Genomic DNA, 122,675 nt, shown 5'->3' on the forward strand with positions numbered 1-122,675 from the left:
GACACATTACAAACACCACTGCTAAATTGTACTTCTAATGAAATCCACCAAGGCACAATAATAAAGACCTGTTTTGCATCAATATTATGTTTCTCGTCAAATCTATGTGATGGCTTACAGTGGCTTGGGCCCCGAGGCACTGCTCTTGTCTTCAAGAATAATCTTTCAAAAAACATGTATTCATGAGGCAGACATACTTTCTAAACTAAAATCTGCATTAGTCTACTTGTTTACTGTGTCATTATTGAACAAGTCTTCTCTTTTTACATCATAATGAACAATGTGAAAACATAGGGGGTCATGAGTAGTTAAGAATGAGTTAATAATATTGCACCCTCCAAGTAAAGTCATGACATAATGATACAATAACAGGTCATATTTGTCAAAGTGCACTTTTAATCAACATTCTTTCTCATAGAATGGGCTATATTTGGCTTAAATTTAAAATGTTAATTAATATATTTATTAACAAACATTTATTGCCATTATTTATACACAATCTCAATGTGACTCATGTTATAGTTATGGCTACTTCTTGATTAGTACACATATTAACTCATCATTAGCACATAGTAAAGTAACATTTAGTTTACATATTAGTACATGATTATTTGTGAATGGTTATTGCAAAGTGTCACAGACAAAATAAAACATCAGGATACTATTTCAGTTAAATTCACAACTATTATAGGGTGTATAGAAGGTTGACTTTATATTTCACACCTTTGATTTTAGCCACTAAATATCGACAGATAAATAACAAATAAAACAGAACACACATTTTCCATAAATTGTTGACTATTGTTTTTTTCCTCCAATAACATAAGTCTTTGCTTGCAATATTTTGTTAGTAATGATGAACAGTGCAATTTCATGTGCTGGCTCAGCACATTACAACACTTCTCTGTATTAAATGGTTTTGAGCAGTACATCTGAAGGAGTGCAATATGCATATAGTTTCTGACAGATCATTGAGCTAATAGTATTATTTGTGAGTCCTGACAAGTTAAGAGAAGTATCAGATCTTCAGGGCATGTACACCATTTAACATAAATTTCCAATGCAATGTCTGAGCACATTCACATCCTTTGTTCTTCTGGCAGTTTCTTTTAAAAACATGAATGCATAAGAGCTCCATGCTGTGAGTCGCTAATCTATATTAGACATTCTCCATTATACTTTCAAAATGAATGATTTCATGCTTCAGGCTCATATGCATTTACATATCCACTTTTGATTGATTCTACAGTTCCCCGCGAATAAAAGAAATTTCAATGAAAGCATTTACATTTATTAAAAGTTTCCCAAGGCACTTCTACCAAAGAGTTTTGGTGATTATTGGCGACTTGTGAATGCGAGGGCTCACATATTTGCATTGGTGTGTTCGTTTACAATATTGTCTTACATATGACATGACATGTCAAATTTACTCAACATACAGCTTAACTATACATATTAAGTCAAGCTGTTCAGTGGAAAATATATTCTGATGTATATGTATGTTGGCGGTTCATTCCACTGTGGTGACCCCTGATAAATAAAGGGACTAAGCCGAAGGAAAATGAATATATGTATATAGGAGAGCAGATTGGTTTTTGAGATGCAGTTTTACTATAGCAATATTGTAGTAATACTATGACAACACTGTAGGTACCATGACTGTAGTAACCATGTTTTTTATGCATACTGTGGTGCATACCATGTTTTTTTACACTATATATTTTTTTATAGTAATATTATAGTATTAGTACTGTACACTCAAAGAAAAAAAGGTACCTTTGTAAAAGTTGTACCTTATATGGTACAGAAAAGACCTCTTATGATAATGTTCTGTACCGTTTATGGTACAATTGAAATGAAGGTACACAATTGTTTTCTTAAAAAGGTACATAAGTGTTCGACAAAATAAATATTACTGCAAAGGCAAAGTGATTTTAGGAACAATTTCCATATTAAAACATGAATCATTATCTAAAAGCATATGTTTAAAAAACTCATAATCATTTTTTATTAGTTCTATAATACAAAAAACTAAAGCATAAAACTATAGGTAAAGTAAACTAAATATTTAAGGCATTTTTACCAGACATTTGGTAAACATTGTCTGATAAAAACAGTTTCATTATTGATATCCGCACCTTTTGGCATTGGCTTTTTACTTCGCACATGAGCAGGGAAAAGTCCTGCATATGCAAAGTTTTCATGCAGGAATTTTAGTGTAAAACAAATCAAACATTGTGCACATCTCGTTACAAAACTTTTGCAAAATTCTATTTTAGAATTAAGTAAATTAAAAGAACTTGATTACAAGGGTATTGTGTAAAAGAATGTGGAGAAAAGAATGTGTTATAATCTACATGGGAGATATTGTACATGTACATGGGAGATATTGTACAGATGTATTTCTGTAACATTTCTGTGAAAAGTGTTGTGAAATGTTTAACAAAAATAGATCTTTTGCTTTATGTTAAAGTATTTTTATTCTTTATTGTAAATGGATAAGGTGCATTTACATAAAAAATAAACTTTAAAAAAAAACATTGTTTAAAAATGTATTTAATGTTTTATATTTGTGGAAAATAAATTGACACATTTTGGATATACATTTTGGAAATAAAGTATGTTTTGGTTTTTCATGGTACAAATCATGTCTTTAAAGGTACAAACTGCACAGGTACAAATTAGTTTATTTGTCCTAAGGCACAATTCTGTTCCATAAAAAGGTACTGCCCCGGTGACAAGGGTTTGTGCCTGTACAATTGTACCTGTACCTGTACCATTTTTTTTGAGAGGGTAGTAAATCTATGCAATAATGTCTACAACAATAACAACAACATATTATTAAAAACATTTACATTTATAAAAGATGGTAAACTTTATGTGTAAACATGTTTACATGTGCCAGTGTGATTCAGAAAAATCAACAACAATTTTACAAAAAGAAAATATTTGGTGATAAAACACTGGAATACAGTGGTAAAATATCCAAATATTTACACTTAAGCAAACAAACCACCAAACAAACAAACAAACAAACAAACAAACAACTCCACTGCAGTAAACCTGCTTCATTTTATATTTACTATAGTTTTACTTCAAATATCTTTGTTAAATCGTGGTTCATTTAGTTACTGTTTACTTTAAATACTGTAGTAATTATGCTTCATTTTGTTGTCACTTTTTACTTTGCAACAATTAATTTTGTAGTGACTATGGCTTTACATCAAATGCCATAGTCTGCTTCATTTCTAGTTACTGTGGTTTTCAAATGCCGTAGTCAAACCCTCATGGTTAATTTTTGTAAGGGATAGTCTAAAACCATGGTAAATTTTTGTAAGGGATAGTCTATTCCAATATTTGTGCTAGAAAAAGGAGTAAAGATAGCAGACAGGTTAAGACAAAGATGGAGTGCATTTTTTATTTATTTAACTCCGTTTTTCAGGGGTGTGTTATGTAGGCTGCACACATACACGCACACACGCGCGCACACTTTGAAAGTGAAGCTTTGGACGTGGATCGACAGCTTGGAACTGCAGTCGGACACGCGCGCGTCAAGTGTCTATTATGCAAAAACGTTGGCTATGAATTACTTCGCATCATTCCGGAGCCGTTAATGAATGAAGTGTTTTATTTATCTGGGAGAGATACAAAACATGGACAGTTCTCGCAGTGTACAGCTGCTGAATCCACGCGCACCGGAGCGCCCGCGCGCGCAGCACATAGTTGGCTGACGCTTCGGATTCTTCCTCAGTTACTTTTCGACCGTCAGCTTGTCTCTCTCTTTGCATCGTTACTTTTGCGGAGCGCTTTCGGGCAGCTGCTGAATCTGCTGAAATGGATGTGTCTAAACAAATGCTGATTTTATACCTCACCTGCTCGCTCGGACCTGTGAGTATCAACACTTCATTTGATCCGGTTTCCAGTGCAATTAGTCATCGACGAAAGAAAAGCCCTCAAGTATTTAACACACCTAGTTCTCAAACAAATTGGTCAGGTCCGGGGATACGGAGATTTTTTTCCTTTTCAAAGTTAAATTGTGCTGACAGAAACTTTGATAAATTAATCTCAGGAAACTGTTGCTCTTATGCTCCCTCCTCAGAATGTGCGTATTTCACACAACATAAATTAAATTACTAACTATTAAACTAATTTCATGAGTATTCATATCAATTTATTTAATTTGGTTGCTATAAAGCCTCATAGAATGGGGCAGAATGCAATCAGTTTCACTAAACTGCATTATCAGTCAGAAATTAATATATTTTCATACAAAATCTAGGCTTTGACAGGTTTAATAGTTTTAAAATGATCTTCATCTACACTAAAATGTTCTGACATATCGATAAAAACGTGCAAATATACATTATTTTATTAAAAAAACAGTTTTCATCGCCATTTACAGTCCAATTGATTTGCAAAGAGAGCATCTTTTGTAATCATTCTGCATCTGAGTGTAAAAAAAAAAGGTTTCAGGTAAGGATTTTTGCAATGATTTTTGGTTAAAGAGCCTTTCAACGATAAGTTGTTAGTGTGAAGAACATTTTAATAACTCAGAATCTTTTGCTATATAGATTGTTTTTTATTTTTTGTAACTATTATAAACACCCTTTTGTTGAATGTAAATACATGAATGTCAAAGGTTCCCTATCAAACCATCACGGCCAATAAGTAACGTAAATTGAGTCAAGTACAAATGTCCTTATGTCTCACCAGATGTGGATCTAGTTCACTTATTTCATTATGGATCTCATAATTGATTCCACAACATTTTATGAAAAGTGTTGAGTTCATTTCAATTTCAATCATCATATTGTTATTTAAAATCTGTACAGAACAAAAGTCTTTCCTTCTCAGTATTTACTTTAAATCCTTCAGGTTTAGCGTTCCTGACTGATCAGCACTGAGAGTGGCAATGTTGCCACGCAAAGACTTCTGTCACATGAAAAATCTGTGCATTAAAGTGGTTGTTACATATATATTTATTTGGTAACACTTTACAATAAGGTTCATTAGTCAATGCATTTACTAGCATGTACTAATCATGAACAACACTTTTACAGCATTTATTAATCATATTTGAACATGCACCCTGACTTAACAAACTAACAATGAACAACTGTATTTTCATTAACTAACGTTTATTAACATGAATAAATACTGTAGTAAATGTATTGTTCAATGTTTGTTCATTTTAGTAAATGCATTACTTAACATTAACTAACGAACCTTATTGTAAAGTGTGACCATTTATTTTTATCATGGTATTTGAAACAGCGAATGATTTTCTTCTCTTATTGTGACACCATGGTAACAACTCTCAATTCTCCTCAGTTCATCGGTGTGTCCGTGTCAGCACTGTCCTTGATCACAGCTCCTTGTAGACAGTAGTGACTCACGTCTCTATATAGTACAGCTGACCATGCCATTAAATTCACTTCTGATTTTGTCACTCCGCACAGCAGACTATATGTTCAATATGGTGCTGTTGTTTTCTCTGGACTCATATGCGATCTTGTGCTTTCAACTGGTTTAATGCACAGCATTGCTTTTAAACTAAACAAGATACATCTCAGCACCTTTTAGGATTTGTAATGTAGATCTGTCAATATGTGGTATTTAGATTCAGGAAGGTATGTATGACAGTTTATGCATTAATCACCTTATTGAAAATGTGATAACAGGATGTAATGAAACTTACAAATATAAGACCTTCCCCAACCACCTTTGGTCCCCCTTTAAATGAAACAGGAGATCTAACAATGCAAATGCTATTTAATATGTTCTAGTTTTACAAACTTGTGTGAATGACATTTGAAGCAGTCATATGTTGAAAATGCTGTTTCGACCTATAGTATTAAACATTTTGTTTAGAAATGATTATAACAATATTAACTATACTATGATATTCAGCATAAAGGTGTGATCAGATTACTTTACTCATACACATATGGATAGGCAATATGGGAAGGAAATTCAATTTTGTGCAAATTGTGCTGCGTTCCACTTTAGTGAAATCTTCAAGCTTACAAGTAGTGTTGGACACTTGGAGTTGAGCCAGCCTGATCTCACGAGAAAATGTGGCTAATTAAATTGGGTAATTTGTATGACTTCAGATCATTTAATTTATATGAAAATGTATGATTTAAAAAAAAAAAGGCATGTCCCCATTTCTCTAAGCCAACTGTCATTGGCGGATATGGGTGAACTATCTCTTAAAGATGACTTAGTTTAAATAAATCTGCCCATAGTTCATTTACTTAAAGGGCACCTAACCTTTTTTCAAGATTTAAGATAAGTCTTTTGTGTCTCTATAATGTGTCTGTTATGTTTTAACTCAAAATACCCATCAGATTATTTATTATAGGTTACAGAACAGTAGAATTTTCTGCTTTGAACACACTGTAGCAGTTTTTGTTGCCTGTGCATTTAATACTAGTTCTCCCTGCCCACCGTTCCCAGAGTGTGCCTCAATCTCCGTCTGCGTGCATCAGATAAACAGCATAGTGACAGACATGAAGTAGATCTCATGTTACGTTTGTAAGAAATGCTACAGTAAGAACGTTTCCAATGATTATTTGATGTATTTGCTGTGGAGTTGCAATGATGAGTCACACAATGGCGTTACAAAGGTCATGCACGCCTACACACACACACACACACACACGCAGCAGACACACACAGCACGCACGTTTAACTGTGCACGTTTTTGCACAGCAGATGTGACAGGATACACGTTAATTTCCACTGCTGTATGAATATCCGTTATGTTAATGTACAAAATAAACCTGATTTAATGTCCACAAACTGGAAATAAAGCGTCTTCTTTTATAATTGTACTGACATGCGGCTGACGGCTGTGGTGATAAAGACGGTAAAATGGCTGTAATTCATAACAATGCACTGTTTTAAAAATTTTAATCTTAGAAAACTCATTCTTGATCACATTTGATGATGATTGATGATCATAGCGAGCTGAACAGATCTTTTAATCCCAGTTGCTTTGCACACTCCTGTCTTGTTGATATGATTATGGCCCAATCCCAATTCTATTTTTGTACCCCTTCCCCTTGGCCCTTAAAACCGAGGGTGAAGGGGAAGGGCTTCAAAAAATATCTCTAAGAAGTGGGACAGCACCTGCACACGTCATCATATGTCATCTTGAGCACTTGCTTCTTATGAGATCAGATGATGGTGACTGATGTAGTTATTTCAGTTGTGTATTTTTTTTTAGGTATTTATCTTTAGGAAATCACTGAAGGCATATATTAAGTTATCATAACTATCTAATGTGGCAAAAAGATTATAATTCTGCGCATTTAACAAAGTGGCCATATTCATCAATGCAAACACACACTAACAATAATGATTTTTTGACAGTGTAAATAGCCCATTCCTAGCCACTAGACTTTCCTGACAGGGTATTTGAGTGTCATAGAGTGGCAGAATGTTGTGGGACTGCTGTACAGGAGTTATTATTATTATGGATTATAGATAGCCACATTTAGCGGTTTTTATTTTATTTTAAATTTTTTTTGAAAGCATGACGGTAAAACACAAACGCGGTTTTGCATATATTAATACATGTGTTTGTTTGTTGTAAGAATTCGCAATAATGACAAAAAATACTTAATTGTGGATCTCCTTACTTCCGGGTTTGACTATCCTACCGTTGTGGCTGGCGTATTCTGGGAAATTTTCTTACCCCTTGGTTTCGAGTGTAGTCCTAAAAAATCTTTGTTCGAATGTCTATTCACCCCTTCCCCAAAACCCTACGCCTTCAAGCTAAAGAGAATTGGGACACCCCTACCGCTTCTCGGGAACATGCAAAACGAGGGGTGGGGTAAGGGGAATGCCTAAGGGGTAGAACTGGGATTGGGCCTAAATGTGTTACCAAGATATGTTAATACGCGTCTGTCAATCAGTTCGGTGGGCGGAGAAACCGTACTTATACGTCACGTTGCGGTGGGCGTCGAAATGGGAGGGATTTAGATCCTATTTTAACATCAGGAAATTTAAAAAAGAGACTTATTACCTTTATATCTCCCCAAAATGCCTGTGGACACACTATACCTTAACACAGTTCTGTCCAAACAGCTTACAAAAGATGATTTTCATCATAGGTGCCCTTTAAATGAAATGCAACAGGTCTACTCACTTTTTTAAAGTAATTTCAACTAATCCCCTTTAATGCAATGATTTTACTTACTCAAAAAATCATCTCTATGCTTTTTACAGTGCAGTAAAGTGTACTAGACTGAACGTTATACAACAGATATAGCCAGCTCACATTTCTGAAGTGCAGAAGAAATATTATTTTATTATTCTAGTGTCTATAGAAATCTTATATATACATAAGTATTGTGAACACAGCTTAAATTAGTTAAAAAGGACACATTCCTGTTCTGTTTGATGCAGCTTTTGATGTGTAGAACCAGCTATAAAACACTGCTCTGGATCATACTGTCACCCTTCAGGAACCAGAGTAACATTTGACCCTTACAGTCATACTTTCAGTAATTATGGACTGTTTCGGGAATAACTATTGCTCTACAGTGAGTTGTTGATTGATGTCACCTCTCTGTGGCCTCATCTGCCAGAGTACCTGCCATAAATCTCACTATCCTCCACTGCTAGATGGAGCAATCCATGAGAGCAAATACTTAAATAATACAGCCGACATTTCTAGAGAAAAATTTGATACAGCTGCAGAGAGTCAAATAATTTATGCCGTGATATTTTTTCCACCATATAGGAATCTGGCAAGGGTCAACAAAGGTGAAAGGAGATGTTATTTAGGGCTCAGGTACTTCATGGTAAATTGCTTTTTAAAACTGAAGCAATAACATGAATTTGTCCTTCATCATGTCTCGATGACACCAAGAAATAACTATTTCACTCCGTTCTCTTCAAACTATAATTACATTCAGCTTGTTAAATGATCAAAGGTGTACTGCTGTTCAGAAATGTGATGTTCTTAGCTTCAAAAAGTAAATAAAAAACAAGATTTGTTTTATTGCAAGAAATGTACTGCATGTCAGAATCTTAAAATTGTGTTATTGATTAAAACAGATGCTGTCTGTCCAGATGTGTGAGGTCATGTGGGAGCTGGAAGCGGAGAAAAGGGAGTGTTTGTCTAAGCTGGAAAACATCACGTCAGGTATGTAGTGTACACTGCATATATCTGTCACAGCAGATGTGTTAAGAGATTAGGAGTGTAATGATCGCAGTAGGTTTTCAGAACAACAAAAGGGTAAATTAAAAAAACATGTTAATTTATGTTGTGGGGTGGCACGGTGGTGCAGTGGTAAGCATTGTCACCTGGGGTGTGGCTGAAAGGCATCTGCTGCGAAAAACATATGCTGGAATAGTTGATGGTTCATTACGCTGTGACGACCCCTGAAATAAAGACTGAGCCAAAGAAAAATGAATGAATGAATGATTTATTTCTTGTTTTTATTAAAGGTGAATCAGAATGCATTCATACAGTATGTTAAATTGTTTTCTTTTTTCTACATTGTGCCACATGGCTGCGGAAAGTGCAAAAAATCTCCAGAAATCTTTTCACAAGATCATTTAGAACATTAGAATTTATTGCTATGATAGAATGGTCTTATTTGACCATATTAGGAAGGGTTGTGAATATTAATGAGCTCTGTTCAGACATTCACACTGCTCATTTCAGTGCCTGCACACTTATGTGTGTTAAGCACTTATGTTTAGCAGTTTCCATTACAATCGCACACATGTGTCTGTTGCCTCATTACAAACATATGCAGAAACATTTCACAATATACACGTTAAATATCAAAAGGTACATTTTAACAGATCGTATCCTTCTTCGAGGTGGTGCTGAATACATTTGTAATCCTTATTGCATATTTAGGTACTGCAAACATTCTGTGATCATACTGTACAAGGCTGCCTGCTTCAGAGAATTGCACTTTCATAGTACATATAACACAGGATTAGATATGGAAAAATCTCACAAGGACATATTAAGAGAAATCAGATGCAGTCTGGGATGGGCAGTTAATGATCCCAATCTAGCAGTTGATGTTTTGTTCTGATTGGCCTTGTTTTTTTTATTGGCTTTACCTGAGAATGAGGAAACAATGGTGTTTGATGCTTAAGGTATGTAATTTACATGTACTGAACTTTAATTATTCATTGATGCCTATAGGTATATTCATATTTTTGTTCTTTGGCACCTTTTAACAGTGGATTGCTAAAAAAAAACATGACTCTGTCTATTAAAAATTAAAGTTATAATTATACTTTTTTATGGTAATGTAATCTCAGCTAATGCTGTAAACTAGGGAGCTCTTTTACTTGTACAGTTCTATATTATTATTCTACAGTTAACACCAGAGCATGAACAATACAATTAAGTTGCTTTATATATTACACTACCTGACAAAAGTCTTGTCGCCTATACAAGTTTTAAGAACAACAAATAATAACTTGACTTCTAGTTGATCATTTGGTACCAGAAGTGGCTTATATAAAGGCTAGATTATGCTTATTTTACCAAAATAAAATATGATCATGCCTTGCTTTTTAATTCTTTAATTAGGACAGCAAGGTCTGCCTTAGCTTTCACAAAAGTTTGTCACCTAACAAAAATAATGTACAGTATAGGATATAAAGTCATGGTGCAGTGGTAAAAGAATTAATATTTTGTATGACTCCCTTGAGCTTTGAGGACTGCATCCATACATTTCTGCAATGACTCAAATCACTTATTAATAAAGTCATTTGGAATGACAAAGAAGGCGTTCGTGCAGGACTCCCAGAGTTCATCAAGATTCTTTGGATTCATCTTCAATGCCTCCTCTTTTATCTTACCCCAGACATACTCAATAATGTTCGTGTCTAGTGACTGGGTTGGCCAATCCTAAAGCACCTTGACCTTATTTGCTTTCAGGAACTTTGATGTGTGGACTGAAGTATGAGAAGGAGCGCTATCCTGCTGAAGAATTTGCCCTCTCTTTGGGTTTGTAATGTAATGGGCAGCACAAATGTCTTGATACCTCAGGCTGTTGATGTTGCCATCCACTCTGCAGATCTCTCATGTGCCCCCATACTGAATGTAACCCCAAACCATGATTTTTCCTTCACCAAACTTGACTGATTCTTGGGTTCCAATAGATCTTCTGCAGTATTTGTGATGACTGTGATGCAGTTTAACATATGATTCATCTGAAAAAATACTTTTCCAAATGATCAACAAGAAAGCTAGTTATTATTTGTTGCTTGTACAACAAGAATCAACGACAAAACTTTTGTCAGGTAGTGTAGCTATAATAATGTAAGTATAATATTAAAAGTATGTGCATAAAAATGTAAATTGCCACTTTTCAAGGCTGCAGGCTTGGTTTTGAATGTGCTCACTTCACTAGAAATGGTCGCCAAATAGAAATAGCAACCTAATGTGTATTAATCGATAGGCCTAATATTGCAAGAGCAACATTTTGTGTGTTACAAGATCTGATTAAGTAGCCACTGTGCAGAAAATACCGCTATGCTGCTTATCTGCATATCTGCAGAAGTGTCAATATTTTTTTCTCCCTCATTTCTTCTCACAGTCTGCAGTGAGCTCAAACCTCTGTTCTCATTACAGAGACCGAGGACTGGACAGATAATTGTTTTGTGTTTGTTTCTCTGGGTTATCAGGTTTCAGAAGAGGTTACAAAGACATGTAGGTTCATTAGATAGAAATGTCATTCAGTTAAGTGCGATCTTCACAACAACAGGCGTTTCCTTAGCCATTATCTGTAGGATTTAATCAGAGGTTGGTTTTAGTTGAAGACTGAAACATATCAGTAAGCATATTCTGTGTTTTTAATGCATTATTGATTAGATCTGACATCAATGCTGTGCAGTCCAGATTCACACACTGTTACAAGCCTTGTAGTTGAAGGCCCTTATTGCCCTGCAACCCTGCTTTTCAACTAATGATGCTGTCAAAAATAGCTGAAATTACGTAAACTGCTTTTTCGTTTCAATATTAAAGTCATATTCTACTGTGATAATGAAAAACATGAAAAGAAGGTCACCACCAAGGCGGACGGTAACCTTAAATGAGCCATGATAACACGTATTTAATTACAATTTTTAATGACGCATCAAATATTAGAGCAACTTAATTACTGGGATCATTAACAAGGATTTGTGTGTGAGGTAAAAAAGGGTTTGTGGACTTCACTGTTATTTCTGTACCTCATCAAACTCAACCGCTGTACCAGGCTAATCTAATATTGATTTTCTCCTTAATGGACGAAGCAATTACAAAAGCAGGCGGTGTGACGATGAGGTCTGATTATCTGTGATTTAGTGCGTCGAGGTTGTGTGTTGTCTACTGTGTGTCCTGTGATTTAAATCGCAATCACAAATCTCCCCTGAGTAATAAATCTTAGACCAATATGCAAATTGGTTTCTCCGACTGTGAGATGGACTTTGATAAGGCTCTCTCCTGTGGCATTGAGTTTGATTGGTTTTCTTTTTATCGTGTTGACCGGTTTCTTGGAAAATCTGATATCAGCTGGATTTCATAATTATTTGACAGAACAAAGAATTAAATATAGAATAAAGTCTGGTCACTAAATCAAATGGTCACTTTGAAGTCATCATGAAATGCAAAATTCAACTAAAATCTGTGATCTAAATACATGCCACTGATGATATTGTGAATGATTTATCTATGCATTATCTAGCTATTAAAATGAGTTCCTTCATTTCCATTGACATTAGTCTTTACTGACATATGACAGACAGTTTGCCCTTTTGAAATCTCTCTCTTTCTCTCTCTTTAACAGTTAATGGAAAACATCAAACTAGGGAAGCATTGACATTTCAGTGAGAATGCTCCAATTTTTTAGTTGAGGTTCACGTAGTCTACCTGTGCAAGCCCGTAGGCATGGGGGGCTCAATTTGGCCTCTATATGAGCTCATTTGTCCCATTTTTGATGGTATGCCTTCATAAATTGTGAAAATAGCCAATAGAAGAACACTGTTAACCTCACTGTTGTCATTACTAAAGATATTGAGCTCTATTTTAATGATCCAGGCGCAAAGTTCAAAGCCCAGGCCGCAAAAGCATTAAGGGCGTGTCAGAATCCACTTGTGCTATTTTAAGGATGGAAAAATCCGCTTTGTGCCGTGGCGCATGGTCTAACAGGGTTGAGCTTATTCTCTTAATAAGATGTAGGTGCCATGGCGCATTTGCTATGTACATGATGGACTTTGTAAATGGAAAAACTGAAAGCTTCATTAGCAATAGTTAAACAGAGCATCTACAGCGCGAGAATGAGCCTCCTCATCCTTTACTTTCACTTTCACTCTCGTGGATGTACGCACAGACATCAATTAGTTTATACATAATTAATTTCCTTTGTTAAATGCAAATATTTCTTTTAAAACTATTTCTACATTCAGTTCTAATTTCCAGCAAACTAATAAATGAACAATAATAACGAAGTGTGCTTAAAAAATGCTATGCCCTATATGGTCTTAAACCGGACAGGTGGGCAAATCTAAGCTTGTTTTTAATAAAACAAATATAAATATGCAAATAATAAATAATACTGCTAATAATAATAACATTATACAAAAGCAAATTGTCTTGAATAAACTAAAAAAGCCCCCGAAATGAAGAAGGCATGGAGGCAGTGGTTTTTATATTTATGTTGGCTAGAAAACAATAATTTTGTAATATTTTTATCCTTGAATTCTTTTTCATGTGTAAAGATATTTGCGTACTGCTGTACATCCTCTGTGTATTAAGCAATGTTTACACGAGGCGCACAACCTCCTCTTATTTTAGAGGAGGATTTTAGACCTCCTCTTAGCTGGTCTATTGAACATTGGATATTAGTTCCTCTAATAGTTTTTTTAGACCAGAATGCCTACATATGAGCGCAAATGCATTTGCTATTTAAACAGCGTTCCGCAACACATCAAAACGACTCTTGCACCGAGGTGAAACTAGCAAACAACAATTGTGTCGCGCCTTTCGCCACATTGCGCCGGGTGTATGATAGGGCCCAATAAGTTAATATAATTTTGGCATCAAAACATAAACAGGTGTGTTTAACTTACTCATTAGGCTGCAAAAAACTTTTAATTAAAATTTTAGGTTCTCTGAATTTAACATTTTAATTTCTTTAAATGATTCACCATGTCTCTGTTTTAAATGATTGGTTGCGCTTGAAATTCTGCCATGACAACCACGCTGATTGGTCGATTTATGTTATATGACACAAGGTGGTCATTTTGCTTGTGATGCTGAATTTTGTTGAAGCGCAGCAGGACAGAGGCACTACCTGAACTCATCTGACCCACCCTATACATGCAGTCGCCATAACATTATTTATAAAACTATAATAACCTACAGTTTAAACGCACATTTCTAATTACACACTTGGTAAAGTAGTATGGTAAGCACTTTAACAAAATTATAGGAAATATTTTGTGTGGTTATGATCAGAATCCGACAAGCTAATGCAGCAAAGATTAGTGTTTAAAATGTCACTAAAATGCAGTATTTGAACCTCATAATTTATGAGAAATACTGCAAGAAGCTCCACTTTTTGAGTAAAAAGAACCACCCCATTCAATAAGCTGCCTAAAGGCCTACTGTGTATAAGAGAATAGTTAAGCCTAGATTTATGCAACCGAGTACAAGATTACTGATTTATAAAAAAACGAAGAAAAATAAATCAGAGAACAACAAAATAAAGGAAATCATTAGGAAACATTAGGAAGCCATTGGCCACAGTGTTGGGTGAGCATGAAGTGTTAATCCTTGATCATAACTATTTTATCGATTTCAACTGAATACTCTAAAGTCACATTCACACCAATAACTGTAATCATAACTGAATTGCAGTTCACACAAGTGTCTTTAAAGGCAGGATTTTAAATGGCTGGTAATATTTCTATCTTTCAGCTGCAAAAAAAAAATAAATAAAAGTGGTTCCAATGATTTTGTCATTTAGTAATATAAAGATTGTTCTATTTGTGATGTGGGTTCTGCCATTGAAAATATCAGGTTATTGTAGCCCAATGTTAGGTCAAATATTGATTAACACAACTGTTGGATTTAAAAATTGTCATTTAAATTTTATTAAAAAAATTATGCAATTAAACAATACTTATCTCACAGTGATTACACGGTGACGTACATTTTAGTAAGTTGCTCATTCTCCAATGGACAGTAGAAGAGGTGTTTGGAGGCACGTCTTATTTTAAAAATGGTATGTTTTCATACAAATGAAGTCATATGAATTTGTACAAATTAGCCACTCTTCTTTTTTTAATAATTACTTTTTAGGGGTTTTCACCTTTATTTGGATAGGACAGTGGAGATTTTACAGACAGGAAAGTGTGGGGAGCAGAGATAGGGGAAGGATCGGCAAAGAACCTTAAGCCAGGAATCAAACTCGGTTCGTCATGAGCACCTTGTACTATGTGTCAACGCACTAACCACTAGGCTATTGGCGGCGACTTAATATCCACTTTTCTGACAACATATAAAATAATATTTCCTCTTGAGATCGGGGTAGTTAGTATATATTTTACTACAACCCAGGATTTTTTTAGTGTAAGCTTTTTTTCTGCCATTGTTTTAGTTTTGTTTTAGTTTTCTTTGACCTATTTGGGGTGGCTCAGTTTTTAGCACTGTCAACTCACAGCAAGAAGGACGCTGGTTTGAATCCCAACTGGGCAAGGAGGGATTTATGTGTGGAGTTTGCATGTTCTAATATGGGTTTCCTCCCGGTGCTCCGGTTTCCCCCACAATCCAAAGACATGCATTAGAGGTGAATTGGATGAACTAAATTGGCTGCAGTGTATGATTCTGTATGTGAATGTTTTTTTCTAGCTTGGTGCTGGATTGTGATTGGAAGAGCATCCCCTGCGTGAAAAACGACGGTTCATTCCACTGTGACAATAAATCAGGGACTAAGCTGAAGGAAAATGAATGAATGAATTTTCCTATATGGGGGAAATAATAACAAATGCAAAAACTGTCACATTGCTTTCTTTATATGCACGTGTTTATGACTTTAAATCAAAATAATATAATATGAATGCCAGTTTGCAACATCAAACAGCAAAACAAGCTGTATTTTATATCCAAAAATCAGTGGAAGTGTATGACTTAAAGTGAAGTCTTGATACAAAAAAGGTCCCAATAGTTTGGCCACTGTTACCTGAAAAAATACTTGTTAAGTTTATCTGCTTATGATAATTAAAATTAAAGTATGTTTCTATTATCTGTAATAATTTGTTCCCATTTCTTTGCTAAGGTTGCACAGGTGAATGGGATCTGGCGTGTTGGCCATCAGCTCGCATTGGAGAAGTAGTCACCATCCCCTGTCCAAACTACTTCAGCCATGTCAGTGATCAAATAGGTATGGACACATATTTTCTAATATGTTTTTGTTTTTAACTATTCTGCAATGTCTTTGAAGGATATTTCAGAGAATGTCCTGGCTGTGACTGAATTAGCATCATAACCGCTGTCAGATCTTCTTCACTTTTTTCTGATTAGTCTTTGATGACTGCAGACAAGAGAAATATTGTCTATGCAACTGGGATCTGCTGAGTGATATTTGGCAGATACACTGACAAATAAACCGTATTCTTGGGACTTTCTCTAAGGAGAACCTGGTGGGCCAATTATTTGTTGAGATTTGTTGAGTGATGCAATTTATTCAAAGGAAGAAAGCCATGGCTAACTTTTAATGCTGTTTGGTAAGCCTTTTGTAGTTGCGTTGGGCTAATCAGGATTAGCTGTGTATTCAGCAACTAAACAGAACATCAAACGTGCCTGTGGTTGTTATGGAGATCGAGTTGCTGACATTATCATTATCTGATGTCATCAGATTTTCTTTCTTTTAATTTTTACATAAATGCATCAAGGAATTAAATATATAAAACATGGCAACAATGTTAACGTATTCTGTTTGAAATAATGCTGTCTTATAGATATAATTATTACAGATATCAATGCAAAACGTTCATTATGGGTTTAAACACAGTTGTGTGACAACAGTATTGCTAATCTCTAATGGTAAAAATTAACAAATGACATTTTTTATAACCACACTTCATAAAAACACTTTATTTTGATAAACCTTTTGTTGAATTTAATTTAAATTGCATCAACTAATGTCAACTAATTCTCATTAGATTATAAGTAGACTGTTAGGTTGGGGTTAGGGTTGTGGTTAAGGTTAGTGTAAGTTGACATCTGCTTACAAAGTTTCTTTTAGTCCATTAAATGTTTGTTGAAAGAGCAGTATCAACAGATATTAAGCGGACAGTCTACTAATACTGAAATGGACCATCAAAATAAAGTGTTACCAAAAAGTCATTTAAAAAACAGACATTTTCCCTTTGACATGTCATCGAAACAGACCTAAGTAAGAAGCAGCCGTCTGCCAACAAAAAAATCTGCACCGCAATTACTGAAGATAATGTCAGGGGCATTATACATTTGGCGTTTTAAGATGCAAAAATTGAACATTGTAGACTGCCTTATTCTGAGCCACTTCTATTGACATTTTTAGTTTTTCACAGAGATATCATTAACCCCAACTAGTTCTGAAAACGTAGCCCTATATACATTACTGGAGATCTGGAATTGTGTAGCCAGAAGTACGTATGACTGCATTTCACCTTTAAAATGAAAGTTACGTGGCGGTTTGATGCCATTAGTTTTCACGCTTATCTCTGTATGGGCGGATTCCTGGCTGTTACTAGTTTGTCCAGTTATTTAACCATGTACGTCTGTGGACCTGAGATGCAGAGAGGAGTTGACCATGGGGTGACAATGGGGTTCGAGTTCAGTGAAAAACAGTTCCAGAAAATGGGTAAGACAAAAGCAGAAGCCCAGAGATAAAATAAACAAGTAAATAGCAGGGTGGGAATGTGATAATAGGTGGTAAAAGTCAGACGAGGGCATTTTTTCTGAATTGCTCAACTCAATTTTGTCTGTTGAGTTGAGGTAAGTGGGTGGGGCGGGTCAATCTGTGCTTTTTAAAATACTATTGGTTTGGTTTAGGGAAGGGGGAGATTGGGTCAATTAATCGATCAGTCAGTCAGTCATTCAGTCAGTCAAACAGTCAGTCGACAGCAGCCTCTGGTGGATTTACAAAAGAACAGCAGATGCGAATGGCACTCCCGTGACAAATTTGAGATCTCAAAAAGCACACACAACAGCCTCTCATGGATTTGCGAAAACGAAAACTGTGATAAAAGTAGCTTCTGCGACATATTTGAAGGTCTCCGGAAATGTATATAAAAATTTGTTTTCAGAATGAGCCTGGGTTGATTAATCCTGTTTTGAATCTGCCAGTATGCTGATGCATAGGTATTGGGCTGGAAGGGCTGAGAGCACAATAGACCCTTTTCACATTTCCGGGTTTCTTAGAGCGAAGTAATGGGAGTAGAGCAAACAATGTTTTAAAAAATAATGCTCCCAGATGGTGTTATAAAACCTTTATAACACAACGCAAACATAAACTTTAACTTTAAAAGAACGAGAATAATTGTGTGAGAACTGATGATGGCAGCCAGAGGAAAGAATAACGTCAAATTTACTGTCCTGTCCTATAGACTTTGCATTAGAAGTGCCACACATTATTGGTAATTCATTCATTTTTTTTGTAATTTGAAGCTAAGATGATATAATACATACATAAATGCATAGAACTGTTCATGCAATTAAAAAAATATATAAATGTAAAAAAACTTTCAAGGATTTATGATGCTGATGACTGTTAAACATGTCATAACAAGCTTGTGAAAAGGGTCCATCTCATTTGAATTTAAAGTGACAGTCACAAAAACAGCACAATTTGGATCAAAGCCTAAAAGAGGCAGTTTCAAAGAGTCATTCAAATTATTTGTTGGGTATTTTAAGCTGAAACTTCACATACACACTGTAGGGACATCAGAGTCCTATTTGACATCTTTAAAAGGGGAATAATAGGTCCCCTTTAAGTAGCATGTCTTATTTTTAGCATTCATTTCATATTAATTTCTTTCACACCAAATCAGCATATCAGAATTATGTCATAAGGTTTATGTGACCCCGTAGACTGTAAAATAATGATGCTGAGAATTCAGGTTTGACATCACAGAAATAAATGACTTCTAGCAACAAAATAAAGTAGAAAGAAGGGGTTTTGAGTGGTGATGATATTTATATTTAGATTTTACATTTAATCATTTTGCAAATATTTTCTTTTAGCAAAGGTTGAAGAGGTTTAACAGTCTTACCTGGAAGGCTTTATACTTACTGGATGTCTTGAAATAGTTGTGGGTGGTATGTGATCTGGATGGATGAGTTGTGATGAAGCATTGGCAACTACCAGAATTTCTTTCTTTGCAAGGTTGAGTTGACATTGATGGTCCTTTATCTTTCAAGAAATTTATTTCAGACCTGCTTAAATGTGATCAGTTATTATTGGATCATTAGGTTGGAAAGAAAGGTAGGGTTGAGTGTCATCAGCAAAGAAAAATATAAAATTCCATGTTTCTGCATCCTAGTAAGATATCCTGTAGATAGACAGTAGTCCAAAAACTGAACTCTGCGGCAATCCAGTATAATTACTGTATGTGTTGTAACTTGGACACTACACCACTACAAAAGACCCTTAAGGATTAGAACCACCAAAGTCCAATTCTTCAGTTTCTCTTTGTCCTTATTTGCTTGTAAACCATACCAGAAGCAGCAGACAAATCTATTAATGTGTAGATTTGAAAGCCAATCTTCAAGCTCTAACAACTGTAAGCTGGGTAATCCCAATTGAATTTCTGTCTTTGAAATCAGACTAATTTCTTTTTTTTAGTATTCCTGTTTTTATTGTATTTTTAAACAAATAATTGCAGGCATGGAGAGCATTAAATTATTTATTTAAAAAGATATTTTTAAACATTTCCTGACCCCTAATGTTACAGTATGTACTGTATATGGGATGCTTTTTTATGAAGTGAAAACAAGAAGAGGATTGTTCGCAAAAGCAGTTTGGTATATTCAACACAACCCTTGGCAATTCATAACTTTCTGCTTTAGTGGTTAATTCGTGTGAATTTGTATAATCAAATGCATTTTAGTATGATTTGCTCATCCTTTAATGAGTGGTAGAGGTATGGTTGTGGTTAAGGGACATGACTCCTTTTAAAAAAAGGTATATCATTCATACGAATTAAATAATGTGAATTTTTATATAAAGTCACTTTTCCTCCAATTTGTAAAATACTTATGTTTTCTTATGAGAAAGCTGATGTCAAACTCAGTTCCTGGAGAGTCCCATCTCTGCACAGTTTAGTTCCAACATATAAACACACCTGATCAAACTAAATAAGTCTTTCAAGCTTGTTTGAAACCTAAAAGTAAGTGAGTTGAAGCAGGGTTGGAACTAAACTGTGCTGATCTGCGGCCCTCCAGGAACTGAGTTTGACACCCCTGATTTAAGTGGATGTTTCATTCCTATATGTATGTTGCTGCATGAGTGAATATCCTTGACTTGTGCACTTTTGCTGACTGGCTAAAAACGAAACTGCTTTCATCGTAATATTACTAGCTTGCAATCACATGGGTCTCTGCTGACCTCTCTTTTCCACTAGACTGTCCACTGGACCTGTCAGTCACAGTCATTTGATTGACAGGTATAACAGGAGCACTCATATCATGCCAGATGCCATTTAAATCTTGATTTATTTTAGTTTAACCACCTGGGGAATTCAAAAAAATTGCCTTTTGTCATAAATTTAATAGATCACAGCCTGCATTTCAACTTTCTGTATAATAATTTTCATTTTTATTTGGTCCTAGTTATTCATTTTTTTCTGAAGCTCACAGAGGAGTAAAAGTTGTAATCATGACTTTGAAGTAGAAAGGATGTACAGGGACTGAGGACAGCCAGGTATCATCAATAAATGTATTCCTTGATGTCGGTTGCTCAATAGTTATGAAATTGTAAGAGAAAATGGCTTTACAGATCAATAAGAGTTCAAAGCAATCCTGTAAAACCAGCCGTGATTTCTGTGCAATTGTTATGTATGGTCCATTTCTGAAATCACACATGATCAAGCACTCTTGATTGAGCTCTCACAAATGTTTCAATGATGAAACTGAGTCTTTAACATATTTATTTAATAGGAAAATGGCTGTTTTATAATGATGATGCGTTTAATTACAAACATACACACAGTATCATCTACTCAACTGCTTTTTCTGTCAGAATTTCCTCTTTGAGTTATGACACCTGATTCTCATCCAGTGAAGTGTTTACACACGTCTAATGGCTTCCAGGTCATATCTGTGTCTTATTGAAAGGGGCAAGCCTTTTTCTGTGAAACTCTGAGAGCTCTGAGAGAGTGCTTTCTGGAAGAAATCCAAAACATGGATTGAGGGATTTAGGTGGTACAGGGTGAAATACGCTGGATTTATGTTGCTCATGTGCTTGAGAGTTCATGCGGGAGATAGCCTTCGGTGAGCTGTGATACAGGCCAGATGTGAATGGGAAAAGACCTGTATAATAGTTTGATGGTGGGCCCACTTGACAGGGGAAAAACGGACAACTAATTGACTGGGAATGTCGAGTTGGATTTTTGAGGAGACTGAGACATATATATCTAACGTGTTGATGGAACAATTTATGTACCAAAGAGAAGAACAAAGGACATGCACAGACCCAGTGGACACGAAAATCCTCATTATTTATAGCAAACAGATAGAGGCTTTCTGGACCAATCAAAAGGAACATTTGTTTTCCCGAGCGCTGATTTCCCAGAATTGCTCAGTGTTTATTGCCCAGAAAGAGTGTTTAAAAGATATTCAGCAGCCTCATGTTAGCTAGAGCTGTTTTGTTTGGGTGTCCACAGTACAATGCATTACTAAATGCTGCGATTATGCTGATTTCAATAGGATTGTGTGATAGCTATGCAAGCTATGCATGATTGATTGCTTTAGGAAAGCCACTTTTGCTGTATTTATTTCTGTCAATGCTGTCAGATTGAATCTCTCACAATGTTATCCATCAAGGCTTTACTTTTTGTGGAGGCACTCTTTTTTTTGTTCATGGCCCAACCAGATGTACATCGGCCACACACTGCAGTTTTAAGCTGGGATGTTTATAATGTAATTGTCAGTTTGGTTAAACACACTATAGCATGCTTTAACATGTTTTATCATTATTTAGTACACTGCTAGCATGTCTTTAACATGTTTTAGCACTCTGTTATGATTCTAAAGCATATTGCAGTTTAACACATTTCTAGCAAGCTTTAGCATGTTGGAGACATTTATGACATCATGTTTTAACTCCTAGCATGTCTGACATATTGATAACATGTTTCTTGCATGACTTAGCACACTAGGATGCTGCTATATTTATTTATAGATATTAAAATATCAAAGAAAGTGAAAATTTTACCCTTGACAACAACTTTTAAGCAAGTTATGTTATTAAAGTTTTTGTAGGTTTTCAAATGATAGAACAGTGTCTATGCAACCCATTTCAATAAATAGTCACAAAATTTCATCTATTGATTCGTGTTCAGGGGCGAGGCAGTGGCGCAGTAGTTAATGCTGTCGCCTCACAGCAAGAAGGTCGCTGGTTCGAACCTTGGCTCAGTTGGCATTTCTGTGTGGAGTTTGCATGTTCTCCCTGCCTTCATGTGGGTTTCCTCTGGGTGCTTTGGTTTCCCCCATAGTCCAAAGACATGCGGTACAGGTGAATTGGGTAGGCTAAATTGTCCGTAGTGTATGAGTGTGTGTGTGTGAATGTGTGTGGATGTTTCCCAGAGATGGGTTGCTGATGCGTAAAAACTTGCTGGATAAGTTGGCGGTTCATTCCGCTGTGGCGACCCTGGATTAATAAAGGGACTAAGCCAGGGGTCTCAAATTCGATTTACCTGGGGGCCGCAGGAGGCAAAGTCTGGGTGAGGCTGGGCCGCATAAGGGATTTCACAAAAAAAAGTCCTCAAATGTCATTATTAACAGTTTTAATTATTTCTTCTGAACATGAAGTGTCCTGAACATTAATAGAACATTGAGTGAAGATTATGAACAGTTCTTCTGAACATGGCATCTTTTGCCTACTTCTTGCTGCCAGAGACTTTACAGCGCTTCTTCTCACAAATCTGAACCACATTTGGCTTTAGAGCGGAAGCAGTTGAGACCCTCAGTATGGCTTGAAGATGATCATCATTAAGTCTAGACCTGTACTTTGACTTATTGAAGTCCTAGGGAAAAAAGTGGGGGAACTCACTCAAAACTTCCATTCCCTCACCTAAAAAAAAGGCGTATATATGTATAAATAAAACACCCCCACCCTACTCCAGTCACATCAGTCTGTACCAGTCTGTATCTACCTATAATATCAATATATATAAAATGCAGGGCAGGCACGTGCACACATAGGGCTCAACCTGTGCAGAGCACATGCCCATTTTAGTCTTGCATAGAAAGTGCCCTTCCAAAATGATCAAAAGTGCCCCCGCGACGCGACACACCCTCGGTCCTGCCCTTCAGTAGGCGTGCGATAACACCGCTCTTGAGTTCGCGCGCGACAACACAGCTGATCAGAACGCGCGCGACAATGCGCATTGAGTGACAAGCGCGCTGTGTACGGATAGAATCAGCGGAGCGGGGAGCGCTCTCTCTCCCCGCTCCGCTGATTCTGTCAGAGTACAGCAGTCGGCGCGGGCCACAAAATATTGCACTGAGGGCCGCAAATGGCCCGCGGGCCGCGAGTTTGAGACCCCTGGACTAAGCTGACTAGAAAATGAATGAATAATTCGTGTTCACAGACACACATTTTCCCCCTTTTTAACCTATTCTATTTCAATAGGCATTTTTTTATGTTTCCAACCTCGCAACTGCCCTAAACCTACTCACTTCTCAACAAAATAAAATAAACAGCTGGCAATAAATGGCAGAGTTTATTGTATTTGTTCCAAAAAAAAAAAAAAAAAAAAAAAACAGTACAAACAAGCTGTGTGTCATTCCAAGAACTCTGATGCCAACAATGTCTTTATTTGAAGAACAGAGTGATCAGAGTGTCTGAAAGGTTACAATAGCTGAAAATGATCTGACTTCCGCTTGCTGAAATTCAAAAAGAAACTCACAAGGCACACAGGGAGCCAATAGCATTTGATGTCAATAGCATTTGATGTCGGTCATGAGAAACACAGCCCTGCATGCATTTTTTGTTTTTAAAAGATGTCTAATAGATGTCTAATAGACGCCTAAGCATAGTCGTCTTGGCTAAAACAAGACTAAATTTGGACTGTCAGTGAATATCTAATAAACTAGACTAGTCGTGAAATGAATGACTACACATGTAAAGTCTGTCTAATCTTTCTATTTAACTAGTCTAGTTTTGGGCTATTCTTAGATGTCTATTAGATTTTCACTGACAGCCCAAGTTTAACATTGTTTTAGAAAAGCTGTCTAGGTTTAGACGTCTATTAGATGTCTATTAAACACAAAATTGTTTGCTGGGATGGAGCCAATCAGCTTGTTTAGTGTAATGTCACATGAACGTCCAAGCGCTGTATCAAACAGTATGGTAATAATAAACATTTATTAAGTGATGTATTACTTTCGAAAATCATGATTACAATATATATAACAGTATTCCATACGCCTCTGATACGTCACGACTTAACAAGCAGATGATATTTAACAACCAAAACTGACATAACTCTTTTTTTCTGCTGCAATCTTAAAATTCGATTAAGACAGCACTTATGATGTGAGGTGACATGCAGATGGAGACAGCCCTGCAGGCACAGGACGTCAAATTGACGTTGTACCCCGACATCATGTGGACATTGGATTTTGTTTGGAAATGAAAATCCGGTTGAGGTCAGAACCATCATCAGGTTGACATCAATGTCTAATGTCCAACCAAAAATCAACTTAAAATCAACCAAATATCAACGTGCAATCATGTTACACCTTTGCGTTGTGTGCATGTTTCCACTATGACTTCTATCAGACGTTGGATTTTGGTCCCTTTCCAACACAACCTAAAATCAATTAAATGTCAGCGTAATTTGACGTTGTTATTAGACATCAAAAAATGCCTTTGTGTCCATAAACACTAATTAATAGATTAAATTTCATGATTTTTAAACAACTTGCCATGAGACTGGAGCTGCACAATTTAACTGAATGGATTTTCATGCTCATTTTGGCAATAAAACCGACTCTGTAATCATCAGTAAATCTCTAGTGACTGCGCTCAGATGGTTTTTACTACACATAGCATAGTCCACTTTCCAATTTTTTTACTAGTGATTACAGAGCCATTTATCCCTGACAAGATGTACATGAGAATCACAGCTTTAGCAGTATCTTAATTTCATGTCAATGAATCTTTCATATGTGAACAAGTGCATATACAAATATTAAAGCACTTCCTGGTTGTCCTGTGCTCACCTGAACTGACTTCAACACACTTGTACTGCAATCATTATGGGGATTTCCCATAAGCATAAAGGGTTTTATAGTGTACAAATGGTACAGTCTATCCCCCAACCCAACCCTACCCTTCAACTCAAACCTCACAGGAAACAATCTGCATTTTTACATTTTCTAAATATTTAATTCTGTGTGATTTGTGAGTCGTTTGACTCATTCGGGGTGAAAAAAATGCACTTACAAAGTCAGAATTTACTGATATTGCTACTTGTAGGGACATTTAGTCCCCACGATTATGATGAATAGATATATATGTAAGCACAGGCAGACACAGACACACACATACACACACAAGAAGTCCAGAAAAAATGTTTCAGGGAAACGAAAGCTAGTTCTGAAAAAATACTCAAATCATTTGTTTGCATCTTACGCAGTGATATTGAGACATTTTAAGTGTCTTAATTGTCTAAATGTATCCATTTGGGATCTTTATGTGTGTGGAAATGTCAGTTTATGGCTCTTTCCTAATAGCCCTGATGCTTTGTGTAAATCATGCCTGGAGATTAAATCTCAACCGAGCTTTCCAGCTGTTCCTAGATTCTCCAGCAGGAGCAAAATTCTTCCCTTGAAACTTAATCTGCCAAGTTGTAGTATCAGATTGCAGAATCAAAAGAATCTCGCAGGTCTTGTGTTTTGGTCGAATCAAGAGGCAATTCATTTTTATAGAAGCATGGAAAGGAAAACAAGCATTACGAAACTTGGCAGCATGCAGTTCCCTGGACATGTCATAAATTTATGGTGGGTGGAGCTTAAAGTGTCCTAACACATGTGAACTTTTTACCCAAGAGCTTTACAGCAAACATACAGTCATTAATCTTCTCAACTGTTCAGAGTGGTTTCTTTGCTCATAACTCAGACTTCATGCTTCAGTCAAACTCACTGTTAATAGTGCAGTGACCTCATGATTACACCTCAGATGAATGTTCAGAAGGTAAAGTTTACCAAACCAAAGTGCCACTTTGTTACGTTACTTACTTTGTTAAGCAAAGGTAAACACACCTTAAAGTAAAGTACCAGGTTTAATGCAAGTTAAAGGGACAGTCTCTCCAAAAATGAAAAGGTAGTTTACTTCCCTCTAGTCAATGCAAACTTGTTTGTTTCTTTCTTTTGTTGAACACAAAAAATATATATATATATATATATATTTAAGAATGATAGTCATCAATAACAGGAGAACTGGCTATCTGATTTCTAACAATCTGTAAAAGACTTTCTTTTGTGCTCAGCAGAAACAAAAAACTTATACAGGTTTGCAACAAATCTGAAAGGTTGAATAAATCTAGAACTTTTTATTCATGAAGTATTTATTTATTTGTGCAGCTTTATTTATTTTTCACTTTTAATTTGGAACTTGCTTTGTTGTTGCTTTTATAACAACCCACACTCATTGGGAATACGTGCCCAGGGCTGTTTTTGCGAACTGTGTAATATGTTGCTCAGACAACACTTTCTTGCACCTTGTCTTGATAAATCCACCAGAGGCCGCTGTTTACATTTTTCGCAAATTTCAATTACGTGTGGGCCACATGTTCTCACACTTGGTATTTACTTGTCTCCCTCCAATGGGAGGGATTTTACATTGTGATTTTATATATCTTCGGTGCACCGCGATGCAGACGCGGACAGTAAGATATCGGTTCAGTAATAATCATAACCGGTTATTATGTACTGACGTCATTTATCTCCTATGCGCTCTGTCGCGAGGGAGGTGAGCGCGAGTATTTACAACACTCAGCCAACTCAGGGCCGGTCCGTGGCATAGGCACCATTGGCAAATGCTAAGGGTGCTGTATATCCAGGGGGGCACCAGAAAGGAGCGCAGCTCAGTTGGTTTTGTTTTCGATATACCTGACACACATTCAGTTATAGACGGCAATAACTCAAAAACCTCTTACCTTAAAAAGATCTAAAGTGTGTTTCCTACAAAAAGACAAAGCTGGTTATGTTTCACAGCTGTCTTTCTTTCTTTTTTTCACAGCTGTCTTTCTTTCTTTCTATGTGTGTGTGTGTGTGTGTGTGTTTGTTTCTTTGGTGCTGTCTATGTTTGTGTATGTGTTTGAATGAGAGACAGTGTGGTACTGTGTGTCTGTGCGTTTATACAGACAGCTTGTTATAGCCTCCCCCCTAAATTATAATACTGTATATGGAAAGCATTGTCAATGCACCGTTATGCACCGAGATATCGAATTGAACCAAATCGAAGGCATGATAATCGTAACCGAACCGAACCGTGAGACCAGTATAGGTTCACACCACTAATATATTTATATAAACTGTATTTATACGTACGTATAATATATATGTATAACATACATACTACAAAAATCCCTTTAAAGGGGTGGTCACTGTGTATTTTTAGTCTTGGTTGTGTTTAAAAGATGCAAAGCAATGTGTGCTCTTGCTTCATTTGTAAAAAAAAATCATTCAATTTTTTCATATATCTGACTATATCTTGATTATATACAGCTACGTAGCTTACATAAAAACAACTGTCATATTTTCTTAGTTCCTCTGAAAGGCCCGCCCTCATGAGGCTCTGATTGGTCAGCTAACATATTCTGTGATTCTGGATTGGCTCCATGTTACCACATCACACTCCTACAAGTACGAGTCAGAGCAGCTGTTAGCAGCGTTAGCTACCTGAATCAGACAGAAAGTGAAGAAGACACAGTTGAATCTCACGCCTGCTCTCTAAAATAAATTCTGACAAGTGTCTTTCACATTTATTCGGAATAAGCATGTGTAAGTAATATAAAACATTCACATATATATTTTGCTAGTTTGTTCTTTGAGATGTAGAATGCATGGAAAGAGAGAAACTGCAAGGATAGAGAGACACTGCAGTGCTGCTGAAGATTGTAGGCGTTTACAGCGGTTTGATGGATAAATATGAATTTGTTGCTAAATTGTTAACGGTGCCAAACAGCATTTCCCTTTTTTTACATCATTGTTTACATTCTCGCTACAACACACCATTAAAACTAGAAACTGTGCATGTAATAGATCAATTTAACAAATAAAAATACTTACAGGTTGTGGCTCACAATCCACAGCTTCGTCTATTATGGCTGGAGCTGCTCCTTCTTTGAGAAATTTTTAACCGAATCCAGAACTGAACTCGGAGAGATTCTAGAAGTTGTCCTCTTTGAATTGCTAGAGCTATATATTTTTTACAATTCTCTGAAACATAATTAAATTAAACTGTTAGCACTTCTCTCTTTGTGTCCTGTTCTTTGGAAGCCCAAATACAGAAACAGAACATCCTCTCAACATTACGACACAGTATTTTTTTTTTTCAATCAGTATTTTTTTCAGGTCGCACAAGCTAATATGCATGACTATATATACTCAAAAAAAAATGAGATCATGACACCAACCGACCATTATCCTCTGAATTATGATTGTCTGATCGCACTGGTCTTCTGAAGTAATCAACAACTTGGTCTTGACAGCGACTCTTTGCTTACAAGTTTATGGGCGTTTGAGTAGTTGCTGTCATGTGATGTGCATTTTACAGGACAGACTGTACCTCGGGTTCGTTTCATAAAGATTACAAAACTAAAAAACTTTTGTTTTCACTTGGTAAACTTTGTACACTTGGTTCATTTAAAAACCCAGATTTTAAGCTTTATGTGGATATATTTCTTATGTCTGTGAAGCAAGTATTCACTGAGATTCCAGTGCATCCCATCCCCCATCAATTTCCATAGTTCTTTCCAAAGACCACTATGGAAGTCAATGTGTGCCAGCCACCAGCATTTTCAGAATATTACATTTTTGTAATATTAGGTTTAAAAGTGAATTGTAAGAAAATGATGGCTTAATTTTCTGTTTTGGGTGAAAAAAAGCTTAACTTTTATGCTTTCTAATTACTGCGTTTATGCCATACACTTAATGTGACCATTATTTTTGGAGCTGTGCCAGATATGCTTAAACTTAACTTCTCTTTAACCCTCAAATATTCCTTAAATTATCCACAGTAGTTCCACTTCTGAAGCCACTGTCATGATAATACATCAAGCAGCTTGCATTTGAAAGAGAACATGTCTGCACGTCCACCTTCATTGCAGAAAAGCTGCTGTAATAACATTTTGCTCAAAGAGCTCTATCAAAAGCCCAGTCTGATTCATGTTTATACAAGTCATGCTGCTATCAACACTTTTTCAAGAACCAAATCCTTCCCCAAAACCAGAGCAACCATCCTCTCCGTTTAGGCTGGCAGAGAATCTTGAGTAAATGGTTCCTTGCACGACACTGGAAATTTTGTCTTTTAATGTATTTTGGCTGTTCATTTATGCAACAAGTCTGAAAATGCTATTTTTTGTAAGTGAAAATTTTTCCTTGTGATCTACATTTTTCATTATATGAATTTTGTTGCAACACAGCAGGCACATTGATGTAAATAAACACATCAAAAATGCATATCGATTTTGATGTCAAGTGACTACCTTGATGTCAAATGACGTCACATTGACATCTAACATTGGCGTTAAAAATATGTCAAAATCAATTACAGAACTGCCCTGTATTTGATTTTTTACATGTTTTTGATGCACGTGCGATGCAGTGGCGCAGTAGGTAGTGCTGTCGCCTCACAGCAAGAAGGTCGCTGGGTCGCTGGTTCAAACCATGGCTGAGTTGACGTTTCTGTGTGGAGTTTGCATGTTCTCCCTGCGTTTGCATGGGTTTCCTCCGGGTGCTCTGGTTTCCCCAACAGTCCAAAGACATGCAGTACAGGTGAATTGGGTAGGCTAAATTGTCCTTTGTGTGTGTGTGTGTTAATAAAGAGACTAAGCTGACAAGAAAATTAATGAATGAATGTTTTTGATGCCAGTATTAGATATCAATTTGATGTCATTTTGACATCAAGGTACTTTACAAGCATTGGAGGGATACAAAATCCAGTGTAAATTTGTAATTTGGACTTGAAACTTTCAAATATTTAAACTTTATATATTCTTTTTGTGTGGTTTCTTTGGTAATCAAAGAGGCATCAATGTGTGGATGTCAAATAGATGTCAAATAGATGTCAAATAGATGCTTTACAAACATTAAAGGGATACAAAATGCAGTGTAAATTGGTAATTTAGATTTGAAGCTTTCAGATTATTAAACTATATATTATGATACCTTTTTTGTGGTTTCTTTTGTGGTCAAAGAGGCATCAATGTGTGGATGTCAAATAGATGTCATATAGATGCTTTACACGCATTGAAGAAGGAAAAAATCCAGTGTAAATTTGTAATTTGTATTTAATGTATCAAAATGAATAAACAATTTATATATTTTGATACTTTTTGTGTGGTTTGGTCAAAGAGGCATCAATGTGTGGATGTCAAATAGATGTCAAACAGATGCTTTTAAAAGCATTGAAGAGAAAGAAAATGCAGAATAAATTTGTAATTTGGATTTGAAGCTTTCAGATAAATACAAAATAAATATATTATGATACTTTTTGTGTGGTTTCGTTGGTTGGCAAAAAAAATGTGTGGATGTCAAATAGATGTCAAATAGATGTCAAATAGATGTCAAATAGATGCTTTACAAGCATTGGAGGGATACAAAATCCAGTGTAAATTTGTCATTTGGATATGAAGCTTTCAGATCAATTAATTATTTATATATTATGATACCTTTGTGTGTTTTCTTTGGTGTCGAAAGAGGCATCAATATGTGGATGTCATGCTTTTGACATCATATTGAATTGCATTTTTGATGTGTTTTTGACATGTTTTTTTATGTTGTTTTATTTCAAGGCGTACGCTGGGAAAGCAGCATCACCACCTTCTGGCCTGACATGAATAATACAACATTTTTAATTGTATTTATCTATTTGTGAGTACAAGGGAAACGTTTTGACAAGGTTGTTGCCTGTATTTGAAACATTTCAAAATACAATGGAAAACTTTTCCATTTCAGCGCATGGTTGTTGTGTAAACATGCCCTAAATTCTCGGACCAGCAAACTTAAACATGAGCCTTATTTCTGCAATATGCTTGGAGACTGAAGACCTTTTGAAAGGCACGCTCTGAAATAACACAACAGCAGGTTGATTAGCTCCCATGTTCGGTCCACGCTTCATACATGGCACTGACAATCCTCATTGTCTTGTTTTTCGGTATGATGAAAGCATTCTTCTGACAATCCCTCATTGAAAACAAATCCAGAGTCTAGCAGCAGTAGCTTATCCGTCCCAGTGCTTGAGATTACACAGACAATGTCTTGTGCCTTTTTAATGCACATGTATTTTGATCAGGAGATTGTCAGCTTTTTGTCATGCAAAGCATACTGAATGATAGTGAGTTAGTCACTGGGGATAAAAAGGGATTAGAAGCAGTTCGCACTTTCTTTTATGTTCAGTGTTTTGATTGTAATCTGTTTATTGGTTAATTATATCTCATATCTGATATATTCCTGTAGCATGATCTGTGAATGTCCCCAATCCTCACTTTGTCTGAATGTAGAATTTTAACATTTATTTTTTAAATGCAGGTAAAGCATAATCAGATACACAAACTGCTGGCACACTGATAATGAGTTTTTCCTAGCTGTCCCATCTGAGGGAGATGATCACCGCCACAACTTGCCAAATGCATATCAAATGTTCCAAATTGAGGTTTCTGTTTTGCAGCTGGCAGCTTTCTGTGTCGCTTCCCACAGAGCCGATTTAATTGGATGTATATAGGGCTGGCATTTTCAAAGACTTTTATGCATTAATTGCTTTTTTAATGGCAATGTGTGAGCAGCTTGTAATGAAACTTAAATAAATAAATAAAAGGCCAGTCTTTATAGGTTGTCTAAGAATCTGAATGCTTAAAGTGTTCAAATCATAGTGTCTGCCACATCTATGTAGCCTTTGGTCTCAAATATAGGCTGTATAATCATACCAGTGTAATTTTATGTGGTAATTTAGTGAATTGTAGACCTTATGCAAACATACATCACATTGATTAGATGCTTTCCTTAGTGCTGTGTGTGTGTTACATTTATAAAATAAAATGTTTAAACCAACTTTAACCCAGCTGTTAAGCTGTGTTCATACCAGACACAGTGCGCACAGATAAATCGCGCTATTTGCACATAAACAGGCACTTTAGGAAGACTGAAAACAGCGCCGATTCATTTGGAGCCGTGCATGAGTCCACTAGATCCATTTAGAGGTGCACCCAGCTCTGTGAGCTCATAAACTCCTCCTGAAAATATATAGATGATGGAAGCTTTCAGTGGTGCTTCTGACTGAGCCAAGCCGAGTTTAATAACTGTTGTTGTGGTAAGCAGAAGGATTTTCCCTCTGGACACCAACAACAGCGCTACGTCATAATCATGCCCCTACAAGAGCAGGCTCCTGATTGGTTAACGTAGCGTGAATGTCTGTTAAAGTTCAGTTTTTCAAATGCAATCGATTTGCGCGAAACACGTGCGTAATGCTGCGTTCACCAGACGCGAAAGAAGCGTCAAGTGCAAGTTTTTTACATGTTAAGTCATTGCAAAGACATGAATAGACATCCATATGGGCGAATGAGGCGGCACGAATGACGCAATTTGCATGAATAAAGTGGCGCAAGTTTAACATTTTGTGCGATTGACGCACTCAACGCATCACGTGTTCTGTGTGGAGTTTGCATGTGCTCCCTGTGTTGGCTTGTGACATCCTGTCTGGTTTCCCCCACAGTCCAAGACATGCACTATAGGTGATGTATGTGTGTGAATGCGAGTGTGTATGGGTGTTTCCAAGTGATGGATTGCAGCTGGAAGGACATCTGCTGTGTAAAACATATGCTGTATAAGTTGGTGCTTCATTCTGCTGTGGCGACCCCTGATGAATTAAGGGACTAAGCCGAAGGAAAATGAATGGAAGAATGAATGTTTCAGTCAATACTTTCTTATACGATTCTTCAAAATGCTCATGAATGCAGGGTGATGGAAACCTAGTTCCTGTGCCCACACTTTTTTTCATAACTAATGTTTCGCTGCGTCTTTAGTAAATTGAGTACGGAGTAAAAGAGGCTTAGTGTTGGCGAAAGCTTTTAATAAATCTGGCCTCATGTGTAAAACAGCCCCACTGTACCAATTGCAACTAATTAGTGGCTTTTGTTGCTAGCTGATTTTGTGGCATTTCATTACAAGGATTCTGCTATAATTAATGCACAGTGGATTATGTACATCAAACCATGTATGTTGTTGTGTTTCTCTGTCCAAAAGTGGATTCTGCTGTGTTCTCTAGAGGTTTATTTCTTTCTTTGATGTAATAATGTTCCCCAAGGATGACAAGGTTCCTACAAATGAGAGTAACATTTTCAGGGGTGAAGAAGTTGATGTTTTATTTATGACTCATCTCTCTAATTGTGAAGCAAATCATCCCTTGGGAGATGTGTTAGTGAAAAAAGCAGACGGTAACAAACAGTACACAACAATAAGATAATAGTTCCTTTTACTAAAAAGAGTTTCTGCTTTTTTTTTGTTTTTGGTACACTGTAAAAACTTTATGATCAGTTATTCCTGACAACATATGTGTTTAGGTCATTGTAACTTATTAAATGAAGTTAATCATGTTCTAACTTAATTTTATAAGTTATACAAGCTGTTTTTAAGTCAGTTTAACATATTATAAGTTCAATGGACTCATAAGGTTGCTGCTACAGCAAAGCACGCAGCATCCTGAAGGACTCATCCCATCCAGCACACCATCTATTTCAAATGTTTCCTTCGGGGAGATGATACAGGACAATAAAAGCCAAAACAAACAGACTAAAATATAGTACATATCCAAGGGCTGTTGCAATCATGAATGGACATTAAATTGAGGGTGTATCTGGCCAAAATCATTTTAAAATTACTCACTTTTTAACTTGCTGCTAGGAAATGCACTTGCCACTTTATACGCTTGGAAATTAAATTGTATGCCTTTCTGGCCCACATTTTATTCACTTTTAAATTTAAAACGCTGCTAGAAAGTGGACTTTCCACTTTATACACACATTATACACACTTTAAGTATTGTATTGTTACTCCTTTTATGATTAATTATTGTTGGCATTTTATCTTTTTATCTCTTTTTATTATTGTTGTTGTTTTAGATAAATAGAACTACACTAAAGTAAAGGACAAACGTAAATTTTGTTGTATTTTGTACAATGACAATAAAGTTTCTGATTCTGATTCTGAAGGCTAATTTGATTCAGCTTAAACAATTAAGGCAACCAGGATTTTTTTTACAGTGTAGGAACCAAAATATGTAGAGTGAGACATCTGGATGACTTTTCATGCTTGGTTTAGTCGGAGGCAAATTTACAGTCCTTGCCTCGTAATACTGGGAATATTACGGGAGGTGCTGTTTTTAAAATTCCATTCCTTTCTATTCATCTTCTGTTGTGACATCAGCTCTCAAAAAAACTGAAAGGCAGAAAGGTCATGCTTTTGATAAGCCTGACATAGACATTACATGTATTTAGAAAAGTGCGAGGAGGATCTTAAACGCCATTAAGAAAACGTCATTGTGTGTCCATTGAGTAAAGGATTTCCCAGCTGGTATTTCAGCCAGTGATAAGACAGACAGGACTACATCTGTTATTTTCCTCCTCCGCTTTACACAGCATGATTACCTCATGATGATCTTGCTCATGTCTTTCTTCACAAAAGAAAACAACAACACACAAACTGGGTGCAGATATCAGCTCTATTAAGTCTGAAGTTGTCCAGGCCTGAGAGAATTCTCGATTTGTACTCGCTGAATCTGCAAGGAAAACGGTTCCAAAACACATTAGATAAGACATGAAATTTTACTTAAAATAAATCAGATCACAATATTTTATGTTGCAACATCTATGAAAATAAGATAAGGTCGAGGCGTTCCAAGTTTTCCAGTGCATGCAGATATAAGTAATTTCCTGTTGATTAATTCATTGGCCGCTTGAGATCCATGAAGTGCTCATTTCCTTTGCTTGTTTTGCAGTAATCGGTGGTCTCATCTCTGGCTTTGTGTATTTTAAGTGTTGCCGAGTAGCACTGATTACTGGAGGAATGAAGCTTCAGATTTAGCAGCTTTTGACCTACAGTGCTTAGCATATATACGTACACCCCTCACAAATCTCTCTTTTAAATTCATATCTTTGTTAGGAAGCTGTACAATTTTATATTTGTGCATAAACATTAGATTAGTTAGTACTGAAGCCAAATCTGGAGCTTATCTAACAAAATAACTTATGATAACAATCCAATAACTAATACACCCAAATTTATATGTAATAGAAAAATATAAAATACAAATTTTAAAAAGAGGAAAATCAAGAGAAGAAAAAACTTTGAAGAATTTAGTTAAAATTTTGTAGGTTGTAATTATTATATATATATTTTTTTGCACTATTTTGCTTGAATTTAAATATATTATCTTTCAATTTCTAAATATGTTTTGTGACAAATGTTATTTTAATAAATATATCTGTTTAAGAAATCAGTTTTGTTGAAATGCACCAAAATACATTACCTACATTCACTGAGAAATGGATAAAAATATTCATTTTTAAAATGGATGCTGAGCACTGCATGCATTCAATGCTCTTTTGTCCTTTATTTTGCAGGAAACATATCAAAGAGCTGCACTGCTGATGGCTGGACGGAAATAAACTCGGTTGTGGTTGCGTATAACTGTGGATATGACCCTAATATCACTGAGGATGGAAACATGGTGTGTATGGTTGCTTCAGTTGACAATATATATATATATATATATATATATATATATATATATATATATATATATATATATATATATATATATATATATATATATATATTTGACCCCTATGAGGGTTCATCCCATTGCCAAATATATTGGAAAAAAATATATAGATCAATCAGTGTGGCCTGAAACAGAGGCAGATCCAGCTTCTATAAAGGCAATTTTAATGTGCAAAATACACATTTTCTTGTAAATCGGGTGTTTGAGTCTTCAAAAACCTAAAAGTAAAGTCCAATTAGACTCATGGTGTGAGGATTAAAAGACGCACATTAATGCTCACACATAAATTATTCATTAAACAGTAAGTCTGATCCTTTTATCAGTGTAGGGATGCAAACTTGTCACTGTTCTGCAAAATTGTTGTTTAATAATAAAAATAGGTCGTCATTTAAAATTGTTTTATTGAAATAGCCTATCAGAACTTACTATGTAGCTTGGAATGCACTCAAAATCAATAACAAATACTGAAAATAAGTTTGATTAAATGAGATATGATGAATGTACTGTATGTAATATATCAATTTGGTTCAGTGAGGCATGCTTGCATGATATACTTCGCAAATTACTGAAAAAGTAGTCAATGTATCATTTGCCATATACAGTACATATAATATATATAGAATTCACACTACAATGTCATAAAAAAATGTGCACTTCGAATTTTCACATTTTCGAAAGTTGCATTTTCAGATTGTAGTGCTTCAATAGTAGGGGTGTGACAAGACGCTTACCCCACGAGATACAAGACTGGATTCACTTGTGCGCACGCAAGCTTAGAGATGTGTGCGTCTGTCATATTTTACTGACTCGGTAAGACTTATCCTGTCGCAAAATGCAGCTAAAAGTCCTTCATGATTGTAATAGTTTGATTGCGATGTCTGTACTGCACTTTAATAATGCGATTGAAATAGGAATACTCCACATGTCTCAATTCCAAGTGTGTTTACGATTATGACTTTGGGCATATCGAAAATGCTATTCCATCACATGGTTATGAAGCATGGTTAATGTGTCCGGCTGCAATTGTAGAAAACGATGGACGCGCAACTCAGAGGCAGCCTGGGTTGCCAGGTGTGTAAAGCACTTAATGTGTGCCATAAAGAAATCCAATCCTGCCTCCAATCTTCAGTGCTAATTTCACCCTCATGCTCCATTATAACATCACAACTCACGAGGCACCTCATCACTTTTCACCTCGACAAGAAATCTTGTTGTGATTTAATCTCACGAGATCTCATCATACGAGATCTTGTTGCATCCCTATTTAATAGCATAAAAAATTATTTTAAAAGCATAAAACTCATTTGCTGTTTAATAAAGAATGACTAAAGAATAAAAGAAAACTTATTTCATTGGCGTTAAGCACTCGGAAGTGTTCAAACATAGGAAATGATTTTATAACCAGTCATCATCAGAGCGCACTTCCCCATGCAGTACATTCAGCATCTAATTCATATCTCAACCACATTCTCAAAAACATTGTTTCCAATGTTTCCAAAATCGGCTTATTCACCATCAAATGACATTTATGCTTTTTACTGGATTGTTTACAGACGCTACTCTGCAGTAAACAGGGATGGGCAGTATTTATGATACATGTATTTCAAATACGTATTTCAAATACAAAACAGTGTTTTAAAATTTGTCTTTGATAGAGTTGATGGAAATGGCTTAATATTTTGTATCAAAATACTTTAGCGTTTTGTATTTTTGTAGTTTCAAAATATTGTAAAATACTTTACAAGAAGTCTACAGACATCTTCAAAATAAGGCCACTGATTGGTGCTGTCTCTACGGTGGCCGAGAGAGCTTAAAGTGGGGCAATTCAAGAAAGCACATGCAATTACAAAAAACACCAGCTTCAAGAGTTCACACTTAGATATTGCTTGACAGCTGTAAGCAGGTTTGGCATGCTGTCCCGGGAGAGAACCCTGAGCTCGGAGATAGTTGAGCCCAGGGCTCCCGCCAGGTCCATAGAGCATGTGAGGGGAGTACGAGATCAGGTGGTTCTCGAGAGCTCCCCTTTTTGTAAAGGAGAAAAGGAGGAGAAAGGGGTGGATGGGGGGTTTCTTCGGAAAACGAAGATAAGGGAGTAATGTCTAGCTAGGCTACTTATAGTGGGTTAGGATAGATCTGATTGGCTAACTAATGAGTGTAGATAGGTGGCCAGCTGCTGTCAATTATATCACATGCTCCTCTCGAAATTAGTTTAAAAACTTCACAAAAAAAGAAACGATCTTCATCAATTTGACAGCACACTAGTTGCAAATTGGTCATGACACAAACAACTGGAGAAATGCCCTGCAAATTGGTCACAACACTTGCAAATATCCACGTAACACAACAGAAATGTTTCAAGAGAACCCAAAAACATGACGGACACTGTTAAGATATGGATGTGTTATTATCATAGTACAGTATGTGTTGTTATGGTTTATTATGTCATGTAATTAGGATATTAAAATAAACTAAAACAACTCACCTTTTAAAGTCCACCAATCACTTCATTGAGCAGTCTCGGCATAATAACACATCCATATCTCTATTTATTTTTCGTCCCGATGAGTGGTTTAAGAAATATTGAAAGTATTATTGTAGGTTAAACCAGGCATCCAGAATAATCAACACTGACCTTTTATCCCTGATTCCAGTTGTATATATTCATGGTTGTGTTTCTAAGTGTAGATCAGCTCTTTTTTGTTTTCTCCTTGTAGGGTGAATTTCTGAGCTCTGTGAGAACTGGATACACTATTGGTCACACTGTGTCTCTTATATCCCTCATTATCGCCATCATCATCCTGTGCTTCTTCAGGTAAATCCTCAATGCCAGATTCAACACATACCACTGTCTGGTGTTAAAGAACGGGACCTTGTTTTTTATGGTTTCGAACATGGAAGAAACTCCCAAATAACTCATATTTGATATTTTTGTTGCCCTCAGCAGATTTCCACATTTTATGTGATTGAGCAATGAATCAATATTTTGTTAAATGATAGTGCTGTCAAGCCGATGACCTTCCTCAAAATGTCCCATTTTATATCACATTTAAAATTACATTGCAAAAGGCCACTGATTCAGGCATTTGATAGGGTTTGCACAGTTTTCATTATTACACAACCTTCCAAACTAAAGTGATTTGTACCTCCATCATAAGGCTTTGAAGTGCACAAGCTTCTCAGTAGTAAATTAACCTCAGGGAACGCTCCCCTCAGTGACCTTAGAGGTCAAACTAGATCTCATGTGTATTGAACAGCTTCCTCTTTGGGCTGACATTACCCTTAATTAAACAGGAACACGGTTCTTGAGAGTCTTGATATGTTTAAGCTTTCACGCACATAGCACAGTATACAAGTTTCCTACTCAGCTTTGAAGGGTAAAAGACGAGAGCTGAACAGCACAGCACAAATGCTCAGTCCCTGGAGTGCGAAATATTCAAATGTAATGAACTGGGAATGGGATTCATCTACATGAAGCTCTGGAAGAAATTAGGAGACCACTTCAGTGTTATTATCACCTCTTTGGGTTTGCCATTGAAAAAGGATGTGGTTTGAATGAAAGGTTCAGTTTTGTTTTATGCTATAAGCTACTAAAAATGTCTTTAAAATTTCAATTAAGAAGAGCATATATTTGTAGAAAATGACAATTGGTCTGGGGTGCATTTCCGAAAACCATCGTTAGCCAACTAAGGTCGCAAGTTCCGTTGTTACAAACATACTTTGTTGATTTGGTGTACACCTCTGGAGCTGTAGTTATAAACGTAGTTCTTGGCTGTGTTCTATTCCCACCTATTCCCCCTATGCCCTATTCGTTAAAGCATTCTAACATTTAAATTTGGAATGATTAAAAATAAGAAGCATTAAAGTCATCTCTCTTAGGTCTAATTTGCTATCAACGTATTTTTACAGTTCAGTTTTAGCAATCCTCATGTTTACAGTTGTGCTGCTTTCACCGTACACTTTAAAAACATTGATGTCATTTTGAAAATCACCTCATGACAAAAGCTATAGGTGACCTTTTATTTAAAAGCGGTATTTATGTTATGTCTCCAAAGCTTGTGAAAACAAAAACCATAGCATACGTTAATGCTTTTAATTTATAAGTTGTTCATTAAGTATCTGTACTGTATATGACATGGGCCTGTTGGTTAGAACTTTCTGCAGTGGTTTGCATGCGTCAAATTGTAAAAGTAGACTTTTCAAAAAAAATAATAATAATAAATAAATAAACAATATCCTTCTTAATAATAAATAATAATAATAATAATCATCATCATCATCATTAATTTTATTAATATTATTATTGTAGTAGGATTTTTTCATTAAATTAGATATTAAATTTATTTTTTTAATAGCCTCATTATATATTTATATGATTTATATATGATATTAGAATACCTGTTAGCTTTTTGTGAATGATTTTATGTTTTAGAATTTGTAAGGTTCTCAATATTATTTGTAAAGGAAACACAGGCCCTATATGTGTCGTTAATATATATTTCAATTAATATGGAAAGCGACTGCATGTTTTTACCAAAACTAATATTGTATTTTTTTATGTGTGTTTGTGCAAAACAATTTAATTTGCACAAAGAAATTATGGTGTTCTTCTCTAAAGAAATAGTTACTCCAGCCCGTTTAGAGCATCATTATGGGTGTTTTAGGTTATAACTAACGTGGTTCAAATGATGGATCTGCGACAGACAAACTATGGGTTTTGGGAAACATTCGTCACTACATCGTTCTTTTCCCAACCGATGCATCGTACTATGATAGTTCAGCCGCGGGTTACATTGTTTGGGAAACGCACCCCTGAATAATATTTCGATTTGTTGTCATTGTCAAATCAGGGTGGTTCCATGAATGCTTTGCTCTCCTGAAGTAAGAACTTTTGTGTTATCAAAAAATGTATATAAGCATGTCTGAAAACATGTCTGCCCATTTGCCATTAATACAAATTAAATAAATGTCACCTGTAGATTGCACAACCCTCCGAATAAGAAATTAAAATTATTAAACTAAAATTAGAATTAAAAAAAGAATTCAACTTAATTCAAAAAATTTAATTTAAGTAAAAGATGATTTTAGTTGTAAACATAATTATACAGTAAATTGTAATTCCAGAGACTTTACGAGTTTTCCAGTGGTCTTAATATATGCCCAATATAAAACATTTCAAAAACCCACTAGACCAGTGTTTATATTTTGCTGACTTCTGTACTTACATTATCCTAAATATTTTGAAGAATGTTCAAATCCAGAGAAATAAGCCATTTTAACTAGTGACATGGACTGTGTCCTGTGTGGCTATGATAAACCCTCGATTTTTGCTTTGGATTATAGAAAACAGAGAAACAACAAACATGCTTTAATATGTCCTGCTTTTATTAGACTGCACAGAGCAGAATTAAAGAAAAACAGTGCTGCTTTATCCCCACAGGATCAGCAGAAGAACCGGACTTGTCAACTGCGTGTGTCATAATAAAAGCTCAGCTTTTTTTAATGCCATTTCACGCTTGTCTCTCATCAGCAATTGCTTCATCAGTCTCATTTCAGTATGATGGCTTTCAGCCTTACTTTGCTTTTTAGTACCATGATGCTTTTACTTTCATCCATGAATATTTAGGATCGGGGCGGACTTAAGGGTGGGGGGGTGGGGGGTTGGGGGGGTTGGGGGGGTTGGTTGGGGGGGCTGACCAATGCCAAGAAGCCTATAATAATAATCATATAGCTCTTTTATACATTTTCTATCATATTTTGTAAAATATGTCTAACTATTTAAGACTTTAACGTTATTACTTCTTTTCAAAACCGGGGCCCCCATAAATAATAGAACATTCTGTCCGTATTGCACATGGGCAAGATGTGAGTGAGCGCTTCAGTCAAACACACTGTCACCCAGTGTTTCCAACTGAGCGACTTTTCAGACCCCCTAGCTCCAAATCTTCAAAAAAGCGAATAGCGAATGTTTTAGGTGTTACTTGAGTTTTTTAGAGACCCTCATGTGTCTGTGCTGTATCGTTCCTAATGTTACTTTTCGCAACGAGCTGCGGGAGATTCAGAGCACTCAAAGGCGATACACACCTGCAGCATTAAGAGCATATCATTCCTCTGCATACCGACGGCAAATGTTTCAGCACCAGAGCATGAGGTATTTCCCTGGTACAATCAAACCTATCTGCTTCTCCTCTGTTTTAAATGTAATAATTTAAATGGATTGTTTATTGTTCAGAATCACAGATTTTAGTAACACCAGTCTGCCAGCGATTAGAGTATAGTTGCAAGAGTGAGAATGTTTTGGGAAAACATAGAAGAAATACGACAAACAACGAAACACAGCTTCCTCCGCAATCCTGCTGTGTTGCCGAAACAGTTGTCAGAATCAGATGATGAGCGCAGTAAGCTTGTTAAGAGAGGGCCTGTTCCAATTAAACTAGCATTTTCCAGTAAAATGGCTGCCAATTCACAAACAGCAATTACTCAATTCAAATGAAAAAAAGGTGAAAAGATTAGTTTAATAATATTAAAATCTAATCACAAACATTACTAATTGACTATACATTGTAGTGCCCAAACTCTGAGGGGCTTTGTCCTGCAAAGTTTAGTTTAAGCCCAATCAGACACACCTGGGCTGGCTAATCAAGCTCTTTCTAAGCTTTCTAGAAAGTTCTGTGCAGGTGTGTTGAGACCTTGGAGCTGGAGCTAAAATCTGCTGGACAACAGCCCTTCAGGAGTTTAGACACCCCTTTGTGAACTTGTTTTTTATTTTATTTGTGAATTTATTGCTTTTAATTTTACATTAGAAAGATAAAGTTTTTATATATTTATATATATATATATATATATATATAAATATATTCAATACATACATTTTTAACATTCAGTTTATTTTTCAAAAATCCTAAGGCCTTATACCTGGAATTGCTTATAAGGCCCCCAAATCCCTAAATCCACCTCTGTTTAGGATGTAATAAAAACAACAACTGACATAATTTCACAGTCATGAAAATTTGACTTTGTTTGTTGTGAATACGATCCCTCTAGTGGCAAAAAACACATACTGTGCCTATAATGTCTGAATTGCCTATTGTCATTTTTTGTTTTTTAAATAAATGCTATTCTTATTTCAAAAATGTAAACATTTTCAATAGTTTATAGAGTAAAACAAATGAACAAACAATCTTATTCAAAACACATACATATTATTGAAAAATCCAGTGAACCAATAATAACTTTAAGTGGTCTCTTTATTTTTTTCATCAGCTGTATTTGCAGGGTCTCTAGCACTTGGTTAACTGTCTTTTTGTGTATGGTTTATTATATTAAATCAATCCACTGATTCCTTTTCTCTCTTTGCTCTTCAGAAAACTCCACTGCACAAGAAACTACATCCATATTCACTTGTTCATGTCCTTTATTCTGAAGGCGGTGGCAGTAATCATGAAGGATGTAGTTCTGTACGAGGTGGAGGAACCTGATGACTGCCACTATGGATCTGTAAGTGCTTTTTAAGTAAGGTATAGTGTACAGTCAGCAGGTAGTGGTGGTGATATCCAGCTGACTGCACATTAATCCCACTTATTATTGACTAATATTACCTGGACTTTACAGTATATTATCTTAAAGCTTTCACTAGGAAAATAGCCCATTATGATGTCCAAAACAGTTCGTTTTCTCCAGGTGCTCCAGTTTCCCCTAGTCCAAAGACATGCGATACAGATGAATTAAATAAGCTAAACTGGCCGTAATATATAGTGTGATTGCAAGAGTGTATGGGTGTTTTCTAGGGCTGGGTTGCAGCTGGAAGGGCATTCACTGCATAATAACATACTGTATGCTAGATAAGTTAGTGGTTCATTCCCCTGTGGCAACCTCTGATTAATAAAGGTACTAAGCCAAAAAGAAAATAGATGAATGAATGCATTATAATGGACAATGTTGAATGTAAGAAAGTATAGTGGCTTAGTGCCTGCCCACCAGATTTATTTGCAGAATCATTGGTAATATAGTTTATTCAGCCTATTCTTACAAGGAAACAGTCATACCAAAATTGTTCAGTCATACCAAAGCTGACCATTTTTAAAAGAAGGGTTGGCAGCAAACCTCACTCCTAAACCCAACCGTCATTGGTGGATTAGCAAATCATACATAAATGTATAAATAAGATCATACACATTCATACGAATTAAAAACTAAATCAAAAAGTTATGAACTGGCATGAGATAGCATTGGTTTATCAACTATCGACCACAATCACCTCTTATCCAAACCTGATGTACATAAAAATAACAATAATTAAAATATAGAAAACCCTAAAAAATTTTACCCAAGTCCAATGATCCCACGGCGTTAAAAAAAAAAAAAAAAAAAAAAAAAATATATATATATATATATATATATATATATATATATATATATATATATATATATATATATATATATATATATATATATTTTTTTTTTTTTTTTTTTTTTTTTTTTAATTACTGCCTGCTTGATGGATACAAGCTATTTCTGGATTTTGGCTTTCAATTGTCACCAGTGGATCAAGGAAAAATAGTAAATTAATATGCTAGCTTATAATAAATCATCAATTTGCTATTGTTGTTATTTACCTCATCAACAGCAAAGAGCTTCTGCATACAAAAGGAAGAAAGAAATAACAACCATGAGCACACAGCATTATGAAATGAGTGAGTGGCTTTTTCTGATGGATCTCATATAAGATTGATTTCTAACCCGAGGACACTAATATCAAACCTGAACCATCTTTCGAGACGCTACTTGAAGTTTTGAACATTAATGTGCTCAGGTCAGACCTTCAGCTTTTATATCCAGTGAACCCATGATGTCTTCTATATCTAATTTTAAACAGTTTAAAAAAAAAAGAAAAAAGATGACAGAATATGAATCTTGACCAAAAGCATAAACATGATTAACAACTTCATATAGCTCACAGAAGGTCTATCTTTAATAGTTTTAAGTTATCATTTCAAATAAATTTCCCTGTGGAGCAGATTAACAGAATTATTAAGTCCTGATTGTTTAAAGCTCTAGCAATGAATTCTGCCATTAAGCAGTCAGAATCAGTTTATTACAGTACATGTTATAAACTTGAACAGTCTATTTCAAGGACATTTTTTTTCTGAAGCAAAGACAAATGTCCACTTCTGTGATTGGTTAAATTCATCACACTTTCCTTTACTTCATGTCTTTTTTATACCCTAGATGTCAAGTGCTGAGCTATAGCTGTATATGTTTAAGCCAGAAGAAATGAAGGAATTGAAGTAACACTACAATTGCAGAAACTTTAAATGAAAATGTAATCTTTCATTTGATCAGGGACCTTACCACATGAATTCCTAGTTCTCAGATGTTAACATTTTTCGAAAAGTGTAATTTCTTTACATCCACTCACATAACACGGTCTAAAATTGATGCTGATCAAGGTTCTATTACAGACATCTACATGTAGTGTAGAAAATATTTTAAAGGGCACATAGGTTAACCCTTTTTTCATATTTAATATAAGTCTTTTGTGTCCCCAGAATGTGTCTGTAAAGTTTCAGCTCAAAACACTCATCAGATTATTTTTTATAGCTGTTTGAAGTATCTGTATTATAGCTGGGAAAAGGTTGTTGCTGTTTTTTTTGCACTGGGCCTTCAAGGCTAGTCCTCCCCGCCCACGTGCCTGTCAGCAACATGCCTTAATTGCCGCCCTCGGCTGCCTCAGGAAGCAGATCTCACGTAACGTTTGTGAGAAATACTACAATAAAAACTTACCAATCAGTATTTGATGCATTTTTTGTGGAGTTGCAACTATGAGTCACACACTTTGTTTTAAAATATTTTAAACTTTTAAACTAACTCTTGATCACGTTTGATGATGGTTGATGATCCTAGCAAACTGAACAGACCTTTTATTCCGGTTGCTTTGCTTTTGCTTTGGGGGCTTAAGCCCCTGATGTATTGTCAAAAGCCCCTGATCTCTTGGAATATGTTGCACTTAAATAAAAATATGTTGTAAAACATTGATTTTGTTATCTAAGTACTGAAAATTACCACATACATCACGAACATTCCACTTAACGCAGAGTTTGTGTCGGGTTATTAAATCGTCAGCTGTTCAGCAGTACCTGTTTCTACTGGCAGGTGGGAGTGGCTCTGTTGTCACATGGTGTTAAAAAAATCCCGCCACTGCACTTCATTCATTCATTATTTTGAGGAGCTGAAGCTAAAGAGGTAATAATACAACTCTTTCGCGAAACTGAATAGTTTTAACAACTGATGAAGCTTATTTGTTTCCACAGTATAAAATGTGTGTAATTTTGATGAAATAAAATAACTATAATCAGTAAAATGTGCATCATATCAATGTAAATACATGCGAGTTAGTAAAAAAAAAAACGTAAATTGTACTAGCTTTCTAGATATATAGATATCTAGGCATATTTATATGATATAGCAAGTCACATCTGTTTCTGTAATAGTTAAATCACAGTGAGTTTATGCATCTAGCTTATTATTAGCTATATTCTACTGTAACATGCAACGTCAGTTAGCATCGAATTATAAATAGACTTTCTTATGAAAATACCTAAAATGGTTGGAAGAACACATACAGTTGAAGTCTGAATTATTAGCCCCCGTTTATTTTTTCCCCAAATTCTGTTTAACAGAGAGAAGATTGTTTTCAACACATTTCTAATCATAATAATTTTAACAACTCAACTCTAATAACTGATTTATTTTATCTTTGCCATGATGACAGCAAATAATATTTGACTAGACATTTTTTAAGACACTTCTGTACAGCTTAAATTGACATTTAAAGGCTTAAAAGGCAGGGTAGGGTAATTAGGCAAGTTACTGTATAACGATGGTTTGCTCTGTAGACTATAGGAAAAAAATATATATCTTAAAGGGGCTGATAATTTTGACCCTAAAATGTTTTTTTTTTTTGATGTAAAACTGCATTTATTCTAGCTGAAATAAAACAAATAAGACTTTCTTCAAAAGGAAAATATTATCAGACATAGGCTACTGTGAAAATTTCCTGAATCTGTTAAACATCATTTGGGAAATATTTAAAAAAGAAAATAAAATTCAAAGGAGGGCTAATCATTCTGACTTCAACTGTATAAAACATTTATTGTCGCAGTTGTGTAAATATTCAGTTAAAGCCTTTTTATGTTTATTCAGATCTTATTTTCATTCTACTACAGCAATAGCTGGACGCCTTCACCCATATTAGGGATTTCCTAGAATGTTCTACTACTTTTGTGAGGCATATATGAAATTTCTGCTCAAGTATGAATAAAACAGGCATTACATGCATTTAAAGTTCTACAATGCCAACATCAACCTTATTTTGAGGAAAACTGAAAAAAAAATTCCCTCTGAAGAAATTTAAAGTAAACATATTTCTAGCATATATATCTTTGTTTATATTTTCAGATTTGAAGACATGCAGAAAATTACTTTTTCAAAAAACAAACAGAAACTGCAAATCAGGACGAGATAGGATGCTCAAGAGGTGTGATATGGCTCATAACAGACTAGTAAAGGAGAAGTGGGTTAATTTATCAATGTTTATTTTTTCCTATTTGGTGTTACAAGTCACAAAAACCTTTTATTTATTATTAACAATTTTTAATTCTGTTAATAAGATTAGAGTAGATTAGGTATATCAGTGGGTTGAATTAAAACTTCTTCTTTTCTTGCGGGGGGTGGGGGGGTGGGGGGGTGGGGGGGGGGGGCAACTTCTTTGGGGCTAAGCCCTTTATCCCTTTCGACCCTAGCATTGCCCCTGTTGTTGATATGATTATATGCGTTACTACGGAGACATGTTAATGCGAGCAGCTGTCAATCAATATTGGTGGGTGGGGGGACCGCCATTCCTACGTCAAGTTGTGGTCGATCTGAAAACCGCTCCAATTGGTCCACTGTTTTTATGTTGTTAAACTTGAAAAAAAAAGGACTGGGTGTGTTTATTTCACCCCAATATGACGGTATATACACTATACTTACACACGTCTGTCCAAACAGCTTTAAAAGTAGATTTTTCACCATAGCTGCCCTTTAAGAATAATATAAAATTAGTATTAGCATATTAGCAATTAGCATATCTATGATGCCAATTTGGATTAGTCAGTTAACTTAAGTTGCATGTTATTAGACCGTGAGAGGCAGGGTCGAATTAACCAATGGGCATTATGGGCACAGGCCCAGGCCCAGGGGTCCGTGTGCACTTGGGGCCCCTGCAAGGAGGGAAAAAAGGCTGATTTTGGGGTGTTCAGGCTAAGTAAGTGCAAATGGCACACCTCGTGGGTATAAGCTAGTTGAGTAATTCCTGCCCATCACCGTGTGATTGACAGAGACAACAAAACTAAAGAGCGCAGCAGACAGCACCTTGAGTGGCATAGCCTGTAAAGCGCATGGCAACATGTTTTGATTTGATCGATCATGAACCCGGTTCGAATCCAGCATCTTATGAACTTGTTCTTCTTTTTCCTCCACTACACATCAAATTTTGCCTACTCTTCATCACGAGGAAGACAAGTAGGAATCATTATTAAGTGTGTGCATTATGGAAGACTCAGATTCATAGAACTGGATTGGAGAGGTGTTATATCCAAATCATGTGCATTATAAGTTTGTAGAAGTTACACATTAAAAATACCCTTAAATATAAATTTTAAGTACTTTAGTAAATTTCAAGGGCAATACAATATAGATAAATTTTATTTAAAAAGCATTATAATAATCTTATTTTTTAAATAGACTGACCGCTTACCTCCGTGTGGTGGGCTTTCCCGCTGCAACCAGTTTGTCCAGTTAGCTCGTCATGTACGTCAGCAGACTTGAGATGCAGAGAGGAGTTGACGACGATGACCAGGTTCGAGTCTGGGGAAGTATGACAAAAACAGAATCCAAAAAACAAAATGAATGAGTGAATAACAGTGTGAGGATGTGATAAAAACTTGGTAAAAATCAGACGAGGGCTTTTCTATTTCTGGATGACTTTTGTAAACCATCGGTTGGGTTTAGGGAAGTAATTGGGCGGCCGGGACAATCTGTAAAATTGGTTGGGGATGGGGATGGGGTTTAGGGATTAGGAGGGTGGCTTGGTCGATTGGCCGGTCGCACAGCCAATCATTCAGTCGGTCGACAGCGTCCTCTGGTCGGTTCATGCAAGAACATGAACGGTACTCGCGGGAGACATTTGATATGCGAAAATGTTTATGTTTATGTTATGTTTCTCGGTCTCCAGAAACGTCCGCGGGACTACGTTTTCAGAATGAGCCTGGGTTGGATCAATCATAGGCACGTGATCCTCTCGAAGTTAGTTTATAAATAAACTTCACTTATTTGACAGTTTTAAATGTGCAGTTTTTTAATTATTTTTTTTTTATCTTGATTTCACAGAATCTAATGTAGTTAGTGATGAAGCAAGTCAGTCCCTGGTGATTTAGTACCCAAAACTATGTACAGGCCCACTGTATTCTAACTGTATTCTGTGTTCTATTAAAAAATAAAAATAATCAATACCAAACAATATAATAAAAAACACTCTATCCTACAACATTTAACAACTAAAATGGAATTTAAACATAATGAAGGCCCAGCCAAAATCAATCTACTACATGCAAACACAAACACTATTGGCACAGCAGCCCAATATGTAAAAACATAAAGCTTACTCTTTTTTTTTTTTTTTTTTTTCAGTATCTTCATACATGATGTCCCTGTTGTTTAATTCATGGCTTTGTGCATTCTGGATGGAAAGAATAGTCTTGATGGCCATGAATAAAATTAATTTCCTCATTCTGATGGGCCTCCAATCTGCCTGGGTTCATTTGCAATTGCATACATTACATGCCCAAATGCTTTGAGTGGGTCTCAATCAGCTCACTTGTTCAGTAGTCAGGGCACTGATCTATGGGTCAGCCATTGCTGTATAAATCACAAAATTCTTCCAGTGCACTAAAACATTCGCTCTTTGAAAATTCCCACAATGCACCATCAAAAATCAGGCAGCATCATTCCTCACTATGCACCCTTTATAGACATTCTGAAGCATGAAACATAGATCACATAGGGTTAGGTTGATAGATGATGCCATCATCCATCGCGATAGGCCAATAGGCATCATGATGCTGAGCCGACATTGCGATACTCTGCTTTGAGCACAAAACCAGAGAGCAGTGCACGTCAGACAGTTAATCAAGGATGTATTGCTGGATCACATCTCACTATAGTTGCTAAATGTGATATTTAATTAATCTTTTCTCTATCTAAGGATTCTTCTGTCTTTTGAATCTAACAGGTAACATCTCACACACTGTAAAAAAAAAAAAACGGTCAAAAGACTGGCAGCATTCTTCCAGAGATATTCTGTTAAATTACAGTAAATAACCACTTCACAAAATTACAAGCAAAAACTGTAAAAATACAGAAGATACTTTACAGTCAAAATTCATTAAATGACAGTTTATTACTGTTGATAATTTGCATTTAAACTATAAAAAAAATGAGAAAAAAACTCTCAGAATAAAAAATATAAATAATCTGTAAAAAAACAATAATTTCTTGCTCTATAATTATTACAAGTTATTAGTGTCATTCGACAGATTTTAACTGTAGTAATACAGGTAATTACTGCCATTTTACAAATTATTACTGCAATTATACATATTATTACTGTAATTTTACAAATTATAACTGTAAACATATACTTTATTATTATATTTATACTGATTAATTAATGTGAATATAATGATTATTACTGTAATTATACAGATTAATAAATGTGATTATACAGATTCATTTGTGTAATTATGCACAAAATCTAAATATTGCAGAAAATTTTCCACTTTCAACATACCTTTAAAACAGAAAAAAAGCTTTTAAAGAACGAATAAAAAAAGCTTAAGTACAAATAATTGCTGTTGTCATTAAACACTAAATATACTTGTAAACTATTAACACATCTTTTTAGGATAGATTAACTTCAAAACAATTAGCTTGAAAAAAGGACGCTTGGAAAACAAAGTTGAGGATCAAATGGCAGTATAGTAATAGTTTATTAAGAGAATAATCTTGCAATAAAAGGTTGAAACAGAAACTAACAAGTGCATACAAATAATCTCAAGCATAAAGGTGGGAAACAAAGCAAGGCAAGGGGTCAAACAAGACAAGGTAAAACCCGTTGGAATGCTCACTAAGGCAGCAGAAATGTGTGTGCTGAGTTTATAGTCCTTGTAATCAGTCCATAATGTTCTGGCTGAGTATGTAATCAATGAGAATTAGGAACCTGGGTGTGCGAGGTGCACGCTGAGAGTTGTAGTTTGTTAACATAGCATGTGTGTAGTGATCGTAACAGTTAGCATAGCAACATTGTTAGAAACTGATTAGTTTTTTTTTTAACAATAACCCGTTGTTCCATAAAGAGTTTATAGAATAACAGCTATTCAGAGCCATTTATACACTATGCATCACAAAAAACGAAACTCATAATAAAATAAAACATTAAAACAAGAAGGTCAAACTTTAGTGCAGTTTGAGTCCAACCAATAAAAAAAGTAAGTTGTCCCAGCACCCAGAGGAAACCCACGGAGTACATTCAAACTCCACACAGAAATGCCAACTGACCCAGCCAAGGCTCAAACCAGCGATCCTCTTGCTGTGAGGCGACAGCACTACCTACAGCGCCACTGTGTCACTACACACACGCACGCACGCACGCACACACACACACACATACATATATATATATATATATATATATATATATATATATATATATAGTAAAATAAAGTTTTATAGTTTACAATGCATGTATTTTATTATATACATCATTAACCTCACTTTAATCTTCATATGATTACTATCTTCAATAGTACTAAAAACAATTTGACTGAATTTTTGTTTCCCTATTTTTACAGGAATAATCTGTAAATATTAACATAAAATTACGTTTTAATATCTGAAAATACTGAAAATTTCCTTTAAAAACAACTGAAAAAAACGTAATACCAAAATCGAAGAAATAACTGTAAATTTTTTGTAGAATTTTTATTTATTACAGAACATATCTGTAAAACAACAGGTATTTCACTGTATAATGAAAAGAACTGTATAAAAAATGCAGACAATTACCTGTAAAATAATGTTTATTTTTTTACAGTGCAGCATCAGTACACTGCTTCAATCTTTGGCTTTCTCGCTTGTACTTAGTAATTTTAGTGAAAAAACCCCAGATCCTGTTTTTTGGTTCCTGTTGGTTGTGCTCCTTTTTTAACCAACCAATTTGTCAATGCCATTATAACGACACAGATCACTCTGCCTAGTCATGCCAGAGTACCGTTGGAAAAAGTGATTGAGAGGTGGTAATTTGTGTGTAACTTATCTTTATTTATTTATGATTTGGTTATGGGTAAAACAAAGATCATGCACGTCAGGTAGTCGAAACAGTAGGCTACAAATAATTAATTAATTATGAATGAATTAATTGTTCATAAATAATTAATTTACTGGCACTTATGACAATGATGCCATCGTCCATCGCGATGTTTCACATTACGCATTGTGCGATGCCAACCCTACTGTATATGAAACAATCAAATCACTTAGCACCAATTTACATATAAAAACTTTATAAAAGTAATATACAGTATGAGAAGTATTAGTTCTGGTGTTGTTTGTAAATTTCAGTTTAGATGATTTACATTGAGGACATTCTCATGCTCAGTGTGTCCCTAAATTAATGAACCAAGCTCATCAATGTCTTTACCAGTGGCAGAATTCGTATACACGATCTTCTGATGTACTACTCATGAGCTAGCGAGCTAATTGAGATACACCCTATGCCTCTGGTAGTGAGTTTGATATAGAAGATCAGATTTTCGTGCCAAATAAAACCACTTAAGTCACATTTTTAGGCAAAACAAAGACAAAACATGTTTTCTTTACATTTGGTTACTTTTCTAGCATCAGGTGAATAGAGAAGATTTTTGGTTTATCATTGCACCGACTCTACTGTTAATATGTTGTCAGTAGTGAATTGCTCAAATATTTTGTCACAAGGTTTGCTCTTTAAATGCTGCTTGTCTGAGAGCTCTTAAATCTGCTTTTGTGGCCAGGCGTAGCTGTGTTTGAGCAGTCCTTCAAGATCTTTGAAGAGATTGTAAATGTCCTCCCTTATCCGGATACGGCCAACATTGTATTTACCCAACATCATGGTCATGTTTGGCTTGTGAAGTGCCATTTTCCTAGCCATTAACATAAAAAAATAACGAAGCGATGACATTTCGTTAATTAGAGCGGCTCTCTTTGATTGTCAGAGAGCATATGTGTGATTTAATAGCATGTTTTCTGTGTATCCTCACTCTATAAACACTAGAAAGTTTCGAGCAGTCTGGACGCAGCTGTCGACCAGCAGAATATGTCACGTCTGTCACAACAGCGTGCTCAAACACTCAAGATGGCACGGTATCCTCTCTGTAAACACCCTCGCGAGGCCACAAAAAACATGGCTGACATTTAAACTGCCTGTAGATTAATTGAGCTTAGTCACTTATTTTCATGAATCAAAATGCGGTCGGCGTTTATTCATAGGAATTGTTTCTAGACTTAAGATTGTTGCAAAAATTACATGTGGTACATTTCTGAACAGTCGACTTGCTGCAAGTAATGTGCGCGTCAAACATTAACAGATCAGCATACAGTGTTTCTTTATGTGTTTACACTCTTTTTAATGTCTCTGTGTGGAGATATTGCACAATGTTTTCTAGTGCCTAGCGCATAAAACACACAAGCGCAAAGGCATTCCTTTTGTTTAAGTACATGGTAAACACGCTAGACCGCAGTTCCTGTTGTAACATACACAAGTGCATAATAGCTCTAAACAGAATCTTCTATTTGTCGTACAGGTGGGCTGCAAGGCTGCGATGGTTTTCTTCCAGTACGGCGTCATGGCCAGTTTCTTCTGGTTGCTGGTGGAGGGTCTGTATCTGCACGCTCTGCTAGCCGTTTCCTTCTTTTCTGAGAGGAAGTACTTCTGGTGGTACATCCTCATTGGATGGGGTGCGTATATACTGTATGTGTGCATATCTTGGTGTTTGTTAGGTTAAGATATATGGCCAGTCGTTTTCGTAATTGTTCAGGATGGGGGAGAAACACCTGCCAAATGTGAATGACAAATTAGTTGCTAAAGTCAACAGGACCTTGTGCACACATACACACATACAAACTCAAGATTCAGCAATTAACCTTTGCATTGACGTCACTGTGTCGTGTGGGGAAATGGTTCACATGTCACTTTTTTTAAAATTAGGATAGCGAAATCTGATAAGCAAATGCAGATCTTCATTTGGGGATCAATTAGGGGTTGTGGCTAATTGGCAGTGCCACTTGTTTTATTGAATTCTTAATGATCGTGGAGCCAAATTAAAAGGATAGTCCAATTAAAAATGAAGATTTGCTGTTTATTTACTCTCCCCTCAGGCTAAGGTGTTGTTGAGTGTTTTTCTTTAGTGAAACATTTTACAGATTTTAAATTAAGTCAATAGCTACAGGCACTGATGATCAATCAAATATATGTATACGCAGTCAAAGCAAAATTACTATCAGGTCTTATTTAGGTCTTATGAAGCTAAATGATCAGTCTGTGCAAGAAAAGAGTCTGTGCAATTCTTTTTGAATGAATTGTTTGATTCAGTGATCCAATCATAAAGACTGGATGCATCTGCTTTGCTACTTTATAGTACTAATAGTGGCAAAATAGCTGTCTGAATTCATTAGGTAGGCAAAAAATATTACAATGACAACAAAGCAGATAACATATTTCATATTACATTCAAATGAGAAATGTAAACTGGCCAAGTTACCAGCACACAACTTGTGTCAAGACAATGAAATTTGTCATAAATTTGTCATAAACATGATTGTCATGAAGCCATTATAAATGTGTCATGAATTTTATAACCATGTAATTATTATATATTGTTTAACTTAACTACAGTGATACAAGATTAATTTGTCATTAAAAATATTTATGACGCTGTTATGAAGAGTTATGACACTTTTTTTGAAAAGTATGATGACAAATACAGTTTATTCAGCTGATTCAAATGTTATCACTCAATTAAATGGGCATTGTCAGTGGTTATCAGCTGATAGATATGGGCCAGTAGGGGCCTTGTGCACCTACTGGTAGGCTAAGATGGCTGTTATCATTCATCCACATGGTTAATTAGCTACAGATTACATACGGCTGCGGCTGGAAGTTTGTGAGAATTATTTATATTATTTATTAAATTTCTCATGAATTGTATAACGTCTACCCATACCCTAACCCTAAACCCAACCATTACAATAATGTAAAAACAGAACTGGAGTTTTCTCTATTAATATAGCTGATTAACTACAATAATTATTTATATTATCTATTAAATTTCTCTTTAAATTTCTCTTTAATTGTGTAACATCTACCTCTACCCCAACCCTAAACCCAACCATCACAGTAAAGTAAAAACAGAGTCTTCTCTGTTAGTATAGCTGATTAACCATGTGGATGGATGATAACAGCCTACCAGCCCCTACTGGCCCATATCTGTTAGCTGATAACCATTGATATTCAAGAGTGATAACATTCGAAGCAGGTGCTTTGTTCCACTGAAAACATGATCAGAAAAATATTCATGGCACAAATATAATTCCTCATGACAATCATGTTTATGACAGATTTATGACAAGTTATGTTATGTTGTTGGTAATGTCAAGATGTAGGAAAAAGATGAATACTGGCTGTGATGTATTTGTTTGTCAAGTCATCATTACAATCACTAGCCATGCATCCAAAAATGCGAATGAACTTCATGCGCAAAACTGGTTTATCGCATAAAAGACGTGCGAATAAAGCAGGGTTTCCATCCAATGAGTCAAAACAAAAAAAATCGTCACTTCCTGATTAACTGGTGCCAAATATCAACAGTAAAAACAGAATTTGACACAGCAGGAGAAGCTGCATCAATCTTTTCTTCATCAAATAAATGACTTGGGCCTCAAAAGGCAATCCTGACATGCAGTGAACGTGCGGTAGCGTTAGAAGGTGTTAGATGCAGAGCACAGGCCCTCTTGATTCTGGAGGTCATTAATAATATAATAACACTAATGCTTAATCGATAAAACGTTTTAGAATGACCAAAAGAACATTTCAGATGTTTTTAAATGTGCTTTGTCTGCTGGTTTGTTCATTTCCACACATTTTCATCATCACCAGATGAATACTTGAATTTAGTATGGTTAATGTTCATTATTTGTGAGCAAACTAAAGTTTAATAAAAGATTATTTTTGCTAGCTAAGATTTATTTTTATTTTTTGGTGTTCAATACAGTAATTTTGTATGTAATAAATATGTTTCACTCCTAAAGTGATGGTAGCAATTCCCTTCCATTTTTTTGGAACCACCAAACATCACAGTTTCAGGTAAAATCAATTTCTGTAGTGTTCTAAATGATGAAAATATAACCTATGTACATGATGGATGGCCTTAATGAGCAAACAGACAGCAACTTTTCATTTTTGAGTAAACTATCTCTAAACTATCCCAATGAATCCCTGCAAACATAGAAACTCCAATGTCAACATGCCTGTAAAGCTGTATGTAATCAAATATTGACAGTATTCATAGTCAACATGTGTGTTTGTGTGTCTGTTTGTGTGTGTGTGTGTGTGTGTGTGTGTGTGTGTGTGTGTGTGTGTGTGTGTGTGTGTGTGTGCGTGCGTGCGTGCGTGCGTGCGTGTTTGTGTGTGTGTGTTGCAGGAGTTCCAGGTGTCTTCATCACAATCTGGAGCATCACAAAAGCCTATTTACATGATATCGGGTGAGGGAATGCAGCTTGTTTGCCACTTTGCAATTTTTGTTTTATATCTGCTTTTATGGGAGCCGTAAAACCCCTTCTGCCACTGTTATGTAAGACGACCAATTAAAATGAGTAAAGATGTCAGTATTTTTTTATGAGTTTATAGAGTTTATGAGCTTAGATGAATCTTTTTTGCCGATGTCAAAAGTAAAGCTGACACTGTGAAATCAATTCAAATCACTTCCTTAATGATAAATGGCATCCCTTCATGGAGGTCAGATGTCTATATTTAGATGCAGCTCGTAAGAGAATACATCTGAACAGATTTCATGTGTATATTTTCATTTTCATTGCCATCAAATCTGCACATGAACAGTAGAGAGCAACATTAATTCAAAAGCAACTAACCATTATTATCAGCAGTCTTAGTTCTGGAAATATTTTGAAATATTTGAGTAAAATTAAATACACGGGGGGGGGGAAATAAATATCGAGCATGTCATTTTTCTCAGAAAACATATTTATAAACGTGCTGTTGACTTGAAATGTTCACCAGATGTTGGTAACAACTAAAGAAATCCATATATGCAATAAAACAAATCTAATTAGTTTAAAAATTAAGTTATGCATAATAAAATGAAGTAATGCAGGGGAAAAGTATTGAACACACGAAGAAAGGAAGGTGTAGAAAGGCAGTGAAAGCCCAGACAGCAGTTGAAATCGCTCTGAAGTAGTTCTTCAGCAACCCTATTGCCCTTTGTAATTGTAAATTAATATTAGCTGCTTCAGTCCAACATCTACATTACCAGGATGGTGAAGATGAAACCAAAGTGGACATTTCAGCAGGACAATGATCCAAAACAAAGCCATGGAAACTCTCAAATGCTTCCAGATAAAGAAAATCAAGCTGTAGAATGGCCCAGCCAATCAACTGACTCGAATCCAATAACGAATACAAAATAAATATGACATTTTATAGACGGGACCCACAGAACCATCAAGATTTTTACACTCTGTTGAAGTCTGTGAAAAAATCACACCTGCGCAATTCATGTGACATGATTCTCCATATGTGAGGTGTCTTTAAGCTGTCATCACCAAAAAAACCTTAATATAAAGTATTAAATATGTTTCAGTAGTTCAGATCTTTCTCTTTTATTGCATTGGTATGACACATAATTAAATTTTCAGATTTGTTTTATTTTTGTTAATATTGTTTGGGTTTTTACCAAAATCTATTTAAATTCAACAGCTCCTTTAGAAATATTATTCCCAGGAAAAACATGACGTGCTCAATACTTATTTGCCCTGCTGCATTGAACTGAAATATTTTAGTATTTAAATTTTAAACAGTTAATTAACATAAGTGAGTAAGATTTTAACATGAACTAAAAACGGTCATCTCTTTGTCTCTTACTTAATAAGATATATTATCATCGGCGGGGTAAGTTTATTTCTAAAAAAAAAATTCAATTTTACCCACAGAACACAAATTTATTGTTTAATTACTGCACATTTTTTCCACAGATGCTGGGATTTTATTGACGACGATCTGTGGTGGATTATAAAAACACCTACTTTGATAACAATATTGGTGAGTGAGCCTATAATAGCAGCAACACCCCACTAATACTGTATGAAATAGCACAAATAAAGTCTAATCTCTTCATGCTGTTTTGCTTTTAAAGATGAACTTTATTCTCTTCATTTGTATCATCCGGATTCTCCGTCAGAAAATCAGTTGTCGAGATATTGGGAGAAACGAATCACACCAGTACTCGTGAGTGTTTTGTGACAATACACACTGGATTCTTAGATAAATAAATATTTAAAAGTCCCATGTAGTGCCTTGAGATGAGAATTTTTGTTCAGTGTGTGACATAATTTGAACTGAAGCATTAAGACAGACTTAAAGTAGCTCCTCAACCTTTTTAAAACCTTTTTGTTTTATTACAGCTCTACCAGTGAGTGGTTACGCTCATGCATAAATAGTAATTAGCTGTGTCCAAAAATGCATACTTCCATACTATATAGTAAGCTAAAAACAGTATGCGAGCGGAGTAGTATGTCCGAATTCAAAGATTTCGAAAAACAGTATGTGAAAAGTACTCAGATGACCTACTACTTCCGGCGAGAATCTGAAGTGCGCATCAGATGGACGCTATACTATCCCATGGTGCCCCGTGAGAAAATTCATGAATGTGAGTGAAGCAATGCAACTGATGTGGGTAGGTCACGAGATAATGACAAAATGGCGGATGTGGTACATCCGAGTTCAATTCATACTACTCACATTTATACTGTCTAGAACGTACTTTTCTAACAGACGAGTTGTAAATTCAAATTCAAATGCAGTACTTAGAGAGTAGAAGGCGATTTCGGATTTGCTGGGATAGTGTCTTGAAGGGGGTGGGACATGTTAAACACTAGAGAGCATTTGGTTGTTCAGAAGACTTGATAAGTAAATTAAATATGAGGTGACGTCAAAAAATCATTTAGACATTTAGGCAGAAGTGACAAACTGCAATCTTTGGATGTTTATATCTACCTAATGCAAAGTTCATTACTGTTTTGAAGCACACTAAACTCAAAAAATGACTTTTGCTGCTTGTTTAAACTACTTATTTCAAATGAGTTGAATCAATACAATTATTTTATGTTTTTTTGGGAAACTTATTTGTTTTATGTTCAATTTGTAAATTAAGTTACTATTTGTACTATTACGTTAACTTAAGCGATTTGTGCTGGGACAACATGATGTAATTGTGTGGAACCCAGCATTTTTTACATACTTTACAGATAATCTTACAACTAACATACAGATACTAACATCTAAAAAACATGATTTTAATTTGATGGGTACTTTAAAAGCAGAGTAAGTTTTTTTTTTTACATTGACTTGATTGTGTTTGTGCGGTGCATTGTAACATGGTAATGCTTCATTGTTAACATGTTCGTTTTAACTTTATTCAACACCTTTATTTATTTTTATTTATTTATAATTTTTTTAAACAGGAAAAGATTAAAAGATAATCGGGCCTGACTCAGCATAATTGCTGTTTTTCAGCAGGTTCCTGCTCTGCAGAACATAAAAACAGACAGACATCTCATCCATCAACACAGTACAAACAATCACCAAATATATACGACAAAGAAAAAAAAAGCAGGCTACTATCTCAGTGCCTACAGCGATAGTTGACCATCAGATGATGAGCATGGGATTTCTTAAAAAGTCTCAGTGTTGGTATTGTTTTGAGATGTTGTGGGATCTCATTCCAGACTCTTGTGAAAACATAAAAGAAAGATCTCTGTCCATAACAGTTTTTAAAAGCCGGTACTGGCAAACATCCATTTGTTACAGATCTGGTGGAACGATCAGTCCTTCTGTTGAGTTTAGGTACCAATGCACAAAGGGCTGCTGAGGTAGAGCTATTTAAATTTTGATAGTACAGTTTGATACCTGAGTTCATAATGTAGTTTTGAAATGTTAAAGCTTTAGAAAGTGATAGAGCAAAACAGTGATGTGTCCATCCAGAGAGTCTGTTGTGTATCTTATAGGCCCTATTGTATAGTCTAGCTATTGGCTCCAAGATATCGTTTGTTGTGAGAGACCAAATAGGCAGACAGTAAGACAAGGTAGACAAGATTATGGCATGCAGATAAGTTTCTGAAACAGAAAAAGACAAATTTGTCCTAATTTTGCCATAAACAAATAGCTTTTGTTTCAGCTTTTTATAAACATTTTGAACATGGTTACAATAAGTGAGGTGAGAGTCCAGACTGATTCCCAAATATTGATATGTGGTTACAATGGAAAGTTTTTGATTTGGGAAAGTGAGGGGATAGGATATGGATACTTTTCTCCTAGGTGAATAAAAGTACATACACTCTGTTTTCTTAACATTAATAGTCAAATGATTGTCTTGCAGCTACTCATGTAAATGCTGAAGATCTGTATTTAATTTATTGTTAATTGTGTCTGTACTTGATCCAGACACAAAAAGTACAGTGTCATCTCTGCATACAATAAAGAATCTGAATGTTTAATTAGCTGAGGGAGGTCATTGATATACATCAGGAAAAGTAAAGGTCCCAAAATACTTTCCTGAGGAACCCCCATAGAACAACCTAGTGCCTGGGAAATTGTTGTACCAATTTTAACAACCTGAGATCTATTGGATAAATATGATGAAAACATATCTATTGCAAAAGAAGAGAGATTAAAAGAGATCAATTTGTTTAAAAGAATATTATGATTAACTGTATCAAAGGCCTTTCTAAAGTCTATGTATACAGCTCCAGTGACATGTCCTTTATTTAGTGCCATACGTATATGTTCAGTAAATAAAGGCAATGCTGACATGGTTGAGCGCAATGGTCTAAAGCCATGCTGGCTATCACTGAGCAACTTATTGTCTTCAAGATACTCAATTAACTGATTATACAGTTGTTTCTGTTCTCCAAAAATTTGTCTTCTTGGCTCAAGCTCCTCTCTCCGAAATACACAATGAGCTCTGATTAGCCAGTTAAAATGCCTATAGTGAATGTTGTCTGGAGGTGTCACACCCAGGGCATGTAAATTATAGGCTTGTGATGTCACAAACCCAGTAAAAAAGCTTGTTTTAGTCCCGACCAGTCATTTGCTTTAGGCTTTTAAAAAAGTCAATTAATTATGGGGGTCGTAACTTTGCAGATTTTGTTTTTGCTCAAGCAGTAATATTATAGACCAACTAAAGTAGTACTAAAATAGTACAATCATAATCAAATACCACTTTAACATCTGCTATATCTTCTGATTTGCAGGAGACTGGCTAAGTCAACTCTACTCTTGATTCCATTGTTTGGCATAAACTACATAATCTTTGCCTTTATGCCTCATCACATCCAGTCTTACATACGTCTGGTGTTTGACTTGATCCTGGGGTCATTTCAGGTAGGCAGCATGTTTTTTACCCACAGTTGCTTATCTGGTTTGGATTCTCTAAATGCCAGTGGAATACTAAGGCTGGCACAGAGATGGTCTTACCGTGGGATCTGCCAGCAGGCCTGAACCCCAGACGTGCCCAGTGATATTTATTCCCTCCATGTCTGTTATGCAGCCAGATGAAAAGGTTCAGTGAGGATATACAAAAATGAACTTAAATAAATCTTCCACTGACATCATATGAGCTGACTTTTAATATAAAAATTGCTTTTTGTGACCTAAGATATATTTATATGAACAAAATCACACGTGTAGCAATGCGATGTAGCTATATATCAGCAATGGCGGGAGGCGTGCTTTGGCATGGGGCTGCAGACCAAGTACCCTATTGTACCACTGGTGCCGATATACAGCTTTATCGCACTGCTACTCATGTGATATTGCCTTTATACAACAGTTCGATGGCATAATCATGTATATAAAAAAGGAAATCAAACACGGAGAGTCTCAAATTTCTTTTGTATGAGGAATTACTTTCTTCCGCCATTCATTCACATCTGCACCTGATGTCAGAACAGCAAAACATTGCTACTTCACAAATGTCACTTTAGAGCTAGTATTTGAATAATTCTGTAGTGTAATGTCTAATGTGGTGTCAAAACGAGGTGATTTTGCTCACATTATAAGGCTGAACAGCATGAAATACCAATAGTCTATAGACCTTTCCCTGCAATCAGGAGATCACAATAGTTAACCTCAAAAAAGCCAAAGCAAAGCAAACACTGCCAGAAACACTACTGGATTACTATGGTACAAATACAGCACCAAAACATACAAAAGAGAGAGATCAAGTTAGAAAGTTGCTGTTTTATAATGATTTGATCAGCTGTAGTTTGTGTTTTTCTCCTCTAATTGCTTGTTATGTGGTCTCTGTTGGCATCTTGTGGTTCAACCATCTTTGCTCTGCTCAATATGACATGCTGATGCATGCCGACGCGCTGTATCTCTGAAATTATAAACATTTTAAATAGGTACTATTATAAAGTACAGTGCATAGTTGCAACAACTACATAAATAATTAATAAAGCCTCAAAAGTACATTATGCTGTCCAACAGCTGCAGTAATTGTCAAACTGTAATGAGTCTGTTGATTTGTTGTCACTCTATGTGGGCAGAGTAATACACAAGTGTGAAAAGGCTGCACGAGTGCTGTTATTGCAGAATATTGCCAACAAGAATATAAGCTAATCAGATTCGAGAACCCGACAGAACTGTTCTATAAATATGTATATATAATGATTATGCCAGTTATGACAGACATCTATAGTAAAGGCCATGTAGTTAGTATTGGCCAATACATGACTAAACTACAGATTTTTACTGGATTTTTTAAATCTTATTTGTTAATGTTAGTTAAATAAAAACAATTCAATTTCAGGTAATGTTAGGGTTAGCCAAGCTAATGTACATTAAATAATATAAAACAACAGAGACAACTTTTGATAATAATATTATTTTAGTACAGTTAAATACATGTTAGTATTACTGTAAATGTTGAAATGACTGATTGCTGTGGTTAATAAATTATTTAAAAGTATTTTTCTGTTAAAGGGCCATGAAACCCCACTCTTTCGGTTCAAGTCTACCTCAGAACTTTTTTAAAAAATGCATCATGATGAGCGTGGAGCTCTGCGAGCAGTGGAAGAAGTGGGTGTGGCCAGCAGAGCAGGGGAGAAGGAGGGGAGCGAACAACTGTTGTCAGTCAGCTCACAAAATGAGACACAAACCGTGAGGAGACGCATGATTTTATAGTCTACAAAGTTAAAATGCAAAGAAATAAACAGTAATTTAATGCCCTGCTACATTTGTTGTTCTTAGTGTCATATACACACAACACAATATATATTATTATAAAGATAATTGTGTTTATATAAACACTATAAATGAGGACATTTCCCTCAATCCCCGGGACTGAATGCAGACTCAGTGCAGCAGGTCTCTTGCCCTGCCTATTTCAACCATTAGCCCTGCTGGTAATCTGGAGGATTTAGGCAAACACGGCTGCACGGCGATGTGTCTAAATGTGAACGAACTCAACTGATAAAGGACAACGTCTGCAATTCTTTTACTGCTCTCCTGACAAAAATGCTTGCTGCAAACAAACAGCTTTGCTGTATCGGCCCTGACAGGATCGCGGGGATAAAATATGCAACAAACCTAGTGAATCATAGAAACAAACACATACGACCCTTCATGAACAGCTAAATATTGCGTGTGCAGTCCGTGGGCGAGAAACCGATGAAAAAACCGACGTGTCTCTACTTGCAGTTTTGTGCTACGTTGCTGATTTTGATCACACCCCAAAAATCATTTTAAACCCGGAAAATGAAATTAGCTATACAAAAGCTCAAAATTATCCAGTTTTCCCCACAATTAAAGCTGACAAGTGCTAACACTGTCTTTCAAGAGTTCACACTTAGATCATGATTTATACATAGCTTGTTTGGCGTGCTGTCCCAAGAGAGAGCCCTGAGCTCAAGGGATCCTCGGGCCCAGGGCTTCTCCCTTTCACGGGGTGAGGGGAAATTGAGCTCAGGTCGATTGCAAACTTCCCTGCTGCTGAGGCCAAGGTGAACTTCCTGAGAGTAAGACATTGGAAAAAAAGATTTAGGCTTATTTTATCTATTATATATAGAGCATATTTGGATGGTGGGAGGAAACCAGGAAACCTGGGGGAAGCCCACGCGGACACAGGGAGAACATGCAAACTCCGCACAGAAATACCAGATGGCCCAACGAGGACCCGACGCCATTGGTATTCTTGTATTGTGAGGCAACAGTGCTAGTCACTAGGCCACTGTGCCACCCATTCTGGATAAAGGTGGAAGAAGGGGAAGAGGGGGGTTTCTTCCAGACAAAGATAGCGGTAGAAAGGAAATAAGGATAAATATAGTGACTTGAGATCCTTTGATCGCGGGATCATGATTAGCTAATGTGGCCAGCTGAGCATGAGCATGTGCTCCTCTCGAAATTAGTTTAAAATTAAACTTCACTAAGTGATGCTCAACACACACAAATCTGTTAAAATCACAAAAAAAGTACTTGAGGGTTACATGAACCTTTAATGCACACTAACTAAAAGTGCACTTAGATTATATTACAATATAATCATTAAAATGTTCATTTCAATGGTTATCTTTTATTAATATATATCATTAATCATTGAAATGTATCGTAAAAATAATCATTGCCTTTTCATTGATTAAATATACCATTTTATTATCCATTTAAATTATATATAAATGAGTTTTTATATATTATTTTTATATGAGAATTTATAATAACAATATCCATGTTAAAAATCTTTTTCATTGTTTTACATAATCCCTCAAAATATTGATCTGACTGTAAATCTTCATTTCTCTTCAGGGATTTTGTGTCGCTGTCCTGTACTGTTTTCTAAATGGAGAGGTAATGAACCGCTGAAAAGCTTAGAAACACAAGACTGAACCTGTTTGTCATGATCATTTCAGCTTTATCTAAACAATAAAGTACATTTTCCCTTTCCTCCTCATCTCTCTCTCCAGGTTCAGTCTGAGATTAAGCGTAAATGGAGGCGATGGCACATGCAGAGGTTTCTGGGAGCAGACACCAAATACCATCAGCCCTCGACGGCGAGCAACGGCCTCAACTTTAGCTCCCAAATCACCATGATGACCAAATGCAGCCCCAGCACCCGCCGTGCCTCTGCATGCCAGGATGACTTCTCAGCTGTCTGATCGAAGCGGTGCTGTCTGTGACTATACACAGAAACTGAAGAGTGTGTTCGACACACAGTCACCCGCAGCACTTTCACCATCCACAGGCGTTGCTCCTGGAGGAACTGCGCAGATCGTGAGGAAAAGCACACAGATCCAGGCTCATGGTGATAGTTTAACACGTGATGCATCTTCATTTCATCCACATTCATCAGGAGGAAGTATGCAAATGAAGCAGACTGGTTTGATTATTTCTTCAGACTGAAGAGCACAGGTTTCTGCTCAAGAGTTTAAGGCGAGACAATGCAGGCGAATGGGGTTCTGAAGATTAACTAATAGTTATCATCATGCTTACCCAGTTCATTGACAACATGAAGAACCACAATTTTTTTCAATAATCAAAAATACAAATGTTTTCTAAAATGAATTTATTTATTTTTTTGTGCTGGGCTAAGATACACATCCAAAATAAACGTTTGTTTTGATATTATATGTTTGTGTATTATATATATTTATTATATATGTGCTAAACACACATACATAGAAACAAAACTATACAAATATTTTGTTACATATATGTTTACACATATATTATTTGTATCATATACACTTATATTTTATATTTCAATATAAATAAACATTTTCTCAAATATATTATTCTCAGCATTAATAGGAATCACAAGTGTACTTTGCTATTTTTACATGTATATTGATTCTCAAATATATTGTATTTATATACACATAATTAATATACACAATACACACTAAAATTGTCAAAATAAACTTTTATTTTGGTTGCAATTAATTGTGATTAAATTTTGCCCTGCAGTATATATATATATATATATATATATATATATATATATATATATATATATATATATATATATATATATATATATTAGAGTCAACATTTCGATGCGATTTAGAGAGTCTAATTGCTTTATAATTCAAAAAATACAGCCAGAAAAAAAAAAATTTATTTTCACAGTTTTTTGTTGAATAAGTTTTTTTATGTAATCAGGCAAAAGTGTTGGAATCAACCCAGGCAGGATCATTGGGGAAAAATGCTTCAGCCTGCTTTTCAGCAAAAAGTGAAATACTTTCATTTCAGGTGATAAATTCAGTAGTGGACACTGTCTACATTTTTGCAATTCTGAAATGCTACTGTTACAACCAAGCGGCAACCTCTCCCTCTAGAAGCTAATATGGATGTAACTGAAACTGCAATTCCGCTAGTCATGGCTCTATAATAAAACACAATTCTATTGAGCCCAATGTTAAAATGGCCAACTTTACAACAGAAAAACGTGTTTACAGCCTTTATATTATACCTAATATTACCCTTCATTTAGTGGCTAATTTGTACAAATTTCACGAGTACAAATTTAGTTCACTGGTACGAAAATGGCCAATTTTAAAAAAGGAGACATGACACCCAACCCCACCCCTAAACCCAACCATCACTGATGGATGAGCAAATTGTACTAAATTGTACAAATTAGATTGTACAAATTCATACAAATTAGCCACTATATCAAAAAGTTACGAATTCTGAGATTGTGTTGGTTAATCTGTGTTGGTATGAACTAATCCCTTCAGAATATTGATATGAAAATATAAATGTAAATTGTGCTGTATAAGAGCTGCAAGACTTATGGCTCAGTCCGGAGAAAATACTCATTTGGAGAAAACTGACTCAAATTTTTTGCTTTGAATCTACTGAAGCGGTTTGATTAATTGTGGTAAACATTGTGATAAACATACATTGTGAATGTTAAACTCTTATGTCATAACCTCAAATGTGAGAGACAGGTGCATAAAAAACTGTGTTTTTGCCTTAAACCCACATCAGACCATTTTTTGTGCACAGTGACTGGCTGTACTCTTTCAGTTGGTATCTGTCTGTTGTATTTTTGTGCTCTCATTATGCTGCTCAAGATTTGTCAGACCTGTAACAACCTTTAAAGCTGATTGGTGACCTTTTAGGTCTCTGGTGGTCAGGTTTTATTTTTAGCTGCTTCCTCAATCATAAGGGAGAAAGAAAAGCAATGTGATTTAGACAGTCTGACATTCTGCTGAAATATAGTTTTTGCATCCTGCTCATTTGTGTCCGTGTTCATGTGGACAAACACAAACGTCTCTCATGCAGCGAAAGTCATAAAAGCATGTTTACTTGTGCGACAGAAGTCTTTCTATGTATTTTATAATCGTGATTTATTGTATAGCGCTGTGCGAAAATGTACATGGCTTGTGTAACTGTACTCCTGTTGCATAAAGATATTTGTGTAAGATATGCTTCTTTCTAGAGAGTATTTTTAGTCAGAAACATTTTTAGGTGTCAAAAAAACATTAATATTTTCTAGCATGAAAAGGCATGCTTCTTGTACCTCAGAATTGCTGTTTTTTGACAGTGTTTTGTGGATGTTTTCAAAAATATATAGATACATTTTTATTACAGTAGATCTTTGTCTTTTGGTTTTCAAAGTACTTTTTTTTCTTTGAAATTTTTAACAAATCTTCACCATCATCAAGCACTTTTATTAGGCATGATCCTAAGTTGTATCCACAATTAATTAAAAATTATTATTTATCCTATAATTTATTTGTCATGCAACATTTACTGTATTTCTGTTTTATCACTTTGTGTTAGCGTGTACAATAGTTTAGTAACATACACTATAATATGCCCATATGATTTGCTTTAATGCTGTGAAATATTTCTATGATATAAATTTATATATAAAGTATAATATAATATAATTAATGTAATTAGTTATTTCTAATACAATATTATATTTGGATGATTCAAATTTAAACTGCACAATAATTGCCATTGTCTCAGATTATCACAATTTAATTAAATAATATCAACCAGTTAATCAATGTTTATGACAGGCTTTGTGCATATATATTTTCTTTTCTACAAATTAATTATTGTTGTACTGGTCAAAGGTGTAACAAATTGATGTTATATAATAGTAAGTCTACTATGTCATCAAATAATTATTGCTCTAAATATGCTGACAAAATGTTTTGGTATAATAATTGTTGTGCCTATGGTGTGTTCAATAAGTCATTGTAATAATATATAGTCATTATTTTTGTTCAGAAAAAAAAATATTATTAAAAAGGCGGATGTGTGTGCAAGTGAACATTTTTTAATGTGTGTATTCACCCACGTCTTTAAAAAAAATCCATATTGTATTACTTCTGGCATTGACTCAACCACAACACCAACTGCTTTCTTTTTTTATACAGTCAGAATTATTAACCCCCGTTTATATACAGAGAGTTTTTTTCAACACATTTCTAAACATAATAGTTTTAATAACTCATTATCTGATTTATTTTATCTTTGCCATGATGACAGTAAATAATATTTGACTAGATATTTTTCAAGACACTTCTATACAGCTTAAAGTGACATTTAAAGGCTTAATTAGGTTAGTTAGGGTAATTAGGCAAGTTATTGTATAACGATGTTTTGTTCTGTAGACTATCAAAAAAAATATATAAAGGGGCTAATAATGCTGACCTTAAAAACGATTTTAAAAAAATTTAAAAAAACTGCTTTTATTCTAGCCAAAATAAAACAAATAAGAATTTCTCCAGAAGAAAAAAATATTATCAGACATACTGTGAAAAAAATCCTTGCTCTGTTAAACATAATTTGGGAAATATTTAAATATTTAAAATAATAATAAATTCAAGGGGGGCTAATAATTCTGACTTCAACTGGATTTCCGAGGTTTCGAAAACAGCGACATAGATGTCTACATTTCTCTAAGATGACTAGAGTGAGGGAAAGCAGATGACTGAAAGGTGAAAGATTTAATTTGGTCTGAAACGCGTCTGTTATTTATTTATCTACCAAATCCCTTCTTAAATCATAGCTCCCTCCATTCGTCCCTTTGGCAATATCTCTGCTCACTTTCCAGTGTCTGAATACCATGATGTCCCAGCAGGCAGATTAGCCGGACTTGATTTAAAATTTCTGAAATCTCCGATGCATAAACAGCATGCTATTTTCAGATGTGCGCAGATGAGCCGACAGGAGGCAGCGACTCCCGAGGATTTCGCTGAATTGAATGCACTCCCATGGGTACGGCTGGAAACTAAGCCCACGATCACGCCATGTTAATTAGGAAGAGATAATTATTAATGATATAAAATATGCAATTCCTTCTTAAGTCAAAAAAGTCGTTCACAAAAGGAATGCTCAAAGACTACGTTGCATAATTAAATTACCATAACCATAAACATCTTTGTTTGAGATGGTTATTATTAGTCTCCCTTTCTGACTTGAGTTTTTATGGACCCGTGATTTATGGATAATAGTGAATTACATTAGCCTGCTCATAAATGTCAACATGACTATTTACACCATTCCTCTTATAGCCTACCAGGTTATTAAGGTCTTTGGTTGGACAATTCTGTTTAATGTTAAAAGAGCTCATTGTAAAGCCTGCTCACAACAAACATGATACAGTAAGTGTTAACATATATATTTTTTCTCAACATTAATAGAAATCACAAGTGTAGTTTGCTATTATAAGTTGTCAACCTCCCAATTTATTTTCTCGAGGGTATTCCACAGGGTTCTGTGTTTGGACCTTGACCTTTTAAATATCTTTGGTGAAATGATCTATTTTACAGTTTTTCCCAGTCCCTTTGGTACTTTCTCAGAATTATCAGAATTAAAGTTCTGCAAAAAGTGTCTTTCTTAAATCAACACGTACAAATAGCAAAACACAATGGATTACCTGCAAAAGTCAGTCCTTAAAATCCTTAATTCATCTCTAAAAAATAAATATCATTGTCAATGAATGTGTCATTGTTATAAGAATTACAAGAAAAAAGTGACAACCCAGTCTCATTCTGATTATGTACCCCTATACATTTCTGGAAAGCAGCAAATACATCCCAGGAGCTACTTTTTAATGTTTCTTGTTCTCACGAATCCACCAGAGGCCGCTGTGCATGCCTTTTGAGATAACAAATTTATCTCGTGCCATTCGCGCCTGCTGTTCTTGTGTAATTCCACCAGACGCCACTGTCGACTGACTAACTGACTGACTAATTGTCTTCACCCACCCCCTAACCTAAACCCAACCCTTAGTGTTTTAAAAAGAAGCGATTGATCCGGCCACCCCCTTCCCTAAACCCAACTGACAGTTTTAAAAAGCAATCCAGAAAAAGAAAAGCCCTCACAGCAGCCTGATTCTTACCACATTTTCAGATTTTACCACACTCTCACCCTGTTATTTACGTGTTTGTTTTATTTTTAGGCTTTTGTTTTTGTCTTACCTGCATAGTGGAACCGTTCTTCACCAGACTCAAACCCTGTCATAATGGTCAAATCCGCTCTGTGTCTTGAATCCTCCAATGTATGTAACGAGCCACTGGACAAACTGGTAACAACTGAAAAGCTGTTCACATGGAAGCAAGCGCTCAGCTGGTATAAGTGCAAAAAGGAACGGCGTCATAACACCTGTATCATTCGTTTTAAACACGAAATGCAGCCATATGTAACTCTGGCTAAATAATTCGCAATCTACAGAAATGTATATAAGGCTACATTTTCAGAATGAGACTAATTGACAATTGTGTCATTGTGCACAGATAAGACAGTCACATTGTTTAGTCATGTTGTCAGTATAACGGTGTACACTGGAGGGATTTTTGTGATACGCTATGGCTGCAGTTTTGATGGTAAATATTGTAAGTTATAGGTTACACCTTTGTGTATGTGGCAGTTTGATTGGCAGAGACTGAACATGATTCACATGTATGATTTTACTGTTTGTACTGTAATTTGTTGATAGACCATGTCATTCTGACACAGAAAGGAAAAGACAGCACTGCATAGCACAAAAAAACCTAATTGAACTTTGAACATAGGACAATCTTACAGTCTTCTTGATATTGTGTATAGATGTAAATAAATAGTTTTGTATGTAAAGACTTTTGATGTGAACTAAATGGTGAGGGTTGAGACTATTCAACAGAGACCTTTATAATACAGAAAGATCAACGTGACATAAGCAATTGATAATGTATGAAACATCAGAGAATTGTACATAATTATTTGCATGGATGCACCAAAGCATTTGCAACTTGTTCAAGGAAATACGAAGCAACTTTTTTGATGTGCTCAAGAGACGCAATTCAATTCATGTTTATTTCTATAGTGCTTTAATAATGTAAATTGTCAAAGCAGCTTAACATAGAAGTTCTAATAAACTGAAAATTTGTCAGTCCAGTATTCATAGTTGAAGTTCAGTTTAGTTCAGTTCAGTTTGATTTAATTATCACTGCTGAAAGTCCAAACACTGAGAGCAAATCCATCAATGCGCAGCTCCACAAATACAGTGGTGAGAAACAAACTTCACCAATTGACTAAAGTGAAGGAAAAACCCTTGAGAGAAACCAGGCATGAAACCAGATCAGTTGGACACGGCCATTTCTCCCCTGGCCAAACTTCTTGTTCAAAGCTGCAGTCTAGGCGCTGGAGGCTGGAGAACGCTGGACGTCCATTGTGGAGAAGCTGCAGGTGTGAGTAGGTCACCGGCAATGATGTAAAGATTCAAAGCAACAAAGAAAACCTGTAATGGTCTCAGTTGTTATACAGATGGTCTACAGTTGTGTTACTGCTTCCTCTCCCTCTGCTTTAGTCATTGACATTCTCAACACATCTATTACTGACATCAAAGTTTGGTTACATAACAACTGTTGAAACTCAATAACAAAAACCAAGGTTAGTCTTTTTGGTCCACCATCTCTATTGTAAACATGGGCTTCTTGTACTCCATTTTACACAACTAAAACTGTAGATAGTTTTATTCATGCCAAAATCTCCTTTTGACCTTGAGTTCGGGAAAGGCTGGAAATGTTATGACCATTGTAAATGCTCTAGAGATGACTGTGAAAATGCCAGTTTCTGGCAACAGTAGTATTGTTCAAAGTCACTGAAATCACCTTCCTGCCCCATGCTGATGCTTGTGCTTTAATGTCTCGAACATGTCTGCATGCTGAATACATTCTGTTTTTGCTGTAAGTTGCTGATAAAAAAATTTTTGGACATAATGAGATAATGAAATATTAGGCTTTGGAGCAGTTATGAATGTTTATTCATCTGCTTGAATTGAACTACATTTTTAGGTTAAAATGAGCTGATTGTGAATCTTTCACATCACAAACTAAATGTCACTGATCCCCATGAGACTGATTTTCTGGGCAAAAGCATCTAAAAATATAAATGTATCATCCTATTTAAGTCAGAAGCCTACATCAACCAAGTTACAATTATCAACACTAATTTATCACAAGCAAAATTAAAGATACACTACCTTTACCGGCAAAACTATTCACAAGTTGCACCTAAGACAAAAGCAGAGTAAAGTCAAGACTTTCAAGACTTACAGTTAGCTGAGGATTGGTATTAAGCTTGGCATTCTGTCCCAGAAGAGAGCCTTGAGCTTATACAGTAAAATCCTCGAACACTGGACTCCCTCCTATTAGCAGGGTGAGAGGGGAGTTTGAGCTCAGGTAGATCTTGATGAACTCCCCCGACTTATTTCTGACTAATGACAGATATAGTGATGGCTAAGGAGAGTTATACAGCTAGCTAAGAGCTTGATTTTTTCAAGACGAAGATACTGAAATAAGAAACTCTGGTTATTTATAGTGAGTTAGTTAGGATTCATCTGATTGGTAAATCATTTATAGGCTAATACGGGTCCAGATGTGGGCAATCAAGAATGTAAACCTCTCGAAATTAGTTTATAAATAAACTTCACTTAGTTCATAGAAATTAATTTATAAAGGAATATTTATGACAATAAAAAAAGAAACCAAAATACAGTGGCTTTCCAGAGTTTTTTTAAATGTCTTGGAGAAGTTGCCACATTCATTAGTTCTTCTCCAGTTTGTTCTGCGATGATATGGTGAGATCAGATCTCTGTGTGGAGTAATGGCTGCTGTCAGACTTTTTGTGCAAACAAAAATCGGATATTTAATAGCTCTGATTTAAATAGTTTGTTACAGCTAAAGAAATAAATAGCTGACCAGTGTTCTCAGTGTTGGGGAATCTACTCTGCTACTCAGACTACTCTTCAAAAGACCCCTCCGTCAAGCTCCTGAAGTTTGCAGACGACTGCTTTATTCAGGTTGTTGACAAGCCTGCTTACAGACAGGAGGTTAAGGAGCTGGCTGTCTGGTGCAGTCACAACAACTTGGAACTCAACACACTCAAAACAGTGGAGATGATAGTGGAGTTCAGGAGAAACCCCCCTGCTCTCCCCCCACTGAGCAACACTCTTTCAGGTTCCTGTGCACCACCATCTCTCAGGACCTTAAGTGGGACACTCACATTGACTCTATTGGCAAAACAGAGGCTGTACTTCCTTTGTCAGCTAAGGAAGTTCAACCTTTCAAAGGAGCTGCTGAAACTGTTCTACACCTCCATCACTGAATTCATCCTCTGCACGTTGATAACTCTCTGGTTTGGCTCAGTTACCAAATCTGGAGCAGGCTGAACTGGCGATCTAGGCAAAGAATGATCATGCCGCCCTCAACCCGAAACTGAAAACGAAAGTGACCGATTCACAAAGTGAAGACCCCGAGGGAGGGAGGCAGGGAGGGAATGGGGGTGGCGCCTAGGTCACCTCTATGGACACGCCGGCCGAAAACTGCCAAAGACTACGTTGGATAGTTCGAACTGCTGAGTGCAACCTCCACAGGTACAACTCTCCACACTTTTCAAGAACTGTACTTATCCAGAGCAAAATCACTCTGGACCCCTCACACCCAGCACACTCTTGAACTCTTAACTTCTAGTTGATGTTACAGAGCACTGTGCACCAGAACAGCCTGACACAGAAATCGATTCTTTCCTCCAGCAGTCCATCTTTTGAACACATTAGGATTGTAATTGTGAAACAAACATCACTACTTTTATATACATATACACTTTTTTATTTAACAACATATTTTGCATGCCAATAACAGCTGCACATGTAACATACCTGTACATTCATTCATTCATTTTCTTTTCGGCTTAGACCCTTTATTAACCTGGGGTCACCACAGTGAAATGAACCGCCAGCTTATCCAGCATATGTTTTCACGCAGTGGATGCACTTCCTGCTACAACCCATAACTGGGAAACACCCATACTCTCTCATTCACACACATACTCTACGGACAATTTTAGCTTACCCAATTTACCTGTAACGCATGTCTTTGGACTTGTGGGGGAAACCAGAGCACCTGGAGGAAACCCACACGAACGCAGGGAGAACATGCAAACTTCACACTGAAATGCCAACTGACCCAGCTGAGGCTCGAACCAGCAACCTTCTTGCTGTGAGGCGATTATGCCACCATGACAACTTAAAATTATAATATCAAAGCTTAGTGTTTTATTACATAGTTTTCAAATTTATCAGACTGTCAAGAGTCAAAGTACAAAACTGCAACAAATGAAGCATGGGAATAACAAAAGTAACAATTCAGAAATAAATAGTGACAACTTTGTTTTGGCAAGAAATTAAATTGACGCCTTCACATGAAAGTTCTTACTTCAGGTTATTGCCAACTGTTAGAATTATTCATGGGTTCAAGTTTAACTGCAGTTAATTATTATTTGAATATATTATTAACAAATAATTCATTGCATCCACTGCATAAATATGCTGAATTAATTGGCGATTCATTCTGCTGTGGTGACCCTTGATTAATAAAGAGACTAAGCCAAAAATAAACAATTAAATGAAATAATAAGGAGCAACCCAGTGGCTCAGTGGTTAGCACTGTCGCCTCACAGCAAAAAGGTCACTAGTTTGCATGTTTGTGGGTTTCCTCCAGGTGCTCCGGTTTCTCCGACAATCCGAGGTCATGTGGTATAGGTCTAAATTGGTCATAGTGTATGTGTGTGAATAAGTGTGTATGGGTGTTTTCCACTACTTGGGTGCAGCTAAAAGGGCATGCGTTGTGTAAAACATATGCTGAATAAGTTGGCGGTTCATACTGTTGTGGCGACCCCAGATTAATAAAGGGACTAAGCCGAAAAGAAAATGAATGAATGACAAAATAAATAGTAAACCATGAGATGTGTGATTCATCAATGGATGGCTGTAATATACTATTGTGGAGTTTGGTGTTGTAAGACGATGCTGTACTGCTTCAGACCACTGTTGGATCTCTAAATGAAATGTAGCTGTTGACAAGATACTTACTAGAAAATGTAGTTAGCTACTGGAAAAGCTACATTAGTAAAAAAAATGAAGCTATGTTTGAGCTGCTTAGCTAGCTATCAATCTGTTCTATAAAACTACTATAGAACAGATTGATAAAACTGTTATTCCTCCCAGTATTTTTGCACGACCTTTTAAGTCAGTCAGTAAAATTGATCAGAGTAAGGTGCAATTTCAGAATATGAAAAGTATTAATCTTTTATGTGTGCATTCATGTTTAATGGAGAAAATCAATGACAGATTTCAGACGAAGCATGATGCTGTCGAAAAAATAAAATCTTTTATTAAAAACTCGCTGTGTTATAGCGCCAGCTGGTGGCCGCGGCGTTGCTCTGCAGGCGGTGAACCGGTTCACTCGGCGATGGACTCGCTGACCCCGCCGCTCCGCCTGTGCCTTCAGGAGCTCCGCGCCTCTGACTGCGCAGCGGCCGCCAGGTGCTCAAATAGACACTTGAAGACCCCCCCAAAATGCTCTTATGCCGAGCGGTTATACGACCATTTGTAAACATAATATCTCTCCGAAAGCTGCAGACTGTGGAAAGCTCCGTCCTTTAAATCACGTCCCTGTCGCTTTAAAGCTCCAGACAAAACGACCCATATGATTTTCGACCTCCAATCATCATCTTCATCATCGTCATCATCATCACCGCTCTTCTCTTGCGGACATGGCGAAAAAGCACAGCTGTCTTGAGAAGAAGAGTGGATATATAAATGACAGCGGTTTTCCTGCAAACAGAGCGGTGAAATGCTGAGCAGAGCAGCCGCTTCTCCTTCGAGGCAGAGACCGCTGGATCATCATGGTAGGAAGAAATGACTGACTGACTGTTGTTTCTGTTTGTTGTTGGCCTGCAGAGTCTGACAGACTTCAGGCTCGCCTGAAAGATGATGATGTCTGAAATACTGATGTGCTGACATCATGCACAACAGTGCAGAGCTTCAACAACTTTTGTCTACTTTTGGTCAGAATCTTGATGTTATTATCAATACTTCTGTTCAGATATTAATACAGCTTTACTAAACCACCTGATCCATCACATAGGGAATTCTAAACTTAAATTAGCAGTGTTGTGTTTGTAGTGATGCTGCTAACTAGATCTTAAAATGAAATTATGATATAGTTCAAAATAATAAATAATACAATAAACCTTAAAAGCAAATAAAAACCGTTTAATTGTCTAAATGTTTACCCATTATGTTATATTAATAATATATGGACAATATCTTCACTGCTAAACATGGATATATATTACATGACAGATGTGATGTAATTTTCTTTGCAATGATTTATATATTGAAAATTTTAAAACAGCTTTAATACTTCCATAAACATTTTAATTGATGTGGTCTTTTTAAATGTGTTCTCACAATTAATAAAGTTATTTAGTAGTTTCGTTCGGGTATTGGGTAGGGGGATGTTGAATGTGATCATGTTGATATGTTATTTACACTAATAAACGTCATACTTTGTACCAATAAACAGCCAAAATGTCCATAGTACAGGCAAGCTAATATGTTAAATGCTAAACTAGTTAATAGTCAGAAATGGTCCCTATACTGAGACGTTATCAAAGTTTATGCAATGGGCTATATGCACAGCTAGTGTTTTTCAGCTAATGATGAACTTCCGGTGAAAGCTTTATGTGACTACTTTTAATTCCATAAGGTTCCTTTTTACAGCATCGATGTTGTAATGTAAATTTAATGCATTCAGTTAAATAGACTTAATCATCCATTTGTTTGTTAAAATGTAAAAAAGAGATGAAAGACCGTTTAAATGCAGGCCCTGTCATTAGCTGCTGGCTAGCACAGAAACTCCAATGAAAATACTGTGGTAAAATCATTTGCATATTTCTAAAGACATGGCGCGGAAAAATATAATTTAATGCAGTGCTTCTTGTTTGGTCGGATTTTACTTTATATCGTATCTCAGCCAGGCATTAAAGATCACTGTTTATTAAGCAATCAGATCTTAAACGCTGTGGTTTTGTATGGGAATGACAATTAACCGGAATTCCAGGGGCAGTCTGTGGCCGTATACCCCATTACGATACAATTACAATATTTACTTTGCTTAATAGCTACTTGTAAATGCAGAGTTATTATTTATTTGATTACAATGTTCCATCAGGGTTTTTTTTTAAGTTACCAGCTGCTATCAGCATTTTTGATCAAATTTGAAAACCCTAAGAATTCTTTCTGCTAGAAATATATAAATATTATATTTCATAAAGCTTCTACTTTTAAACTACCAAGCCTCTACTTTTTAAAAAAAATAATATATCTTTATGTGTTCATGTTTTATAACCATTTGAATGCAGATAGGTTTGAACATTTTTGTCAAAAAAAAAAAAATACTTTTTTTTAAGATATAGTATATATTAATATAAATTTTAACATGCATACATTCAGGTCAATGGGGTGGATCATTTAGCTGAGGTAATCCCTGATAATAAAGGGAGTAAGTCAAAGGAAAGCTGTTCAAATCTTCATCTTTATACAGCATCTGATCTAGACTTTCTCTGATTGTCTTATTCTTTTGTCCCAAGACACCTAGAAGTCATGTAACTCATTCAGGACATCCGCTCGGGCTTCCTTAATCATATTATACCTAAAACACGGATTGCCATAAAACTTGTCAATGAGAGGCAAGAGTTGTCTCTTAATTGACAAGTTATCTTTAAAAATGTCTCGTCAATGCTTGGGTTAGAATTCAAATCTAAAAGCGATGTGCATCTCACTTTAATCTGTTTCACTTTGACAGCTGATTGTGGAGAAGACTGCCGATCACCCGTCCGTGGAGTTCTCCATCGTTGAGGACGTGGCCCTTCACTGCACCTTCCTGATGGACAGGCTGAACGAGCAGCGCCTCTTCCAGCCAGATCTGTGCGACGTGGACATCGTCCTCCTGCACCACCACAAGTCCTTCCAGGCTCACAAGGGCATCCTGGCAGCCTTCAGCCCTTTCTTCCACTCGCTCTTTGCCTCCAGTAAAGACCTGAGGCGTGTGGAGCTCTCGCTGGACGCCCTCAAACCTCAAGGCCTACAGCAGATCCTCAACTTCATCTACACCTCCAGGCTGCTGGTCTCCGGCTGCAATGCTCAGGATGTCCTGAGAGCTGCCACGGTGCTCCAGATGAGCAACATTGCTACATCCTGCAACGAACTCATCTCCCGAGGCTCGGTGGAGATCAGTGTCAAAGATCAGCAAAACAAACCTGAGGGCAACTGGAGCGATTCGGTGAAGGACATCAAGCAGGAGAAGGACACAACGTGTGCCAGGATCTGCGGAGGGAAGAGTGAAGGAAACCCATATTCTGTTCAGGTTGCCGATTTGCAGTCGGTGCAAGGAGGTATTTGTAAAGTGGAAGGGAAGGAACCGAGGAACCCTGAAGATCCTGATTCATTCAATGGAGAGCAGATTATTGTGGAATTAAATCTGAATAACCAGACTCTGAATGTGTCGAAAGGTTTGGATGGAAGCTCAGCAGCTCAGTCTCCATCGGGACAGCAGCTTTCTGGAAAAGAAAAGAGCAGTGATGGGACTTTTGAAGAATCGAGAAACAATGTGACTTTGGAGGAGGAGGAAGAGGAGGAGGACGGTGAGCAAAGTGAAGATGAGGATGACGATGATGATGTGAGACTTGAAGGCACTAGCGAGGATGAAGGCGAGTCTGTTTTTTTGTCGGAAATGAAGAGCCGGGCCTCTGCTCCACTGGTCTCCAAGAGGAGCTGTGCGAGAGCAAGGCAAGAGACGGATCGTGATCCTAGCGAGGAACGTCTGGATCAGGACGGTTTTGAGAGCTTCAGCTGTCTGAGGTGCCCGAAGACGTTCAATAACCGCTGGTACCTGGAGAAACACATGAACGTCACACACAACCGCATGTGTGTCTGTGAGAAGTGTGGCAAACGCTTCCTCCTGGACAGCGAGTTACTGCTGCATCAGCAGACTGACTGCGAGAAGAGCATTCAGGTGAGTCAACACAATGGTTAATCAGCGGTTAGTTTAGTTTAGATTTGCACTTAACAGCACTCAAATCTTAATGGTTTTTAAAATTTTAGTACCAAACTCGACACTTTTGAAACACACAAGCATATATATATATATATATATATATATATATATATATATATATATATATATATATACACACACACACATATATATATATATATATATATATATATATATATATATATATATATATATATATATATATATATATATATATACATACATACATACATACATACATACATACATACATACATACATACAAATATACATACATATTTATATTGTAATGGTAACTAGCTGGTAGTTTATATATATATATATATATATATATATATATATATATATATATATACATACATACATACATACATACATACATACATACATACATACATACATACAAATATACATACATATATATTGTAATGGTAACTAGCTGGTAGTTTAGCTTAGCATTGCAGTCTAATTAGCAAATATTGTCTTAAATAGTCTGTGCATATCACTTCATCGACGTATTCAGTCTTAATTTTAAAAAGTTGCATCAGTTTTTGATTTAAATCAAAAACAATAGTTTTGGACATGCAAGTTAATAAAGCAATGAAAAAAACAAATAAAAATAAAGTATCTTGTGTGTGACAAGTTCTGTTTGGTCTGTTCACTTGGCATTCTGCTCCTACACCTGTTACATATTTTTTGTGTTTTGTGTTTTATGTTGAGTTTTTTTCCTCTACACAAATTGCATATAAATAGATAAACCACATAAACAAATACCAGAATTAGTTTACAGGCACAAACTAACTGGAAATTACTAGTTTTCTTCATCCAGTTTTCTGTTTCCAATCCATGTTTATAGAAATATTCTTTCAAAGATACATTAAAATCCTCCTTTATGTTTTTATTATAGCTATTTTGTTATTGTCTGCCTTCAAAGCTCCTCTGTAAACTTCAGTTAATGCCAAATTTAGCTGCACAAATTATTTGCAAAACATCCATAAATGAAAACATTACTCCCATATTACTAAACATCAATACAACAATGCTTTTTCTTACACACAAGACACTCAATTATTTTTCTCCTTCTTATTATTTGATCTTTGTATTGACTCCTATCTTAAGATATAGGAAATGTGTGACCTTGTACCACATAACATAATAATATTTTGCTGCTTGTTTTATGTTTAATCGACTTAAATATGTTAACTTGATTAATTTGTGTTAGGACAACCTGACGGAATTGTGTGAAACTTATTCTTTTACAGTGCAAGTTGCAGAGGTATATTTGTAGGAAAAGTCAGAAGTACGTTGTATTAGTCAAAACGATCGATTTGTATTTTATGCCAGAATTCGTAGGAATAATAAATAAAGATAATGTTCCATGAAGACATTTTGTAAATATTTTTTTGATTAGTAAAATGCATGGCTAAGAACTATAGGTAAAATGTTTCTGATTTAGTTTTTTTAACCCTCAGATTGCAGATTTTCAAATAGTTGTATCTCAGAAAAAATGGCCCAATGCTAACAAACACTGCATCAATGAAAGCTTATTTATCCTTAGCTTTTTTTCTTATACTTGCACTATATTCATCATTTTCAGTAATCTTTTTCTCTCTAGAATTTGCACAGATTTTATGAGGTCTCGAGACTTTAGTCATGCAGCTCGTTATTTATGACCTCATGACCAGAGGATTTGCAAAACAGTAACAACATTGTTTAATATCTCTGCTTAAAACCCATCGTTTAATGCAGGCTTTAATGTGATAGCTTGCATTAGGTCTTTTAGGCTGTATCTATGATTATCGTTGTTTAATTTCAGTTGATTTGTTGTGAAAAGTCCTTGAGTGTTCTGTAAAGTGCCTATAAAAAAGAATGAATAATATTGGGTTTTATTGTAGTTTTAAAATCTAAAAGGTTTATAATAATGCATACATTCAATATTTCTCTATTATTTCCAAAGTTGAATACTCTTGCATTTGTTAATGTGCTCCTGCACCTCTATTTAAGGACAAAACATTATTATTACGCATACAGCAAATGTTTTTTAAAAGTCATCGCAGCTAATATTACAATCTTGTATACTTATTACTTTTTTTTTTTCATTTAGTTTTTGGCTTATTTTCATCTGTAAAATTGTTTACATTTTATGACACAAATATTTTTTGTTAATGAAATGAGCACTTTGTCCATCAAATCAAAAACATGGTACAATTTGTAGATTTGTAAAAGCTTATTTGTTTATAGCATGAACATCTATACACAAACAAGTAAAACCAATACAAACACTGAAGTAAATACGATACAATTCACATGATTGTATCTGAAAGTATATGTTTGTCTGGTTTCGCAGTGTCTGACTTGTGGAAAAGCCTTTAGAAAGCTGTGGTCGCTTCATGAGCATAATAAAATCGTTCATGGCTACGCCGAGAAGAAGTACACTTGTGAGATCTGTGAGAAGAAATTCTACACGATGGCTCATGTACGCAAGCACATGGTCGGTGAGTTGGGTTATTGTTATTTTCACTCTTAGATCTTTACTCACAGTCTTTCTTATACTCTAAAAGGTAATGGCCCAGCAAACCATTTTGTTTTTAATAGATGTCTAATAGACATCTTAATGTAGACAGCTTGGCTAAAACAAGGTTAAACTTGGACTATCAGTGAAAATATAAGAGACATCTAAGAATAGCTTAAAACTAGACTAGTGGTCAAATAGAAAGACTTTATATGTGCAGTCAATCATTTATGTTTATTTGATGACTAGTCTAGTTTTGGCCTATTCTTAGACATTTAATAGATTTTCACTGACAAACCCAAAATTAGCCTTGTTTTAGCCAAGACAACTTTGTTTAGATGTCTATTAGATATCTTTTAAAAGCAAAACATGCTTGCTGGGATGTTTGGCAGTCTGATGTCTCTTGCATTTGCTTATCTTCAGCCCATACAAAAGAGATGCCATTCACCTGCGAGACCTGCGGCAAGTCCTTTAAAAGGAGCATGTCTCTGAAGGTCCACTCGCTCCAGCATTCAGGAGAAAAACCTTTCCAGTGTGAGGTATAAAAATTGATGCTCAAATTAAGCCATATAGTAGGAAAAACTGTGCCTGTTTCTGTTGTTGGATTTAAAGGTGTCATATACTGCAGTGATTCAATATGTTAAATTGTTCTCTGATGTCTACACAGTAGGTATGTTTCTTAGATAAGTAAAAAAAAAATATCCAGAAATGTTTTTGTGCTTCTTTATTACCCAATATAATAAATCAGAAGGTCATTATTGACCATATTTGGAAAGGTTATGTTAATGAACTTTGTTCTAACCGGATGGAAATTAAAGGTTATTGATTTTTAACAATAACTGCTAAACCTTTAAAATTTGTGTAAAGCAGAAGTTGCTGCAACTTTTATTTCAATATGTTGATGTACTTCCAAATGAATAAGAATATTGAGTGAGAGGCGGGGCTTTCTTTTTGAGCAACATTCCCTTAAAGCAAATGGTAAGAGGGGCATGGTTAAGAACATTGTGGCTGACATCACCAGAGAAGGCTCGCCACTCCAAACTTTAAAGCAAACGGTCAGACTTTGATTGAAAATGATCAACACAAACATTTTTTCAGTGGATTAAGTTGCACAAATTAATTATTTATTGTAATTGTGTAAAGAATTACAATATGCACTAACAAAATAAACATTGTAAATTTTGATTTAACATAGACTTAAAAATTATTGTTTCTACTATAGATAAAAATGCTTTAATTTATTTTTTATTTTTTAATCCAAGGGTGAACAGATATTGGGAAAAATTGTTCTGGAACCAGAGCCCAAATAACTTCATGTTTGTAAATTTAGTATGTTAGCCCAAAGCAAAACAATCTGTTTAATAGTGTTGTAATGTTTTATTAGCATCAGTTATTAAGTGCTGGAAATGTTTGAAACCTGTTCACTTGTTGTCTTTCAGGTGTGCAGTGAGCGTTTTCAGTATAAATACCAGCTGCGCTCTCACATGAGCATCCATATCGGACACAAGCAGTTTATGTGTCAGTGGTGTGGGAAGGACTTCAATATGAAACAGTATTTCGATGAACACATGAAGACGCACACAGGTGAAATGCTCTTAAGCAATTATCACACTTTTTCAAATCCTTTTTACAATGGATTCCGATGATTGTTAATTGTTTATAATCTTTAAATAGGTACACCTTGTTGATGGTTAATTAATCATGGACATCAGTAATGTGCACAGTTTTAAGACAGTTGAGTAATTTTACATTAAAAAAATTTGAGTATATTAAAGAGAGAGGGAGAGAGTGCACACGTCCATCGTGTAAACGATTTACATTTAATGAAGGCAAACTGTTTTGGTCAAACTGTGCATAAATCACATCACCCAATATGGATATTACTCAAAAAAGCTTAGGTTAAAAAGGATGGTCAAATGTGAACTATTCTGTCATAAACTATAACAATTTTACTTTTTAAAAAAATTAATAATTTACTTTTTTAAAAGAAGGTGTATGCCGCTCATTAAAAAAAAAAAATCTGAATATTGTCACAAAATTTAAATTGATCATCAAAATCTGCTGTGTCAATGTGGCCTATGGCATAATAAGCCTTTAACAAGTCATAGACATTCATCATTAATTGTTGACCCTTTCATGTTCTCCATATTTTGCTAAATATACACAATATTCTATGTACATTTGCAAAGAAAAAAACATGCTTTCATGATTTCCTATTGGGTGGGGACCCACCCTTTTGTTTTTAGCAGTGTTGAGGGTAATGTATTAAAAGTAACAGGAGTTAATAGTAATCATTACTCTTTTACATAACTACTAAAATAAGGCATTACTTTATGATTTCCACCTAAAAAATCCAAGTTAGATAAAAAAACTAATGGTAGTTACATTGTTTTTTAATTAATTGTGTTGAAAAAGGTGACGCAGTGGCGCAGTAGGTAGTGCTGTCCTCTCACAGCAAGAAGGTCGGTGGGTCGTTGGTTTGAGCCTCGGCTGGGTCAGTTGCCATTTCTGTGTGGAGTTTGCGTGTTCTCCCTGCGTTCGCAGGGGTTTTCTCCGGGTGCTCCGGTTTCCCCAACAGTCCAAAGACGTGGTATAGGTGAATTGGGTTGGCTAAATTGTCCGTAGTGTATGAGTGTGTGTGGATAGATGTTTCCCAGAGATGGGTTGCGGTTGGAAGGGCATCCGCTGCGTAAAATCTTACTGGAGAAGTTGGAGGTTCATTTCGCTTTGGCGACCCCAGATTAATAAAGGGACTAAGTCGAACAGATAATGAATGAATGAATGAATGAATGAATGAATGTGTTGAGAAAAGTCAGGAGAATGTGCAGAAACTGTGTACATTGTGTAAACCTGATACACACTGTAGCTGTAAAAAACAGATTCACCATCACTTGAAAATTATTGCTGAAGAGTGTTGACCTTTTTTTTTCCAAGCCTTTAATTATTTATGCAATTCAGAAAAACAGCACTACTGAAAGGTCTGTTTAAGCTGCGTCTCAACTGTACAAGATGTAATTTTACTTTTACATCTTTATTAACTCATATTTTACTTTCGATGTTAAAGGACTTTACATTTGTCAATAATAATAAAAAATAATACTATATATTAGGGATGCACCGATATGGATTTTTTGGCCGATATCGATAACCGATAACTCTTTAGACTTGGAGGCCGATAGCCGATGTGTGTATATATATATATATATATATATATATATATATATATATATATATATATATATATATATATATATAGGCCGATTATTATAAATATTTTATGATGTTATATTTTTATACAGCGCCACTTACCTGTTTTATAATGATTTGATCAGCTGGCATCAACCGTCAATTTCTTTGCTCTGCTCAGTATGACGGGTTGATGGCTGCTGATGCTCTGAATCTCCGAAATTATAAATATTGAATTAAAAAGTACTATTGTACTGGCCTCACTAAGTCTGGCTGCTTAGTTATCCAGTCAGTTAACATGAAAAAGTCATAAAAAAATCACAGATGACATGCTGATACATCCTTTTCTCATCCTTTATTGCTTCTAACTTGTAAAAACTGTGAAACACAAATAAATGGCAACATCAACTCAATGAATTCTGTTGACATTAACAATCAATTATACAAACTAATAACATTCTTTGACAGAAAACCCATTGTATTTATGTTATCTCTCAAAAAAAATAATACTTAATATAATAATAATAATAATAATAATAATACTAGGGTATTGCCCTCTTTAAACTATACTGTTAGCACGTTTTCCTTGTGGCAATAAGCTGCTAAATAACTGCCATGCCACATGTCTTTGCCGAAAAAGCTAAAATGCTAAAATGAAACCAAAACTTAAGGCAATAACTTCAGCTACTGACATCAACCACTAGATGTCGCCTTAACTCCATAGAAACATATCTATTATGAAAAACATACATTGCCATCCTTTCAATACTATTAACTGTGTTTATGGTTTTCTGAGACCATAACAACTATTTTTATAAATAAGCTGCATAGTTGCAATCTAAACAACTACATTATCACATAAAAAGCCTCAAAAGTACATTATGTTGTCCAACAGCTGCAATGTTTATCAAACAGTAGTGAGTCTATTGATTTGTTGTCACTCTGTGTGGGCGGAGTGATACACAAGAGTGAAAAGGCTGCACAAGTGTTGTTATGGCAGAATATGACACAAAAAAACTGAAAAGTAACAGGATGTATTACTTTTCCTAAAATAAATACTTAAGGTAACACATTTAGTTACTCTTTTAATGGTAATACAAAACTGTAATGAATTACTTTAAAAATAACTTTTGTCAGCACTGGCTTTTAGTGACATTTTCCCGTTTTGTTATGCTGGTAACAAAGTGCAATTGAAGACTATCAAAAGGGTAATAATACTTAAACAGGTAGTTCACCCCAAACAAATCAATTCTGATTTTATTTACTCTCCTTTAACTTGTTCCAAACCCGTTTGACTTGTGTTGAACTCAGAAGAAGATATTTTGAAGAACCATTGACAACCATAGTATTTTTTGTCGCTACTATGAACAGATTTTCAGCTTTCCTCAAAAGATCTTCTGTGTTCAACAGAAGAAAGAAGCACATAAATGTTTGGAACCACCTGAGGCTGAGTAAATAGTACATTTTCATTTTTTTGAATGAACTGCCCCTTTATTAATAAAAATAAAAATTTGTGAAAAATCCCTATTCATTCTAAGAAGTCTGCTGGCTCTTTTCAGGAGAGAAACCGTATATATGTGAGATCTGCGGAAAGAGTTTTACAAGTCGACCAAATATGAAGCGGCACCGGCGTACACACACTGGAGAGAAGCCTTACCCCTGTGAAGCCTGCGGTCAGCGTTTTCGCTTCTCCAACATGCTGAAAACTCACCGTGAGAAGTGTTTGCAGGTCAGAAACCCTGTGCTGCTGGACTCCTCCACCATTGTCAATCACACAAACCAGGACCTGCCGGTGGGGATGGAGACACTGGGGGACGTCAGCCCACATCTGCACGGCATGGTCTCTTTTCCATCATCTGTGCTTCACTCGGTCGAAGGAGCACCGTCAAATTCTCATCTGCGTTCTGTTATGCCGCTCTTCTCCACTGGAAGGACAGACTCCAGGATCCTGTAATGACTGCTTTGTATTTTTATATAATTTCATTGTGAGTTTGACATTTCATGTTAGTGTTGTCTGTTTCATGAGTCTTATTCTGAAATCCCTGTCATTCCCATATTGATGGAGTCCTCTGTGCTTTCATAAACCCTAGTTAGACAAACAAGTATTAGGGAAAATGCTAAAGGTATTACCCAGATGTAGAGTACTAAATGTTTGACATTTACTCTTCAATATGCAGTATATTTGTAGAATTATAAATAAGACTAAAGCATATTCATCATGGCAAGTCTTTTTAACATTACACCTATTAAACACAGGTTGATAACTGGCAGAGTGCAGTCAGGGTTCTGCACCCAGAAGCTGTCCCATACAGACCCTACAGCCTTGAGAGGTCTGTGCAGGATTGTTTGTTTTTTTGTTCCGCTCCCGCTGGGCCTGTACAGCTCTCTTCTTTGAGTGACAATGACTTAATCGCAGGTTTCTGGCATACACTAGGCCTACGAATTTTTACAAATATATTAAAACATTATACAAATGTTAACTATGTTCATAGTGAGCTATATTCACATTATCTAACTACTTACAGTACATGGCAGAAAGCACAAGCGCTGTAAGAAGTAGCCTAGAGCGCTATCTGCTGTTAAAGCTCAGAAAATCAATATTACAGAGAGAATTGCGTTAGTTTAAAAATCGAATTCAAATCCATCAATCATAAAACATTAATTTATTATCCCAGCACTAGTATCTTTTAAAAAGATACTAGTAACTAAATAATAAGTACTTGTATCTATTAATAAGTAGACTTAAAATGTACTAACTAAACAACAAGCACTATATCTGTACTAAATGGATTGCTATTAAGTATAGTATAGAATAATTGTTAAAACGGCTTGGCATGTATTCGGTTCATAAAGCTTTCAATTTGTAATTTATTGTTTGTAGATGCTTTATTTCATGTCTTCGTTTGTTTATAGGCCCAAGTATTGTTTGACTTTAGAGGGTGATATCCTGTTGTATGTATACACACAGGTCTTGATGGTGGAAATGTTCTGTCAGATTAGCTCGTTGGTGTAAAGCAGGGGTCACCAATCTTGATCCTGGAGGGCCAGTGTCCCTGCAGAGTTTAGCTCCAACTTGCCTCAACACACCTGCCTGGATGTTTCAAGTATACCTTGCAAGATCTTGATTAGCTTGTTCAGGTGTGTTTAATTAGGGTTGGAGCTAAAATCTGCAGGACACCGGCCCTCCAGGAACAAGTTTGGTGACCACTGGTGTAAAGGGTTTCATGAACATTTTTTTTAGTTCATACATTTTTGTTGTGTAGATGGTGTGTGTAGATGCCACACATTCAAGCACACTAGACATGTTGACGTCCACCATCTTGGGGAACGGTCACAGTGGTGAAAGTCATTAAGCTTTCCATGATGCCATAGTATTGAGTAGACGCTAAATAGGCATCTGCACACAGGTATGTGTACTTGTGGTTTGTTTTCAGAAGCACCTTAATTATAGAAGTACATTTATTCCCCTTTAAAGAATCTAAATTACGAATGACTAATCTGAATGTGTTGACAATTAAAAAAAGTTTTGTTTAAAAAACTTTTGAATAATTATCAAGGGTTTATGTATTTGACGATGCTCAGATTTATGACTGTTTAATCTGTTATTGTTGTTATTGTTGTCATAAAAACCATATAAGCCCTTAAACAGTTGAATTTATTGAGGTTGTATTATATTATTAATAAAAATATCAGCTATTCTCCAAAACAATCTAGCTAAATCCAGTTCTCACATCCTTCTGTAGCTTTATGTTCTGAATTAAACATTTATTTTGTATAATTTTTAATTGACCATTTGCATTTCTAGACCGTCTCTAAGTCAAGTCTTATTATCAAAACAATAAATTTGAGACGCATAATTACACTTTCACTCGTTATTTATTTTCACATGGCTATAAAGAGTATAAGACAATGTGTACACTGCCATTTTCTTTAATGGACATTTATGATTTTTGTTAATGTTCTCATGTTAGTTTGGTTATTTTCTACAGTAAATTAGGTTATTGTTCAGTCATTGACGTTCATTTCTATCTTTATGTAAGAACTTAATCGCAAAAACATTGGTCATAATTGTAAAATGTTAAATTGAAGTTGTCTCTAAAATAACATGTTAAAATGATAAATGTTCATGAATATGTATACAAACTTGAACCTATTCAACATTTAACAAAGCCTTTGTATAAAAAAATGGATGGTCTTGTGTTTGTCTCCACCAGCTGAGTTTTCTTGGAACAGCAGTGTTTTTTTTTACACCATTTGCATCATAAAAGATATTCTGAACACTCAAGCCCCAAAATTTAGATCGACATGGTTATAAAACAACAAACTAACAACATTTAACCAGCAAAGTCTGTGATTTTTATTTAGGCCTAAGTATACATCAGTTTTTACATCCTCTCTACTGTGTTTGCAATTAGTCAGCAATGCATATTTCATTATCAATTTTAAAAGGAGAATCTACGCAAAAATAAAACGGAAATGTGTTGAACACAAAATATATTTTTGAAGAATGATGAAAACTGGTGTCCACTAACATTTATAGTAGGCATATACATGCTATGGAAGTTTATACCAGTTTTGCAACATTATTCAAAGTATATTTTTTGAATGAAGAAACTCAAAACAGGTTTGAAACAAGTGGGGGCTTATAAACATTTGTTTGTTTTTTTTGTTTTTTTTGGGCAGACTATCCAGGGCAATTTGGTATGGAAAGCAATTAGGCCCAAATGTCTTTAAACGGTATGAAGATGGTGTTGTAATATAAGACTAACATATTTCAATATGTGACTCAATAGTATATTGGGCTACAAATAATAACCATCAGATTTTATGTTCATTTATCATAATAGAAGGCCACACTAGCATGTATGTATATTCAAACACCAGACATTACATGTTCTTGTGTACATCTTCTTACATAACGCTTCTTAAATTACCGCTCAGCAGTCAAAATTCTTATATGCACAGAAAGAAACGTGACATGCCTTGCCTTGACATGGTCAAACTGTAAAAAAAAATCTGGGTTCCACAATTCCTTTAAGTCAACATAATAATTTTTACCAATTCAAGTGGATTGAATATAACAAAATTAAGTTGTCCCTAAAAACTGTGTTGTTTCGACTTATTTTAAATGAGCAGTTTGAACAGGCAGCAAAATTCTTTGTGTGTGTGTGTGTGACATGACAGATGACGCAAGTTCATGCAGACTTTTGTCCCTCACAACCTTCCATTGTGTTTTATGCATAACTTGGGTATAGTCATTAAAATGTTTGCTTAAATTTGCTACACTATTGAAAAGGGTTGATATTTTACAGCCAGAAAAGAAATAAAAAACAGTAGAAAAGCAAAAAACAAACTACTGAAGACAGCAAAAACCATTGATAGTTTTCAGTCATGTGACCTGTGAGAAGACCTGGCAGGCAAAACAATGGGCTGTAATGGCAGGTTACACTAGGCTCCCCAAAGAAACGCAGCACAAGCTGGTGAGATTTCCTTCTGTTTCGAGCTATGAATATTTGAATCACGTCAACATAAAAAAAAAAAGATATGAACAAACTTTAGGCCACCTGTGATCCATATACCGCACCTGCCACTGTATTTTAGTCATTGAAAATTTTCAGCAATGTTTACATCAATCTGGTCAAGAATCCTTCAGCAATTTGGTCACTGTTTGATGGCAACATAACTGTGAGTGTCTGCTTTTATATTTGGTGTTTGTTTATTTTTCTTAGATTAAAAGATTAATAGATCTTGGAAAATGCTAATGTTAGCCTGATAGCACTAAAAGTCTGCTTCCAACTCTGCAAATCGGCATCCCAATTTCCTGAACACATGAAGTAGTGTACTACACCAGTGGTGAAGATAAAAATAGTAGACAACAACAACATGCAAATGAAAAGCCATAGCCTTTAAATTATTGTTTTTTTTTCATAGGATTAGTGTTTACATTAGATTAACAGCACAGCAATAGCACTAGCTCCAGCAGATTGATTTTAGAACCATTTTCTGTCTGAAAAATTATGTTGTGTTTAGTCTGCAAAAAGGCTGCTCAGAGGTATGCAATTACATACTTTAACAGGCAGGTGGGACAGCCTATCATAATGTTCGAACCAAATGTTTTAATTGGACATAATTTTGTTGGCCTGACACTTTCCACAGTATATTAAATCACATATAACGGTGCTTTCACCCTTTTTTGGACTTTTGTTTCAGAACCTGTCTCGATTGCTCAGTTAGCGCAGTTTATTTGGCATTTTGTTAATCCTGTAATCACGCTCGGCTTCGGCCAAATCAATCGTTTGGAGATCGCATGAATGATGTGATCTCGCCTCGATTGAAACAAACTCTTGAGCAGATCAATTGTAGTGAGAAAGCAAAATGATTCAACGAACTAATGAATCAGGGTGTATCTTGGCTGCGTAATAGGCATATGGCTATATGAAGAGAGAATGATGAGTAGGGTCGGATGTCGTCATTCCTACTGGCAAATGTGCGTTTCATGTCGAATACAAAAGTGAAAGCATGCTGAAAAATCATCGAGAGCTGTTTATCCGTTAGAAAAATTGACATAAATTACCATCTGAAAACTTCCATATTTTAATCTTATAACATGTTGTGTCAGGCCTATTGTTGCGTTCATTCCTGCACTGACACCTCGAAAGAAAGATCAACATTGATCTGCTTTATCATCTGAATGCAGTCTTGCTTCATCTGTTATTTCTCTCTATATTTTAGCCTATAATGCAGAACTCTAGACAACTTTTTTATTAGATTGATTGATTCAATAGATAGATTTTTACTAAACTTGACAACTGAAATGAAACTCTGTATGAGAAAGTCTTAAGCTGAAAAAAAATATTCAGAGATGATTCCTTGGATTTAATAAATTTTTTTAATGTTAAGTGGTTGTAAACAATTTATTTGTGTTGAATTTAAACAAACAAATTAAGTTGAACATTATTAAACTTCATTTGTTTGTTTCAATTCAACACATATAAGTTGTTTGCAACAGTTCTGCATGCAACACTTTTTTTTAGTATACCTCTCTGATTTATATTTAATGACGTTGTCTGTGGGTGTCAAAATTAAAGTGCACCTTTTCGCTTATAATGTCTTCTTGCTTATCATCATAAATTAAAATAACCATGTGACAGCTGAGCAGAATTCGCGGGACTCTGAAAAATAAACCCTGAAACCAATCTGACCGATGCGCATGTGACTTGTTTGAACTAATTTGGTCCATTTAGAAACTCTGCCGTGTGAGAGCAAACAGCACCAAGAACAAAAATAAACATTGTAACAATTTTAATCCGTTTCAGAACAAAACAATCGATCGTCAGGTGTAAAAGCACCTAAAATACATTAGGATCACTTAATTTAATGTTATCGAGATGTGAAGAGACTTTCAGCCAGTATAACAAAAATACTGTAGTTTCCGATGAAAACTATTGCACCTTTAATATTTGCTGGTAGGGAAAACGTATTCACTTTTGCTATTTATACATGTCATGTTCATCAGCGTGCTACAACCGCTAGAGCAAAGGTGTCAAACTCAGTTCCAAAAGGGCCGCAGCTCTGCACAGTTTAGTTCCAACCCTAATTAAACACACCTGATCAAACTAATTGAGTCCTTCAGGCTTGTTTGAAACCTACAGGTAAGTGTGTTGGAGCAGGGTTGGAACTAAACTGTGCAGGGCTTCGGCCCTCCAGGAATTGAGTTTGATACCCCCGCACTAGAGTTTGCTGGTAAACATTCACACACATAGGACTACAAATCTGCTTGTAAATGGACTACATATTCAGTCATGCCACACACAAACACACACAAACACACACACACACACACACACACACACAACACACACACACACCTGCTCCAAGTGTCCACTGATTACACTCGCACAGCTGAAGCTGCTCTAGGACTGATTCATAGACTATAAATACTGCTCAAACGCAAACACTGTTGCTGAGTCTTGTTATACAGTGACACCGTAATGCATTTCCTTAGTCTGCCTTTGCTGTGTTTTGATCCTTTGCCTCATTTATTTGTTTCATCCTGTTTACTGCCTGCCTTATGACAGTTTATGCCTGCCTGTTCATTTGACTTCGACTCTGGATTGCCCTCATACATCTGTTTGCCCCTATATTGACCACTGCTTGCCTGACCATTCTAATAAACCTGCATGTGGATTCTCACCTCTGTAGTCAGTGTCACTCCCCGGGTTACACATAGACTTGACATTTTATTTATACTTTAACTGCACAAAAAAGCATACAAAAATACTGATAGTTACAGGTACTTTAGATCAGGAAAGTTTCATTATTGCTGTCGTTGAAATGATTTTAAATTTTGCTACTTGTATAAAATACATATTTAAAGCGAGCTTAAACAACACAACCATTGAGATTTTCTTTAGGTCAACAAAATTGACCAAAAGATTGGTTTTATGTTCAGTCCACTTAAATTTGTAAAAACAAGTACGTTAATCAATTGATTTGTGTTGTGAAAACATGAAGGAATTGTTTGGAACCCAGCTCTTTTTTTGCAGTGTGTATAATATTGCAAAACAGCTATCCGGCATGTTGGCTTAAAAAAAAAAAATCACTCAAGTAATCACTAAACTTATGATTCGCAATCAGCAGGAAATATTATTGTTTTGCCCAACAGGAAGGCCTTCCCCCTTAATGTCATGACTATCACATGAAAGCAATCAATATATGCGCCAACATTGTCATTAATGTGTAAGGGATATGAGCAACTCTTGTTTAAGTAGAGAGAGAAAATCACAGTGATTAGTAGACAGAGAAAAATCTATCTAGTGCACCTGTTTGAGCGCCTGTGTTTTTGGAGTCATGGGCATTGTCTTTTTCTGGTTCTTTGTCTACAGATAACAGCTGTAGATCAGATCTTTGTAAGTCTCAAGGTATTCAGTCGCACTCCAAGCACTGTGGCCCCTGCAGCATAGCGGATCTCCCTTAGGATCCCGTTCCAGCAGTTCTCCTCCTCATCAAACCTGACAAGCAAATCACAAGTTCGGATCTCAACTTTACTTTCAAGTTTCACTGAAGCTGTTGTAGTTTGATCTAAACACTCACTTCCATATGTCGTTCATTTCAGTGGGCTCCAGCTTTTCTGTAGTCTCATTAGGCATCATAGCAAACCCACCGATAGCATATAAAAAGCCACCAAGTTCAACTAGGTTAAGAGAGCTTCTCTCCTGAGGGAAGTCCACAAACTCTGACCAGCTGAGTAGGGGACACACAAGTAAACAAAGTGAGTTAAACTGTCATTTGTGATATACAGTTGAAGTCAGAATTATTAGCCCCTTTTGAATTTTTATTATTTTTTTAAATATATCCCAAATTATGTTAAACAGAGCAAGGCAATTTTCACAGTATGTCTGATAATATTTTTTCTTCTGGAGAAAGTTTTATTTGTTCTATTTCATCTAGAATAAAAGCAGTTTTAATTTTTTTTATGAACAATTAAGGTCAAAATTATTAGCCCCTTTAAGCAGTTTTTTTTTGGGATGGTATACAGAACAAACCATCATTATACAATAATTCGCCTAATCACCCTAACCTGCCTAGTAACCAAATTATCCTAGTTAAGCCTTTAAATGTCACTTTAAGCTGTATAGAAGTGTCTTGAAAGATATCTAGTAAAATATGATTTACTGTCATCATGACAAAGATAAAATAAATCAGTTATTAGAGATAAATTATTATTGCTATTATGTTTAGAAATGTGTTGAAAAAAATCTTCTCTCCGTTAAACTGAAATTGAGGGAAAAAATAAACAGGGGGGCTAATAATTCAGGGGCGCTAATAATTCTGACTTCAACTGTATATGTATAATATGATTAGAAGTGTGACTTACGAGTTGCTAGCGATGTCATAGACCTCCACTGTGCTAGTCAGGCCGTTGTCAGTGACTCCAGTCACCACGTAGATTTTGTTTTTGTGAACAGCAGTGCCGAACAGAGAGCGGGCTGTTTTCATAGGTGCCAGATCCTTCCATTCAAACTTCGAGGGGTCGTAGACACACACTCTCCTCAGACATTTCCTGGATCATCATATTTGGTCACTTTATTTTGATGGCCCGTTTGTTGAATTGAAGTTACATTGCATCTGCATGCCAACTAATATTCATTAGATTATAAGTAGACTGTTAGGTTGGGGTTAGTGTAAGCTCACATGTACTTGCAAAGTTTCTTATAGTCAATTAAATGTATGTTGAAGGAACAGTAACAACAGATATTAAGCAGACAGTCTACTAATGGCCCGTTTCCACTAAGAGGTACAGTACGGTACGGTTTCTTTTGGTATGCTTTTATTGCCGTTTCCACTGTCAAAAGGCGTACTACATCAAACCGTACTGTACCATTTTTTCGGCACCCTTTCAAAAGGGATCAAACACGAGAAAGGGTACCAAAAGGTGGAGCTAGACTCGCAGGTAAATGCTATTGGTTTACAGAGAAACGTCATTCGCTTACGCAACAAGCCAATATGAAAACAAAAGAGCCGCCATGTTTAAAATACACAGCTGAGAGATTACAGCGGAACTATACATACATATAATAACGAGCCATGGTCGACCCGGGCTCAAACAAACCTTGTTGTCGTCTTGATGAACAGCAACAGTCCCAAAAAGAAGAGCAGATTTACCTTGTGCCCCGTAGTTTTTTACAAGGCAGTCTCGCGCGCATCTATATCTGAAATAATAAACTTCTTGAGCTGATGATAATAACGTGCGCTTGATTATTGACGTGCTTTTGAAACCCGATCCTGTCAGACACTGACAAACGCGAGAGTGAAGCGCGAAAAAACTAAGGAGAAGCCGGAAAAAAGGAGCACATTATTCTTTCAGCAAACGTGAACAAACTGCCATGTTTAACTGTTATCATCACTTTTTGGACCATTATGAACTCGGAATGACGGAATTACTCTCTAACAGAAGCTACATGTGCTGCTGAAGATTAAAGACACAGATGAGAGACTGCGGGCTATATTTTGTGTTGTTTATGAACTTAAATAAGGACTAAATGTATGCTGTGTGTAGTTTTTCTGTAGTTGGTAACATATCAGAGACTGTAAGGGTCTGTATGTGTTCATATATGTTGCATTTATTTATTCATTCATTTTCTTGTCGGCTTAGTCCCTTTATTAATCTGGGGTCGCCACAGCGGAATGAACCACCAACTTATCCAGCAAGTTTTTACGCAGCGGATGCCCTTCCAGCCGCAACCCATCTCTGGGAAACATCCACACACACATTCACACACATACTCATACACTACGGACAATTTAGCCTACCCAATTCACCTGTACCGCATGTCTTTGGACTGTGGGGGAAACAGGAGCACTCGGAGGAAACCCACGCGAAGGCAGGGAGAACATGCAAACTCCACACAGAAACGCCAACTGAGCTGAGGTTCGAACCAGCGACCCAGCGACCTTCTTGCTGTGAGGCAACAGCACTACTGCGCCACTGCCTCGCCTGCATTTATTTATTTAGTTTATATAACTGCAGGCGTTACAGTAGGCTGTTTCGCACTATCGATGATCTGCAGTTATAATCAAATCATGTTGATTGAAAAGTTAGTAATAACAGAAGTGTTTATGTGTATAAAGCATCTGTTTTTTGAGAAGTGCTTCTCATATGATATTTAAGCAACCTGTACAGCTTTACTGTAGACGTTTTCTCGAGTGAAAATGACATTGACTGAAACTTTCTGTCATACACCACGCCCACCAAAAGGGTATCCTTGGTAGTGCAAAAGCAAGCCTGATAAAGTTGACCTGTACCGACCCACACCGTACCGTACTGTACCAGTCAGTGGAAATGAGCCATAATACCCAAATGGACCATCAAAATAAAATGCTACCTCGTGTTTTATTATGAAAAGCAAGTAAAACAACATGCCATTTTGGCATTGTAAAAAAAAATCAGTTTCTTCACTCACTTGCTCTCAGTTTTCCCACCAATCACGTAGACCAATCCTTTGTGGGAAACGATTCCATGGCCATAAACTGCATAAGGAAGAGGGTCTGACTCTCCCCATTTGAATGACCTGCGTGAAAATTAAATGATCAGTAACTGACAGTGGTGGAAAGAGTACTGAAAAATCATATTCAAGTAAAAGTACCTGTGAAAGACTAATGCTTTTATATGCGATTTGTGCTGGTGTGTGTAAACGTAACATTCTGTAGTACATTTAGTTAGACTATCTGCCAATTTTCAGACTGTCTAAACAGTCTCTGGGTCCTTGTGTTTAAAGAAATTTTGCCATCTCTTTGAGCACTTTTTATTGCTTTCAAACATTTTGCTGCATTTATAAAGCACCCATGTATTGAGGTTGTTCAGTATGATGCAGTTTACTTTCTATGTGCAATTTAATTGGACAGGAATTGCAGGACTGATTTTTCTACTCAGCCAATCAACATAGAGAAGAAAAAATAAAGAAGTGACTGCAGGTGGAATGAAAAGTAGTGGAGTAAAAGTACCAATGCAGGAGAAAGAAATGTACTCAAGGGAAAGTATAAGTACACATTTTTTAAGCTACTTAGTAAATTACAATTCCTGAGAAAAACGACTCAATTACAGTCATTTGAGTATTTGTAATCTGTTACTTAGCACCACTGGTAATTGAGTCATGTCAAGCTGCATCCTATTGACCAGGGTTTTAATTTATAAGTAAGGGCAATGTAATGATAGTATTTAAGCAATGATTTACTAGGTCAAATATTGATTCAGTAGTGACAGCAGTGAATCGGTAACTTCTGGTCGATAAATACTGCTTATGCAAGCAACATACTGTGAAAAGCAGGAAATAAGGCATCTAAAACACTATGATCATGTCAAATCCAGCCTGCTGAGATACAGCATTTTTTTTAAAGTTTCCCTTAATCGTGTTGCTTGTGTGATTTTTTACACACTTTATCCAATCAGAAACAGGCTAAAGTGAGATATTTTTAAAAATACAACAAATATCTCTACATGATCTCATTGAGTCGTTCTGTTAATATATTAATCTATAAGTCTGATATATTAATCTATAAGTATAATCCTTGACCTGATTAATGTTTTGAGTGAAATTTATAGGCCTAATTCAACAACTAAAATCTAGCTAAAATAGCTAGCTTCTGAAAAAATAGAAATTGACATTTGCTTTTTGAATGCATGAACCTGACACCTGAAATACTATGAAACGCACTGTAAAAAAGCTTAAGTAACAATATTACATATTTCATGAATTCATTAAGTGATTATTTTGAGGAAGGCATTTATCTGTGAGATTGTGGGTTAATTTGATGCATTTTTCAGTTTTACATTTGGCCCAAGACTGAGTCACACTTTATTTTGATGTTACACTTTAAGTTATATTCAGTGTTGGTCAAGCTACTTGAAAAATGTATTGAGCTAAGCTATTAGCTACTCTACTTAAAATGTAGCTTGACTACACTAAAAGCTACCCTCTAGGAAGTGTAGCAAGCTAAGCTAAAATCTACATGGCAAAAGTAACTTAGCTACATCTAAGCCATTTTTGCAATTTTCATCTTTAAATGGAAGCAACTTAAATCCAAGTCAATCATATCTTAGAGATAAAAAACTGTTTATGAAACAGATAAGACATATAGCTCAGTTCAGTTATTTACTGTAAATAATTTGCTGTACCGAACAGAAACAAACTGGTATATACGAGCAAAAACAAAAATCCAATGAAATCAGGTGTTACACATTTAAAATACTATAGCATAGTAAAGTGAAATATTTAGGAATAATATTGTATATATATTTACAACTCTTCATTGATGAATTACACTACATAATGTAGTATAGTAACGATTATGAACTAATAGTAGTTACCATAGTATACTGTAAGCTTTACTGCAGTAAACTATATAGACCTCCTCTTCCTTAGTCACCTTTCACTCAAGCAAATTTCTCGCGTTACCCTAATTGGTTGGCAATGTCACTGACCAGAGCGAGAGGTGGCAGTAACACACCAAAAAGTTAGTTGTCGACCACCGAAAAACAGGAAGAAGAAGAAATCGTCATTCTCGTCATCATATGGATTTATTTTCATCGGCTAGACACCGGCCTCACAGCTGCCTGAATGTTGTTGCTGTCACTTATTAAGCCGCGATGTAAAGATATAGCTTGTGTTGATGCTATTGCGCTACTTGACTAAAAAAATAGCTTAGCTACAGAAAAGCTATTTGATTTAGAAAGTAGCAACGCTACTGCCACGGTACTGAGAAATGTAGTTAAGCTAGTAGCGTCACTACTTATAGTGACGCTACTGCCCAACACTAATTACATTGCATCTACACTCTTAGAAATATAGGTACGCAAGCTATCACTGGGGTGGTACCTTTTCAAAAGGCACGCATTTGTACTTAACGGGTCCATATTGATACCTCAAAAGTATATATCAGTAGCTACATTTTTTAATTGGAATATATTTTTAGTTTTTAGGTGTACGAATATGTACCCTTGAGGTATTAATATGGACCTTGTAGGTACAAATTTGTACCTTTTGAAAAGGTACCACCCCAGTGGCAGCTTGCGTACCTTTATTTCTGAGAGTGTACATGCCAGCTAATTCTCATTAGATTATAAGTAGACTGTTGGAGTTAGGGTTAGGGTTATTGTAAGTTTACATGTACTTGCTAAGTTTTTTTAAGTCAGTTAAATGTCTGTTGAAGGAGCAGTATCAGCAGATATTAAGCAGACAGTCTACTAATACTCAAATGGACCATCAAAATAAAGTGTTACCCAAAACTGTTACTAACAGTCATTTGCAAAATCATCTGTGTGCACTCACTGTCTGTCGTAGATCATAACAGAATCCAGTGCACGCTCTCCCTCCTTCAGCTCTTTTCCTCCAACCACATAGATGGAGTTCTCAGCCTCCACCAGGCCGAACAGACAGCGAGGGTTTGGGAGTGACGGCATCCCTAGCCATTCAGAGCTCATGGGATCAAACTGAGGGATAAAGAAAACTCAAACACATCAATCCTTCCTCATGTTATTTTTTTTTGATTCCTTCAACACAATCCATTGGGAACGTTCGTCATGCATGAGGAAAGTTTGTCACGCTGGCATATTAAAAACATGACTCAAAGCTTTAACAGCTGTCCTGGAGCCAACTGGACCCTCAGGGTTGTTCCCACAGAGGTATTTTAGGAACCACAAATTCATGATCACTGAATCATTCATTTGTAACATATTTAGCAACATTAGCAAGACATGGGGATCCTACCTGAAGAAAGTATGAACTGAAGGGCTGATCTTTGTTCTCCTCGTTGTATCTCAGACCTCCAACGACAAAGATCTGATTTTCCTTCGTCACAAGACTGCAGTGGTTCTTAGGGATCTCTGTGGATGAAGATGCCACAAAGCACTCGTTTGCACCAACATCATACGCAACAGTTCCTGCATCGTTAATCATCAATATAAGGTCCGACTGAAACATCCCAAAACGTGGGTTGTCATTTAGGATCCCTGGCAGCAAACCGTCCTCATCGTCATCGTCAGACTCAAACTCAGCAGACTTCCCTTCCTTCCTGTGTGATGACCTTTTGACCCTGTGAAGCAGTCCTTTCTGTGCATCCTTAATTAACTGGAGTTCCTTCTTGAGCTCCTGATTGGTCCTAATCAATCGGTGCCCCTCGACTTTCTCTTTAAAGTAACTTGTCGGCATGAGACGGAAACGTACACAGTGTAGAAGTTCAGGTAGTTCTTTAGTTCTCTCATCTGTGTCGTACTCCACCCAGTCCATGAGAGATTCAAAGACAGACTCTTCTCGCTCCACATTCAGGGAGTCACATGTGATGATCGCAGCCAACTCACTGGGACCCAACTGATGGAAGTCTTGGTCTCTGATGATCAGGAGATACCGGTCGCAAATGAAGTCCCGTGCCTCCATGGCCAAACGTGGACAGTCCAGCAAGAGTCCCAGCCTGAAGATAGCCAGACAGTTACTGAGAACCAGCTTTTGCTGGAGATACGACACACACACGCTAAAGATCGATGGGATCTGATACATGTTGGCCGCCATGAAAATGTCCTGGACGTTCTGCTCTGTTAGATTGATATCCGAGGTGTAAATGTACCTCAGGATCATTCCCATGACGCCAGGTTCGATGTCCTTTAGAACAATCTCCCGCTTTTTGCTCTCCTCCAGGTCTGACAGGAACATGGCTTTGAAGTATGGGCTGGTAGCGGCCAGCACTAGCCGATGGCAAGGAAACTCTTTGTCCTTAATCTTCAAAATGCAGTCCACAAACTTGTTTGCGTCCAGGAGATCACAGAGTCCATCTTGTAGGAGCGTTTGCTGGTACATCCGTGGCTCCGTCACCGGGTCCACTGACATGGAGGCCATCTTGTTATGGATTGAGGTGGTATTCCAGCAGGAGGGAGGGGTGTCCTGGTCCTCTCCCACTACAGAACTGAACTGACTGTATTAACACGAGGACTCTAAAAGAGAACGGGAAGTGGAGGATGTGCCACACTGGTATGGCCTCTATCCTCAGCTGTCTCAAGCTATCAGCTACTGTCTGTCAATCTATATATAGAAATGCGCAAATGAGCCACACTTAGAGCCTGAAATTCAAGCTGTCCCTTCCTTCCCCCCATGCCAAACAGATCACGCCAACAGCTGACAAGTTGCTCACTGGGACTATTAAGTTGTAGATCTTATGGAGAAAGATAGTAGAGTTTTTCAAGATGGTTGTGACAACAACTTGATAAGAAAACTATAAAGAGACACAAAAGAAACATCAGATTTGGTTCGCAATGAGATAAAACAGAAGCAGAGCTGCCTGTTGTTTTGGGATTTAAAATGTTCACCTAGTGGAGCCCTCTAGTGGAGGCACATCCCTTTGCATCAACTCATACAAACTAGTAATGCTAACATTGAATAAAAAAAAACTGCTTTAATTTTATTAGAGAGGGGAATATGCTGCGGCAAGATTTAACCTGCTCAGTGAGCACATCAGTTGTTCACAGTGCCAACAGAACATTTTGTACATGTAGTTTTGGCAAGTTTTCCTAATTTGAAAAGTATGAAAAGGAATGGTTAAAACACAAAAAAAAAAATGCACTTAAACTCTCTTGATTTTTCTTTTGCATTTTAGTAAACAGATCTTTTTGACAAACTGTAGTGTGAAAAAAATTAATACTCTAAAATATTTTCTTCTTTAAAAAATTTATCCAATGGAAAACATCCATGCCAAAATATGTCAAAATAGAACCTATATATTTTCAATAGTATTTATGGGTGATTCCAGAACTGTGGCTAGATCAGATAAACCTTCTATTATTATTCAAAACAATTTACACTACTAAATATTTACACATAATTAAAAAAAATACAATCTGTGTCTGTCCCTACATTCTAATTCCAACTCATTCAACTCTGTAACATGGGTTATAAAAAGGCACAGTAATCTTTGAAGCAGTAATAGAAAAAAACATGTGACTTGCTCCAAGTGATTTTACTTCCTCTGATGAGAAACTTCATAAGACAATGAGGCATGACATTATTATACTCTCATTAATTTCTTTAAAAAAAATATGTAGGACACATTAACAGTAGGTTTATTATTTCAACTCTGTTTTTGTGATATTTTGTACATTTCTCATTCACTTTTTAGAGGTTAGCATCTTAAAAATATATAATTTTTAACATTTAAACATTTTGCATTATTTTACATTCAGAATTTGGCAATTCAGTTTACAATTACATATAAATTACACGTTGTATCTAATTCCAGTTTAAGAAAAATGATGTACCTGCAAATCTGGAAGGAGTCATATGAAGACAAGGAAAGTCAAATTTATACTACTTCTTATACTGAAAAAAAATATCTAAGGAGACTGAAAACTAGGAGGTAATTGTGTGCTGATAACAGCATGGCAGACCCACAGTATTCATCAGCGTATATTTTAAGCCCATTAATCAACTCAAATCTCTAGTGTGGCACTCAAAGCTGGATGTAGGACAAATCCTAATAGGGCAATGTGTTTACACTGTCTCATCTGCGAGAGTGTGATGTGAGTAACAGAAAGTTGAATGTGGAGATGTGACTAAACTGTGTGGTCAGAAATGGTTAAGTAAAATTAACCTGTGTAAAATAAAATGCTAACTAGTTTTAATGGACATTGTAAATATGTTGTTACGTATGGGTTATTATAAAGTAAAACAATAAAAAACATACTTAAAGTAATATAAATTAGTATATAACAAAATAAAACATTATAAAGTTAATGCCAATGCAACATTTCCCATTTAATTTTGTGTAATATGTTACATACTAAAATAAGTTAGTATATAAATATATATATATAGTATATATATAGTATATAAAAGTAATATAAACACTGCAAAACCCAAAGAGTTAAGGTAACCCAAACCATTTGAGGAAATCGATTGCAACAAACCATTTAAGTTCAAAAACTAATTCTAATGAGTACTCAACTGTGAACTCAACTGAGTACTGTAAAACTACACTCATTTCATTTGATAAAGCTGACTGTTGAGTTTTACTGTGCTTAAATTGCTTCGTTTACTCAAATGGAGTAACCTCACATTACTCATTAGGATTCATTTTTGAACTTTAATGGTTTGTTGCAATCGGTTTCCTCAAATGGTTTGTGTTACCTTTACTTTTGGGGTTTTACAGTGCAATGAAACCCAATAAATGAACAGAACTCAAACCAATTGAGTACTGTAAAACCTAATAAGTTTGAGGAAACTGATTGCTACAAACCATTTGAATTGAAAAAACAAATCTGAGTTCTGGGAACTTACTCCATTTAAGCTGAAGTAATGAGGTATTTTATTACTTTCAGTAAATTTTGAGGTAACTTCACTCATTTTATTTGATAAAGTTGGCTTTTACTGTGTACAAATAAAAATAAATAAAAGGACAAAACTAATAATTAACTTAACCTTAACATCACATTAAAAACTTAAAACTTAATTGAAACTGAAAAAAAAATGATTATCAAAATGCAAAAACATTGCTATAACCTTATAAAAAATATGAAGAAAGATGGAAACCAAAGACCACCCTGAAAATGTTGTACATTTTTCTTTTTATTGTTCAATATATTATTTATTCATAAAATATTTGTCAAGCCCATCCTTTAAATAGTCATATCCACTTAAAATATAAATAAAAAATGCACTTGTTGGTTAGTCTGTGCAAGATTATATCGTTGTACAGGTTTGCGTTTGGCTACAGCAAGTGCACTTCAGAACTATTCACAGTTAAAAAACATCTTGTGTTTTTAAAACAGACTTGTGCAAAGCAGTGACCATAGTGACGGCACTGCATCGGTCTGGCATGAAAGCTCAGGGACAGAATTAACAAGAGGGACCTCAAGAGCTGGATCCGATTCAATGACCTCTATGTCCTTTACTCGGCCTTGGGTTTGCCAGCCTCTGGGGGCGGCACTGGTTCCGGATCATCCAGCAGAGCCTGCTTTCGCTCTCTCTCCTTTATCAGCTGCACACCACAGTAAGTCACAAACAGCACCGATAGAGTGGACAAGGGGAAGCCTGAGGGAATCACAAGGGTGCTATTATTTTCAGTGTACTCTCCTTGCTTTTCCCCATTCCTTAAGCGGGTTTGCAGTTAATGAACTTTGTTTTACATCGATTCATATGAATGCAAATTTTAGGTGATTTTCCTTTACAGTGGAGATCAAATTTAGAGAACAACCTACATTATAAGAAGTAGCCATAAAGGTGTCAGAAAGATTCAAATCAATATGCTGTGTGTTTAATATAACGTAATCGCCCTAGGGGTTACAAAAAAATCGAAAGACTGATGGCTTTTTATTTGCATGTTGTTTTATTGTAACAATTAACTACTTTTTTTCTTCTTCTGTCAGTTATGGATAAAATATGGTAATTCTAATAGTTTAATAAAATTAATTATATTTTTGAGCAACCCCCCTCCCCCTTATTGTCCCCCGACCTCCACTCTGGAAACCATTGCCCTAAAGGTATAATGTCTACCTGTGTGATACAGAAGTGTACCTTTTGAAAAGGTACCACCCCAGTGACAGATTTTGCAGGTATAAAAACATAAAAAAATGAAAATTAATAATAATAAGCACCTCTGGCTCGATAATTTGGTGTGATGAAGAAGATGCATTAAGATTAATGTTAAGTTGCTTGTTTCATTGGTGTCTACATCTAAAAGCTGCATGTAAGTGTGTACATGTAAGTGTAGACAGGAGGGAGAAAAATTACAGATCAAACAGGATTCGATGGTGAATTTGATTTCACTTAATTTTGTTTCATAGCTTGGTATTTCTGTTTTTGTTAAGCACCATCTAACATCAGGGAGTGATTTCGCACATCATTTCTGTTTATCGCTGGTGAAGATCGCTAGTATATAGACAGTCTTGGGGAAAGTTACTTTTGAAAGTCATGCATTATTGAATTACTCACCAATAAAGTTACTACTTGCATAACTTAGTAACTTTTTATGGAAAGTAATGCATTACGTTTTTTTTTTTTGTTGTTGTTACTTTTTCATACCTGCCTGAGGCTTAATCTATTTCAGAACTTGCAGGGTATTTTCCATTTTCCTTTTTTTTTTAAATCGAGGAGCGACACACTGTTTAACTTACACCTTAATTTGCCTTTGATAGTTTTAGAGAAATTCCTGATGCTATACATGTCATTTATACAAATGAATTAAAGTTAAAAGCACTGTGTTTGCTACTTTTGTATTTTTGTCCTATTAGTTCAGTAATATCACTGTCCATTGAGACTATAATCCTCTTCCACCTGTTCAAAAATAATGAGAATACTTCCATCATGTAAGGCTCTGTTATCCAATGTAATTACACAATTTTTAATTCAGAAATTTATTTTTTAGGTGAATTAATTAACCTAAGAAATTGAGAAAGAAAGAATTGTTGTGAATTAGCGCCCCTAGCAAGATGCCAGACTGAGCAAGATGACTCAATCTGCCACTGGCATTACCCCCAACACTGAATATGAATGCCAAAAAATGTGAAAAAATGCTGATCATCAGCATAAGCATTGTGTGTGAGCCTTGAAGCAGGAGGTGAAATGTCATAGTTTGGGTGATGTTTTCTGCAGCACGAGTTGGGCGTCTAATGAAGCTGTGAATGCCGATGTTTATTAGAAGCTCCTTTCTCTGTGTTCATCCTACAATCACCCAACAATAAAAATAATGAAAAGGCCATTCCAGTGTCCTGATTTAAACCTGATTGAACATTTCCAGAAAACCATTGAAGGCGATGTTATGGCTAAGAAACTACAGTCAGTTAACTGTGGAAGAGACTAAAGGAGAGCAGATAAGGTCAAAGCAGAGTAGTGAGAGACCATTGATGTCCAGTTTAAATACTGCTGTAAATTCAAAATTTGTTTAAATCTTTGTCTAAATCTTTCTTTGTACAATGACCATAAAATTATGTCGTTGTTTTTTTAAGTGTTATGGTTATTTTTAGACTGCATAATTTAATGTGAATCAATGAATTAATTGTTAGAAACATGTTCTGTAAATTTGATCTCCACTGTATATACTGTATGTAATTTGCACATATATAAAAATGCACAATATATGATTCCACCTACTTTTCCTTCAGTTTTCATTATATAATGACCTAAAACAAAACCCTTACCTTTAAGAAGCAGTCTCTTAGCAACTAGCTGAGCAAAATCCAGACTGTTCAGCGCCAGGACATTGTACAGAATGATTTGCCAGAAGTTAATAGCATTAAACAAGCCCCTGATGCGGCGTGACATCGCCTCAGACATAAGATTATTCTGGAGAAAAAAATAATATTATCTTCTCATTGTAGGCAAATGCTGTTATTTTACTATCAGTGAAATGCAGGCTATCAGGCGTTTCAAAGAGAAAGATTTGGTAGTGTAATGATGAGGCTCAAATGATTGTCTATTTGTTTTGTGGATGTACTGAATCTTACCTCAATGGTGGAGAATGGTGGCAGAGAAAATAATTTAGCAACCCACAGTTCAAAGTTTAGGCCAAAGCAGTTAAAGAAAGACCAGATATAAACTATATCACAGGGTCCGAGCCACAGGGTTGTGACAGCAAAGGTGCAGATAGTTGCGAGAAGCTCCTTGATGATTGAATCGTGGTTTTCTCCAATATAGTCATAGACATATCTTTAACAAAGAACAGATGATGTATGTTATAAAGATTGATTAGACTATTTTTATAGCAAAGTGTATTAAAAAGATGCATGAGATGATGCGTGACCCTTGACTACAAGTCTTATGTTGCATAAGTATATTTTTGCTAATAGCTAGTCAAAATTATTGATTTATGCCAATAGATGAATAAAATATTACGTAAAGATCATGCTCTATGAAGATACTTTGTAAATTTTCTACAGTGACTATATCAAAACTTGATATCTTAAATAGGAGTAAGCATGGCAAAGAACTTCATTTGGAGAACTAACATAAACAGTGATAGCTACCATCCTTTTCGTAAGACCCGTCTTTTTTACCCAAGCGTTCATATGACTAGATTTTTATATTTTTATTATTTGCTCTTTTGTTGATGCTTGTGTTTAAACGAGTTTCTTTCATTCAGTCATTCATTTTCTTTTCGGCTTAGTCCCCTTATTAATCTGGGGTCGCCACAGCAGAATAAACCGCCGACTTATCCAGCACGTTTTTACGCAGCGGATGCTCTTCCAGCCGCAACCCATCTTTGGGAAACATCCACACACACACTCATTCACACTCATACACTATGGACAATTTTAGCCTCCCCAATTTACCTGTACCGCATGTCTTTGGACTGGGGGGGAGAACCGGAGCATCCGGAGGAAACCCATGCGAACGCAGTGAGAACATGCAAACTCCACACAGAAACGCCAACTGATCTAGCCAAGGCTCGAACCAGCGACCTTCTTGCTGTGAGGCGACAGCACTACCTACTGCGCCACTGCGTTGCACAAACATGTTTCTATTATTTATTAATACTTGCGAAGATTTATGTGTTGTTTATGAATCATTACAATTTTTTTACATGTATATTGTAAGGCAAAATCCACACAGAAATGTCAACTGACACAACCAGGGCTCAAACTAGCGACCTTCTTGGTGTGAGGCGATCATACTGTGCCACTATGACACCCAAGGTGCCATTAAGTAAATAAAAAAGTTTTTTTTAACTCCCAGATCCTAGATTTTAAAATAGTTTTATCTCAGCCAGATATTGTCCTGCCTTAAACTGTAATAAAATTTGTTATTTGGGAGCTGGGGTGCCGAAAAAAAAAAACGGCCATTAAATCACAGCAATTTACCACAAAATAACGGACATTAAATTGCAAACATTTACCGCAAAATAAAAGGCATTAATATCCAGAAATTTATCGTAAAATATAGAGTGTTAAATTACAGAAAATTACTGCAAAATAACAGACATTAAATTATAGAAATTTACTGGTAATTTAAATTTAAGGTAATTTCAATAATTTAACGTTTGTTATTTCAGTAATTTAACGGCCGTTATTTTACTTTTTTTTCGGCACCCCCGCTGCAGGAAAAAAAAACAACTGTAAAATAACAGCTGTTAAATTACAGAAATTTATTGTAAAATAACGGACATTAAATTCCAGAAATTTATTTTAAAATTATGGATGTTAAATTTGCCACAAAATAATGGACATTAAATTGCAAAAATTTACCGCAAAATAAAGGACATTAATTTTCAGAAATCTATCGTAAAATAACGAATATTAAAGTACAGAAATTTATTGTAAAAAACAGACATTAAATTTAGAAATTTACCAGTAATTTAAATTTAAGGAAATTTCTTGTAATTTAACATCTGTTATTTTACGGTAAATTTCTGTAAATTAACAGCTGTTATTTTACTTTTTATAATTTAAATTATTATGTTTTTTTTGGCTGCTGGTGTGCCAGAAAAAAAGATAAAATAAAGACCATAAAAAAAGTAAAATAATGGATTTTTTTACAGTGTACAAGCCATACATTAATGTAAAGCTTTCAGGTGATGTATACAGCTAATTATTTTCATTAATTACAGTTATGACTGGTTTTGTGGTCCAGGGTCACAAATGCGAAAATTATTTGCTCACTTGCAAAGCCAGTCATTAATTCCTCTGTCAAAGTGTCTGAAAAAGATAACATCAGAAGAAACTGTTATCATGATGTGGTCTGACATACATGAACTGCAAACTATGGCTCTTATACAACAATACTTACGTTTCAGCAAAGACATAGAGCATCGTGATGCATTTAGGAGGCTGAGGAGGGTCAAGATGGTCCAGTCTGGACACAGTGTTAATAACACCAAACATGACAGCTGCCTTCACCCAGTCATACACCAGATTAGAGTACGCCAAACCAGCTGAAAAGCAGATTAATAACATTAGTGAATAAAATAAAGAGAAAAACACTTGTAATGTCAAACAATTGTGTCAAACTGACCCAGAGACCAGTCAGACAATTGCTTCAAAAGCTTCAGATCACCAGGGATGGTCAAAATGTACAAGAAATGGAAAAAGACATCCACCACCAAAATAGCCCCAAGGTGCACCAAAGCATGAATGGTGATGTTCCACATTTCTCTTTCTTTACGGGTCAAGTTAGGGTTGTTAGCCTGAGAAAATCAGATTATTACAATGCACACTTAACCAGAGTCACACTATCAACACTATTACGGTTATGCATTCTGTTTTGTATAAGCTATTGTAAGGGAAAGTATCCTGTTGTCATTGTAAAGAACTCACCTGCTCATGGAATCGATCGAAGGTCATGACAGGTCCGAAGAAGAAGAAGGGGAGGTAGAAGTTGTACTTAATCAGATCCATGAAACTGTAGTTACCGTCTTTCTTCTCACAGTTCTCTAAGGCAAAGCTCATACAGCGCATGATTGAGAAACCACAGCCTCCATAGAACAAGATGTCTTGCAGATCAAACGAGCCTGTCACAAAACCTTCCTGTAACACAAGCAAATGAAGAGAATGAAAAATCTTTCCATGCGCATAGCAGATGAACACAGGGATTTTTAGACTGGTTTCATATTAGTAATTAAAAAAATACAAAAATTATGAAGACAGTTGGGTGACACGGTGGCACATTGGGTAGCACTTTTGCCTCACAGCAAGAAGGTCGCTGGTTCGAGGCCAGGCTGGATCAGTTGGCATTTCTGTGTAGTGTTTGCATGTTCTCCTCTTGTTCGTGTGGTTTCCTCCGGGTGCTCCGGTTTCCCCCACAGTCCAAAGACATGCGCTATAGGTGAATTGGATAGGCCAAACTGGCCATAGTGTATGTGTGGGTGTAAATGCAAGAGTTTACTAGTGCTGGGTTGCGGCTGGACGGGCATCTGCTGCGTTAAACATGTGCTGGAAAAGTTGGCGGTTCATTCTGCTGTGGAGACCCCTGATGAATAAAGGGACTAAACCGAAAAGAAAATGAATAAATGAATTAAAACAGTTTTTTAAAGTGTAATAACAACACAAAGATGAAAAGTTTTCCAAGCTTCTAATAAAAGGTACACAAGTGTAAAGTATAAGGATGTAACGGTATCAAAATTTCACGATACGGTAATACCTCGGTGTGAATGGCACGGTACGGTATTTATTGAATCATTTAAAGGAAAAACAAAACTACTGAAGAGACTCAAAAAAAGTGCTAGAATGTTCAGGTTACCTCAACACTGAACAGATCAATGACATACAAATTATCTATCTGTAAACTTTCAAACAGGAACTTAAATTATTCAATTTTAATAACAAAAAATATTAAACCATGTAAAAAAAAACACCACTCGAAAGGACAAGCCATGAGTGAGATAGAGGTCTCTTGGTGGTACAAGTCAATGTCTCCATCAATCTGAGCAGTGTGCTGTGTTCTGCTGTCCCCTTGACTAAAAGAATCCCCATCATGTTAGTTATACTCCCCGACTTGTATTTCAGCACAGTCTGGCAGTGCCTGCATACCCTTTTTTTCTGTCACCTTTTCTTCTTTCTTGTTTCTTTTCAGAGAGAAACTGAAATGCTTCCACACATCTGATTTAAAACCCGCTTTAGGTTCGACCATTTTTAGATCTTTTTTTTTTGTCGCTACTAGCAGCACGCTCCATTTCTGCATTACTGGATCTGTAGCGACAACAGACCGCAAAGGATGATGGCCACGTCTGTGCTGATGAACATCGTAATTTCCGCTACCTCCCATTAACTCCATTCGCCTGAGCAAACTTTTTACCAAAAGACCTATGATTTTATTCAGTCACAACCACGGTAATATTGAAAGACATTGCTATGACGGTATTTACAATATTGGTACATCCCTAGTAAAGTACTATGATTTTGACAAAAGACACTTTTAAAAATGTGATTCAGTGTAACAATAATTTATATACAATGAAATATTTAGAAAATAATCATTTGATGACAATTAAAAGACTCAGAAAAGAGACTCACAAAAGCCAGTAACTCACGATTATTTTTCTTTTATGCCAAAAATCATTCATAATAAAGATCATGTTCAGTGAATATATTTTCTAATTCTTCTACTGTAAAATTAAATAAAGCAAAATAAAAATGTAATTTTTGAATAGTAACATGGTTTTGACTGCTTTAAATAAATTTTTTTAACCCTCAGATTACAGATTTTAAATAGTTTTCAAATATTGTCCTATCATATCAAAACCGTACATCAATGGAAAGCTTATTTATTCAGCTTTTTAGATTATATGACTGGTTTTGTGGTCCAGGGTTAAATTTATTTAATCTTCCATTCAAACATTATCGATCTGTCACCAAAACATTTTTAATCGTTCAAAATATAGCATTTTGTACGACAATTACTCATCATATTCTTCAGAAAAATAACTTGTTTTTTTAAATATCTGTAATGCTGTAATCTGTAATGCAGCAATATTCATTCTTTTTTCTTCAGCTTACTCCCTTATTTATCAGGGGTCGTCACAGCAGAATGAACCACCAACTATTCCTGTTATTATTTTACGCAGCAGATGCCCTTCCAGCTGTACACAGCAAACTGTACACAGAAATGCCAACTGACCCAGCCGAGACTCGAACAAGCAACCTTCTTGCTGTGAGGCGACAGTGCTAACCACTGAGCCACCATGACGCACTATGGAACAATATTTCATCCATATTTTAACACATCGTTCTTCACAAAGGTTATCTGAAATGTGATTTGCATTTCATGTGCTTTCATTTTAATAAATGTAATGCTGAATGGAAATGAAACATTATTTCATCTATATTTTGACAAATTATTTTTCACAAAGGTCATCTGAAATGTGCTATTGTGCCAAAGTGCTGTACATAAGACAGGATAAAAATAAAAAGACAGAATATAAAAACATAAAAATAAGGCAAGAGAAACGTCTGTAGAAATGTAAAAATGGCAGTAGAAAGAACTATTAAAATAATCTTAAAAGCCAAGCTAAAGCTTTCTTTGTAAACATTTGTAATTTTTACTTGACTCACATGCTTTCTTTAATTACTGATATTCACTGTCTTTCTTACCTGCCAGCCACTGAAGGGCTCCATTTTGAATGTTGCCAGGCTGGTAAGACCAGCCACAAAGCAGAGCCACTTCTTCTTGACGAGGGCAACGCTGTAGAGGACGATGCAGTGAGACAGGATGAGAGAGATGTATGTCCATCCCATAGTAATCAGGACAGCTAGAGCTCCATACATCATATAGATCAAAGATCTGTTCTGTGAGGTAAGAAAAAAAGTTGTTGTGGAAAAGCACATTTATTTAATCCAGCCGTCACACGCAACAATATTGTCCGGGTTTTAAACAGGTAAACAATAGAAATTATACTATTGTGCAGTATCAGCTAGAGTTGTAGCAGCACTAGTATTATTAATCAAAGAAAACACACAGGGTTACCTTGAATACAACTATTCCAGTCTTCTTTGACAGCAGGATGCAAAAACACAAATGTATGAAATATTTCATGCAACATTCATATTAGTACATTGTAAAAAAATTACATGATCAATAGTCATGAGTGACAGTATATGTTTTTAGTTCATTGTAACTTATTAAAAGGAGGTAATCGTGTTCTAACTTAGTTTTATAAGTTACGCAGGCTGTTTTAAGTCAGTTAAACATAATACAGTATAAGTTCAATCGACTCATAAGGTTAATTTGATATCATCTTAAAAATATAAGGCAACCAGGATTTTTTTACAGTGTATACATGCATTGCTAATATTAAAATGTGTTTATTTAAAGACTATTGGCCTAAAGCTGGTACATCAAATCATACAACAATCATAAAACTGCCACAAACAAATTGCAACAGCAAAACATTATGACTCTTAAATACTGAATGACCTGATCATCCTGCATCAGATGAATAATCATACAATACCTTTGGAGACAGCATTGAGCAGATCTTAGCAAAGATCACGTGACCGGAGAGGGCAAACAGGATATGGTTGCGGAAAGTGGTAAACCACATAACCCATTCAAAATCTGACACATCCTGAAGAGATGGAAGATATTAGTCACAAAAAGAAGATACAAATGCGATCTTGACCATTTTTTCAAGCAAAGTCTATTAAATGTACTTGCACACTTTGAGTTTCTGATGAATGAGTTATGAATGTTTCATGCTAAATTGTTTATCAAAATGTGTATATTCATGTTTACTGAAATTCATTTTCAAGAACATGTCTTGGGTGTGGAGAAAAGACTAAATGTACACTACCGGTCAAAAGTTTGGTGTCGTTTTTAGAAAATGATTCTGTGCATCAAGGCAGCATTTATTAAACATAAAAATAAATTGTTAAATATTCGTTAAAATTGTAAATAATAGCTTTAGCATTGTAGGTAGTTTCAAATGAAATTATTACTCCAGTCATTATTGTTTTTATTACTATTACCATTTATAATAATTATAATAATAATAATAATAATAATAATAATAATAATAATAACAACAACAGTATTAATTAGTATTAGAATGATTTCTGAAGGATCATGTGACTCAAGACTGGACTAATGAAGCTGAAAATTCATCTTAAAAATCTCTGGAATAAATGATTCAATTAAATAATAAACTAATTTTAAACAGTTATTTTATAGTGTAATAGCATTTCACTGTTTTACAATGTGTACTGTATTTTGATGAAATAAATGCAGCTTTGGAGAGCAGAAAAAGCTTATTTTTTAAAACATTTAAAAATCCTACTGACTCCAAACTTTTAACCAGTAACAAAACACACTAATATAACTTAATAGATATTATTTAGTCTTTAACGGTAATCAATACATAACCCAAATAATCAAAATAGAAATTTTAACAGTTTATTTTTACATCTTCATGGTAAAAATCTGGAACAAAAATGTGCATTTTGTTAGTCTTATAGTTGGCTATGTTGGCTTACAACACATTTTAAAGCATTCTCTGGAAGCCTTGTCATCAACAGAATAGTGGTTTAGCATGATTAAACACATGTAATTCACATAATATATGTAATTATGTTATACGTGCCATTCTTCTGCCAAAGTAGTGCCATCCTGGTTTGACATTCTCTCTAAATGCCCTCCTGTTTACATTTTCTGGAAATAAAAGGACAAAGAAACACAATAGCAGCAAAGTGCATTCAGGTGCAGTGTAAAAAAAAAAGAACATTTCAATATGATAGAACTACATTAGTAACTGTAGATGAAAGCAAACTCTGTAGACAGCTAATTATATTATATTATACTATATTATATTATATTATATTATATTATATTATATTATATTATATTATATTATATTATTTTATATTATATTATATTATATTATATTATATTATATTATATTATATTATATTATATTATATTTATATTATATTATAATTATATTATATTATATTATATTATATTATATTATATTATATTATAATTAAATTATATTATATTATATTATATTATATTATATTATATTATAATATATTATATTATATTATATCATATTATATTATATTATATCAAAAAATTGACATTAGATTCACTTGATTCACGAGCAAACAGAGTGAGCTCCAGAGCAGAATTTAATAGCATTACATAAGGTAAATTTTGCCAGCCTGTGTATTCAGAGGCTTCTATGTGATAATCCAGACTCTCAAATATATTTTGAGATTATAAAATGGTCCTGTAAAATCTGACAAATCTTTGTAAGATAATAAAAATTGCATAACATGTCTTATTTAGGCTCCAGTGTTGTTTAGGGTTATCAATGTGTGACAGTAACATTTAGACCATCGGCTAAACTGCTGTTTCTGTTTATGCACAGAAAAGTAGACATAATCAATGGAATCTTTAGAAAAGGCTGTGGCAGGACTGGTTTGATCCAGTATTCCAACATGGAGTTCAATAAACAAAACTGAAGGCTCTGATTCATAACAAACAAGTTCAAGCACACCTTTATTCATTGTTTTCTAGGTCATCCGTAATGAACGTGAACATTATAGTAAGGAAAAAGCAAGAGATAAAAATAAAGTGTACCACTGGAGGCCTCGATGATCCAGCTGGCTGCCCATAAGAGTGCAAGACCGAGGACAGCAGTGTAGATGTACAGTTCAATCCTGGGAAGGGCCGCCTTGATCCCCATGGTTAACCTTAAGAGAAGTCTGAACATTAACATCTGTTGACACTCACAATCAAATTATCCAAAGATCACTGAAGGAAATAAACACGGTACATACAATGAAAACTTACTGATTCTAGATAAGTTTACCCAAAAAAGGAATTGAGTCATGCTTAGATGTTGTGTTTATGACTTTTTTTCCTAACACAAATTATATTTTGAAGAAAGTTTTTTAACTAGTTGTAGAAAATACTGTGAATTTAAACCAGTTGCCAACATTTTTCCTTTGTGTTTAGCAGAAAAAAGAAGCTTGAGCATGTTTTCAATAAGTGGTGGTTGATGATGATGATGATGATGATGATGATGATGATGATGATGATGATGATGATGAGGATGAGGATGATGATGAAGTTGATGATGATGATGATGATAATGGTCATGAACACTTGGTAAATAGTTTTTTATTGTTCATCTGTTTGTCGTGAAATATTATATTAACCAATTATATTTGTTTTGGCAGTTACATGTCAAACGTCACTGACTCCCCAGTTTATCCACTGATCCGTCTCTTCTTTCAGACACTTTACAACCAGGTCAAATAACACTACATTAATAGTTTTTGGAATTTAATAATGTTTATTCATGCTACGTGTGAAATTTTAGCTCTAAAAAGAAAATAAAAAACATAATTAAATGCTGAAGCAACAGCTTACGAAGGTATACACTCAAAAGAATTGCTTTTGCTGCTTGTTCAAAATGAATGGTGTTTATGCACACTGACTTTTAATTCAGTCAGCCAGCCCCAGGTCGTCATGTTAATTTTCATCTCATACAAAAAGATCAGATTTTTTGTATTTAAAACTGCAATCTTCACTTCCCGGCTGAGATACGATATAAAGTGGATATCAGACCAAACATGAAGCACTGCATTAAATTTTATATTTCCACACATGGAAATTAATTTTAACCCAGTATTTTCAATGGAGTTTCTGCGCTGAACAGCAGCTAATGACGGCGCCTGAGTTTAAACAGTTTTTCGTCTATTTTTGTGCTTTCACAACCAAATGAATGAAGTCTATTTAACTGATTATATTTTAATTATATTACAACATCCATGCTGTAAAAGGATCCTTATGAAACATAAAACTTTCACCGAAAGTTCATAATTGGCTGAAAAACACTTGCTGTGTATATAGCCAACTAAAATAACACATTTTTTATGGAAGAACTTAATTGTTTTATGTTCAATCTACTTAAATTTGTAAATTTCTTAACTTGTAAACTTAAAACTTGTAAATTCTTTGTGAAATTTTTGTAGAAACTTAATCGATTTGTGTTGGGACAACATGAAGGTAAAATTGTGTAAAAATAATTGTGTAAAAACCCAGATTTTTTTACAGTGTATGGGCTGAGGAAAGTTTTCATCCAATGATATCAGGTGGCAAACATGTCCGGTCACAGAAGACTTTTTTGGGGTGCATATTATTATTAATAAACCTAAAAATAAGCATGTTCTGGGAGTAAAACTATTATGTTTATATATTTAATAGAGTAAAAAAAAGATAATACATTTTTTAAACAGTATTCATAATTTGCAAGTGACACTGTCAAAAGACATGGCATGGTTCTTGACACTCATATAACAAGATGTCTTACCAGCAGAACTAGTTTGTAAAATCCAATTCATAAAGAAGCAGTGGGTCTACAGTATATTTACATTCAACATCAGTGTAGCCTATAATGGTACAACAAAGGGATATTGGCAATTTTATCTCATATATGAGGATAAACTTTGTTTATATCTCATTTATATACGTCTTTTCCAGGACTCCAGCAGGCCATTTGTTGCCTTGAAAGAGCAACAAAGTACCTATAGTATTTGTTACTGTATCAACAGTGTGTCAAGTTTTAAAATCACCAAAGCTGTCTTTTTTCATCAGTGAAGACACTCACTAATTATAGGCTTTAAAGATCATCGAGTCTACATTTTACATGAGGACGCATGTTGTTTTGCGCATTTCACTACGATGCTAAGTAATCCATGTCCAATCACAACAGGGATAAAGGCTATACAACAAAAATGATCACATCCAGTCTAATTCTCAGAACTCAAGACCGTAAAAGCCAGTGACTTAAATGGGAGTGTCTGACTTCACAGCTCCGCAGAAACAGCACAGTCAGCTGCACCGTACAACCTCTTCCTATTTTAGCCCGAGCAGTTGCTCATGTACAGTGCGGCAGCTGCAGCGCAATGCGATCTCCCACACATCAGGAGATCCTTCGGGAGTCTGCAAAACCGGCCACTCAACTCCCCGAGGAGCCCTCTTGACTGTCAGTTTATTTCTTAAGTACATTTAATTAACTAACAACCCCTTGCTTCATTACAATCAGACTTGTATCGGTACAATTAATTCATAAACACGCAAAATCAAAGCCCTGGGGAATGTAAATGATGCTGCATAGTTCTAATCACCCACCCATACATGGGACTGTTTACAACAGCGCGTAGCCTACAGTAAGTACAGTAAATCAAAAGGAAGTGCACTTGCTCAGTACTAACCTTGTATCTGCCTTTCACAGCCGCTCAGATGTTTGAAGGCAGATGTCAGCCCCCGCAAAATTTGGAGAAAAAAAAAAGAAAGAAAAAGGGGGGTGAGTATGGGCTGCTCCCTAATACATCCGTCCCGGTGTGCCAGTGCCGATGGTGCACTGAGAGGCAGCAGAAGCTGGTGTGGATGTTGCGGGAGGGGGTGGACGGAGTGTATTTATAATCAGGACGGGAACTGCAGAGGGGAGGCACCAGAACTGTCCGTCAAGCAGGCGCACATATTCAAGGAGCATCGCTAAATTGTACAGGTGCGCGATGCCCGGATGCATGAGGAGGACTTGCTTTTGTTGTTGTCCATGGGATGGTGGATTTCTTGGCTGGTTTCTTCGGCAAAAACTTCAGAAATCTTTTAGGGATTAGGACTTGTACTTTTCTCACAAAAAATTAAGTCTTTTGATCTTGTTCTGCGACACGGTGGCGTAGTGGTTAGCACTATTGCCTCACAGCAAGAAAGTCGCTGGTTTGAGCAGGTCCAGTTGCCTTTTCTGTGTGAGTTTGCATGTTCTCCATGTGTTGGCATAGGTTTCCTCCGCGAGCTCCAGTTTCAGTCCAAATACATGTGGTATAGGTGAAATAAATAAACTTAATTGGCCACATGTGTGTGAATGAGTGTGTATGGGTGTTTCACAGTACTGGGTTGCAGCTGGAAGGGCATTCGCTGTGTAAATGCTGGATAAGTTGGCGGTTCATTCCGCTGTGGTGACCCCTGATAAATAAAGGGACTAAGCTGAAGAAAAATGAATGAATGGTCTTGACATACTTTTTAAGTATGTCTCTTGGTTCAGTCAAAACTTTCTAAATAAATTAATTATGTCTGGAAAATGTAAAGCAATCTCGCATTCACTAAAAATATGTTTGCTCATGCAGTTAAATTTGCCCTGATTTAAAAAAAAATAAAACTAAAATCTCATATTTTAGTGCCCACATATACATTTAAACAAGTGTTTTTGTAGGCTGACGATACAGTGGCGCAGTATGCTGTTGCCTCACAGCAAGAAGGTCACTCATTTGATCCTCGGCTGGGTCAGTTGACGTTTCTGTGGGGAGTTTGCATGTTCTCCCTGTATTTTCGTGGGTTTCCTCAGGGTGCTATTTCCCCCACAGTCCAAAGACATGCAGTACAGGTTAATTGGGTAGGCTAAATTGTCCGTAGTGTATGAGTGTAAATGAGTGTGTTTGGATGTTTTCCAGAGATGGGTTGCGACTGGATAGACATCCGCTGCGTAAAAACCTTGCTGGATAAGTTGGCGGTTAATTCCTTATGGCTATATTAAATGCAAGTAGAGTGTCTTCAAATAACCTTTGTAAAAATAAAATATAAAAATGTGGACAAAATGTTTTTTGCCTTTCAGTGTATCAGATTCATGTAGAAAAGAAACATAATTTTGACCTGTACTATGGGATGATAACTGGTTTCAAGGTTTACTGCAGTTTGGAAAAGTCAGAGATTTTAAGTTTTCTGTTATACCGTTTCTAAGGTACATTTTTTTATGTGTTGTTAAGAAAATTATTTTTCAAACTAATGGAGACAGCAGAAGTCAATGATTGATTTTAATAATTTAGTCTGAGGTGTTTACTGTTCACGATCGCCTCACAGCAAGAAGGGATCTGCTTCGAGCTGGGTTAGTTGGCATTTCTGTCTGGAGTTTGCATGTTCTCCCCATGTTCTCGTGGGTTTCCTCCAGGTGCTCCGGTTTCCCCTACAAGTCTAAAGATATGCAGTATACAGGTAAATTGGGTCAGCTAAATTGTCTGTATTGTATGTGTGTGAAAGAGTGTGTATGGATGTTTCCCAGTGAGGGGTTGCAGCTGGAAGGGCATCTGCTGTGTAAAACATGTGCTGGATAAGTTAGCGGTTCATTCCGCTGTGGCGACCCCAGATTAATAAAGGGACTAAGCTGAAAAGAAAATGAATGAAACAGTGTTTGCTGTTATAAAATATTTTAAATGTTTCCTAAAATAAAAATATAATGTATTCAAAGGGAAAAACATTTCTTGTTTTTTTTTTGCCCATACATTTAAGAAGAATATATTTTAGCGTAGTAATTGCAATGAAACTGCAATATTTTTATCAAAGGTTATCATTCTGAGATTGGAAGCAACACAACCCTTAGATATATTTGTAAAAAAATATATGATCAATTGGTCAACTTGAAAGCACATGTCTTTTGTTCATTGTAACTAATTAAACTAAGTCAATCATGTTCTAACTTAATTTTATGTTATGCAAGCTGTTTTAAGTTTAACATACTATAAGTTCAATGAACTCACATGGTTGATTTGATTCAGCTTAAATAATTAAAGCGACCAGGATTTGTTTTTACAGTATAAGGGTCCTGTCCCTTCTCACCCCTCTAGGATTTACATCTATATCAGTACATTTTCTTACAGTATATTTTCATCTTTTCAGGAGTTTCAAGACTTGGAAATTAAAGTTCTAGTGGGTTTACATAAGAAGGCTGCAGAAGAACCATTAGCTCACCAAAGAGCTTTACGAATATTTCTTTAAAAACAATGAATAAAAAATTAGCTACCCAAAAGACCTTTATTTTCCAGACTATATCATGGTAAGTCTTTTATAAAAGTCCCATAGGTAGGGCCATAGACAGAATCTGCAGACATTTTTTGCTATTTCTGTGCAGAATTTTGATAATAATCTGCAAATTTATGCAAAATGATTTTGGGAGTATCGTAACTAAAAACTTAATATAGGACATAAAAATAATACCTTTTTAACTTGTATTTAATGTGCACAAAGCAAATCCAATTAGATCCACTTATTTGGTAAATAAAGCAAGTCTCATATAATACAATAGAGAATATAAATTTACAAACTATTGTAAATAAATCATATGAACATTTTCAGATCAGTCAATAATATTTCTGAAATTAATTAAAACTGAATAAACATAATTGTACAAACATTTACACAATAAATGGACTCAATGACTGGTTAAAAATCTATGGCTTTCTGCGCACGCAAATGTCATGTGGGCATAATGTAATGCACGATGCTGTATTTTAAAATGTTCCCGTTATAGAATATTTCTTCATTTGCACTTCTGATCAGTCTGAAAAGACAGTTATAGATTGTTCCATATTCCATGTATTTTTGTACCTCCTCTCTCTGTGTATATCTCTAATACAGTTCATCTCAGTTCAGTTCATCTCAGTTCAGTTCAAATGAGCTTTATTGGCGTGACTTGTCAAGTATTGACTGAACATTGCTGATTACATAAACAATGAATAAAATAGTACAGTGGTGATTTAATATGTATACAAACATTTTAAAACAATCAAAAATTTCATAAATACATAAATTAGAAAACGACTAACATGATTATTAAAAAAATAATGAAAGAGTACAAAATAAGGTAGCCTAACATTTATAATACAAATAAATGAAAAATACACAACAGTACATTCATTCAGATCAGTTCGACGTTTTGGACAAATTTTTGTTCACTGGCTGACTCTATGTTCATGAATAGCATATTTTGCTATTGTTTATATCAAACTGGAGTACTTTACCAGGATATGCCTTCATTTTTCCTGTATTAGATATTTAATATTGGTTGTAATTATTTGAAAACTGGAGATGTTGATTTAGTCTCTCTCTCTTTGACGCTTACACGATAACTAATATTATTACATTTACTTTAAATACAACTGAACGTTGCTA

General features: G+C 35.6%; 4 protein-coding genes and 1 long non-coding RNA gene across 8 annotated transcripts; 2 read left to right on the plus strand and 3 right to left on the minus strand.

The window, feature by feature from the left end:
* Window positions 1-3,493: 3,493 nt before the first annotated feature.
* On the plus strand, window positions 3,494-66,279 carry vipr1a (vasoactive intestinal peptide receptor 1a). The gene is made up of 13 exons (XM_087240763.1): window positions 3,494-3,888; window positions 9,070-9,157; window positions 16,308-16,412; window positions 36,082-36,188; window positions 38,957-39,054; window positions 43,604-43,736; window positions 54,173-54,326; window positions 57,068-57,128; window positions 58,635-58,701; window positions 58,796-58,887; window positions 61,911-62,040; window positions 65,461-65,502; window positions 65,619-66,279. Exons 1-13 carry the CDS (start codon window positions 3,835-3,837, stop codon window positions 65,808-65,810), a joined length of 1,323 nt encoding a protein of 440 aa, XP_087096889.1. The 5' UTR covers window positions 3,494-3,834; the 3' UTR covers window positions 65,811-66,279.
* On the minus strand, window positions 19,242-25,028 carry LOC147846332 (uncharacterized). Its single transcript, XR_015478448.1, has 3 exons — window positions 23,787-25,028; window positions 20,463-22,900; window positions 19,242-20,291 (listed from the first exon to the last, which is right to left on the minus strand). It is a non-coding gene; the product is annotated as an uncharacterized LOC147846332 (long non-coding RNA).
* A 10,405-nt stretch (window positions 66,280-76,684) lies between the features above and the next one.
* zbtb47a (zinc finger and BTB domain containing 47a) lies at window positions 76,685-89,968 on the plus strand. 3 transcript variants are annotated; one of them, XR_015478438.1, is made up of 7 exons: window positions 76,685-76,848; window positions 78,810-80,018; window positions 82,408-82,555; window positions 82,996-83,111; window positions 84,012-84,156; window positions 87,318-88,677; window positions 88,948-89,968. XR_015478438.1 is itself a non-coding variant. In XM_087240754.1 (6 exons), exons 1-6 carry the CDS (start codon window positions 76,846-76,848, stop codon window positions 87,710-87,712), a joined length of 2,016 nt encoding a protein of 671 aa, XP_087096880.1. In that variant the 5' UTR covers window positions 76,685-76,845; the 3' UTR covers window positions 87,713-89,968. The 3 variants fall into 3 exon arrangements, 2 of the variants coding, with proteins under 2 accessions (XP_087096880.1, XP_087096881.1); XM_087240754.1 differs by having other exon boundaries at window positions 87,318-89,968; XM_087240755.1 differs by having other exon boundaries at window positions 87,130-89,029.
* A 4,610-nt stretch (window positions 89,969-94,578) lies between these two features.
* klhl40a (kelch-like family member 40a) lies at window positions 94,579-102,186 on the minus strand. Its single transcript, NM_001128682.1, is given in 6 exon segments — window positions 94,579-94,769; window positions 94,852-95,001; window positions 95,636-95,821; window positions 97,722-97,829; window positions 100,587-100,747; window positions 101,025-102,186. Coding segments are annotated over 6 exon segments (1,839 nt in total). The 5' UTR covers window positions 102,147-102,186; the 3' UTR covers window positions 94,579-94,657.
* A 2,660-nt stretch (window positions 102,187-104,846) lies between these two features.
* Window positions 104,847-119,125, minus strand: hhatla (hedgehog acyltransferase like, a). Of its 2 annotated transcripts, XM_087239048.1 has the most exons (13): window positions 118,946-119,125; window positions 116,304-116,416; window positions 115,303-115,370; window positions 114,178-114,291; window positions 113,691-113,711; window positions 113,318-113,512; window positions 110,546-110,755; window positions 110,244-110,415; window positions 110,019-110,163; window positions 109,892-109,927; window positions 107,741-107,942; window positions 107,435-107,579; window positions 104,847-105,329 (listed from the first exon to the last, which is right to left on the minus strand). In XM_087239048.1, the coding sequence occupies exons 2-13, from the start codon at window positions 116,407-116,409 to the stop codon at window positions 105,187-105,189; spliced, it is 1,557 nt and encodes a 518-aa protein (XP_087095174.1). In that variant the 5' UTR covers window positions 116,410-116,416; window positions 118,946-119,125; the 3' UTR covers window positions 104,847-105,186.
* Between the last annotated feature and the right edge of the window lie 3,550 nt (window positions 119,126-122,675).

This window comes from Danio rerio, chromosome 2 (genome assembly GCF_052040795.2).
Source record: "Danio rerio strain M-AB ecotype USA chromosome 2, GRCz13ab, whole genome shotgun sequence".
Lineage (NCBI taxonomy): Eukaryota > Metazoa > Chordata > Actinopteri > Cypriniformes > Danionidae > Danio > Danio rerio.

What these genes read in the sequence shown, in the direction of transcription:
- zbtb47a (XM_087240754.1), top strand. An exon ending in TGTACGCAAGCACATGGTCG is followed by an intron (nt 82,556 to 82,995) that starts GTGAGTTGGGTT and finishes GCTTATCTTCAG; the next exon opens with CCCATACAAAAGAGATGCCA. An exon ending in AAAAACCTTTCCAGTGTGAG is followed by an intron (nt 83,112 to 84,011) that starts GTATAAAAATTG and finishes GTTGTCTTTCAG; the next exon opens with GTGTGCAGTGAGCGTTTTCA.
- vipr1a (XM_087240763.1), top strand. Translation starts at nt 3,835, where the DNA reads ATGGATGTGTCTAAACAAATGCTGATTTTATACCTCACCTGCTCGCTC. An exon ending in GCTGGAAAACATCACGTCAG is followed by an intron (nt 9,158 to 16,307) that starts GTATGTAGTGTA and finishes TTCTTTGCTAAG; the next exon opens with GTTGCACAGGTGAATGGGAT. An exon ending in TCACTGAGGATGGAAACATG is followed by an intron (nt 36,189 to 38,956) that starts GTGTGTATGGTT and finishes TTCTCCTTGTAG; the next exon opens with GGTGAATTTCTGAGCTCTGT.
- hhatla (XM_087239048.1), bottom strand. Translation starts at nt 116,409, where the DNA reads ATGGGGATCAAGGCGGCCCTTCCCAGGATTGAACTGTACATCTACACT. An exon ending in ATTAATGACTGGCTTTGCAA is followed by an intron (nt 107,943 to 109,891) that starts GTGAGCAAATAA and finishes TCTTTGTTAAAG; the next exon opens with ATATGTCTATGACTATATTG. An exon ending in CACCATTCTCCACCATTGAG is followed by an intron (nt 107,580 to 107,740) that starts GTAAGATTCAGT and finishes TTTTTTCTCCAG; the next exon opens with AATAATCTTATGTCTGAGGC.